Source organism: Schistocerca americana, chromosome 5 (genome assembly GCF_021461395.2).
Source record: "Schistocerca americana isolate TAMUIC-IGC-003095 chromosome 5, iqSchAmer2.1, whole genome shotgun sequence".
Lineage (NCBI taxonomy): Eukaryota > Metazoa > Arthropoda > Insecta > Orthoptera > Acrididae > Schistocerca > Schistocerca americana.
Genome location: NC_060123.1, coordinates 387,925,526 through 388,027,475, shown reverse-complemented (window position 1 = coordinate 388,027,475; position 101,950 = coordinate 387,925,526). Strand labels below are relative to the sequence as shown.

At 40.0% G+C, this 101,950-nt stretch overlaps 1 protein-coding gene across 2 annotated transcripts; it reads left to right on the top strand.

Annotated features, from left to right (window-relative positions):
* The first annotated feature begins 23,727 nt into the window (after nucleotides 1–23,727).
* LOC124615607 (farnesyl pyrophosphate synthase-like) lies at nucleotides 23,728–87,916 on the top strand. Of its 2 annotated transcripts, none has more exons than XR_006979803.1 (8): nucleotides 23,728–24,218; nucleotides 24,317–24,488; nucleotides 28,672–28,812; nucleotides 35,156–35,359; nucleotides 39,261–39,425; nucleotides 60,958–61,111; nucleotides 69,128–69,205; nucleotides 72,409–72,543. XR_006979803.1 is itself a non-coding variant. In XM_047143602.1 (8 exons), exons 1-8 carry the CDS (start codon nucleotides 24,049–24,051, stop codon nucleotides 87,768–87,770), a joined length of 1,266 nt encoding a protein of 421 aa, XP_046999558.1. In that variant the 5' UTR covers nucleotides 23,743–24,048; the 3' UTR covers nucleotides 87,771–87,916. The 2 variants fall into 2 exon arrangements, 1 of the variants encoding a protein (XP_046999558.1); XM_047143602.1 differs by lacking the exon at nucleotides 60,958–61,111 and adding an exon at nucleotides 87,570–87,916 and having other exon boundaries at nucleotides 23,743–24,218.
* The last annotated feature ends 14,034 nt before the right edge of the window (nucleotides 87,917–101,950 follow it).

Sequence of the window (101,950 nt, the reverse complement as noted above, 5' to 3'; positions counted from 1 at the left end):
TACGAACACAACAACGAGCGATGCTTGCTTTAGACAAGGAACGCTTTCGGGCTGCAGACAGGGCTGTAAAGAGTCTAGAAATACAACCAAGAGTAAATAGGAGGAGGAACAAGAGGAAGCTGGAGGAGGAGTTTGCAGAGGATGAAGATAATCCATCCTATGGACCTGGTATGCACTAAAAAGTTAATCCAATCTTTGTCGCTCGATTCTCAAAACTTTTATTTTCTCATACTAATTACATGTTTTCTAAGGATCTTCCAAACATATTTGTTTCAAACTTTCAGTAAATGTTACACAATACCTTCTGCATAATTTAACACAGCCTTTTTCCAAAAAACTGTATATTTTTGAATATATAAAAAAAATTGCAAAAAAATGTTGTGAATTTTCATTACAATTGAAAAAAAATCATCTTTAATAACTGAACTAAAATTTTGTAAAATCCCTGTGTTAAGTTGTAGCCCATATTCCAATAAATAATCTGTAAAAAGTTCAACTTCCTACCTCAAATATTTTGTGAGGAAAGATGTAATTTATAAGCATTATTTTAACATTGCAAGTATAGGGCGTTCCGGAGCCCCTTAAGAGTTGTGAGCGTGTTTGCAGATTACAAGCATTATTTTGAGAATTTTACACGCAGTGAACGTCTTTGTACGTCAGTGCACTATTTTGTGAACATGTCTGTAGGCTGTGCAATGCATTATTTCAACAGTTCACAATTTGTGGGCGTGTTTGCAGATCGTATTACATGCATTATTTTGACAATTTACGAGTTGTTTACGTGTCTGCATTAGAGTCCTGCATGACCGAGTAAGCGAGCACAAAATACGAGGTGGGGCGAACACACCCTAACTGGATAGGCTGCCCGCACTAGTTCTAGTGACCGAGCATAGAAGCTGTGACCGAATACGTAGCACGTAACTTCAAACATATTACACGTATCATTATCCGTGTGACATTGCAGCCAGTACGGGCTTCTCATTTGTGGTGTGTCTCTCTATGGAATCATGCACCGCGAGGAACCAGTGCAGTGAGACGTAAGATTGAAACCAATATTTACACATTGAAGAAACGGGAAGGTCTAAAAAGCCAAGCATGGAGTACATTTCTGTTGGTTGTAGACCAAAACAGTGCGTCTACTGGGTACGTATCGTACCTAAACTGCTCCACATTATTGTGTTTCCAGTCGGGAACCACTCATTTAAAGAAACGCAGTTGCAAGAAACCTCACAAAGATACACCTCCTTCAGGGATACCGGCAGTAATAAAACATCCAACCAGGGTGCCAATGTGATAAAGGCTTTGGAAAATCACTAAAGGATTCCTGGTGCTGCTCATTGTATAAACACAGCACTTAGCCACATTTTCGATGAAGATAACTTCTTGTTAAATCATGCCCCGAACATCGCATCAACAATAAATACTGTAAAATGCATCGTAAGGTACATTAAGAAAAGTGGCCTCTGCTCGTCTTTGAAACCATCGTTGAAACAAGAGGTCTGCACACTCTGGAACAGCTTGCACACTATGCTGGAATCCTTACACACTCAGTATAACGAAGTTGCTGCTTTGCTGACGGCTGCTTACAGATTGAAAAATTGCGTAATTTCTGAGACCATTTAAAGAGGCCACAGATGAATTAGAAGGCGAAAAAGAACCGACAGTCCAGTTATTTCTTTTTTGGTTTCACAAACTGCAACAAATTTGCAGTGTCTATGACATTGTCTGTCAGGTGACTAATTACTGCAATTAAAAGCACTGTTTCATTGTGATACGTGATAGATTTATAATTATCTACCGTAATGGATGTGTACTAACAGATATGTATTTTTCAACAGGAGGTACAGAGGATTAAAAATCGAGCCTTGACTTTCGTTTGTCAGAAGATTATGATCACTTCCAGAGATAAAATTGCTTCGTTTCTTTGGCCGTCTTTCCGTGATCTTAATATACTTGAAATAAATGAAAAGCAGGAAATTCTTAGCAATGTGCGACAAATGTGTGCTACTTACGCAGGTACGACATGCAATCATTAACATAATCGTTTTTGCATAGTTGGTGGATAGTGTATTACAGAGCAATGGGAATGCTATAATTTGAATAATATTTCATTAACGTAAAACATCTCGTTTTCACGGGGACGTTTCGATGATTTCCACATCAGTTCTGTATTACTTGTCTCTTTTGTTTATTGTCATACATCCTTCAAGTACTGTGTCATCACCACCCAGAAAGAGAGATCGTTTGAAGGAATGGAGGAACAACAGATCATCTTGCAGCAGATGAAGTAGATCTCTACATTTTAATGCACCTCGAAGATGAGGATGACATCTTAAGGGGTGGAGCAGACATGAAACATATCTGCCAGGCCTGGCTGCAGTTGCAAGACGTATTTCATGTATCCCAGCAACAAGCGCACTTAGTGAAAGGTGCTTTAGTGAAGCCAGCATGTTACTAACAAATCGCCGCAGCCAATAAAATCCGGAACGCTTTAGTGATTTACTGCTGATCAACAATAACTGTAATTTTGTTTCTGTTGCAAACAAGTGAGAAGTATGACAAGTTACGTTTGTAAATGTTTAATGTTCTTTATATGCTTTCTTTATGAAGATCGTTGTCTTCTAGATTACAGGGAAAGCACTTATTTAATGTTTCTTGTTAATGAAAGGAAAAATAAATCTTCTGTTTGGAAATAAGACTCGTCTTCTATCCGCGATTGTACTGAAATATCGTTTTACTTTCCAATTTAGCTGTGTCACGTACCCGTTCTAGGAAACATTACTTTTGTATTAAAAGAGAGAAAGAGACACAGAGATAAATACATTGTGTGTGTTTTGTATATATATATATATATATATATATATATATACAGTCCTGGAAATGGAAAAAAGAACACATTGACACCGGTGTGTCAGACCCACCATACTTGCTCCGGACACTGCGAGAGGGCTGTACAAGCAATGATCACACGCACGGCACAGCGGACACACCAGGAACCGCGGTGTTGGCCGTCGAATGGCGCTAGCTGCGCAGCATTTGTGCACCGCTGCCGTCAGTGTCAGCCAGTTTGCCGTGGCATACGGAGCTCCATCGCATTCTTTAACACGCGACAGCGTGGACGTGAACCGTATGTGCAGTTGATGGACTTTGAGCGAGGGCGTATAGTGGGCATGCGGGAGGCCGGGTGGACGTACCGCCGAATTGCTCAACACGTGGGGCGTGAGGTCTCCACAGTACATCGATGTTGTCGCCAGTGGTCGGCGGAAGGTGCACGTGCCCGTCGACCTGGGACCGGACCGCAGCGACGCACGGATGCACGCCAAGACCGTAGGATCCTACGCAGTGCCGTAGGGAACCGCACCGCCACTTCCCAGCAAATTAGGGACACTGTTGCTCCTGGGGTATCGGCGAGGACCATTCACAACCGTCTCCATGAAGCTGGGCTACGGTCCCGCACACCGTTAGGCCGTCCTCCGCTCACGCCCCAACATCGTGCAGCCCGCCTCCAGTGGTGTCGCGACAGGCGTGAATGGAGGGACGAATGGAGACGTGTCGTCTTCAGCGATGAGAGTCGCTTCTGCCTTGGTGCCAATGATGGTCGTATGCGTGTTTGGCGCCGTGCAGGTTAGCGCCACAATCAGGACTGCATACGACCGAGGCACACAGGGCCAACACCCGGCATCATGGTGTGGGGAGCGATCTCCTACACTGGCCGTACACCATTGGTGATCGTCGAGGGGACACTGAATAGTGCACGGTACATCCAAACCGTCATCGAACCCATCGTTCTACCATTCCTAGACCGGCAAGGGAACTTGCTGTTCCAACAGGACAATGCACGTCCGCATGTATCCCGTGCCACCCAATGTGCTCTAGAAGGTGTAAGTCAACTACCCTGGCCAGCAAGATCCCCAGATCTGTCCCCCATTGAGCATGTTTGGGACTGGATGAAGCGTCGTCTCACGCGGTCTGCACGTCCAGCACGAACGCTGGTCCAACTGAGGCGCCAGGTGGAAATGGCATGGCAAGCCGTTCCACAGGACTACATCCAGCATCTCTACGATCGTCTCCATGGGAGAATAGCAACCTGCATTGCTGCGAAAGGTGGATATACACTGTACTAGTGCCGACATTGTGCATGCTCTGTTGCCTGTGTCTATGTGCCTGTGGTTCTGTCAGTGTGATCATGTGATGTATCTGACCCCAGGAATGTGTCAATAAAGTTTCCCCTTCCTGGGACAATGAATTCACGGTGTTCTTATTTCAATTTCCAGGAGTATATATATATATATATATATATATATATATATATATATATATATATATATGTGTGTGTGTGTGTGTGTGTGTGTGCGTGTGTGTGTGTGTGTGTGTGTGTGAGAGAGAGAGAGAGAGAGAGAGAGAGAGAGAGGCCTTGGATTTGCACAGTACAGTGCAGCGAGTCGGGGCGGAGCGAAGCGAGACGTCAGCGGTGACCGGTCATGCTCGGTTATCTGCGTGTCCGGAATCCGGACATCAGACATGGGGCGAGTGCGTGACCGAGGCGAGTCGAGTGGGGCCGGACACGAGAGGCTCGGTCCCCGCGTCAACAGGCGAGTCGTGACCGGTCAAACACAGAGCGTTGCAGCACTCTAGTCTGCATATTAGTGTACTGCATTATTTCGGTAATTTACGAGTAGTTTGCAGGTCTGCACGCCATGTATTGTGACCCCAAGCACATCAGGGCGAGTGTTTTCTATCAGTGTAATAAATAAAGTACGTGAAATCCATCACTAAATAAATTGGTCCAGCTTCCCACTGAAAATAACTAAAGTACATTCCTTCCTCTCCAGCAGCTGGACGAAGATTGATCGTTTCCCCACAATCCGAAGGAAGAGGTGGTGGCAGGATGACTTAGGTTAGTGGAGGTAGCCCAATTGACCTATTTTCCAGCCAAAATTTGAACTTCCTTCCATTACGTCATTGCAACATTGCTGCATCTGTTGCCGCCATCTTGAGTAAATTTGGCAACAATGCAGAGTGGGAATGCGTCCTTGTTGCCCTACTACTGTCAGCATACTTGTTTTATCGCTTAGAATTTATCACAGTATAGCATCATAGGTGAAATATCAAGCAGTCACAGTTGGAAGAGTGTCAGCTTACATCACTTTGGAACTTCTCAGTGCTAATATCATCTTTTGCTATCGAAATTAGCACAATATGGGTGGTACTGAGTTTGATTTTGACTCTAACATACTGGGTGTTTACTTCAAGAAGTTCATAAACACAAAGACAGTGGAGAATTTAGTGAAGAGGAAGATTTTCTCCAAGAAGATGATGTTATGTGTACAGAGACAATAATGTAGACCCAGATGATGAAGCAGTAAAAGAGATGTCGAATGAAGAGTCTGGGGTGATTTTCGAAGAAAGCAGAAGAAACACATTATTATAAGAATTCCTGACTAGTGCCCAGCATAAATTATGACTTCCTTATATTTTGTACAGATTTTGCGTGTTACATACCACTGGTGATTTAATAATTGTAATTAGCTAGTGATAAATTATGATTTCCCTAGAGTAAAATTTGGAGTAGTAAAATTTAAGATGGTTTAGTAGTGGTATAACATTTTCCCCCTTTTATGGTTAATAAGGGATGCATTAAGTGTGCTATGCCAACATTCGAGCACCAGGACCTACACTTCTCTTGCCATTTCCGCTTCTCCAAAGAGAGATAGTCTGCCACTTCATTCTTATTCATTCAGACTAATTAGATAAAATGGAAGCGTCCGTGCCTCCTAATCAATGTGTAGCATGGGGTCTGTTAAAAAAATTTCGTAACATTCCTAATTTCGCGCCAGTGGTGCGTCGGAGCGATACCAATATCACTGCGCACCCCTGTGCTTAACGTGTAATTGTCGGAAATTTCATTGTTGTATGTCCGTTAGTTATTGTTCATTAATGTATTGAGTGGAACATTGTGTCGCACAGTTTGCGAATTTCGAGATGGCAGAATTAGAGGAGCAACACGTCTGCATTAAGTTTTGAGTGAAACTCAAGAAAATATTTACAGAGACACTCCAAAAGATGCAAGAAACCTACGGTGACGGGTGCTTAAACCGTACTCGGTGTTACGAATGGTTCACACAGTTTAAAAATGGCCGGACGGAAGTTACAGATGGCCTTCGTCCAGGACGTCCTTCACGTTTTCGGACGACGCTCATGTCAGGAATGTCAACGAAATTGTGCGTGCCAGTCGACGACTGACTGCCCGAGAGACTGCAGAAGAATGTAACATTTCAGTTGGATTATGTCATGAAATCCTGAGACAGCATCTTCGAATGCATCGTGATGCCGCCAAGTTCATCCCATGTCTCGCGAGTCAAGACCAGAAAGATCTTCGTCCCGCAATCTGTGAAAAGCTTTTCGATCGAGGAAATGAGAACGAAATGTTCCTTAAGAGAATCATAACTGGTGGTGAGACGTGGGGCCATGGTCGTGATGTTGAGACCAAGTTCAGTCTTCACGATTGGTCAGGAAACGTTCTCCAAAACCAAAACCAACTCGTCAGGTTAGGTCAGATGGGAAAGCCATGCTGATAATTTCGCCGCAGGCACAAATTGTTAATCGATGTTACTATCTGGACGTGTTGCGACGCCTGTGAGAAAATGTGAGAAGGAAATGACCAGAAATATGGCGAGACAATTCATTGCTCTTGCATCACAATAACACACCCGCACACTTGTCCCTGATGGTGCGTGACTACTGTACAGAAAACAAAATCACTGTGTTCTCTCATCCTCCATACTCTCCAGACCTGGCCCCTGCGAACTTTTTTTTATTTACAAAGTTGAAATCCTTTATGAAAGGAAGCAGATTTGCAACGATAGACGAGATAAAAGAAAATTCGCAGACAGCGCTTCGAGCGATCCAGCAAGAGGCGTACCAAGACTACTTCTGGAAGTGGAAATGGCGTTGGGAACGGTGTTTTAGTGGTAGAGGAGAGTATTTCGAAGAAGACCATGCACGATAAGTAAAAGGTAGATGTAGAAAAAATTTGTGGACAAAGTTACCGAATTTTTTGAACAGACATCATATGATGGTGCTTTGTTCCTGTACATTTCCATCAATTCAGCATTGACTGTTGCAGCGTAGTTTGTCATCAAATGCTGAAAACGAATCACTGCACAATACTCCACTTTGTCAATGGGCTGCAAAATAATCTGTCGACAATTTTGGGGCGCAAGTTTGTAATACTTCAGAGCGGACCATAGTGGGATAAAAAATGTAAATAAAACTCTTATACTATAATTTTGTAACAGATAAAATTTAGTTAAAAAGATACGGGTTGTTAGAGGCATAAGTCTAGATATTTTTATTGGTGATTGAGGATGGACTAGTGAACGTCAGTATTTATACTTCATTAGCAGACTTATAATTTCTGCTATTAGGAGTAACATGTTTTTACGTTGGTTAGTACCTTCAAATAAGTGTGGCAAGAGCAAGCCATTAATGCTTACTTTCCCCTGGGCGGCAGACTAAAGGGCGGACGCACGGGCGCCAAGCGCGTAGTCTATACAGACAAATACGACCATGCACAAAACATCAAGTAGTAAATCGAGGCCCACGAGAAAGACAGGCCGCGCCGCGTACGTCACGAAGGTAGTCCTGAACTCGCTCGCTCGCTCAGCTCAGCAGGCAAAATGCGTTTCTAACGTGTTAACTCGCAGCTGGGCGTGTAAGTACAAACGAGAATTGCACCTTCCACTGGAATCTGCTATTATGAAGTCTTACTGATTAACAGTACTACAGCAGAATTTAATACTTGATATAAATGGTATAACGGCTTGTTTATAGAATTTAGTCTCTTCTGCTTAACATTACTCATTACATGCTGGAAGTGGTGCCTTATGCAACCGATAATCATTTTAGCATGATTTTATTTTATTGTACACTAATACAGCCGTACCGTAAAATGGGGTGACTTTGTGACAAGTTTTGCATGTTTTCACTCGTACACTGATCAATTTTTAACATAAACTGAAACGGATGGCATCATAAGATAGCTACAACCTTCCTTTACAAGATTATGTCTTCAAAAAATTTGTATCTTTTTTATGAACGACTATATAAAGGGAAAACTCTGTCACAAAGTCACCCCACCCTGTGGGGTGACTTTGTGACAACATTGTTTTTGGGTTACAAAGTATGGGAAAAAATAATGTCACAATTTTGACCAATCAAAAAGTATATTTAATCAATGTACATGTGTTTGATGCTTTGGTAGAGCTACATCATTTTTACAAGTGATGAAAAAGGAGCTCCCTAATCTAGATTTTTCACCTCAAAGAACCCTCGCTTTCCTACCGGTCTTGGGGGGTCGATAGTGTACAAAACTTCTTCTTTGGAGTACAGAATAGCATCTTCTTTAGTAGGCCACTTCCAGAACATCTTGGTCCTCTCCATAACGCTGACAATGTACCCCTCTTGTTTTTCTTCAGTCACCCTTCCTGGAAAAAGTTTCCCTTCAAAGTTCACCACTACAAAATCATCCACTTTGAAAACGTTTTTTTCAGGAGCCATGCTGTCGATTCCCAAGACGTCTTTATCATTTGGAATCACTTTTGTGGGAGACATTTCAGGTTCTGAATCCTCCAAACAGCTGAAAGATTCATCCAGCACGTCGGGGTCACTGGGATCTTCATCCGTCCAGTTCCTCTCTCTGCTGTTGCCTTCATCTGAAGAGCTTTCTTCAGACATCTCACCTGCCAGTACAGCCTTTTCCTTGGATCCGCTGGGTCTGGAGGAAGTGCTGGCTTTTGTGTTCTTCCCTTTCGGCTGTTCCGCCCTACTGGCTTCGATTTCGGCACTGGAGATACTTCTGCCTGCTGGAACAGTGAGCCTTCTCCTTCTCTTGGGGGCCCGGCATCCTGTAACCTCTTCTCTCTTCTTCTGCAGTTCTTCTATGAAGATCTCACCAACCACTCCTGATAAGGACTGTAGGCTCTCTTCCAAGACGGCCTTCGGGAGTCTTTGGAGGACTTCCATTTTGTTAAGCGGAAAAATCCCAGTCTTCCTAAATCCTGACTGGAGATTTTTTATGATGTTCTCCTGCAGCTTGTCCATCATTTTCTTTAAGAGACCAGGCAGTTCATCTTTTGGAACTGATGTGCACCGGCTACCAGATGTCGATTGCTTCCAATCTGACAAAATTTCACGCCAAATCAGTTTTAGAACTCTGAATATGGCAACATCTAGCGGTTGCAGTAGATGTGTCGCATTTGGTGGGAGTGCGATAAATTTTATCCCATACTTTTCGCAGAGTCGAATAACCTCTAGGTTAATATGCGAACTCAAATTATCGCCAATAAGAACTTTTTGGCCATCTTGTTGTTTCAGTATGGGGAGCATAAGATTGATGAACCAGTCCTCAAACACTTGGTGATCAAACCATCCAGATTTAGTACGATTGTAGCGGGCTCCTTCAGGTCCATTTTCGATCCAGGTCGACCACATGTTCTCGGCCTTGTAATTTACGTATAGTGGAGCCAACTGTCCTGCGGCGTTCCCACAGACCATAATCGAAGTACACGCTTTGGAACAATTTTGTATCCGCTCTGGATATTTTGCTCCTCTTCTGACCAACACTTTTTTGCTTCCCGGATCGTCCTGGACGTTCGTTTCGTCGTAATTCCAATTTTTTCTGGCGGAATACCCTCTAACTCCTTCTCTAAATGCTCAAAATATGAGTCAATCACTTCAGTATCAGTCGCAGCTCTTGCATATGTGATATTTTTGGCGACACGTTCGGAGAGAACATACTTATGCCGCTTCATAAATGACATGGCCCACTCTCTCCCAGGAAAGTTTCCATTTCCAAACACGGGAACTTTTCTTCCGGTTCGATCTAGATATGATTTGACGACACAGCGCAAATCAAGTAATGTCATTGGGAAACCATAAGATGCCATTGCAATGGAATGAGCAACGAATGTATCCTCTTCTTCTTTTTAAAAAATAGGTTGACCCCCATGCTGTCTTTTAGGTTTGACTGTCTCTGAGTTTGAGGTGGTCGAACGTTTTATCTCTTTGGTTTTGTTCCACAATGTGTTTCGATGAATATTGAACCTAAAAGCAGAGAAAAAAACGTATAAAACATATATACCAGTATGGTATAATTCAGAAAAAAATACCATACCTTTTAAAATATGTTGAATAGAAAAAATGCCAAAAATATCAGAATTTTACGAAGGTAGGTTTAAAATTTGCATAAATGCTTCCTTTACAAATGCCAGAAGTTGCAAATTGGTGTAAAAACCCGTTTTATGACAGTAAAGTTTGTAACAAAATAAAGGAATGTAGGTGTACATAGCTGTATTTTGCTCCGTATTCAAGCAGAAGAATTTGCTTAAAAACGCCAAACAGATGGTCATCTAAACGTCTATTTTAGCCTTACAGTATCCAATAAAACGTTTACTTCCTGTGTGACAGTGTATGAAAAATTAAAGAACTGCCACTAACCTTTCAGATGCTGCTCGCAGGGTCATTTTCTTTGTTAAAACCAATTTAACGGCTTTATCTAACGTCTCTGGAGAGTAATTTCTATAGGCTCTTGCACCCAACTTCCTTTTATAAGACCTCATCTTCTTTTCAGTGCTTGAAAGACAAAAAAACGTGATAAAATATAACCTAAAACCATGGTGGGGTGACTTTGTGACAAGTTGGGGTGTCACAAAGTCGCCACACAAAGTGCGTGCATTTCAGTTTTTGTCTCATATGTTCAACAAACATGGCTTGATTTAATCGATATTCTACAATAATTTGCCCAACATATTAACAAACAAATGTACATACCTGTTTTAGTTGCGTCCTTAACATAAACGTTTTCGCAATATAAAGTTTCCCTCGTTTTACGAAAACGTAAATAACAGCATTTCTAAGCAACGGCGTCGGAAGGAACTATGCGTGTGCAGAAGCTTCACCCTGCTGCCGCTACGTGGCGTGGCATGTCTGACAAACGAAATACGTGGTTCAGCTCTTTCCTGAGACGAGAGGTCGCGGCGCGAGATTTAAAATACGAAAACTCGATCCCTTGTCACAAAGTCACCTCACCAGTTACAAAGTCGCCCCATTTTACGGTAACAAATTATAAGTAGGCCCATTGACTTCCCATCCATCATTACAGGACTAATAACAGTAAGATTACAAATAGCGGTTTCGAGTAGAAGATTCAGTTTTCGTTTGTATGGACACGTCTAGTTACGAGTTAACAGGTGTAGAACCGTAGTTTGTCTGCTGATTTGAGCTACCTTCGTGACGTACGCGCCGCGGCCTGTCTTTCTCGTAGGCCTCGGTAGTAAATTATATGACGTGTTTGCGGGAAGACTATCAGACGGAGAGAGAAAACAATTAACACATTGAAGTGGGTACGTATTAAGGTACCAATGATCACAATATCTGCAATTATACAAATAGCACCCTGTGTAATAACACATACAGTTTGCAGAATGATGCACAATCATGCATGTACAATTCTAAACAATTTTATTTTCAGTTTTAAATTGCTATCGTTAATATTAACTCCTCAGAAACAGGCAGGGCGGTGCAGGACCCCTGACAGCGCCGGGGCCGCTGCGTGTGCTACATAGTATAGTATCATGTAAATAACAAAATCGGTAACTTGCTTAGGGAAACCGCTGATACCAATATTTTCCAAAAAGTAATGCGTGCGAGTTTTAATATTGCTGTCCGCCGTCTACTTTTCTGAGATTTTAGCGTAAATTATAAAACGAATTATTCACCACTATTGAAGCCTATTATATTACTAAACTGTTAAAACAGTGCATGGTGTCAGATGCATGTGGCTGAGGTGGCGATATCTAAAGACACCAAACATTTGATTTTTAGTATTTCATACAATTATTGAACGAATTAAAAAATTTAAAACGCTGTCATTATCTACCCATTAAGAGGTATAATCTTTTGTTAAAGTTTTAACACAATAAGTCAAAATCAGTGTTAGAAACTGTGTCTGCGTCTTGAAGCAGCGTAATTCACAGTGCGTAAATTATCCAGAAAACATTCATCCATTTATTTGAGAATGAGAACCAACGCTACTTGCAACAAACTGTACGAAAACGCAGACCTCTTCGAAACTTTTTCACACTGATATTCCGCACAAATAATGAAACGAAAAAAGTTTATCGCTTACTACATTTTCACAATTCATGCACTGTAATTTAAGCATCAGGCTTGGCGTTTTAGTTTATTACTTCTTTACTGCTTCCTCTAGTCTTATATACCACTTATATACCACTTATATACATCTTATATACCACTGTACGTACCTGCAAAATTATAACATTGTAAAACTTAAAGATCAGAAGATATTACGTCATAACCATTAAGATGCGTGAGAAACTGGCTTTACTGGAAATGGAGCGCCAATCTGACACTATGCACTATGTGGCAATCTATCTTACTCTACTTGAAGGTATAAATTGTATTATCACTTCTTCGGTTTATCGTTTTTCATTTTGATTTTATTGTTGTCGATGGACGAATAATCCGGAACTAATAAAGCCATCATAGTTAAGGTTTTATTTGCGTAGTTTTATTTGCGTAGCATCAACTATTTAATACATTAACTCATCTATTATCAGACGTTTGCAGCTTTTTGATACATGAAAGTTCGATTCTGTGAAGAATCGCCGATAAGGGGGTTACTAGTGTATGTTAATATAAGAATATTGCCGCCATATTGTATTGTGTCTTACGGGTAATTTAACAAATAATCTGGCGAAGTCAATTTACACTCGAGCTTCGCAGTTCTTACTGAGGTCGGCCTTGTCACTAATACACACACATCAAAAAAAGTTTTGCATCACCTCGGTTCCGAAAGTCCCGGAACCTGTACAGAAAATTGGAACAGAGATCAACATAAACATCATTTCCGCCCTTTTTATTGCTCATGAAAATCACACAACGCATGTTGTACCACCATACGGCGAGCCTTTCAGCGGTGGTGGTCCAGATTGCTGTGCACACCGGTACCCCTAATACCCAGTAGCACGTCCTCTTGCATTGATGCATGTCTGTATTCGTCGTGACATACTATCCACAAGTCCACTCCCCAACGGCGATTCGGCGTAGATGCCTCAGAGTGGTTGGTGGATCACGTCGTCCATAAACAGCCCTTTTCAGTCTATCCCAGGCATGATCGATAGGGTTCATGTCTGGAGAACATTCTGGCCACTCTAGTCAAGCGATGTCGTTATCCTGAAAGAAGTCATTCACAAGATGTGCACGATGGGGGCGCGAATTGTCGTCCATGAAGACGAAAGCCTCGCCAATATGCTGCCGGTATGGTTGCACTATCGGGTTGGAGGATGGCATTCATGTATCGTACAGCCATTGCTGCGCCTTCCATGACCAGCATTAGCATACGTAGGACCCACATAATGCCATCCCAAAACAGCAGGGAACCTCTACCTTGATGCAGTCGCTGGACAGTGTGTCTAAGGCGTTCAGACTGACCGGGTTGCCTCCAAACACGTCTCCGATGATTGTCTGGTTGAAGACATATGCGACACTCATCGGTGAAGAGAACGTGATGCCAATCCTGAGCGGTCCATTCGGCATGTTGTTGGGCCCATCTGTACTGCGCTGCATAGTATCAGGGTTGCAAAGATGGACCTCGCCATGGACGTCGGAAGTGAAGTTGCACATCATGCAGCCTATTGCGCACAGTTTGAGACGTAACACGACGTCCTGTGGCTGCACGAAAAGCATTATTCAACATGATGGCGTTGATGTCAGTGTTCCTCCGAGCCATAATCCGTAGGTATCTATCATCCGCTGCAGTAGTAGCCCTTGGGCGGCCTGAGCGAGGCATGTAATCGACAGTTCCTGTCTCTCTGTATCTCCTCCATGTCCGAATAACATCGCTTTGGTTCACTCCGAGGCGTCTGGACACTTCCCTTGTCGAGAGCCCTTCCTGGCACAAAATAACAATGCGGACGCGATCGATCGGCAGTATTGGCCGTCTACTCATGGTTGAACTACAGACAACACAAGCCGTGTACCTCCTTCCTGGTGGAATGACTGGAACTGATCGGCTGTCGGACCCCCTCCGTCTAACAAGTGCCTCTTGTGCATGGTTGTTTACATCTTTGGGTGTGTTTAGTGACATCTCTGAACAGTCAAAGGAACTGTCTGTGTGATACAATATACACAGTCAACGTCTATCTTCAGGAGTTCTGGGCACTGGGGTGATGCAAAACTTTTTTTTATGTGTGTATGTATTAAAATCTTCGCAGGAATTACTACTTCCGTGCGTGAAGGATTGCAGGTGAATTAACCGATTTCATTTGTTCCACGGAAAGTCACAAGTAGTTAGCAGTAACGTAAAATTCTTCATATTACAATGTGTGCAAAAGCTACAGATGAAAGTAACTTTCACATGATGTGTCACTGAGAAGTAAGATAGCTCGATCGAACTTGGGCCACTCATATAAAGAACTGCTACAGTATAGCACAGAAGGTAACTGAAAGAAATACGCCATGAGACGAACAGGAACGACAATTTTATTCAAAGACAACAATCACACTGAAGTCGTCGCAATTCATGATGGTCCTCTGGACATTACAAAAGGTGGGACATGGTTCATAATAGGATGTGCAACCACCATGTATGACAGTGGATTCCCTGCAGGGTGTTCTCATGCTGGCCACGCAATTGGAAAGGAGTTCTTGTGGTGGGGCCTTCCATTCCTCCAGCAGTGTGGTTAACAACCGTTTCATAGTCGATGGTGCACGTGGACGTACTGCAGTGCGTCTCCTCAACGTGTCCTTCACGTGTTCCTCGGATTTAAGTCGATGGAACAGGCAGACCAGTTCATTCGCTGAATACCATCTCGTTCCAAGAGCTAATCCACCTGCGCCGTTCGATGCGGTCGCACATTGTCATCCACAAACTGAAGTCTGGGTCGATTGCACCCCTGAAAAGAGGCAGTTGAGGAAGGAGTACACTGTTACAATAACTTTGACCACTGAGAGTACCGTCGTTAAAGATTTGGAGTCAGTCCGCCCATACGACATTGTCTCTCCCCACATTGTAACACGTTGACCACCTAAACGACCGTGTTCAACAATGATGGATTTACCATGATATGGCGAGAGGTGGGAGATAATGCACCCAGGAAAATTTTCGAACATGAACATGAACATGCTATGACATGGGAAGGCGTTTGTTGCATGGGTGTACCGACTTCCAGATCTTTGATCACGGTACACTCACCGGTCATCGTTATTGTGACACTGTATTACTAACCCATGTGCGTATTTTCAGAAGTGCATTCGGTCCCGACTTCATTTATATGGATGACAATGTACGATTGCACCTAACAACACAGGGGGTGGATCTCTTGGAACAAATGGACTGACCTGTTCGTTCTCCAGATTTAAATCCCATCGAGCACATGTGGGATGCGTCGGTGAGACGTACTGCGGCAATTCCACATACTCGTAAACCAACAACCATCCAGCAGCTGTGAACCGCATTCGTGGAGGAATGAAACGCCCGGCCACGAGAACCTTATGGCCACAACGGGAGCACATTACAGAGAATGCATTGTCATTTGTGGTGATCACATACCCTATGAATTACGATGTTCCGCCTTTTGTAATGTCCAGGGGAACAACACGAATGGCCGGCCGCGGTGGCCGTGCGGTTCTAGGCGCTGCAGTCCGGAACCATGGGACTGCTACGGTCGCAGGTTCGAATCCTGCCTCGGGCATGGGTGTGTGTGATGTCCTTAGGTTAGTTAGGTTTAAGTAGTTCTAAGTTCTAGGGGACTGATGACCTAAGATGTTAAGTCCCATAGTGCTCAGAGCCATTTTTGAACATCACGAATCACAGTGACTTCATTGTATTTATTGTCTCTGAATAAAATGTCCATTTCTGTTCGTCTCATTGCGCATTTTAGTTAACAACTGTACCCTACTGTAGCAGTTATTTCTATGTATAGTTCAAGTTTCATCGAGTTCTCTAACTTTGCAATGACGTTCGTCCTTGAGTTTTCACAATAGCGTATTTTGTCAACCAGATTATCGCTTGTATGGTTTACAGAATCTGCAGCATATAAATCGAGACCCGTTTCAGATGATAAAATTAACATTTCACTGGTATTTCAAGACTAATTTGCATAGTTTTTTCCGTTTTTGCATATTTTACATTCAATACAATTGTGGAATTACTCTGTAAACCGTTGGGTTTGCTCATTCTGTAAGCTACGCATTTTTTCTTGTTTATATTATTATTGAACAGACAACACCCTCGTGGAAGGAAAGGAGGCTAAAACGAAAAGGTATGTAAATTGCTACCGAACAATAGACATTTTCTCAAACTTCGGTGCAGTAAGAACAGTTGCTTTTGCGCCTGTATCGTCTTTGCCGCTATCGCTTTAGAAAGTATCGTCGACGATCTGTAACGACATTCTTGTCAACTGATTTAGGCATGACGTCAGAAATTTTCCCTTAGTCTGAAGGCTATTTTTCCATCGAACATGACAGAAAAAGTCTCGTTCTGTATGCTACTCAAATTCTCGAGAGAAAGAATAATAACGCGCCAAGTTATGTAGTCTGTGATCCATGAGAAATATAGTAAAACATCGATAATAAATCAAAACAAAAGCTATGTGTTAGGCATGATGTTGCTGGGACAATTGTGTCTCAAAACAATTTCGAGAAAGTTACGTAACAAGAACACGCGGAGAACTAATCTCGTAGCGGACTTTATCAGCCTTCGTCGCCGAGTGCACCGAGTGGCCTTCACTGCCTCACGTGCTGGACTGACACAGTACACGCTAAAAGCTGTCCAACGTTTGGATAAAAGGCAAACCAAAGCCTTTTTTCTGTAGGAGCGCTCGTGAAAGTAATTTACGCACACCTTGCAATGTTCCGTCATTTGAGTTGAGCTCCCAATTTCAGTGATTATCTCTAGAAACTGTGATAAGTTAGACATGAACGTCTATTTATAACAACTTGGTTTAAAATTTCAGATGAACTGTATTTCATTGTATTTGTGGATCTCCATTGTGATCTGAGATGGAGTCATGCGTCCCAGATATTGTGTTGAGACACATGGTGTAATGAGAAATTCCGTAGCAGAAAAATTACAGTTTCATTTTTGGCACACACAAATAATGAAACAGGCTGGTCATTGATACGACCCTTATACAATCGGGTTGTAGTGAGTCTTACAGTAGGTTATACTTGTCACTCTAGCTTTCCTCCAAACGCTATCTACTTCAGAAGTAGGTGCGCAATGAAAATTCTGGTATACTCCGCATTGTTGTCAGATGTCCCCTCCTCCCCTATGATGTCATGTAGTGTTACCAGCTTTACCCCCTCTTCCCACCCCTCTCTAAAATAGGTCAGTTGCCACATGTATAAAGTGGTGTAAAATTAAAAAAATGGCGGTAAATTCAACAAATAGTGGAAAATTCAAATTAGCCCAGCTATGCTACAGTGTTTCGCCCCATCACCAAGATGTCCCTGTGGAAGTGGGGCTGTTGTGCTAAGTACAGGGTGTATACGACCCGGGACAACTGGAGATCGGGAAAAACCTGGGAATTTTTTCATCTGGGAGAAAACCGGGAAAAACCCGGGAATTTTTTAGAATTCCGGGAATTTTTCATTGTTTTAGTTTTCAGTTTCACGTTCCAAGTGTGAATCTATCTGAACTATTGTTCTAACAGGTTGACATGTATTGTTTAAGTAAGAGCTGGACTACACATGTCCCGAACTCCAACAGAGCGCCGCTGCAGCGTCCTCATTTCAGTCACCCGTGATACGAACTACATAGTAACAAACGAATTACAAATATTGCTTATGAAATTCAAGCACATTTTGAAGTGCCATGGAATAGCAGTTTATAATGAACACTTGAATATTTTTCCTTTTATCTCAACCGTTTTCCATTGTTCTGAATCTAAGTTTTCAGTTTGTTGTTATAATTTACGTTCCGTTTGTAAAATGAGAGGATTCGCTTTAAAGTGGGAGTATGTTGAGTTCTCTCTGTCACTTTTGCCGCTGCGAGTGGCATCTGTTGCAGCATTCTGCAACCAAAGGGTCAACCTGTCTGAAGCCGCCTTGACGTAGGACGTGTTTCGCATCGTTAAAAGCTCTGTTTATGTTTTTGTTGTTGTGTTCTTCAGTGCACGCTAGTCCATCCTGTGCAAGTCTCTTCATTTCAAAATAACTAATGCAACCTTCATCCATTTGAAACTGTTGATTGTATTCATCTCTTGGTCTTCCTCTAACATTTTTACATCCCACACCTTCCTCCAGTACTAAATTGACAGCTCCTCGATAAAGGATGCCCATTATTTATTCTCTTTTAAGTTTTACTTTACGTATTGATGCTATCTATTGTTTGACTACTGGTACTCACCGATCCTGAAATTATATTTTACTGCAATACAGGGTGATCTTTTCGACATATCACATGGGTCTGGTGGATGCACTGTGCTTCTTATCTTGAATGGGCAGTGCCTCTCTATTTGCTAGGTCCACTGAGTGCAAAGTTGTCTGAAGTCATTGTGAGAAATTTAAATGAATTTGGTCCAAGGTTTAATCTGTAGTGTGCATCGCAATCTAACTGTAGCGACCTCAGCACGAGTGTTCGGCGAATGAGTTTCATTAATCATTTAGAAGACATTTCTCGAGCAGGACAGCTATTGTTAATATTCACAGGAGGTGGAAAGGAGTGTCGGAATGGTCGTGGGCGAAAAGACTAACGAACTAAGACATTTATTACAAATGAGGTAACTTCTCTTTGAGTTCTCATGATCAATTAACAAATCAAAATTGTCGTAATATTAAGGTTCCTTACAGAGGTTGATTTCTTAACGAGCTCTCTAGGTATTATTCTATCAGCAAAAGGACGTGTCATCGGAAGGATGGGGCATAAGTGCTCTGGTACATGCACTAGAATTCAAACACTAGAAAGTAAGTTCACCAATAAAATAAAAAGGTAATAATTCATACGAATCATGAGTGGACACTGTCTGTCGTGGATCACGAAAATCATTGGAGTACACTGAAACAATCCTAACATGGTTGGATAAGTGAAACCAAATCAACCCTTTCGGAAACGAAGTTGAAATACCCAATATTCAGCCATACAAATTCCTTGATAATTGAATTTAATCACTTCATGGATTGCCTACATTATCAAACGAAACATCTGACTGTAATCCCAGCCAACAGTTTCCTTATAAGTGTGCTTAAAAGCAGCACATGCTGCTCACCACAGCGCCAGTCACCGAATAACTAATTCCGAAATTTTCAAACACCAGACATTGTTCCCTGACGTCTCGTCCATAAGGGGGCAGGAGCGGAGGTCCAGCCAAAGGTAAAGAACCAATATCGCGCCTTCAGCTGCCGTGTTCAATCGGGAGGAAGTTAAAAAAGCCACTAGTTGTTGCCAGTTCCTTCCACCAGTTTTACATACAAAATATGATTAACGGTTCGTGGAATTTTTCACTGCTCATAGGTTGGTCCAGCACAAGAGTACGTGAACACCCTAACGTTCGACACCTTGAGGATTTAGCGGTTACTTTTCCTTGTATGCTGTTAAACGTAACATATGCGCTGTAATCTGAAAGATACGGCACTTAATTCTATCGTGCTACTTACTGCTCCTCTAGACTCCGCAAAACTTGGCATCAGGGTCGCGAGCACACCTTCAGTTGTGCACGTTTCAAGAAGCCTTTGCGCATACGCAACTCGCGTGGCGTAATTGTCTGAGGGGCGAAATACAAACGGATTTGATAAACTATATGCACGTCAGTGCCACCAGGCAGTACCACACTGCGGCAGTATTTTATCCCCGTTCGCTCGGCATAAATCCTGCTAGGTAATGGCACACTCCTCAGATATACTAATTCACTCACTATAAAATGTAGTAAAATTGAATTGGACGTCAGTATATGTCAAAGTTTTACTGACAGTAAACGTATTTTGTGAGTTTCTGACTGAGTTACCGTATATTAAGTTATGAATTTTATCATACAGTAATCCATATGAGGCGCTGAGAATCATAAGGGCATAAAGCACATCACCGTCGATTGTGAGATTGTACCATTTATTCATGCTTCCGAAATCTGTTGATCTTACGGTGAGACAGGTTTATCTATGCTGTAGGCCTACATTGTGTATATGAAGATTCACGAAAAGATGTATCACTCGTATCTCTAATACTTAAATGTGGGATCGACGGCGGTGTGCTTTAGGCCCCTATGGATCTCAGCGCGTCGTTTGTATTCTAGTCAAGTGACCGTGTTGGTAGACATTACTACTTGAATTTAATCATTCCCACAAACGGAACTTTTGTGTTTGGAGTTGGTTGTTTACTGTGCGGGAATCGGCTTTCGTGTGCAGTGTAAACATGAACTATGTTAAATGCTAACTGAAAAGTAAGGCTATGAAGACGGGGCGCGAGTCGTGCTTGGGTAGCTCGGTCGATAGCGTACTTGCTCGCGAAAGGTAAAGCTCCCGATTTCGAGTCTCGGTCCGGCACATATAGTTTCAATCTGACAGGAAGTTTCATATCAGCGTACACTCCGCTGCAGAGTGAAAATCTCATTCTGGTAACAGAAAAGTAAATTACCAGGAAAAGTTAGCCGCAAAGGAACTAGGGCCTCCGAGAACAGATCCTTTGGTTGAGTGACGAAATCAAATAAGCGTGGCTGCAAGCAAGGAAGTATACGGCTAACACAAGTTGTCGTTTGGGTGCAGCGTAAGAATATCTGATTTTCAACCCGGAAGTCAATTCGTGAACTAACACATCTGTTAGGGATCTTGTACATTTGTCCGAAAAAATGGAAAAGCGCGAAAACTCCCACTTACACAAAAATACGAAATGGAGACTTGCGAAAGCTTATACATTATTTAGTTAAGGCCCTAAACTGTACTTAATTATGTACAATACAACAAAATTCCACAAAATAATTCTTTCTTTTGTCAGATAAGTTATGCATCTTACTATTATTATTATTGGCAGTCGTTGTAGTTGTATAAACTTGTTGATAACTGTTATAAAGCAGATGCTGTTAATATCAGACTCTCAAAATTATCAGAATCTAATAGTTTGTGAACACCCAGAATGTATACTCACTGCGCCGGGCTGCCTGACTAATCGCGAGATGTTTTTTTTTTTTTCTTCTGAAGAGTGGGACAACCTTTTGTCTCTGCTCTGAACCTTCCACAAGCCAGCTTTGAAAACTTAAAAGTTTAAAGATTATTCCCATACTTCTGCAATCAAAGCCAAGGAAGCTACACTGATCCGATGATCGCACTTGCACTCCTAATTAACCGCACATGCATGTATCACAGAGCTAATTGGGGTTATGCTGACGCGAAACAAAGAGAATGAAATCAATAATGCTGTTTCCACAAGAAACGTGCCTCCAGGTATGACTGTGTGATAAGTAAAAAGTAGAAAAGCAATAGGCTGCACGTGGTGAACCAAGTTAGTCGTTCCAAACAAAAATATCGTGAAAGGCAACTGGGACAGACGTCTTTCACCATCAGCTGATCCCTTCTTATAGTCAAGTTGTGCTGCAAATTTCTTTTCCGCCGTATTCTGTTTAGTTCCTCCTCATTAGTTATGGAATCTACCCATCTAATCTTCAGTAATCTTGTGTAGCACCACACTTCAAAAGCTTCCATTCTCTTCTTGTCTGAACTGCTTGTCTTCGGAATTTCACTTCTTCACAAGGCTACAATCCAGACGAAAAGCATCAGGAAAGACTTCCTAACAAATTCATATTAGATGTTAACAAACTTCTTTCTTTCACAAATGCTTTTCTTGCCGTAGCCAACCTGCATTTTGTATCCTCTCTACTTCGACTATCGTCAGTTATTTTGCTGCCCAAATAGCAAAACTCATCTACTACTTTTACTGTATCATTTCCTAATCTAATTCCCTTAGCATCGCCTGGTTTACTCCAACGATGTTCCATTACCCTCGTTTTACTTTGGTTGATGTTTATCTTATAACAAATTATGTATACATCCCATTCCACCACTTTATGTGCATGAGGGAGAGAGAGAGAGAGAGACAGAGAGAGAGAGAGAGAGAGAGAGAGAGAGAGAGAGAGAGAGACCTGAAAGTGAAATTCAACCAGCCAAAGCTTGCCCTTCCGAAACATTCCTGTCGCAAGTATGCGAAACGGAACTTCTTTTTCTCCAGCGCTGCGCATCAAGCTAACGTTACTGTATCCGTAGTTTGGGCTATTTTTATTCCTTCATATGCGTCATCAGATATGTAAGTTATGACGAACCAAAAAAGAAGAAATAACGCCTAAGAAGTAACCGCATCGTGACGTTATTAATTTACTTTTTCTGCATACGTACTATTCACTCACTGTCAGCTTCGAACTGCGCGCAGTGGTTGTTGGGAGCCAGTGTGAGGGGTTCTGTCTCAATTCCGCCGCTCACTACACCCGCGGCGAGTGTGCATACAGGTACAGCCAGTACCTCAGTACCTCCTTTAGGAGATGGTGATACAGCTTAGGAAGAATTCCGAGTCGTTGAAGGAATCAACCTTTCGTATTAACAGGTACAAAATAGCTAGCATCACTCTGCAACGCCAGTGCGTCATGGTTGCTATCCGACATGACTGCTTTTAGATACACCCACTCTCCCGCGGAAGGACAGTATCACAAACTGGCGGCGTAGGATTTACCACAGCTTTGTTGCCCTTCTAAAATAGAATTGGCTGGGATATGCTTATAAGACAGGCTTTTAATTACACAAATAACAAACGAATTGCGTAGCTAGGATGCCTGATTCGCACGAATGTTGCACTTGTGCTGACTGTAGAGGAGCTGGTGTCACGAGTTGATAACTGTAAAATAATATGAAGATGAGACTAGTAACCCATGATTAAGCGCAATGTTATACACGAGTAGCACTTCGAGGAGATGTTTATTATTACGCAATTGGCACATGAACCTAACTGTAAGTATAGCAAATAGTTTCCTACTAGTTGGTAGTGTTTTCAAATTGCGGGTCATCCAGAAAATGAGACTTCATGGAATATGCTCGTGCCATTGTTCAATTTTATTTATTTATTTAGCTTCCATGTCATTGTACAAACGATATTGGACTTGTCATACACAGAAATTAAAATAAGGAATTTACAAAATGAAATCGCCTGCAATATACAGTTTCTTTGCATGTGAGTTTTGTATAATAATTTGTTTCTAACAACTACGTATAGAATAAATAGTAATATAGATAATATAAACTGAAACTGCATAGAAACTTCTCACATGATTTATCATACAACTGCATTACATATTACTATAAGTGAATATGTGACAGAGCAGAGAACATTTTGCCATTAAAGATTCGAGGAAAATGAGCAATTAGGTATATTTCAAGGAAATAACATGCAAAGCATATGCCATTATACACACATATTATTAGGGTGGTTTCATGTCGCTCGCGTAATGGTATATTAAGCGTTTTACCATACGCACTTGATCCATTCTGGGAAGGATGCAGGGAACTTACCGCCCAAGTTCCCCGCCCAATAACCGGTTGTTGTGGCGGGGATATTGTGTAAGTTGGCAACAGGCGGGGAAAGTCCTTACAGGCCCAAAGACACCCGTGTTCCACAGATTTGTTCGCTACCAGAAAAGGTCGAAGTTACTTATAGAATAACCTTGATTGTGCGTATAGTACGTTGCGCATGTGGGTTGAGACAGCCAGTAGACATCGGTGTAAATCTATAGCGCAGTGGCAGCGCACTGCTTGGCGCTTTACCTCACGTCGTTGTTGTCCCCTCCACCTTCAACTGTCTCCCTTCCTCTGCGCCGTCTGCGGTGTCAAGGCAGCGGGAGAAGGGGGGGTATGAGATATACGCTTCTCGTCGAAGTCTGGCACCTGTCATTTGGGTAGAGAAGTGCATGGGGTGATTTTACAATGTTACGTCAGGGAAAGTAAGAAACCAAACGCGCAGTGCACGGAGCTCAGTAGAAGTCTGAACGAAACAATAACATGTCAAGATCTTTGCGTAACCTGTACTGTGTTTTGGGAAAACAAGCGCGTGATATTGGTTTTAGATGTGTGTGCTCTCCGAAATTAAACAGCGGCAGCTTTCGTAGACATTATATTAACACTTTCCTGAACTGTGAAACCAACCCCCGAGCATGTGTTCAAGCAAAAAGGTATTATAGTAACTGATGATAATGTTTATTGTTAGACGCTGCACCAACTGATATTTTTATTACATATTGTGCCGAATACGTTGTTATTTCGTTGCCAGATCAAAGTCAAGCTTAAAGCCGACTACTGATATTTCATTTGCTGCACGATCGACAGCTTCAAATGAGAGCGAGAGGGACCAGTTTTTGGCTGTTTTTCCTCACATTGTTAAAGACTTAACAGATGCTGGGTTTGGTTCTGAGATATCAGAAGCAAAGGAACGGTTTGCAAAGGTAATACTTTTATGGTTACCCACTTGAAGTGCGATATATGTATTGTGCTGTGTGTGCTAACAGCAGCTACTAAAATAGCCAATATATTTGTAAAGCTAGTTGCACAAGGAATGTTTCTAAGAAAAGTGAATCTTAGTAATATGAAATTGATGGTGAAATTATGCTTCCAGGTAGTATTTTTTCAGATGTTTACTTTTCACATGAGACTAGGTACTACTGTATTGGTGTGTATTGCAGTGCGCCCTTCATTCTCAATGTCACATAAGCCAACTTCTGACTTTGCCAGCATTTGTCATAGGAGATTTATCCAGTATAATTATGTTTTGTCGTAGAATATCTATAAGCATGTTCACATTTTTGTATGTTGAAAATGTCAACAAAAACAGCAACTATTGCTCAGCCTAATGGCTTTCTAAGAATGAGTCTACTGACCATAAAAACAAAGACAACTTTCTTACAATATCGAGATTTTAATAAGGAGATGCAGTAATTTCAATGCCAAGTGTGCTAACCAGAAGCAGAAGTGATTGGGAGACAATTAAGATGATGATGATGATAACATGAGAAGCAACAGAGAAATCTAGATGACATATGACCATATCTGAATGTATTATGAAAGTGGTAATCTTCACTTAAATCTCTCATTGAGCTCATAACACACAATGAAGAAAGATTGCCCCAAAACTATTGTAAAGGCCTACACTGCCACTTAAGCACAACTTTCCAGTTTCATACCATTATACTGATTTCTCTGTTCTTGTTGTTAATGTTTAACTGATAAACAAAAGTAACTGTTCATCCATTGTGTTCTGTAGGTTCCATCATGAAAGAGAACCTCCACTGACATAAAATGAGTCAAATATGAGCACCTGACAAAAACTAGCTGAACATCATGCCACCCTATTGAAGGAAACAGTAGTTGTATAAGTATGTTGGTGGATAAAAAAATGACAGTGTTAACAGTATAGCAAAATACTTTCTCTTTGGTATAATTTCTCTGATCAGAAACCTTGCTTTGATAACTTGAATAACTTGTGAAATATTTATGTTGACATTTTGTGGTGCACCTTGTTTACATTTGGGGACAGATGGTATGTTTTCTATTTACTGAAGGGAGTTTTTCTCTTGTGCAACAAGGCTTTATTTGTGATTTACATATTGATACTGTGTTTAATAATATGTTAATGATCATAGATGACTGTCCTCAGTTGGTATGGATTCCAGTTGCGCAAAAGATGTTTCTGTAAATATTTAATTAAAAGAAGAAAGATTATGATTTAAAGTCACATTGATGATACGGTCATTGGAGACAGATCCCAAGCTCAGATTAGGGAAGAAAAATGGTCATGTCCGTGTGAAAAGAATCATTTGACTAATATTTTCTGCTTGATTTAGGGAAACTGTGGAAAACGTATCTCTGTATGGCTGAAAGAATATTTGCACCACATTCTCTCAACTGTGAGATCATTCTCTCACCATTGTGCCACATTTCTCAGGATAAGTTATTCAAAAGTACTGAGTCAACACTATGAATACATGATCCATTACCAAGTTCCATTACTGGAAATATAGTTGAATGGTACGGAAGCATTAAACCTTTGTAAATTAACTGCTGTATTTGCTCATTCACTCACTAACATAAACCTGTGTTCCAAACAGGAAACTGGCTCGTAAAATTGCAATGCTCTCTTCTTAGAGCGGAACAGAAGTTATAATTGTACTTTCATTCATTTACATGATAGAAGACTGTAAACTTCCTTTCCATGGAGTTGTTTTGAATTGTTTATATCAGTGAGACCTTCCTTGTTCACAGAATAACATAGTTAATTATCCAGGCAATTATTTGGTCCATTTATAGTTAATTGCTTCTATCCAGACAACAGTTGATTACTGATCTGTTCCAACTTCATGGGATATAATTTTTTATATTTTGTTTTTGGGGTATTTCAGACTGTGATGTCAATATTTTTTCAGCTGTGCTATTTGTGTTTAAGAATTAATATTTATTAGGCACTAGCACTGACAATATCTATGGCAGAAAAGGGGTATTTACAAATCAGCTGCTGCAGCAAGACCATCTTTGAAACACGGCTATCCCGTACAGTTTTAGACATCGTCTATCTGTTAAGTTTTTGGAACTGTGTGAAATGATTTCAACATGATAAGAATAGTAAGCAGCAAAGCAAAAAGATGGAAAATGGAAATGTGTGTGCACATTTTCTGAAGGGAAGTAGGCCTAACTTAACTTCATTCTGTGGGTAAGAAAGAAAAAAGAAAAAAAAGGAAGGCAATGAGAAATTAAAAGACTTGATTCAGATGACCTCTGCTAATAATGACTTACATAAAAAATCATTGCAAAAGTCGTGGCAACTGTTTCTTTTCTCAAAAATGGTAACAAAGTTAAAAATTATGAACTACACAAATGGAAGGTTAGTTCATATATAAGCATTACCTGTAGGGAGATGGATGAATGTACACACTGCCATAAAGGTGTAGCATGAGCAAAATGGTGAAAGAAAGTTTGTTGGTGCAAACATATTTTACTGTCAGTTGCAACAGTACACAATAGTACATTACAAACTACACCTATTCCATGGCATCTCACCAAGAATCCACAGTAATGTGACAGACAATTTCAGCCCTTTTACCCTACTTGAACAGTGTTCTGTTTTAAAGACTGCAGTTCATTGTGGAAGGAATGTGCGACAATGCCCCGAGGGGCTTGTGGAAATGGTAGGAAATGCTGCTCTACTGTCCTGTTCAGTTGCTTGGTGGGTAGCTGCATTCAGGCACGGCAGTGCTGCAGCAGCCGATGTGCACCATTCCGGGTGGTCAGTCACTGTGCGTACGGACTGTGCTCGTACCGAGATCACTCAGTGCTTGGAGAACAAGAGAAGATGGATGCTATAGGAATTGCAGCACCATACTGTTATTGAGAAGACAACAATCTACATAATTTTATGCGGCGTGCTACACATGTGTGAAGTTTTCTGCAAAATGGATGCCTTATGCACTAAGTGGAAAAGTGGACATGTTATGAAACATGCCATGTGCACCTAGCACATTGCAAGGAGGAAGGGAGGGAGATATGCTTGTGAGAATCCTCGCCATAATTGAATTCTAGGCCAGGGCCTATGAGCCAGATCTGAAACACCCATCCGTAGAATGGTGTCATCCAGGTTCACCACACAGACAGGAATTAGTAATCATAGCCTATGATATTAGAGGTGTGATTTTGTTTCATTTTGTCCTACATGGACAAACTTTTAATGCACTGTACTGCTGTCACACTTTCCTGCAATGACACCTACAACTGTGCACTCAGGAGAAACCTCCTGAACGTCTACATGATGCAGTAATTCTTCAGGACAATGAGAGTGCCCATATGACAATGTGTGTGCAGAATCTGCTCGTGATGGGGGATGGGAAGTAAATTCACCATATTCCCCAGACTTAGCATCTTGTGATTATGATCTCATACCAAAACTAAAAGAACAATTATGTAGAACACATGAAGACATTGCACATAAGTAACGTGTGAGATCAGACAATTCACTCATAGTTAGGCCACCGGTGTTTGGTGTTTTCTACAGCACTGGTAGTGCTGTGGATTTGTTGGGCCCTATTGCGAGGGACTTGAAGGTGTCACAAGTCTATGTTCCTGCCCTGTACTACTGTGTACTGTTGCAATTGACACGTTTAAATTGACGGGATTTGTTTAATCTTTTTTCTTGCGGTTTTCTTTGTGGCAGTGTGTGCATTCATCCATCTCCCTTCCTGTAATGTTTACGTATGAACTAACATTCCGCTTGCATATTTCAGAATTTTTTAATTTGCTACCATTTCTGAGACAAAAATAGTTGCCATGACTTTTGCAGTCACCCAGTTAGCCAAAGAGAAGAGAGAAATATTGAGGAAATATGAAAAAATGCAAACAAATAGAAGAGATGAGAATAGGGATAAAATGGGTAGGAAACAACAGGAAGCATGGGAAAGATAAAGGAAAAAGGTGCATGATGGAAGCTCACTTTGAATAGTAAAAATGTAAGAGGAGTGACAATGCAAAATTGTGGATTTGATGCGTTTAGTTTGCAGTGAAGTTTGCCAACTATAAATGCCATTTTTTTCCATATTAGCTGACAAAAATTATTGGTTACCACACTTATTTCTCAATTTCTTTCAGGTCCTTCATTATAATGTCCCTGGTGGTAAGATGTCACGAGGGTTAGCAGTTGTGCAAGCTTATCGTTTGCTTACTAAAGACAGTCTGCATAGTGCAGAAAATGTATTCTTGGCCCACGTTATGGGATGGTGTGTGGAAATGGTATGTGGAAGTTTATTGGCTGATAAGATTTTTGCATGAAGATTCTGAGGTATGTTTAGCTAAGAAACAATTTTATTCTGCTGTTAATTTTTGGTAATTTATGCCCTATGAGGATATAGGTGTTCATCATGGTAATAGAGGTCAAAAGTATTTTAATACAGCTACTGCTGTTACTGTTGGTAATTCTGTTGAGTTGTCTTTACTGAATGTGCGTGAAAATAAGTTGCTTGGTACCAGAATAAATTTTCGCTTAGCAGCAGTATGTGTACCGATTTGAAACTTACTAGGAGATTAAAGCTGTATGCTGGAATGGGACTTGAATTCAGAACCTTGCCTTTCGTGTGCGAAAAGTAAGGTTACGTGTTCAAGTCCCCATGTGGCACAAAATTTTAATCTGCTGCCAAGTTCAAATTTCTTGGTAGTTATCAATTCTGACAGCTCCCTTCGTAAAACTGTAGCACCGAAGTTATTATGACTAAAGTTTTATTTAATGTAATGGTCTTAAACATCTCCCAGCTTAATCAGTTTCTTAACATTACTAAAATCTGAAGTTCCCAAGTGCTGTAACTGTGTCCTCCTGCCAAACTACCTTTCTGACTGTAGACATTCTACTTTATGTACTATATGAATGATGAACTACATCATTGTTGAAAACTCAAGAACATAATGCCTGAAAATACTTCGAAGAAAATTCCATTGTTGCCAGGTTCACTGAAGTACTGGTACCTGCTGGTCTTCAAACTGCTTATTTTACCCTTAAATTTTTTTACTGATATTTATTCCATGGCAGGTAAAATTGATGCAATTTCTGTAAAAATTAAAAAAAAAAAAATTTATGAAATCTGATGGCATCAGTAGATTGTGGTTACTGCTTAGGAAAAAAGTAGAAATTGTAGCAATATATTATTGTGTTTCTGATTTTTATTTAAATTTTTATTCACTCCTAGTGTTTTGTTCTTCAGCACATTTTCTCATAGTTTACCAGTTTTGATGACCTATTTGTGTTACGAGCACCACAAAATCAGTAGAAAAGGAACAATTGTTAACAGTTTCATAGTAACATCATATTACATGATGAAAATGAGATAATATTTATGTCACCAGTGTGTCTATACAGGACAGTCTTTTTCACAATGAAAAACAAAACCTTCCGTACACTTGTGTTGCTTTATAACGTAAAGAAGAAAAAGAGAATATTTTCAAATGGCCAGTGAAAATAAAAAGAAAACAGTCATGTAGAACATATCACTACTCTCATTCACAGGACTGTTAATATCTTTATCCCAAATGCATCTTTAAATGTGGCAGATGACTAGTGCCATGGCACTGTGGAAGTTTCATCATGATCCATCTGCTGACAATCTTGTAGCTTTTTACATTGCTTGGGCAAAAGCTCAGTGCATTATCAAAGAGAAGAAAAGGCAGCTGTGGCAAGAATTCTTACAACGTATTAACCAGTTCACATTATCAGCATAGATGTGAAAATTAGTGAGAAGGATCAGTGTAAAAAGTTATGCATGCACTATAGTGTCATTACAGGAAAATGATACTGTAACCCAGGAGATGCCAAAATACTTCAAACAAATTACATCTTGTCCATTTGGTCCCCTCCCATGAATTAACCAATCAACCAGCATATAATTCCTGTCAAGATCATGCATTCTGACACAGGTGGGAATTAGATGAGAAGGCACCATTAGACTTTATCTCCAGTAAAACTGAAGAGTTTAAGCTCCCCACTGCAGCAACAATAATGAGATACTGTGCTATAGAACCTGCTGGCAGTTAGTTTTCTTTTAATATTTCTATGGTTACATGTGTTTGATATCCGTTTGATCATTGGAAGCAAAATTTGCACATCTATCATACATCTTGCATAATCATAATGGTGAAATAGAGCAATGTGGATTTTTACAGAGGCATGTCAACTGTCTTTTAGGAGAGGGAAGAGGGAATGATACCATTACCAGTATATTAAAGGCACCAAATAGTCACCAAAAGGACTCAGTGTGCTAATACTATATAAAACTTCTAGCCTCACTAATGGCCTCAGTTTGGTGAGGAAGAGTGTCCACAATTTCTTCAGGTATGCCATATCCAGCTGAAGCCACTCATTGATGACTGCATTGTATAGAACTACCTCAACTGCTACATTTCCCTCACTATTCCAAAGTCTTTGACATTTGTTATGGCTTTAAGAGTGAATGATTTAGCAGGCTAGTCGAAGTGTGATAGGGCACTTGAGTGTTCATCATAACTGGTACATGTGTGTAGATCTCTGTGAATGTGGCTGTTGTCACCTTGGAAGATTGGAGCATCCGCAATATACCCGAAGATGTAGAAGAAAGTGATCTCTGTGAATGTTGGAATAAAAATCATGGTTCATGTTCATAGTAAACTGCACAAGGGAACGCAAGTGATGCAATGAAAAACTCTCAAAACATCACAGAACTACCTCAAGCCTGAACTATGCCCTCCACACATGCGTATCAAACACTTCATTGAGCCATCGGTTCACTCAGTGCCTTGTATCATTTGTAAAGAGGTGCAATCAAAACTCTTGAGGCCACAACAATGCCTTTACTCAGCAACTGTCCAGATTCCATGTTTGTCTCTTTGAGGACAGTGTGAGCTGTGAGCAATGGCCTTCTGTGAGGTACCTGACTCCAAATGTCCACTGCTTGCAGTTCTCTTTGCACTGTTTGCATGGAAACTGGTTGAGATGGACCTGAATTCACTGATAGCAGCAGTTCCATTTGGCAGATGTGAAACCAAAAGTCAGTGACAGGGCGTGACACTTGTCTTCTGTCCCCCTCAGTTAGGATCTTTTTGCGGCCACTGTTCTTACACCAAAGTGGCAGCAAGTGGTACACCATTCCTTGTAGACACATTGGACAGTCTGTGTCAACACATCGGCAAACCGGCAACTTCATTCACTGTATCATTATGTATGCGTTCAAACATGATAGTTCCTGTCTGCCATTCTTTTGTGCCGATCAGTGTGACTGTGGTAGTTTTATACAACCAAAGGCACAAATACACCACTTCACTGCCATTACTTACTCTAATGGTGGGTCATCTACTACTAATTGTACGCCATATGTAGTGTTCCAAAGTGACCAGTGTGCTCTTCGAAGGAGGTGACTAATGTTTTGCCCGGTGAGCTAGTGTACACTCTGCTACACAGAATAGGCTCACAGAAAACACTTTATTAATAAATTAACAAGACAGGAAGCTATTTTTTCTGCACTTCATATCATTGTTTTCTCCGGCATATCATCCATACCGCAATGCTATGAGATATTTTATATTTTGACTTGCAGATAGCATATTTTTACTTCTGGTGGTGTTACTAGATACATGGACATAGGAACGTTTAAATTAATATTTGGCTTACTAATATTTTTGAAGTTTTGGCCCATATTTTTGTATCACACATTGACTAATGGCAGTAATTTACAGTGAATTTATTAAAAAGAAAAAGAAAACAACTTCCATTCAACCTGTATGGTGCTGTCATTATGGTGCAATGTCCTCACTACAATTTTCAGCAGTGTTCTGTGTAGTTGCGAGCGCATTATGTAGGAGCCAAGTGAATTCCTGTCAGTATTTTTGGTTATTACTTTCCCAACTAATTTAATATGTAGGTCATTGTGTTAGAGTATTTTCTTATGTTAAAAGTTTCCTTTATTTTTAGCATATGGGTTTAACTGAACATCAGTATGTTCCTAGTGGATGAAGCACTCTGAGTATGGGATGATTTTCTAATATTGTGTCTAACCCAGACTGTGACGGCAGGGTTGAAACAGAATTTGAAGCATATCTATATTACCATGAACCCCTAAATCGCAGTTTACAAGGTTTTGAAGATGATTAAAAATTCTACTGCTGCCTCAAGCAGTATGTCTCATGTAGATAGGACACTTGCGCAAAAGAGATGCGCTTCAATATTTGATGCACGTGGTATGAAAGCAACAGCTATTGACAGCTGTGCTTTTTATTTCTGAGAGTGGTTTACAATGGATTATGCAAAGACATACCACTAATTACATTCCACCTTTTGTAAATGAACCTCTGGATAATAATGTTATGTTGCATGTTTTACTCTAGAAATGTATACACTGAGGTTACAAAAGTCATTGGTTATATCCTAATATTGTGTTGTTCCTCCTTTTGCACAGTGTAGTGCAGCAACTCGGCGTGACATGGACTGATAAGTCATTGGAAGTCCCCTACAAAAATATTGAGCCATGCTGCCTTGATAGCATCCATAATTGTGAAAGTATTACTAGTGCAGGATTTTGTGTACGAATTGACTTCTAGATTATATCCCATAAATGTTTGATGGGATTCACGTCGGGCGATCTGGGTGCCAAATCATTTGCTTGTATTGTTCAGAATATTCTTCAAACCAATCGTGAACAATTGTGGCCCAGTGACATGATGCATGTCATCCATAAAAATTTCATCATTGTTTGGGATCATGAAGCCCATTAATGGCTACAAATGGCTCCAAGTATCTGAACATAAGGATTTACAGTCAATGATTGGTTCATTTGGACCAGAGGACCTAGTCCATTCCATGTAAACAGTCTCCACATTTATGGTGCCACAACCAGCTTCTACATTGCCTTGTTGACAATGTGGGTCCATGGCTTCTTGGGGTCTGTGCCATATGTGCCAGCAGCTCTTACCAACTGAAATCTGTCCAGGCCACTGTTTTCCAGTCATCAAGGGTCCATCAGATATGGTCATAGACTTGGGAGGGGCTATGCAGACGATGTGCTGTTAGGAAGGGCACTTACGTTGATTGTCTGTTGCAGTAGCCCATTAATGCGAAATTTCACTGCACTGTCCTAATGGATAAGTCCATTGTACAACCAACGTTAATTTCTGTGGTTATTTGACAGAGTGTGGCTTGTTTGTTAGCACTGGCAAGTCTATGCAAATGCCGTTGGTCTGGCTCGTTAGGTGAAGGCTGTTGCTGTTGGCCACTGCATTGTCCCTGGTGAGAGGTAAAGCTTGATATTTGGTATTCTCTGGACACTCTTGGACACTGTGCATCTCGGAATATTAAATACGATAACTAATTCCGAAATGGATTGTCCCATGCGTGTAGTTCCAGCTACCATTTCATGTTCAAAATGTCTGTTAATTCCCATCTTGCTGCAATAATCATGTTGAAAATCTTGTCAAGCAGATCACCTGTGTACAGATGACAACTCCGCCAAACCACTGCCCGTTTATACTATGTGTACGTTATACTACCACCATCTGTATAAGTGGATATCACTATCCCATGATGTTTGTCACCTCAATGTATGTAACTTACCAGTGATCTTAGATACCAAAGTCATGTCATGAGAAACCAGTTTAGAGCTGAGTATTGATTAATTCCAGTTTAAGGCTGGCTGTATTAGAAAAATGTTTTGATTGTTATGTTTCCAGATGGTGATAATTTTTCACTGTCCCAAGCTTGAGCTAAATTTAATTATTTTTATCAGTTAATCTCATCACTTGTCAGACTAACTTTGCATCTACATTTATACTCCGCAAGCCTCGTTATTGTATATTGATGGAGAGTATCATCATTGTTTCCTCCCTTTTCTATTCCATTGGGAAGCCTCCACATGAGCTTGAATTTCTTTGAATTTGTGTTCTGAATTTTGGAAAGGGAATTTTTAACTGCAGTTCTCAATACATTATTCTTGCAAGCATTTACTGCACACTGTCATTTCCTGTACATAGATGGGAGCTGTCTCTGACGTGGCATCAGCTCTGCGAGATATAGTATAGTGCTTATTGAAAAAATTGCAGCCAGTGGTCCTCTGAAATGCCATATTTAATTAATTGCTGGATAATGTTGGAAAAATTGATGGGAATACAATGAGTTATTGTGCTGTTAAAGTCTCTGCAGTAATAACAGCACGCCATCTCTTGAAAATAGGCTTGTGCATAGATGTTAACTTAAATCAGGTGCTCATTCAACAAAACTATTTCCATCGTCTTTCAGTTTTCCTATTCTAGATAGCCATGGATTCCTGATTCGAAGATGCATCATGATAAATTTATGTGCAGTATGATTATTCACATACTGGGGAAAAGGGCAAATATCCTTTTTTTTTTTTTTTTTTTTTTTTTTTTTTTTTTTTTTTTTTTTTTTTTTTTTTTTTTTTGACAGAGTTTATCCCTTCCCTTCAAATAAGAAGCTCAATGACTTTCTGTCAGAGTTTTCAAAGTGAAGTAATTTCAGATATATCACTGCTTTGTTTCTGTCTAACTTCTGAAATTTGTTTTTTAAAGAAACCAGAATTAACAATGACTGTGTGATTTACATTCCCAGTTGCAAGCATTTTTCATTGTTCTTGATGATATCATGGACAAATCAGCTACAAGGCGTGGAAGAACTTGCTGGTACCTCCATGATGACGTTGGCTTATCGGCAGTTAATGATGGCTTACTGCTAGAGAGTGGAATTTATGAGTTACTTCGAAGATATTTTCAGGACAAATCGTACTATATTGAAATCCTCAATCTCTTTCACGATGTAAGTATCGTCCCACAATATAAGTTAATTAAGTAATAATTAAAGTTTATTGACTTTGTGAAGTTTAAAAACACAGGCGGTGTCAGTTAAATTACTATACATACATACATACACGCATACACGCATATTCTAAAGGTTAATTTCTTGTCGATGCAATTGCTCTCTTCTGTCATTAACGGTTTGTTTCAGTTCCAAGTACTTATCACGTCCTATCGTCTCCTTGATGCCTTCTGAATACTTCATCCTAGGCTGCCCTCTTGCTTTTTTTGACAGTACTTTTCCTTAAAGAATATTAATGATGAAGGTGTGGTCTGATGACCTGCCCCGTAAATTTTATTTTTCACTTTTCCACTTCCATTAATACTCTTCTCTCTTTGTTGACTTCCCTCGAGACTTCCAGACTGGTTTTTCTTACCGTCCAGCTCGTTTTTGTTATTTTCCACCATATTCACATTTCAGCAGCTTCAAGTCAATTCCTTTGCAATTTGTCCACAGTCCAACTTTCACACCCGTAGAGCAGTGTACTCCATACAGATGATTTTACAAAGAATTTTCTGACATCTATATTCATGTTCCATGAAGTTTCGGGATTGCAGCCAGTTAATATTGACTTTTGCCCGCTATTTCGGCTGACAACAATTCAACCATCTCCAGGCGAGTGTTTTGCACTGGAAATTGCTAGTTCACATTGCTACCTTTATATAAAAAATCGGCGGGAACATGCATGCGCAAAGCTACATGAGCGACCTCTGTTGAATTACGCACCTCTTTGAATATTGCTCAGTCTATGATGCACTGGTGCATTCATAATCAGATACTGTATGCGTGCCCTCTGTCAGAATGTGCACTCATGGAGTTAAAATTCAGATGTCAAAATGAATAAAAATAAATTTTGCTTGATGTGTCATTGGTCAGAAAAAATTTTCTTTCTGAAGAAACTAAATATATCACCAGGCCCCATGTCTTATCCAGTTGAAAGCTGCCTTCACGATTAATTAGATCTCGTGTTAAACATATTTCTACTGACTCCTTAATAATTGAATCCAAAAAGGATCTCATTGAGGTCAAGATTTCCATGACAGGGTAACCCATGGAATGTCCTGTGGAGACGCAATGTTCGGCTGTGGCTGACTTACTGGACTGAGAAATGTGCGGGTGTGGCAATCATTTTCAATGCATCTTTTATGCACTGTGCGTGTTGTCTGATTACATAGGCATTGCTGTGCCAACAAGATATTCTGTAGATTCTAGCCTTCTGCAATCCCAGATCACCTTCTGTTGAACCGAGAAGAGCATATGTCTTTGCTGGTGGGTGGAAGAGTACTTTGACTTAATGTTTTCTTAAGATTCTGCCTTGTTTTGATGAAATATTTCTGACAAATGTGAGGAACGTGCTGGACTTAATCCACTGCTTCTCCTCTTGCTCACGTGGGTGGTCACGTTTCTTCTTCCTTAAAGCTGTACTGGTGTGATGTGGAGAATATCCACTTTTTTGAACACTGATTGTGTGTGTTCCAGCACCTTTGTAAGGTTCTCTCCATTGGACACAACATGTACCTGGTGAACTAACATTCAAAGAATGCCCATAGTTTGTGATAGGTAGTGGCACCAAGGCGCTTGCAAGTACAGTAGGATTACAGTAAATGGAATGCCCCAGTGATCCATCCTCTTTCTGTCTGACCAAGACATGCAGAAATGGCAGACAGTCGCTCTACTTGACTTCCATTGTATTCGTGTTTGCTGGTTAAAATGTTTTTCTTTGTCATAAGTGCCTTCTGTGCCATTGCGGTCCTCTTCTCTTTTCTTACACTTACTCCTACTCCTACTCTATTGTCCTCTGTGATTATACTATTGAGACAGCAAAATTTTCACCTGCTCAATTCTCAAATCATCAATTTTATATTAGTTTTAATTTCTCCCATATTTTGCCATTACCTTTTTTCCACTCATTCACTTTTAATTTCCATTGTTTGAGTTTCTTATAGGACTTGCACATTCTTTTCACTTCTTTTTCAGAGTCTGCAGCTATCTCGATGTCATCAGCAAATCTAATTCAATGTAGCCTTTCACCATTGGCTTGTACTCCCTTTGTCTTGTCCTTCCTCCACGAACACATCAAATAAATTTGGGGATAGGGGACATCTTTGTCTACCTCTTGGCCTCTTCTGCTACGTTATTGAAGTTTATTTATGTGCTTTGGATCTGACACAATTGATTAATCCACAGTCTGTTCTTCCAGTCAAGCCCTACTTCTTTCGTAGTTGTAAAGAGTAGCTCCCAGTTCTCATTTTCAAAAACTTTTTCTAAGTTATTGAAGGTAAGGTAAGTTCCTCTGTCATATCCATCCCTCTCTCCAATAGCATGCACAATACCAAAATTGCTTCTCTTGTTCTTCTACCTACTCTAAATCCAAATTGGTCTTCTCCAAGATACATATCTACATTTCCTGTTATCCTGCTTTTAACTATATTAATGAGTATTTTGGAGGCATGTGATAACATTGATAGTGTTCTGCAATCGGCGCAGTCAACTGTGTTTCCTATTTTAATTGTGGTAATGGTTCTGCATTGTGTGAAGTCTTCTAGCATGATTCCTCTTACATAACAGTCATTTATTACTCTGGGTAGTTGGTCTTTCATGCTGTTATCTAAATTTTTCAGCAATTCTGGAGGGATATGAACAATAGCAATTGCTTTTCCTTCTCTGAAACTCCAAAGGGCATGTTCAAATTCATGTCTCATGATTGGAGGACCTTGCACTTCTCTTTCATACTCATTAATGTCTTCAATTAAATTATTGTACTTTCATTCTTGAAGTGTTTATCATTGTACAGTCCATCAATATATTCTTTCCAGTTAGCACATATCTCATCATTGTCTATCAGCAATATTCCCTCTTTACTTTTTCCTGCTACTGATTTTGTTCTAGGTTTGTACTGAAGGGCTCTGCTTTTCCTGCAAACTTTCCTGTTTTTCCTTTTTCTTCCATCTCTTCAGCAATGCTTTTGCTCCATTTCTCTTTTTCTTCTCTTCATTTGCATGTGATATGATGTTCAATTCTTTTGTGGTCATCTACATTTTCCTTCATGAGATTATTCCTTTCCTGATTTAGACTTAGTATTTCTTCTGTCACCTAAGGTTTTCTAGGTTCCAGTTTCCTTTTCCTAAAATCTCATCTGTTGCTCCAATTATACTCATCTTGATATTGTTCCACTGCATTAGCTCACCACTTCCATTAGCTATTTTATTGGTCCTTTCTTCAGAAGTCATCTGTATTTCTTCTTCTTTCAATCATCCTACTCTCTATTTCTTTTTGATGAACTCTTGGTATTTCTAAATCTGATTTTGCGCTTGGTTAATGCATGTATGTGCTTCCTATGTCTGGATCTGCACAGTTGTGACATGAATTTATCTGATTACTGTACCATTGCTTCAATTGTATATAATCTTACTGAAATTGTCTTTTGTCTGGTGTCTCCTACATGTTTACTTTCTTCTAAGAAATACTTCAAATAATGTGTTTTGTGATAAGCATATCATTTTGGTTTCAGAAATCTACCCAAGTTTCACTTCTTTCGTTTGTTTCCCCCAAGCCAGAATTTCATACTGTCTTTGATATCCTACTATTGTATTAAAATCACCCATTATTGCAACACTGTCTTTTTCTTTGGTCTGTTTTAATGGTTCTTCAGCATCTTCATATACAGTCTCCACAGTCATGAGCTAACACATTTTTATAGGAGTATTACACATTTTTCAAAATTATTTTGTATTTATCAGTGTTATTGGTGCCCTGCAGCAATCTGTAACACCAACCATAAATATCCCTTTGTTTTAAAGTTAAAATGTATTATTTTTGAAAATGCAATGTTTGTAGTGAATTTTTGAAAATATTTTTATAGGTTACCTTCAAAACAACAGTAGGACAGTCTCTTGATCTCTTGACTTCACAAGCAGGAAAGAATCCAGATTATACCAAATTCACAATGGATCAGTACAATGCAGTTGTAAAATACAAGACAGCATATTATTCGTTCTATTTACCTGTTGCACTAGCAATGTACATGGTAAGTATTACTGAAATTTTTACATGTAACATTATAAATTTTATGTGAGACAGGAATTTATGAAAATCGTTGAAAAATTGCAAATCCATGCTGAATTTTGAATAATGACTGAGTGATGTAGAAACTCAAAAAATGTCACTTACATTTTTGAAATTTAGGAAATTAAAACTTACTGTAACATAAAACAATAACTTACTGTAACATAAAACAATAACTTATTCAGGGAATTTTGGAATTTTGACCTTGAAACGCAGGGAAGTCTTAGGATGAAACATAGTTGCCATCCTGTCATGGTTGACACAGGAACTGAAACTGAGGGTAGCAAAGCAAAAGAAGATACGCTAAACTAAATGTTCCTTTACAAAGTAAAATCCAGGTGTACTGTTCTAGTTTAATTTTTGCATTACTGCAAAGATGGGTGGTATAAGTGTCAATGGTGATGAGAAACATCTAAAACTGAACAAAGCTCCAGAGCCCTATGGACTCCCTATAAAATTTTATACGGAACTTTCGTCTGAGTTAGCCTGTTTTCCTGTCCATCTTACACAGCAGATGACTCAAACAAAAAGATATCCCCAATAGTTGGAAGAGAGAAACCATTCAGGAGAGATTCTGTGATGAAGATTAACTATTGATAGTGTCTGCCAAGAACAATATCAGTTGTGACTGGGAGAATGTAATATTTTCTGACAAATCAATATCTTCCTGAGTAAAAGACAGTCCATTATGAACATATAGGCCACATGATGTCTGTCTGGGCCCCAAATATACGCATGAGTCACCTCGACAATTTGGGCTGGATGTATTCCTGTTGACTTGGAATGCATCACAGTAAAAATGACTGTCTTGATGGCGCCTAGTATACCCATATTATGACCACATACACAGATCAACTTGCATCAAAATGGATTAATCTTTTTCCAGTGGCATAAGTATTGAGTTCACACATCAACAGTGATGCAGGAGTGGTTTGCAGAACAGAATGAAATTTCTCCTCTAGAATGGCCTTCAATTGTACTAGATTTCAGTTCCACTGAACACACATGGGCAGAGATGAGCAGACTGTTTGAGAAAATTGGCCTGGCCCAACATCAAGAACCCATGCTGGCTTTTGAAATGTCAAACTATCTGCCTGGGAGCAGGTGGAAGAAAATGAAAGATTTTTTTACCTACCTCATAAACTCCCTTCCTTATAGAATGCAGATGATCACTGAAGTCAGAGCCCTCTGGACAAAAGAATAAGTAGCAAAGAATCCACATGCTATGGCTTTTGTTCTCTGAAGTTTGTTTCGTTTTACATGCTGTACAAATAAGAGCAATAACACAAAAATGACCAAAAATGGGGTTTTAACCACACCCTAGCATCATACAGTTGCTTTCTAGCCTGTCAACTATGCCACAAAGGTAAAAACACATTGAGGTGTGTCTTACAGCTCTTCCACCCTTAATTCCACCTCAAGACTTTTAAAAACTGTAATTCTATGAATGACACTGTGCAGATTTCTTGTGAGTTTTTGGAGAGGGCATTCTTATGGTAAAATTCTTCAGTTACATTCTTAATTATAGGCGAGTTTTACTTTTATAGGCAGCTTTGTAACAAGAGTGTTTTGGGAGAAGGTAGCAGGAGGTTGGGTACATGTGTATAATTAAGACTGAAAGACAAGGGTGTCACAATGACATTAACAAATATGAAAAGGGAAGCAAATAGGTCTGGTTGCTCAGAACATGGAAAAAGAAAAGAAAGGAAAGGAAGAATAAATGTAGTCAGAGACAAAGACAAACGACAGACCCCGAAGACTGATACCCTACTACCCTACACACACACACACACACACACACACACACACACACACACACACACACACACACACAAGGCTTCCTCTCCATTGACCTGCTGCACTGCTGGGCCAGAAGATAACTGTGGTCATCAGTCCCACGAAAATGGACACTGCCACTCCGTATCCTATGATCCTTGAAAGTTAGCTGTGGCTCTTCGCTGTGGAATCCTGTGTCTTCAGCCCTAGCGTCTTCCACAATTCTCATTTGGAAGACTGTCAGCACTATATCCACCTATTGGTTGAGACAATATGCAGACAAAATAAAATTATTGAACTGTAGTTGTAACGCCTAAGCTAGGTACTGCTACAAAATTAATATTACCCTCCCAGAAAGAATAACAGAAACTTTCGTATGTAACTACTCGTGACAAAAATTAGTTAACAAAGTTCCACTATCCCATAAAATATTACTATTACAAATCTCTTCTTCTAATCATAGAATACATACAACATAAATATACCACTGCACACTATAAAGACTAAGTATTACTGTACTACTATTTGACTTAATCAGAACTGTAACCTTCTCAATTTATTTTTTAGATCATTACAGGTCACATAGGTGGAATAGGTGAGATGCAGAAGCAGTGGAAAATCTCATTACTTCCCACATCCACTAACCGTAATAACATTAAGCAGGATCTTTTTAATTGGCCCCCCACTATAATTTATGAAAGTCGACAACTTTCAACTACCAGGACTTTAAAAATGCATCCCAAAAGTCAGTTCTGCATTTATAAGGCTTTGATTCCAGTTGAGTTTAATGGGATTTCAGTATTTAAAACTCCTGGCAGTGGACTTCATTACAGATTATGACATGCAATTTCTTTGCTTCACTGGTCCACAAGTTCATTTACTTATGGTTTCTACATGAAGCCAATGCATTTGGATTTTGATAAAACACTTTTATACCAGGAGTGAAGACGGACAAAGGAGTGGGCATCTGACAAGGATTGCTTAAAATAAGAACAGGAGAATTAAACGGGTAAAAATGGTCCTACAGGTGAGAATATAGGATACAAGAACAAACCTAGGGGCAGCAAACAAGTTGCCGACTATCTGGAAGAGCCATCATAGTTGATTTGTGGTGGACCAGTGTCCAAAAAAACGGGAATATGAGGGGAGAACGCATGTTGTCAGGTTGGGGTCTGAGATTAGAAAACTAGTTTCATCTGGAACCCATGCTCTTTCTGCATTCCCCGGAATCCCAAGTGACAAACTTCCCACACTTTCACTGGTCTCTGTAGGCACCACATGCAAAGTGTGCCTCGCCAGCAGTCCTTAATTTGTACAATCTACTTCTGGCTTGGGCCTGAAACAAAGGGCAGCTCTGCTGCACAAGCCATGAGAATGGTACCACAAAACAGTCAACAGTTCAGAGTGTGAAAGAAAGAAAGAAAGAAAGAAAAAAAAAAATTAGCACCGGGTGAATCAATAATAAAGTACTCCTGTGCTTCCTCTGTACAGGTGGTGGCCTGCACAATCCTCCCTTCTCCACAGAAGTGGTGACTACAGTGTTCACAAGTTTGTTTTATTTTATTTTATTTTTTTTAATTTACACATCAAGTTCTGTAGGACCAAATTGAGGAGCAAATCTTGGTTCTTATTTTAAGCTATCCTTGTCAGATGCCCACTCCTTTGTCCATCTTCACTCCTGTTATAAAAATGTTTTATCAAAATCCAAATGCATTGGCTTCATGTAGAAACCATAAGTAAATGACCTTGGAGGTCATGGAATGTGTCAGTACATGGAATTACAACATAAAAGTAATAACTGATAAAAATAAAATGTTTACAAACCTGAAAAAAGTCAGTCCATAAGTTTAAGTAAACACAATCAAGAATACAACAAGAATCAGCTTAATTTTTCAAGGAACTCCTTGACAGTATAGGAGTGACCCATGAGGGAGCTCTTCAGTTTCGATTTGAAAGAGTGTGGATTACTGCTAAGATTTTTGGATTCGAGTGGTAGCTTATTGAAAATGGATGCAGCAGTATATTGCACACCTTCCTGCACAAGAGTTAAGGAAGTCCAACCCAAGTGCAGGTTTGTTTTCTGACGAGTATTAACTGAGTGAAAGCTGCTTATTCTTGGGAATAAGCTTATATTGTTAACAAGAAATGACAGTAAGGAATTTATATATATATTCAGAGGCCAATGTCAAAATACCTAGACTTTTGAACAGGGGCTGACAAGAGGTTTGTGGACTTACACCACTTACTGCCCGAACTGCCTGTTTCTGAGCCAAAAATATTCTTTTAGAATGGGAAGAGTTACCCCAGAATATAATACCATATGACATAAGCGAATGAAAATAAGCAAAGTAGACTAATTTTCGTGTCGAACGATCACTCACTTCAGATACCGTTAAAAATGGCAGCACTAAGTCTTTGAACAAGATCCTGAATGTGGGATTTCCACGACAGTTTACTGTCTATCTGAACACCTAGAAATTTGAACTGTTCAGTTTCACTAATCAAGTGCCCAGCCTGTGAAATTACAATGTCAGGTTTTGTTGATTTGTCTGTTAGAAACTGTAAAAACTGAGTCTTACTGTGATTTAGCATTAGTTTATTTTCTACAAGCCATGAACTTGGGTCATGAACTGCAGTGTTTGAAACCGAGCCAATGTTCCACACAACATCCTTTACTACTAGGTTAGTGTCATAAGCAAAAGGAAATATTTTAGAGTTACACGTAATACTAGAGGGCATATCATATATATAAATAAGGTACAGGTGAGGCTCCAACATTGATCCCTGGGGCACCCCCCACTTGACCGTGCCCCACTCAGACCCCACCTCACAGCCATTCTCAACATTGTGAATAATGACCTTTTGCTGTCTGCTGCTAAAGTAAGAGGTGAAAAAATTGTGAGCTACTCGCCATATTCCGCAATGGTCGAACATCTGGAGCAATATTTTGTGAGCAACACAATCAAACGCCTTAGTTAAATCAAAAAATATGCCTAGTGTTCGAAACCTTTTGTTTAACCCATTCAGTACCTCACAGAGAGAAGAGAATATAGCATTTTCAGTTGTTAAACGACGTCTAAAACCAAACTATACGATTGATAGCAAATTGTGTGATATAAAATGATCAGTTATCCTTTTCAATAACTTTAGCAAACACTGATGGCTTAGAAATAGGTCTAAAATTGTCTACATTATCCCATTTTATAAAGCCGCTTTACTACTGAGTACTTCAATCATTCAGGAAACTGGCCATTTGTAAAGAAAAAATGAGTCCTCAGTCTTTGGTGATTTAATTATTGACTCAATCTCCCCCTTGTCTGGATCACAGAGGAGTATTTCAGACATCAATCTCGGAAAGGCATTTGCCAAGAGAGTTATATGATTCCATGTAGAAGCTAAATTTATCAATAACAGAAATATTTTACTACAAATTGACTTTGTATCATCAACTTTGTGTTGCTGAGCAGACACTTCCTTCACAACTGACCATATGGTTTTAATCTTATCTTGTGAATTACCTGTTCTGTTTGCTTACCACATACTCTTTGTCTCCCTAGTAACATTTTTAAGCACATTACATTACTGTTTGTAATGGGCTATTGCAGCTTGATTGTGACTACTTCTAATATTTTGATATCATTCCCGCTTTGTTCTACTTGATATCATTATCCCACTAGTCAGCCACCAAGGGTGCTTATTACTGCTAGAACCCTGTTTAGAACGTTCTAATGGAAAACAACTTCAAAGAGCATGAGAAATGTGTTAAGGAAAGCATTATATTTATCATCTATGTTATTGGCACTGTAAACATCCTGCCACTCTTGTTCCTTGACAAGGTTTAAAAAACACTCTATTGCTGTTGGATTAACTTTCCTACATAGTTTGTAATTACATGTGAGATTTGTTTGAGCACAAAGGCCTTTTAGTGTTAAAATTTGTGCTTCATGGCCATTCACACTTTTACTGACTGAATGCCCATCTAGTAATGAAGAATGAAAAAAATATTGTCTATGGCTGTGCTACTGTTCCCCTGCACCCTAGTTGGAAAAAACACAGTCTACATCAGATCATATGAATTTAGGAGATCTACCAACATCCTTTTTCTTGCACCATCATACACAAAATTTATATTTAAATCACCACATATAACTAATTTCTGGTACTTCCTACAAAGTGAATAAAGAGCCCTCTCTTGCTTGATCAGAAATGCTCTGAAGTCAAGAGTTAGGGGGCCTATAAACAACAACAATTAGAAGTTTAGTTTCACTAAATTCAACTGCCCCTGCACAACATTCAAATATCTGTTCAGTGCAGTGCCGTGATAGGTGTATGTACTCAAATGGAATACTGTTTTTTTTTTTATGTATATAACCACTCCCTCACCCCACAAGGAACTCCTTGAAAAACAGCCAGCTATTCTGTATCCTGGTAAAGGAAGCCTCTGAATTGTCAAATTATTTAAATGGTGCTCCGATACACCAATAATGTCAGAGTCAACATCTATAAACAGTTCACTAACTTTATCTGTAATACCTCTTATATTTTGATGAAATATGCTAATTCCTTCTCTACTTGGAAACATGACATCCTTTGAAGGTGAGCCCTTAGTTAGAGGGACTTCCTTTAAGTAGGTATACCTATCAGCTCACTTCAATCTAGAAAAGGTGCCCCTCTAACACCAACTACTACAGGAATTTTTTCCCTTTACCATACATATTGAGATGCAGGCCATGCCTAGTGAAACCTGATTTGCTGTAGACCCATCTAGCACCATTGAAATGTGACCCATTCCCTCTGCCATCAGCGCCCTCTCCAACCCCGTGTTAACATGCCTAACAGACGTATTAAGATGAAGCCGATCATGATGCTGAAACAGTTGCGCGAAATGCACATTAGTGCCATCAGTTTGAGTAGCTATCTTTACCAGGTAACCACCTACATCATATTCCCCATCCCTATCAAGACTGTTCCCCGCTCCACCCACTATCACTACCTGATCCTCCTTTGTAAAATTCCTACATAACTCCCCTTTGCTGTCAGTCACCTGAGGCAACCCTGTACTAGGCTTCACAATGCTGGTGACTTGGTACTCCCCAACACTTCTTGTAAATGATGGTCCACACCTCTACCGTGCGAACTACCTAGCAGCAGAACCTTCTTCTTTCTATTTGACTCTGCAACTAATCTAGGCCTCCTAACTGCTGAGGACTGTTGCATGTTCCCTACATCTACAGCTCCAAGAGGCTTCTCTCCACTCAAGTCTGACAGTTGGTCAAATCTGTTACATATACACAGTACCCCCCCCCCCCATGAACCATGGACCTTGCCGTTGGTGGGGAGGCTTGCGTGCCTCAGCGATACAGATAGCCGTACCGTAGGTACAACCACAACGGAGGGGTATCTGTTGAGAGGCCAGACAAACGTGTGGTTCCTGAAGAGGGGCAGCAGCCTTTTCAGTAGTTGCAAGGGCAACAGTCTGGATGATTGACTGATCTGGCCTTGTAACAATAACCAAAACGGCCTTGCTGTGCTGGTACTGCGAATGGCTGAAAGCAAGGGGAAACTACGGCCGTAATTTTTCCCGAGGGCATGGAGCTTTACTGTATGATTAAATGATGATGGCGTCCTCTTGGGTAAAATATTCCGGAGGTAAAATAGTCCCCCATTCGGATCTCCGGGCGGGGACTACTCAAGAGGATGTCATTATCAGGAGAAAGAAAACTGGCGTTCTACGGATCGGAGCGTGGAATGTCAGATCCCTTAATCGGGGAGGTAGGTTAGAAAATTTAAAAAGGGAAATGGATAGGTTAAAGTTAGATATAGTGGGAATTAGTGAAGTTCGATGGCAGGAGGAACAAGACTTCTGGTCAGGTGACTACAGGGTTATAGGAATGAGGGTAAGCTACTACAAACAGCATAGTGAACGCATTATTGTGGCCAAGATAGATACGAAGCCCACACCTACTACAGTAGTACAAGTTTATATGCCAACTAGCTCTGCAGATGACGAAGAAATTGAAAAAATGTATGATGAAATAAAAGAAATTATTCAGACTGTGAAGGGAGACGAAAATTTAATAGTCATGGGTGACTGTAATTCGAGTGTAGGAAAAGGGAGAGAAGGAAACGTAGTAGGTGAATATGGATTGGGGCTAAGAAATGAAAGAGGAAGCCGCCTGATAGAATTTTGCACAGAGCACAACTTAATCATAGCTAACACTTGGTTTAAGAATCATGGTAGAAGGTTGTGTACATGGAAGAACCCTGGAGATACTAAAAGGTATCAGATAGATTATATAATGGTAAGACAGAGATTTAGGAACCAGGTTTTAAATTGTAAGACATTTCCAGGGGCAGATGTGGACTCTGACCACAATCTGTTGGTTATGACCTGTAGATTAAAACTGAAGAAACTGCAAAAAGGTGGGAATTTAAGGAGATGGGACCTGGATAAACTGAAAGAACCAGAGTTTGTACAGAGTTTCAGGGAGAGCATAAGGGAACAATTGAAAGGAATGGGGGAAAGAATTACAGTAGAAGAAGAATGGGTAGCTCTGAGGGATGAAGTAGTGAAGGCAGCAGAGGATGAAGTAGGTAAAAAGAAGAGGGTTAGTAGAAATCCTTGGGTAACAGAAGAAATATTGAATTTAATTGATGAAAGGAGAAAATATAAAAATGCAGTAAATGAAGCAGGCAAAAGGGAATACAAACGTCTCAAAAATGAGATCGACAGGAAGTGCAAAATGGCTAAGCAGGGATGGCTAGAGGACAAATGTAAGGATATAGAGGCTTATCTCACTAGGGATAAGATAGATACTGCCTACAGGAAAATTAAAGAGACCTTTGGAGATAAGAGAACCACATGTCTGAACATCAAGAGCTCAGATGGAAACCCAGTTCTAAGCAAAGAAGGGAAAGCAGAAAGGTGGAAGGAGTATATAGAGGGTCTATACAAGGGCGATGCACTTGAGGACAATATTATGGAAATGGAAGAGGATGTAGATGAAGATGAAATGGGAGATACGATACTGCGTGAAGAGTTTGACAGAGCACTGAAGGACCTGAGTCGAAACAAGGCCCCCGGAGTAGACAAAATTCCATTGGAACTACTGACGGCCTTGGGAGAGCCAGTCCTGACAAAACTCTACCATCTGGTGAGTAAGATGTACGAAACAGGCGAAATACCCTCAGACTTCAAGAAGAATATAATAATTCCAATCCCAAAGAAAGCAGATGTTGACAGATGTGAAAATTACCGAACCATCAGTTTAATAAGCCACAGCTGCAAAGTACTAACACGAATTCTTTACAGACGAATGGAAGAACTAGTAGAAGCCGACCTCGGGGAAGATCAGTTTGGATTCTGTAGAAATACTGGAACACGTGAGGCAATACTGACCTTACGACTTATCTTAGAAGAAAGATTAAGGAAAGGCAAACCAGCGTTTCTAGCATTTGTAGACTTAGAGAAAGCTTTTGACAATGTTGACTGGAATACTCTCTTTCAAATTCTAAAGGTGGTATGGGTAAAATACAGGGAGCGAAAGGCTATTTACAACTTGTACAGAAACCAGATGGCAGTTATAAGAGTTGAGGGACATGAAAGGGAAGCAGTGGTTGGGAAGGGAGTAAGACAGGGTTGTAGCCTCTCCCCGATGTTATTCAATCTGTATATTGAGCAAGCAGTAAAGGAAACAAAATAAAAATTTGGAGTAGGTATTAAAATCCATGGAGAAGAAATAAAAACTTTGAGGTTCGCCGATGACATTGTAATTCTGTCAGAGACAGCAAAGGACTTGGAAGAGCAGTTGAACGGAATGGATGGTGTCTTGAAGGGAGGATATAAGATGAACATCAACAAAAGCAAAACGAGGATAATGGAATGTAGTCGAGTTAAGTCGGGTGATGCTGAGGGTATTAGATTAGGAAATGAGACACTTAAAGTAGTAAAGGAGTTTTGCTATTTGGGGAGCAAAATAACTGATGATGGACGAAGTAGAGAGGATATAAAATGTAGACTGGCAATGGCAAGGAAAGCGTTTCTGAAGAAGAGAAATTTGTTAACATCCAGTATTGGTTTAAGTGTCAGGAAGTTATTTCTGAAAGTATTTGTATGGAGTGTAGCCATGTATGGAAGTGAAACATGGACGGTAAATAGTTTGGACAAGAAGAGAATAGAAGTTTTTGAAATGTGGTGCTACAGAAGAATGCTGAAGATTAGATGGGTAGATCACATAACTAATGATGAAGTATTGAATAGGATTGGGGAGAAGAGAAGTTTGTGGCACAGCTTGACCAGAAGAAGGGATCGGTTGGTAGGACATATTTCTGAGGCATCAAGGGATCACCAATTTAGTATTGGAGGGCAGCGTGGAGGGTAAAAATCATAGGGGGAGACCAAGAGATGAATACACTAAGCAGATTCAGAAGGATGTAGGTTGCAGTAGGTACTGGGAGATGAAGAAGCTTGCACAGGATAGAGTAGCATGGAGAGCTGCATCAAACCAGTCTGAGGACTGAAGACCACAACAACATACACAGTATAACTGCCTGAACACCTCCTCCTCCTAGGTGCCTGCCTGCCAACTGCCAGTTCCCAGTCCCCACCACCCTTCACCTTCCTCAACCTATCTCGTTCCTCCTTTGCGCATTGTAACTGCACCTTAAGGGCACAGATCTCCTTTACCAACTTATTTCTACTACAGATTCTGCATACCCAGATGAGGACCTCGCTAGAATGCCCATTGGCTTCCTGACTGCACTCCCCTCAATGAAAATACTTTGAACAAATCCCACACCGTAAACCACTACTCACAAACCTACAACAGAGCCTACACTTCTCACTCATGATAAAATTTACAGTTACTGAAAAAAAACTATACGTCTACGTTATCTAAGTTAAATTACACCATTAGAACTATTTATAGAACTAACAATAGTGGTCTCGAAATTATCTGTCTACTACGGAAGCAACTACTTGTATTAATACTAATGCACCACTGCTAATACCAGTACCAACATACCAACAAAACTTTACAAAATTTTTAGCTAAAACCAAAAATTCAAGCGGCCACTGGAACACTCTACGAATTTAAAACACTGAATAAAAATTTTACTGCAATATTTCACTAGAAACAATAATAGACATCAGCTGAAAACTAAAGCATGAGATTTACTAAATGACTTCAACGCGCAGAAAACTGGAAAAAACACAGCGAGCGTATGTTTTCAGAAGTTTATTAAATTGTTATTTTGCCACAAACAGCACGAAAAACCGCTGAAAACTAATAAATTAATAACTGTATAACAGGGCAAATAACTTTGTCAGTACTTAGCTTTATACATGCTACAGCTGCAACTGCACGCCGCAAAATGTAAACACACTATTGAGGTGTGTGTCTTGGACAAATGACATAAGCACACTCAAAAATAACAGACCATTCGAGTCAATAACACAGGAAGAAAGACTGAGATTAATGAAAATCCAATAAGTTACTTTTACAGCAAATATTAACACAAATAAACTTTAAAAAGCAACTGAAGACTAAAACTTTATAAAATATTGATGAGCAGCTTCAACAGCAGTTCAGCACACGTGATGTCCCCCCTCCTCCCACACCAATCCCTCCGTAGCTTTGAAAGATGGGTTTCCTAGAGAGGGGGCTTAAAAATTTTGGGAGGCTGATTATTAATTGATTTTAAAATAATTCTGCAGGGGTGTAAGCTCAAAAAAGGTACACTTGCTACTTGAAGAAATAAGAGGCACAGTAGATGCCTGTGCAGACCAGGCTGGAAGGTCAGTGGCGGCAGTGGAGCAGCAAGGTGAGCCAAAGAGGTGAGGTGAATGGGCTGGTGATGGAGAGTAGCGTTGGCCACAGCGACTCAACTTATCTTACTTCAAGAATCAGTAGTGTCGGTCCGCAACATGTTGCACCATGGGCATTAGAGGGTGTCACTCGGGCACGCCGTACAATAAGAGATGCATAATTTTAAGGGTCTTTCTTCCATTTGTGGCTAATATCTTAATTTCATCAAATACAAGTGGTTCCAGACATTTCTAGTGAGTTAAGTAGTTTAAAGAGGGGGCAGTATTTATTTTCCTATTACAAAATTATTGGGTTCCTTGTTTGTGAAATCAGTGAAACGATTAATGTTGAAAACTGAAGTTATGGTGTATGATCTCAAAATAATGGTGGGGAACATTACAAAATTTGAGAGGAGTGATATAATAGACTTTATATATGCACCAATGAGATAGACATTAAAATGTTCACCCTTAGTGTGTCATAGAATTCCTGATTACTAACACGTAAGACCTATATTCAATAAATGGAGTAGATGTTCCATTCTGCCAAACTGGGAGTTAGGAGTCAAAATATGCAATTACAAAAGGTGCCAGAGTGATTGTAACTGGAAGATTCAGTAGAATGTGTTGATTATTGGACATGAGCTAATTTGCAAGGACATAAAATTCGTATTCTTGTAGCTTGTAACTGAGTCATTTAACACTTACCATGCTAAGCCTTTAACAGCATGCCACTCCCTGTGTGCTGGCTGATTTTTTTTCTATTTTCAACAGACTTTAAATAGCTGTAAAGGACGTTTAGTTGTAGATACATAAAAACTACAGGTATGGTTTAAAACTTTAAGGTTTCAACTTTACATGGGTTAACAGTCATGTGTATGGGGCATATACTGTTTCCAAGAAGTGACGCGGATTTCTCCTCGATTTTGCGAAAATAAATTTTTGTCAAAAATTTATTTTTACTACTTTATTCAATTTAAAGAAGAAATAAATTTTGGAAAGTGATCATTTGACACTGAAAAGACATTTGTTATACCATTTGCACATAAAGCATAGCTAGACACACATAAGCTGTTTTGTATAGTGAACCACAGTGTGATAGGGCTTGAAGCACGGGGTGACACACAAACCTACATTACAGTCACTACACTCGTAAGAAGTATCTTTCCTCCCAGCTTTCCCAGTAATGTTCTTTTGTTTTCCACTACACACTACACAACGTCTTTGTGCTTTCTTCTTCCCTTCTGCCATTTCCACACGGTTCGGAAAATGTTTCTGCCACAATCGAGCAATCGTTGCAGATCCATGAGAATCCTCAATTCTCTCTCCTCTCTGTAACACTAATGCAGTGCAGACCTCCTGTATAAACTCAGTTTCTTGTCATTGATGCAATTGTGCAAAATACAACCATTGGAAACTGCCATAATTATACAGTGGAAGTCGAGCTTTCTGCACCACTTCACTGTTTTGTGATCAAGTGCTCCATATGAAAGACGCTGATAAAAAAGGTCTACACCAGCTTTATGTTTGTTGTAATCCAGCACTGCCACTGGTTTCAACTTCTCATTGCCTTCTCTTGTAGCAACAGGCAACATTGAGGATGTGTGCCTGGTACTTATCATCCACACATCCCTCTTGTCTTTCCATCGCAATGCTAGCACATCGTTCTTGCGGCGAAATATTTGTTCACCCTTTTTGAGTTTACCCTCTTTGACAGTCTTGGGCAATCCTTTTCTGTTTGGCATTACAGTCCCTACAAGACCAGTGTTGGCTCTAGCCAGTTCTTCGGCCAGCTGAAACTGGTGTAAAATCTGTCAACATATACAGTGTGGCCCTTACCTTGGAGTGAGCCGAGCAATCGCTTTACCAATGCAGAAGCACTGTTGTCCAGTTTATCGTCCCTTCCGTGGCAAACTTCAAAGTTGTATGTGTACCCAGTTTTGGATTCTGCAAGAATGTATAGCTTCATGCCATATTTGTTTGGCTTATTAGCCATATAAACTTTGAAACCTACACGCCCTCTGAAAGGACACATACCTTCATCAATGGTTAGCGCTTCAGCTGGCTGATAACTTTCTTTGAAATTCCTTACCAAATCATCCAGAAGGGGCCTGACCTTATGAAGGGCATCAAAGTCTACTTCACCTTTCTTTTTTTGCTTTGAATTGTCATTTATGTGGAACATAGACAAAATATTCAGAAATCTGTCCCTTGGCATAATATTGGGGCAAAAATTGCAGCTAACCACTGGATCACCACACCAGTGACCAGCCATACTTGGCCTCTCACTGATTGACATGTGGAGGATAATAGCCAGAAACGTCTTTGTTTCAGCAATTGTTAGCGTCCTCCACTGCTTTAATCTAGAATTGGGCCCTAATTTGTTTTGTGCTCTCAGTGTGGCCAGCTTCTGTCTAGCATATAGGTTTGTTTGTTCCTTCATAATTGAAATAACCCTGTCATTTATAAAATGAGAAAAACAATCTAAATATTCACTAGACTGACAGAGTCCTACATTATTTAGCACACCATGAGACCCTGTAAATAACAAAATGTTTGGCGTTTGATCCACTATAGTCCAGTCATCCTGTGAAATGTCACTCAATCTTGGCCTCTTTCGATGATGAGTGGGGGGGGGGGGGGGGGAGGGAACACAGGCGGTGGCTCACCTTCATCTGACGACAAATCTCTGTCTGAAATAATACAGAACGTAACAGAACAAATCGCAACATGAACTGTCTTGTTCTGCATTGATTTAGTAAGATGTTAGACTTACCTGGACTATCGTTATTTTCCGGCATTTCGTAATCACTGTCACTATCGAAATCCGAAAAATCCTCATCAGTAGGTTCAGCAAGTAATTCTTCAATCATTTTTCGAAGTTTTGCATCTTCATCACTCGCCATTGTGAGTAAAAAGAAGATAAACAAGCTAAAACCAAAATACTAGCGCCAAAATCAACGGTAAACAAACGACAGGACACCACAGAACACGTAACATACGCGTGAAAAACACATGTGAATTCGTTTGGAAATATATATGGATATATCGCATTACCTCACTAGGTGCTGCGATCTAGCGCTAATATGATGATGAACTACAAGCATTACAGGACCTACAGGTTGTGGCGGGAACGCTAACAATGCGTTTGAAACACTAAAACAATGTGGAATGCGGCAGGACGTAATATTACGGCGGCCGCATTTTCTTCATTTCCGCCCGCGACGTAATATTATGGCAGCCGCAAGGTAAGTGTTAATAGGTTACAACAAAATATCAAATTCAGTATAAAGTTTATAATAGAGGGAAACATTCCACGTAGGAAATATATATCTAAAAACAAAGATGATGTGACTTACCAAATGAAAGTGCTGGCAGGTCGACAGACACACAAACAAACACAAACATACACACAAAATTCAAGCTTTCGCAACAAACTGTTGCCTCATCAGGAAAGAGGGAAGGAGAGGGGAAGACGAAAGGAAGTGGGTTTTAAAGGAGAGGGTAAGGAGTCATTCCAATCCCGGGAGCGGAAAGACTTACCTTAGGGGGAAAAAAGGACAGGTATACACTCGCACACACGCACATATCCATCCACACATACAGACACAAGCTTGTGTCTGTATGTGTGGATGGATATGTGCGTGTGTGCGAGTGTATACCTGTCCTTTTTTCCCCCTAAGGTAAGTCTTTCCGCTCCCGGGATTGGAATGACTCCTTACCCTCTCCTTTAAAACCCACTTCCTTTCGTCTTCCCCTCTGCTTCCCTCTTTCCTGATGAGGCAACAGTTTGTTGCGAAAGCTTGAATTTTGTGTGTATGTTTGTGTTTGTTTGTGTGTCTGTCGACCTGCCAGCACTTTCATTTGGTAAGTCACATCATCTTTGTTTTTAGATATATATTTCCTCAGTATAAAGTTTGTTAAAGTACTGCTGAAAGAGTCTAATCTAAAGCTTTACACCACTATAGTGCCTGAAGCATTATGCTGAGAATTAAATAGTCGCCAGTGAGGCATATTCTGGTCATGGGGCAACCACCAGTGGACCCCAGTAGAACTTAAGTCCGCATCATATTGGAAGGCAGCCCAATTTTCAGCCGTCCTGCACATCCCCCTCCACTAGCCACTGGCAGTCAATAATATTCATTCTCTTTCTGAGCAGCTAGCAACGAGTTACAGCTAGACAGTGAGAACCTCGCTCCTACATTCTGGATTGTTGCTGTACTTCGTGACAGCTGAATTATTCATTTAGCTGTCAGTTGGTTTTTTTGTTAAGTGTGATTTAAATAAAAGCTAGGTGACAGCAATAAATGTGAAGTGCTTCACAAGCAGGTGAGGGGGATTATTTACCACATTATAGCTTTTTCAAATGTGAATTTGAAAGCTGGTCTCCTACTGTTGACATTTGATGGCACATATGGACTCCAGAACCATGTGCTGTCGCGAAGAGAATTGTAAACAAAAGGGTCAGAGCTGTAGGAACCGTAGAAAAAATTGGTTTCGTGTCACCTGGAAAGCATCAAAACAAGGAACCTGTAACACAAATCTATTGTTTTAACAATGATGTTTTAAAGTGCTCCATGGGGATGATGAATGCCCGACCTCTCAGAAATGTGTTATAGTTATGCAGGAGAAAATTAACTTCAGTGGTAAGTGCTTCATCAATGTCAAGAATTTTTTTTAAAAAATAGGTGCAGCACAAACTACATCCTGCATAAAGATTCATGATACAAGAGAAGGAGGTAGTTCACCTTGATGGAACATTGGTCAATTAGAATCATTCCAGGAAGATCTGCTAGAAAATGAGTGATAGTACTGGTGGTCTTAAAGTTTTCATAGGAATTGGTTCTCGGATAATTATTCTGCATGCTGACTCTTTGTCTGCTTTTGTTTCTGGGAGTAAACTTGTATTTAAGTGTAAGAAAAACAGCAGTGACTACCCTTCAGAAATGATCACTGACAGTTTCGTGACGCGATTCATAACTCTTTTCATGCCTTGCTTCGAAGTCAGTCATTGCCAGTTATAATTCAACTGTTACAGAGAAAACATAAAGTATAAACACCAGAAAAGCAGATATTTTTCCCTGGCTTAAAAATAAAAATATTAAGCACAGTATAAACCAGACTCATTACGATCTCCTGCAGCTAGTTAATTTCTATAGATCGCATGACAGAACGTACAAACGTGACGTGAATGGTGTCGCACAGTTTTGCATTTACCCACATGTCACTGTCAACATAGCCCTAGGGAATCAATTTAGCCAAAGGATAAGGCTGCGTGGGAGGGGGAAAAAACATTAAAGATAACATTCACTGAACTGCTTGTGCCTGAGGCAGTAGACATCATCTCACCTGTAGCATGGGAACTTGACAGGGAAGCGATGATGGATATAAGCCTTGAACGTATCATCGTAAATTTACAATCAGATTGTTCGTAAACAGACTCAAATAGAAGTCAAGGTGGTATTGCGATGTAGACTTTGGAACAAAGCAATAATATTTCTTAGTTTGTCAACATATCAACTGCATGCATGATAATGAGAACTTGGTAGCCTTTTTGATTAGGACTTTGTATCCTTTGAATTATGCAGACTATAATGTTTAGCATATTGCCCAAGGAGAAGTTAAGCTTCTCCCACCATGTTGTGTGCTCTAATAACACGCAAGAATGCAGCTGGATAAATTCGTCAAAAGTCCAATATTTCCAAGTGTCATTTTCAAGGCACAAACTGGATAAGGTCCTAAAATGACAGTAACTGTTCCTTGTCAAGAGATCAATGGTTTTTGATGTTATCAGTCAGATTCCCTGGAGTTATTCGCAGATGATGGTTAATTGTTTGCTTGTTCAACGGATTATAAATGCAGTCTCTCAGTGTAATGTCGAACGAGTTAGTTTACAGTCATAATTCCCATTAACCATGAAAAATATAACAACTTACTGACCATTTTTATACTAGTCTTTTCATTAGTCATTGCTACCACTAATTCTTTTTTATGAACAGTAATTACACTTAACTACAGCCCGCCCCCCCCCCCCCACCCCACACACACACCTTATACACATTTTTAAAAATTCTGTTGAGTAGAAGCAGTTGTCAAGCAAGTATGATGATTTCAGTTTGTGCTTGACATTAATTTCAATTACCATCACATCAGAAATGATTAAAACTTTATAGATCCTTCTTTGTAACACCCATCTACTATGTTACATCTGAATGATCTGCATACTATTATCCAACTATGGTGACTGACATTTGTCTGCTCATCATAGCTAATATCACCACTCAAATAATAGTACCTTTTCAAGTGCTTTATTTAGCTTAAGAGTCCTCCCTATCTCGCCACTACACTGCTGTTAGTGTAGACCAATTCTGACTTCACAATAACCCAGCATAACAATCTGCTTGCTGTGCCGACACTGAATTTGAATCCTATAGTTTACATACCTTACCTGTTGCCAGGATTTTATTGCAATAACATATTACCTGGCAAACTAATGGCTTTTCAGTCATTAATGGACCGACAAATGCCTACAACTATGTCACTATACGACCTCCAGCGCTGCACTCGAGCTAAAAATTACCTTCATTCTGATGTGATTTTCCAAACTGAAACCCATATTTATAAAATTGCTCTCTTATTAGCTGAGGTTTTGACACCACTGTACCCACAGATAGTACCTATAGGGTATGATCCAGTATTCATCACTGCCAGTGACAGCTGGCTGTTCACCGTAGCCACACTACTAATGGCTACCATAATTTGTTATGACCATGCCCTTGTAAATCAGGCTTACCATGCCACTTTGACTGGTAGTAGCCATTTGTTTAATAGTTCCCACTGTGATATCATCACACTGACAATTAAACTGTCTGCTCAATTAGAGTACACTTTAAACTTAAGTTTGAATCCATTCATCTTATACTTGCCAGAATTACCATTTGAAATACCTTTCACCAAAGCTTCAGTGCCAAGGAGACTTAAGTGTATGAAGCAGTAAGAGGGTGAACAGGTTGCAGCTCGCGTCACGTAAGACAGCATTTCCGTGCATAGAGGCAGAGCAGCGAAGGGATGAGCACTGGCATGCGCAGCAGCAGAGAGCGGGCAACAAGTTCAAACTTCAGTTCCTTTAATGATTTTCCTGGAATTGTTCAGTGGAGTCAGATGGAATAGTTAAAAATTAATTCTCACTCTCTTATGTAAGGTGAAGAGGTTGGGATGGTTGCAGAGATAGTAAACATGATAAGTACTAACCTGCGAAACAGCAAACAATTTTCTTGGTGGATGCTGTGTATCAGTGTGGCATGCCCTGTTTGTTCTGGTGTGTAGTATCTTACTGGCAACTGTGGGTATAAAACTGTCCATCATGCCAGAATCCCCTGTGTAGAAATAGAGACTGATTGAAAAGTATGGTTTTAATATGGAGATAATCTAAGAGCCTGAAAACACTGCATTTGATTTTCAGTTAAACAACTTCTCTAAGTTAATGGGATCTGCATAACAATGTCACTTGTAGATGCTGGCAATAGCAGCTATTTCTGGTTAAGTGCTATGGGAAGAAACTGAGGTTTTCAGAATCCCTGAGGACTAGTGTAAGAGTGTTGTTTGTGTGGTAGAGCTGCATATGTGCTGGTGTTTGATGGTGTTGATTAAATAAGTACACTTGAAAATGCATGAATCTCAGTGGAAAAGTGACAGAAATAATGTGATGGTTCTAAACATCAACAGATTACGTGGGCAGGGCAAGCAAATGGGCAGAATTGATATCATCAGATATCAAACTTATGTGGTGAAGGTAGATCACAAAATTAATATTTCCCTAATGCAGGTTCATGTCTCAAGTTTAGAGAAGTTGTCAGCTTTTGCTTACATCATAGATGGAATTCAATGACTGTATGTGACCATGTGTGGAGCATGGGGAGTTGTGCGGCGTCCAGACCATTGTTCTGGCAACACTTAGCTGCACACAATAGTGGTGGGGCAAGGAGCTGGGCTACGGCACTGTTGGGCATTGTGGGTGGCAGGCTTATTGCTGCAGGCTCTGCCTTCTCATCAGCTGCATGTGGGTATTGATTCCACAGGCATTTAAATTCTGGGTGCAAATGCTCAATGTACATGGCTGTCTGCTGTCAGTTTGACATGGCTCATCATATAAGGAGAGAACATTTTGAGGCTTGCGAAGTATTAGGACAGCACGTGATTAAAGTAAGAAGCTCCCTGTGAGGGCTTGGTGGTGAAATAACGAAAATACTACGGAGTGATAACCAGTAACACCTTGGTGATGGATCTTACTAAAGGTGGTTGTAAGGCTGACATAAATGTATCAATAGTTAATCAACAGTACTTTAGTTACTGTCACAGTAGGATGTTTGAAGAGTGTCAAGCCAAACTACTGGTGGTCTTGAGGCACAGGAAGGCTGGCAAGAGGAAACTCGAGCATAGGTAGAGAGCAAAATCGTTATTACTGGGGGACTGAATAGTCCCTGCATCTAACTGTTGACAAAAAAGGGCTCCATCTTGTTCACTAAACCTCAGCTTACACAAAACCAAGATCTTTCCACTGATACAGGAGCACATGTTCAGGATCAAAGTTTTCATTCACCTTTTACAAATTCCCAATGTACCCTTCACTGAATGCCGGATAAACATACAGACAATAGTTAAACTAGTTCCATACTTTTGCAAGCATGTCTGGGGTTACTGCACTCATGCTGTTGCTATGTGGTGTTGCCAAAAGTTGCTGGAATGAGAGGCACCTAGTCTTTCACACAGCTACATACAGTGAATGGACAAAAATATGTAAATATCAAAAACACAATGCATTACAATGCCTGATACAGTGTAGGAAAGTGCTTCACATACAAAACAGCTTCCAGTTGTCTAGGAATGGCAAGATATAGGTACTATATGGTTTTTCAAAATAGTGAAATGTTCAGGTAACGATGATGGAGGTGGATAGTGATCGCACACCCTCCTCTCCAAAGTAAACCACAGGGAATCAATAACATTGAAACCTAGTTCCTGTGATGGGCTGGGGAAATGTGACTATTCATCCTCTTGCTCACAAAACAAGTCCCGGACAATTTGAACTGTGGAAACAGATTGCTGTCGTCTTGGAACACACCATCACCACTAAGGAAACTACATTGTACCATGAGATGGACCTGATCAGCCAAAATGGTCATGTAATCCTTGGCAGCAATGCAATCTGCAGACAAACCACTGGGCCAATGGAATACCATGATAAGGCCACCCAAATCATCAAGGCATACCCCGCCGTATTTAATTCTTGGGGTATAAACTCGTCCAGAAGTTGCAAACAGTGTGCAACAAGACTCACCCAACCAAATGACTGTCCCATTGCTTCATATTCCAGATTTTATGACTTTAGCACCATGCTTTTCTGTTACAGGGATTTGCATCACTGAGGAGTTGTTTTTGAATTCCAGCCACCCTGCAATTCCCTGCTTGTAGAGCTATCTTCGGGTTGTTCTGGTGCTGATACTGTTCTTGAGTGTGACATTCAATTCTGCAGTGACCTTTGCAGCTGTTGTCCACTTCAAAAACACGCACCATACGAGCACCAACAATTTCCCACATTTGAATTCATTAGCTTTGACATGGTGTACTCGTAAGTGCACAGAACTCTTCTCTGACGACAGATGTTTGCAATATTGAGGACATTGAACAGATGCTGTTCATGATCAAATACAATAGCATAACCTGCAGGCTTGGCTAGCATCTGCATTTATGTTCAAGCAAGCATTTCTTGCCATGTTTCCATACTTTTGTCCAACCCCTGTACAATGAGCTCAGGTGACTTTAGAAGCCAATGGTGTAGTCCCATGTCCATACATCCCACACAGTTGATATATTGTTGTGGCAGCTCGTTGTTAAAAAATGCTTTTACATGCAGGTGCCAGTGTGGTCGTGCTCTGTCCTGTTGAAAAATGAAATTTTCACCATGCTTGTTGCTGTGTTATTGGCACCTCAACCCGGTGCACAATGGATAATAAATGATTCAGCTAGCTGCATCAGAGAGACCCCTATCAGCAGGAGGATGAACCAAGGTAAACTTTCCTTCATTCATGTAGCACATATCGACTTATGAAATCAAGTGAATCTCTTTTGATACAACTTGTGTAACAGACCCGAGAGCCTTATATTCAGTATGCAATTGTTTTTGCTTTAAAGACAAAACATTTCTACTTTGACAGAATAAAACAAAACATTAACAGAACACGGCATCTCCATTAGTATCTCCTATTACCTGGTAAATGTGCTCGGTAGGCCTCTAGAATGCATCTAGTGGCAAGCTCCAGTGATACTGCTGTACCACTGGATAGCCCATGTATATACCTATAATTTCAGCTCTTATGACTCGTACTGTTGTAGGCTCTCCTGAAACATCTTATTTCACAACAAAATATCCATTCTACAAAAAGCTAATAATGATAATGTTATAAAACCTGTGATTATTCCATGAGGCATCCCTTCACCTGTTCAAGGCTTAAGGTTAATAGGACTGTTCATTTCCTCACATATCCCTCCACTTAAACCACAGAGTGTGACTTGTGGTGTAATGAACAAAGAATTGTCATGTACTCAGTTGTATAATAGTCAGGTCGCCATGATAATAGCTTGCTTGGCAGTACAGTTACTGTGATAGGATCCTTTAGATAGAATTAATAATTTTGTGTTGTTTGACATCTACAGACAACTATTCATACCAAACAGCTCCATTGGATGGTAACACTCAACAGATCTATCAAGTATACTTAGTAGAACACATCTGCTGCTTAACCACATTGTTTACTCCAATATAGGTCCTTCACCCACTTAAATTAATATAGGTTTTTATATCTAGTAAGGAAAGTTCTGGCAGAATGTTGAAAGTTCAGAAGTAAAGGAGACCACTCACCAAATAGCAGAAGCATTGAATCATCGACATGTGTGCACAAAAGAGAAAGAAAAAGAGCTAGAGCACTCATGTGAACACCCCCCCCCCCCCCCCCCCACACACACACACACACACATGCACGCGAGCACACATACATACCCCTACATTGCACCTGTTGGATGCACAATCTTGATTGTGACTGATTTAAGTCTGTATTTGATGATGTTTTTCGTATTTATACTTGCTTATTACAAAAATATCTAGTTTAATTGAGTCACCACATTAAAGGTATCCCAAAAACATACCATTTTTATACAAGAAATTGTGCCAAAGTGTCAGGAAATGTCACATCAGTGATATCTCATAAAAACCGTCAGTTTCACGTTATATTGACAGAAATCGCAAACTTAACTTTTTTTTCACTTTTTGTTTACACAGAATTTTGCTGTCTCTAGTTATCATGAATCAATCTCATTTTCTAGCAGACTTTATGAAACAAACAAGCTTTGTACTTTCTGTGCCTCCCTCTCATTTGTCACCCATCCTTCCCTCTGACCCTTCTTTCTGCTTCTCACCTAATTTTTCCCCCCACACACTCCACCCAATACAATTCTTTGTCCCAATCAAACTGCACTGTTTGTCCAAAGCAGACAGCAGTGACAATGTAGCTGTTCAGGTGTATGTGTATTCTGTTGGCTCTGAAGGCCTCACCTGAAAGCCCATCAACATTTTCTATCTTGTTTGTGTGTGTATCCTCCTCTGAATCCTTCAGATATGTGATGAATTGATATGCATGTGAGAGCATGCTTACTAGTATGTTCCAAAATGCCGCAGATAGAAATGGTATTTTCCAGTGCTCATACCTCTGGTTCTGTTGGTGATAAAAAGTTAGGATCAATTGTTTTGGATAGAACTTGGGCAAGGGCCCATTTGTACATCCGGCAAAAGGATCACCATAGTGTCACTATCCTACAGTACAGGGTCAAAGTATGAACATTACACACTTCCTCCTGCTTAGGCAAATAGAGGAAATTAGTTGGTTCTGTTTGCTTTTGATGTGGTCTGCAGTGGGCTTAAATGGGGCTTATGGAGACACCATTAGTTCATGGGGAGTTCCTCGGAAAACTGGCTGAATGTTTTTCAATGTATTGCCAAGATCCTGATCTCGAACAACCTTGAAATTTTCTTGGTATCTTTATCCCTATCCCACATAAAGACGTTCAAAGTTAGCCTACTTGTGTATATAAAATATGCACATAAAATTAAATAGATTGATTGATGATGGGTATACCTGTGATTTAATTAAACTGATGGGTATACTGATGAATTAATTAATTGATGCATTTGCGTAAATCTGTGGGCCGTTCCTGAGGAAACCCAAAAGAAGTGTTTTTCACCATTTTTCGCAGTGGATCAAACCCCACCTGCAGATTCCAAGATGGCTGTGTACAAGATGCCATTTTTTTGTGAACTTTTTAAAGGTGCTGAGAAAGATAAAATGAGGCAGATGGTACCCCACTTGTCGGTCAATCTTTTTCACCTTTCTTGTGCTCTGATAGGAGCATTTTTTCTGCTGGTTGTTATTTATGTATATGGGACAGTCAAATGAAAAGGAGACAGATTGGGAAAAAATAAGTGTAGTTTATTATGTCAAAAGTAATCACCATAACTGTTAATATGTTTTTCCCACTGTGCGAAGAGATGACCAATGCACACGTGGAAAAAAAGTTTGTGGTGGTCTAGGGAACCGTGATTGTATCCAGCATTCACCTCCTCATCTGAAGCAAATCAATGACCACAAATCTTTCTTCAGTACTCCAAAAATATCAAAATCTCATGGGGGAGAGGTCAGAACTGTATGGAGAATATGTAGGGGCTTCCCAGCGAAACTTTTGCAGCATACGCAAAACAACGATGGCAACATGTAGGTGGGCATTATCCTCCAACAGAATGATGCTGTCTGTCAACATTCCTGGGTGTTTGGACTTGATGGCACACGTCAGTATTTGCAAAGTTTCCATGTACCACCGCGCGTGAATCTAAACTGGACAAGGAGTTTTAGATGTTGGCTGGAGAGGGAAGGATTTGTCCAACTGGCCCCCGTAAATAAGTTAACATTTTCATGATATGGACTCGTGGCAGGAACAATCTTTGCTCTTGCCTCCATCACCTCAACACCTACTTACAAATCCACATAACTTGGTCCATCTCAACTCAACAAGCTCCTTCCCTAGATGTCTCTCTCTACTTCTCAGGTCGATCCATGAATGTAGCTGTTCACATAAAGTGCACAAACTACAAACAGTACCTCCACATTGACAGCTGTCACCCGTTCCACATCAAAAAGTCTCTTCCTTACAGCATCATCGCCCTTAGATGTCACATCTACAGTGAAAAGCAGGAGTTGCCGAAATATATCGATAACCTTGTCAGAGCCTTTATTGACAGACAGTGTCGTATACAGATTTCCTATGCCATCTCCTCCTCTGAGACCAATAACGCTTAATCAACAACCAACCAGCACTCTTCTTATCACCCAGTATCATTCAGACCTTGAATAGCTCAACAACATCCTTCACCAGAGATTTTTTTTCTTTTGTCGTACCCTGACATGAGGCATATCCTACCCACGTGACTCAAGGTTGTGTTCCACTGACCACCCAACCTACATAGTATTCCTGTTCACCCCTATTCCAATCGTGCTCCCACTCCTGCACACCGTGGGTCGTCACCTTGTATAGTATTGCAGTGGCTCTGTTGTTTAGAAATATGGGCATATGGAGATTTGGGATGGCCGTGAATCATGCTCAGATAGTCTACTGGTAAGGTGATGATGTGTGATAAGCTGAAAGTCTGGGTTTGAGTCCTGCTCTGGCACAAATTTGCATTGTTCTCATTCCATTACACAGCTGATGGTTGTCCGTATATGCAACTGTAAATAAATTTAACGTATTTCATGTCATTCCCTTGTGGTTGTCCCAGGTGCAAGACCTGTCCCATACACCCACTCACTACCTTCTGTCACAGTCCAGTCACAGGCATTTCATACCCTATAAAAGGCAGTGTCACATGTAAAAGCAATCATGTTATATATCAGCTATGCTGCAATTACTGTACAGTGTTCTTTGTGGTTGTAAGTAACCAGATGTCTACTCACATGAATAGGCACCACCAAACTGTAGCAAACCGCTAACATGACGATCCAGTTGAACATGCCGTGCACCACAACAGAAATGACTTAAACAACTGCTTCACTTTGTGAGCAATTTGGATACTCCCTTTCCAGCGCAAGTTTCTCTTAACTACGCCAGTGGGAATTCTCTCTCCAGCATACACTGCAATCTCAGAGTCCCCCTGGCCTAAACCTCTGCTAACCTGTTTCCCACTGTCACACCTTACCTTGACCCTTCTCTCTTCTGTCCATAGCACTCTCCCGGGTCTGGATCATGTACGACCTTCTTCCGTCACTCTTCTTCGTCTCTTCCCCCCTTTTCCACCCCCTTCCTCTCTTCCTTCCCTGCCTCCCTCATATTCACCTTCCTCTCCTCCTCCTCCTCCTCCTCCTCCTCTCCCTCTCCCTATGCTTTATATGCTTTATCCTCTGAACTCCATGGTCTTGGTGGGCAGCTGCTGAGTCATCTGTGGAAAGACTTGCGTCACACTGCCCCACCACCCCCTCCTCGCCTCATGCTTCCTTCTCTACCCCCTCCTCAACTACATCTGCTCAGGCAGTTGCTACTGATTATCAACAAATGAACAGTTGGTTTCACCTCGCGTGTGCGTGTGCGTGCGTATGTACATGTGTTTACATCTACATCTACATCTACATTTATACTCTGCAAGCCACCCAACAGTGTGTGGCGGAGGGCACTTTACGTGCCACTGTCATTACCTCCCTTTCCTGTTCCAGTCGCATATGGTTCGCGGGAAGAACGACTGTCTGAAAGCCTCCGTGCACGCTCTAATCTCTCTAATTTTACATTCGTGATCTCCTCGGGAGGTATAAGTAGGGGGAAGCAATATATTCGATACCTCATCCAGAAACGCACCCTCTTGAAACCTGGCGAGCAAGCTACGCCGCTATGCAGAGCGCCTCTCTTGCAGAGTCTGCCACTTGAGTTTGTTAAACATCTCCGTAACGCTATCACGGTTACCAAATAACCCTGTGACGAAACGTGCCGCTCTTCTTTGGATCATCTCTGTCTCCTCCGTCAACCTGATCTGGTACGGATCCCACACTGATGAGCAATACTCAAGTATAGGTCGAACGAGTGTTTTGTAAGCCACCTCCTTTGTTGATGGACTACATTTTCTAAGGACTCTCCCAATGAATCTCAACCTGGTACCCGCCTTACCAACAATTAATTTTACATGATCATTCCACTTCAAATCGTTCCGCACGCATACTCCCAGATATTTTACAGAAGTAACTGCTACCAGTGTTTGTTCCGCTATCATATAATCATACAATAAAGGATCCTTCTTTCTATGTATTCGCAACACATTACATTTGTCTATGTTAAGGGTCAGTTGCCACTCCCTGCATCAAATGCCTATCCGCTGCAGATCTTCCTGCATTTCGCTACAATTTTCTAATGCTGCACTTCTCTGTATACTACAGCATCATCTGTGAAAAGCCGCATGGAACTTCAGACACTATCTACTAGGTCATTTATATATATCGTGAAAAGCAATGGTGCCATAACATTCCCCTGTGGCACGCCAGAGGTTACTTTAACGTCTGTAGACGTCTCTCTATTGATAACAACATGCTGTGTTCTGTTTGCTAAAAACTCTTCAATCCAGTCACACAGCTGGTCTGATATTTCGTAGGCTCTTACTTTGTTTCAGGCGACAGTGCGGAACTGTATCGAACGCCTTCCGGAAGTCAAGAAAAATAGCATCTACCTGGGAGCCTGTATCTAATATTTTCTGGGTCTCATGAACAAATAAAGCGAGTTGGGTCTCACACGATCGCTGTTTCCGGAATCCATGTTGATTCCTACATAGTAGATTCTGGGTTTCCAAAAACGACATGATACTCAAGCAAAAAAAACATGTTCTAAAATTCTACAACAGATCGACGTCAGAGATATAGGTCTATAGTTTTGTGCATCTGCTCGACAACCCTTCTTGAAGACTGGGACTACCTGTGCTCTTGTCCAATCATTTGGAACCTTCCGTTCCTCTAGAGACTTGCGGTACACGGCTGTTAGAAGGGGGGCAAGTTCTTTCGTGTACTCTGTGTAGAATCAAATTGGTATCCCATCAGGTCCAGTGAACTTTCCTCTGTTGAGTGATTCCAGTTGCTTTTCTAGTCCTTGGACACTTATTTCGATGTCAGCCATTTTTTCGTTTGTGCGAGGATTTAGAGAAGGAACTGCAGTGCAGTCTTCCTCTGTGAAACAGCTTTGGAAAAAGGTGTTTAGTATTTCAGCTTTACGCGTATCATCCTCTGTTTCAATGCCATCATCATCCCGGAGTGTGGACATGCTGTTTTGAGCCACTTACCGATTTAACGTAAGACCAGAACTTCCGAGGATTTTCTGTCAAGTCGGTACATAGAATTTTACTTTCGAATTCACTGAATGCTTCACGCATAGCCCTCCTTACGCTAACTTTGACATTGTTTAGCTTCTGTTTGTCTGAGAGGTTTTGGCTGCGTTTAAACTTGGAGTGAAGCTCTCTTTGCTTTCGCAGTAGTTTCCTAACTTTGTTGTTGTAACACGGTGGGTTTTTCCTGTCCTTCACAGTTTTACTCGGCACGTACCTGTCTAAAACGCATTTTACGATTATCTTGAACTTTTCCATAAACACTCAACATTGTCAGTGTCGGAACAGAAATTTTTGTTTTGATCTGTTAGGTAGTCTGAAATCTGCCTTCTATTACTCTTGCTAAACAGATAAACCTTCCTCCCTTTTTTTATATTCCTATTAACTTCCATATTCAGCTGCAACGGCCTTATGATCACTGATTCCCTGTTCTGCACATACAGAGTTGAAAAGTTCGGGTCTGTTTGTTATCATTAGGTCCAAGATGTTATCTCCACGAGTCGGTTCTCTGTTTAATTGCTCGAGGTAATTTTCGGATAGTGCACTCAGTGTAATGTCACTCGATGCTCTGTCCCTACCACCTGTCCTAAACATCTGAGTGTCCCAGTCTATATCTGGTAAATTGAAATCTCCACCTAAGACTATAACATGCTGAGAAAATTTATGTGAAATGTATTCCAAATTTTCTCTCAGTTGTTCTGCCACTAATGCTGCTGAGTCGGGAGGACGGTAAAAGGAGCCAATTATTAACCTAGCTTGGTTGTTGAGTGTAACCTCCACCCATAATAATTCACAGGAACTATCCACTTCTACTTCACTACAGGATAAACTACTACTAACAGCGACGAACACTCCACCACCGGTTGCATGCAATCTATCCTTTCTAAACACCGTCTGTACCTTTGTAAAAATTTCGGCAGAATTTATCTCTGGCTTCAGCCAGCTTTCTGTACCTATAACGATTTCAGCTTCGGTGCTTTCTATCAGCGCTTGAAGTTCTGGTACTTTACCAACGCAGCTTCGACAGTTTACAATTACAATACCGATTGCTGCTTGGTCCCCACGTGTCCTGACTTTGCCCCGCACCCGTTGAGGCTGTTGCCCTTTCTGTACTTGCCCAAGGCCATCTAACGTGTGCGTGCTTTCACTAGAGAAAGAGTAAAAGCTCTGAACTTAGTATAAGTAGTTTTCTGTTGCCTGATTCTATGTTCATTTTACATATTATTCCATTGTATATATGTAATTGAGGAAAGGGGTAAAATCAAGAGAAAAAAAATTATATTATTATTGGGAATGGGATAAGACCAAGTGCATAATTGCTATGTTATAAGGTTGTCTTATTTACAAACCAGCAAACACCTCTCTTTGTGTTGCATGTTTTGGACTTACAGTTTTAATGATACTTTCTACATCCTTACACTACAAGATAGAATAACATGGAACAACAAGAAATTGTAGCCCGTTTTTTCCCCATTCGTATTTCTTGCTGTATTACAGAATTATTCTTAAACTGGGAAGAACAGAGAATAGGGATGGCTATGTATGAAGCAATATTTTTGTTTTGTGAATTGTTATGAAATTTAATATTTTGATATAGTTTATGATTGTGTTTTCTGTTCTTATGCTCTTGCAGGCTGGATTAAAGAAACCTGAAGCACACAATCAGGCTAAAGCAGTACTACTAGAAATGGGACACTTCTTCCAGGTCCAGGTACGCTATACATTTTAGTCAATGATATGAATATAATAGAGGGAAACATTCCACGCGGGAAAAATATATCTAAAAACAAAGATGATGTGACTTACCATACGAAAGCGCTGGCAGGTCGATAGACACACAAACAAACACAAACATACACACACAATTCAAGCTTTCGCAACCAACGGTTGCTTCGTCAGGAAAGAGGGAAGGAGAGGGGAAGACGAAAGGATGTGGGTTTTAAGGGAGAGGGTAAGGAGTCATTCCACACACACACACACACACACACACACACACACACACACACACACACACACACATATCCATCCACACATACACAGACACAAGCAGACATTTGTAAAGGCAAAGAGTTTGGGCAGAGATGTCAGTCGAGGCGGAAGTACAGAGGCAAAGATGTTGTTGAAAGACAGGTGAGGTATGAGTGGCGGCAAATTGAAATTAGAAATTAGCGGAGATTAAGGCCTGGCAGGTAACTAGAAGAGAGGATATGCTGAAGGGCAAGTTCCCATCTCCAGAGTTCTGACAGGTTGGTGTTAGTGGGAAGTATCCAGATAACCCGGACGGTGTAACACTGTGCCAAGATGTGCTGGCCGTGCACCAAGGCATGTTTAGCCACTGGGTGATTCTCATTACCAACAAACACTTTCTGCCTGTGTCCATTCATGCGAATGGACAGTTTGTTGCTGGTCATTCCCACATAGAAAGCTTCACAGTGTAGGCAGGTCAGTTGGTAAATCACGTGGGTGCTTTCACACGTGGCTCTGCCTTTGAATGTGTACACCCTCCGGGACTGGAGTAGGTGGTGGTGGGAGGGTGCACTGGACAGGTTTTACACCGGGGTCGGTTACAAGGGTAGGAGTCAGAGGGTAGGGAAGGTGGTTTGGGGATTTCATAGGGATGAACTAAGAGGTACGAAGGTTAGGTGGACGGCAGAAAGACACTCTTGGTGGAGTGGGGAGGATTTCATGAAGGATGGATCTCATTTCAGGGCAGGATTTGAGGAAGTCGTATCACAGCTGGAGAGCCACATTCGGAGTCTGATCCAGTCCCGGAAAGTATCCTGTCACAAGTGGGGCACTTTTGTGGTTCTTCTGTGAGAGGTTCTGAATTTGAGGGGATGAGGAAGTGGCTCTGGTTATTTGCTTCTGTACCAGGTCGGGAGGGTAGTAGCAGGATGCGAAAGCTGTTTTCAGGTTGTTGGTGTAATGCTTCAGGGATTCCGGATTGGAGCAGATTCGTTTGCCACGAAGACCTAGGCTGTAGGGAAGGGACCGTTTGATGTGCAATGGGTGGCAGCTGTCATAATGGAGGTACTGTTGCTTGTTGGTGGGTTTGATGTGGATGGACATGTGAAGATGGCCATTGGACAGATGGAGGTCAACGTCCGTCCACATCAAACCCACCAACAAGCAACAGTACCTCCATTATGACAGCTGCCACCCATTGCACATCAAACGGTCCCTTCCCTACAGCCTAGGTCTTCGTGGCAAACGAATCTGCTCCAATCCGGAATCCCTGAAGCATTACACCAACAACCTGAAAACAGCTTTCGCATCCTGCTACTACCCTCCCGACCTGGTACAGAAGCAAATAACCAGAGTCACTTCCTCATCCCCTCAAATTCAGAACCTCTCACAGAAGAACCACAAAAGTGCCCCACTTGTGACAGGATACTTTCCGGGACTGGATCAGACTCCGAATGTGGCTCTCCAGCTGTGATATGACTTCCTCAAATCCTGCCCTGAAATGAGATCCATCCTTCATGAAATCCTCCCCACTCCACCAAGAGTGTCTTTCTGCCGTCCACCTAACCTTCGTACCTCTTAGTTCATCCCTATGAAATCCCCAAACCACCTTCCCTACCCTCTGACTCCTACCCTTGTAACCGACCCCGGTGTAAAACCTGTCCAGTGCACCCTCCCACCACCACCTACTCCAGTCCCGGAGGGTGTACACATTCAAAGGCAGAGCCACGTGTGAAAGCACCCACGTGATTTACCAACTGACCTGCCTACACTGTGAAGCTTTCTATGTGGGAATGACCAGCAACAAACTGTCCATTCGCATGAATGGACACAGGCAGATAGTGTTTGTTGGTAATGAGGATCACCCTGTGACTAAACATGCCTTGGTGCACGGCCAGCACATCTTGGCACAGTGTTACACCGTCCGGGTTATCTGGATACTTCCCACTAACACCAGCCTGTCAGAACTCCGGAAATGGGAACTTGCCCTTCAGTATATCCTCTCTTATCGTTATCCGCCAGGCCTCAACCTCCACTAATTTCAAGTTGCCGCCGCGCATACCTCACCTGTCTTTCAACAACATCTTTGCCTCTGTACTTCCGCCTCGACTGACATCTCTGCCCACTCTTTGCCTTTACAAATGTCTGCTTGTGTCTGTGTATGTGTGGATGGATATATGTGTGTGTGTGTGTGTGTGTGTGTGTGTGTGTGTGTGTGTGTGTGCGCGCGAGTGTATACCTGTCCCTTTTTCCTCCTTAGGTAAGTCTTTCTGCTCCCGGGATTGGAATGACTCCTTACCCTCTCCCTTAAAACCCACATCCTTTCGTCTTTCCCTCTCCTTCCCTCTTTCCTGACGAAGCAACCGTTGGTTGCGAAAGCTTGAATTTTGTGTGTATGTTTGTGTTTGTTTGTGTGTCTATCGACCTGCCAGCGCTTTTGTATGGTAAGTCACATCATCTTTGTTTTTATATACACATTTTAGTCATTGTTATTGAAGTGATGCAGTTTTTCTCCAATAAGTAGAGCATTATGTATCTGGAGCTCAGGGACTCCAGGCAATGCTACCATATCAGATAGTCTAGCAATTAGTTTATGAACTTGAGAATGTGTCCATAGACATGTTTATGACAATTATTGTATTTGTTTATTTGAAAATGATTTTTATTTTATTTTGTTTACACATCTTCACATCATATGGGATCTGTGGAATGACTATTTAATGTAAACATATAATATCTTTCATAAAATATGTTTTGCTCTTTGTACCCTTAGCCACCACTGCTATAGATATCTCTGGGTTTTCTCCCTTCTTCCTGTCTTTCTAATTGGTTGTTTCTGTGATTAATGTAGTGACACTAAATTTGGAAGCATGAGGAATGGAGTTTAGATCCTCTTATGTTAATATAAAAACAAGTCAATGTTCAAACAAATTCTTTCTCCCTCTTTAGGATGACTATTTGGATTGTTTTGGTGATTCTGATGTTACTGGAAAGGTTGGAAGTGATATTGCCACAGGAAAATGCTCATGGCTGGCTGTGACAGCTCTGCAACGAGCAAACCATCAACAGCAAATAGTGTTTAAGGTAAGATGCTTTAATTGTATTGAAACCTTGCCATATTTATATATTTAGTGCTTCTTATTTATATATGATTGCCATTCAGTCAAATTCATCAGTATAGTGTACAGAAATGTGAAATATATCCCTGGAATACTGTTTGAAATCACTATACTGCTGTATACATGTTGCACTTGAGTACTATTCCAGTAAATAAATAAGCTGAGGTAGAACAACTGTGTTAGGTAGAGGAGAATTTCCTCTAATTGTAGACATAAAGATTCACATTAACTCCCTTAACTTCAGTGTTTGCAGTGTAATCACCGGTTTCCTCAGGCTAAATGGGATTATCGATTTAGAGTGTAAAAAACAAATTTGAGAGATTCTAACGTATGAATAACCACTTTGTGAGTAGGAGCAAAGTGTAAAACAAGTATGCAAAGCAACGAAGCTATTACTGCTGTGCTTACAAAAAATACTGTGGACGTTACAGTGAGCTTTGCGGTATGCCGTATGGTTGAAGCCGGAGGTATCCACTGGCAAGGAATGTAATTTAGTTTGAATGGAAAGATCAATAAATGTACCTTGGAGTGTAGTTATCATGTGCTGGCAGCTAACATAAAGTGTCATTTAACAATGAGATCATGGATGAATACTGATAATTTAATGTTACTTGTGTAGATGTACAGATAATAATAAATCTGGGATAGTACAAAAACTGCAGGAAAACTGAACTACAAGCTTCTCAAAATCCTTTGGCAAAAATTTAGCCTCTTTGTTAACCCCAATCACCTTTTTTATTCAGATGGTGGAAGAAATCATAAAATTAAATTTTAAATACCAATGTAACTTTTCATTGTATATTATGCTTCTGTATTCCAGAACTATAAACTTTTAGTTTGTGTGTAAAAAAATAAGTATTTAACTGTCATTTATAGTTCATAATCAAAGTACAGATATAAATTTTTCAAGAGCCACCAAAATAGAAATGTTTTATTATGTTCATTATTAACAATTGTATCTCTGATGTCAGTAGTCCCAGTTCCAACATTTTAATGGAAAAAAGTTTCACTTATGTCACTTATCTTTGGGGTACCATTTACAATTATTTCAATAAGCAGTAATATTAGTTGCAAATATAATAAAGAAAATTTCCATAAGAACTAAATATATACAGAAATAACAAGGTGTATGAAATGTTCTTGAATTAACATAATTTAGATGCAGGCACCATTCACAAAAGTATTGCATTTGATTCATATGTATGCTTATTTTAAGTGAATTGCTAGCAATAAGTAATAACATATCCCCAATAAATCATACTTGCAGTATTAGTGTCTTGTGTTAATGAAAGTGGTGTATTATGTCATTTACAAAAAATGAAATGAAGTGGTGGTGGTGGTGGTGGTGGTTAGTGTTTAACGTCCCGTCGACAACGAGGTCATTAGAGACGGAGCGCAAGCTCGGGTTAGGGAAGGATTGGGAAGGAAATCGGCCGTGCCCTTTCAAAGGAACCATCCCGGCATTTGCCTGAAACGATTTAGGGAAATCACGGAAAACCTAAATCTGGATGGCCGGAGACGGGATTGAACCGTCGTCCTCCCGAATGCGAGTCCAGTGTGCTAACCACTGCGCCACCTCGCTCGGTGAAATGAAGTGCTACCCAGTTTAATCACAATAACCCTCGCACAGCGTATGAGCAAAATTCTGACATCATCATAATGAAACTGCCCAATGTTCATTCTTGAGTATAATATGATGTTTATGGAAAAAGTAATTTCCGCATAAGAAATCTTTTGGTTTTTTTTTTTTTTTTTGAAAATGAGTCTATTTTGAAACCAGTAACTGTGTATGACCAGTATTATCTTCTGATGTTAAATATTATGCGTAAACTGTAAATAACAAATAAAATTAAAGTATCCTGAATTTGCATTTCATGACATTACATTGATGTAATAGAGCTAGAGAAGGCTACAAAGAACTTTACATTTTTTCAATTATCTCTGGTGGAGACATGAGGGTTCTTGCTTTTTGCCAAAGAGATAGGGCTTTCTATCTTTGGTTAAGATTCCTTGCTCTAAGGTTCATTTTCTTTCACACTCCAAGCATATATGGCATCCATTACACTACCGCAATTCATTTGTGTCATGTATTTCACATACTAGAATACATCAGCTTACATATTCTCTTGTATAACATATTCTCATGTATAACAGGCTTTTGATTACTGAACCTACACTACAGAAGGTATCATCATCAAATAATTTTTCTCATTAGTGCTCAGATACATGCGATGTAGATTTCCACATTGAACATCATAAGATAATTGGGATTGAAATAGAACTTTTATAGATTGTTGAGCAAATATAGCATATTAAGCAGAAAATCAATGTGTGTTAAAAGTTAAATACACTATTATTATCTACAGATCATATCACGAAGTCAAGTGCAAAAATCATTCATAATGTAAGAAAATGTACTATTTCTATAAAGACTCAAAAGACAATTTGTATTATACAAAGTTAAATATAATGCTGAAGGATTTTCCAACAAGTATTACTTCATCCTGGCAGATTAAAACTGTGTGCCGGACCGAGACTCCAACTCGGGACCTTTGCCTTTCACGGGCAAGTGCTCTACCGACTGAGCTATCCAAGCATGACTCACGCCCCATCCTCACAGCTTTACTTCTGCCAGTACCTCTTCTCCTACCTTCCAATCTTTACAGAAGCTCTCCTGCGAACCTTGCAGAACTAGCACTCCTGAAAGAAAGGATATTGTGGAGACATGGCTTAGCCACAGCCTGGGGGATGTTTCCAGAATGAGATTTTCACTCTGCAGTGGAGTGTGCGCTGATATGAAACTTCCTGGCAGTTTTAATCTGCCAGGAAGTTTCATATAAATTATTTCATATAAATTATTGTTGTTTGCTATGTGTGCATTGAGTTCTTTTCTATTAAGTTTAAACTGTTTTCAAAATACATTTGAGTGCTTCTCCTATCAGTCAAGTTGCAATTGTTTACAAAATTTAGATAATCTTTGTCAGATTGATTCTCTACATATAACAGGTTTTTAATAATTTCCTGTGTTCAGTTTCAAAAACTTGTCTGCTTCTGAAAATTCATATACCACATTTTCGCTTTCCTCACACAAAACTCTTCTTTGAGAACAAGAACATAGTTTATATCCAGTTCTGCATCATCTACATCACTCCTAACATCAACAATGCCTACTTAATCATTACAGAAGTTAACTACATTCTCATATGTCCTAACTACATCAAACACACAAGTTTTCAATATTATTGACAATATTAGACTCAGTTCACATTCTTGACTACATTTTTGGTTTTAGCAAGAATATTCTTAACATTAACTTTACTTTCATGTCTGTTTACTGCCTATTTTTCTATTATTAAGTCTGATTTCATTGATCAGTCTAGATTCTGCTTAAACCATTTTCCTCTGTACCACTTGTACTCATAACTTTTTCAGCCCTTACCCAAGACAACAGATTTCGTTTTACAGTATTTTTATTTTTTCCCTTGTAGACTGTTCAAGGGTGACAGTAGTCTGTTCTTTACTTTCAGTAATTGATTGTTGAAAAGTTTGAAATTGTTCTGTAGTTATCCAGTTATCAACTGGCTCACTTGTCCTCTGCTATGTAACATAAATTGACATATCATCACAGACATCTTTACTGAATCTAAATTCTTTTGTTCTGTCGGCCATTTCTTCCTCTTGTTTAATAGCGGTGTCTATATCCCCCAAGTTCGGAAGGTATGACTTTCTCTTCCTCTGGTTCTGTTTCTGTCATGGTTATCAGTTCACTTTTTGCATTAAAAAAAAAAGAGTACTACACTATTAAATGGTTTTATATATGTGGTATTTATCTTCAAATGTCACAGTTTGTGGTTACAGTCATCAGTATTGCATGTTTAATCCATTGTTGTTTTCATGTGTGTTTCAGTACATGTTAAACTGTCGTGATTCATGCAACATACTCATTTAATTAGAATACATTTCATTTATTTACCCTTGCTCTGATCCAATACCCTCTTATTATTGCTGCTTGAAAATAATTGTATTATTATTAGTTACCAAATCTCACTAATTGCCTATGTTATTTGGTTGCCTTCAGCATTCTCATACTTTGAGATGAAAAAGTGGAAAAATTAGAAAATATATTTTGAAAGCCACCTTCTTATCAAGTAAATATTTCTTCTACTTGCCTTGTGCTGATTGTCCACTGTTTGTCATTCTCGTTGTTGGCATAGTTGTCTTTTGGGGATTGCTTTTTGCAAAAAGAGGATTTTTCTAGGTATGGAGTAGTTCCATATATAATTCATAAATTAATTTGTCACAGCCATTTAAATTAGTTCTTCCATAAATTTTATTCATTCTTTTGCTAATTTCACATCATCTTAAAACTGTTTATACACAGTACTTTTTCAATGCATTCATACAACACACACTCGAACATACAATTACTGCTGTGCCAAAACGCTTTATAGCAAAGAGCATGTGCAAAATTTACTCTAAAGTCATTGACAGTTTTTTCAAAAAGTGATTTTTTTATAGAATTTTGAATTAAATTTGCAGCATTAACATAATCTATTTATGTTAAGTTTTAGACTTCTTTAACTCATTTTTTTAAATCTTGTTTGATATTAACAATTATGCACATATCTTTGATTTCAGTGGTCTCAATTCCAATATTTTAATGAGAAAAGGATTTCACTTGTCACTGTTTTTCATGTTATCATATACAAAAGTTCTAATCATCAGTGATATAGTGATGTTAATTAATAATGTATTATAATAAAGAAATTTCCCAAACTGCAATTTATACAAAATATTCTTGAGTTAACATTATTTAAAGGCAGACGCATTTTGTATTGATACATATGTGTAATTAATATAAATGGCTTGCTACTAGTAAGTAACAAAACAAAGACCTGATAAATTGTACTCTATATGCCCCCCGCCCTCGCCTCATGGAACCATGGACCTTGCCATTTGTAGGGAGGCTTGCTTGCCTCACCGATACAGATAGCCGTATTGTAGGTGCAATGACAACAGAGGGGCATCTGTTGAAATACCAGACAAATGTGTGGTTCCTGAAGAGGAGCAGCAGCTTTTTCAGTAGTTGTAAGGGCAAGTCAGGATGATTGATTGAACTGGCCTTGTAACACCAACCAAAACAGCATTGCTGTGCTGGTAGTGTTAACAGCTGAAAGCAAGGGAAAAGTACAGCTGTAATTTTTCCCAAGGGCATGCAGCTTTACTGTAGGGTTAAATGATGAAGGCATCCTCTTGGGTAAAATATTCCGGAGGTAAAATAGACTCCCATTCGGATCTCTGGGTGGGGACTACTCAGGATGATGTCATCAACAGGAGAAACAAACTTGGCATTCTAAGAATTGGAGCATGGAATGTCAGATCCTTGGATCGGGCAGATAGGTTAGAAAATTTAAAAAGGAAAATGGATAGGTTAAAGTTAGGTATAGTAGGAATTAGTGAAGTTCAGTGGCAGGAGGAACAGGACTACTGGTCAGGTGAATACAGGGTGATACATAAAAAATCCAATAGCGGTAATGCAGGAGTAGGTTTAATAATTAATTAAAAAAAGAAATAGGAATGCGGATAAGCTACTGCGAACAGCATTGTGAATGCATCATTGTAGCCAAGATAGAAACAAGCCCACACCTACCACAAGTTTATGTGCCGACTAGCTCCGCAGATGGTGAAGAGATTGAAGAAATGTTTGATGAGATAAATAAATTATTCAGACAGTTAAGGGAGATGAAAATTTAATAGTCACGGGGAACTGGAATTAGATAGTAGGAAAAGGAAGAGAAGCAAAAGTAGTAGGTGAATATGGATTGGGGGTAAGGAATGAAAGAGGAACCTGCCTAGTAGAATTTTGCACAGAGCGTTACATAATCATGAGCTAACACTTGGTTTAAGAGTCATGAAAGAAGGTTGTATACGTGGAAGAGACCTGGAGACACCGGAAGGTTTCAGATTGATTATGTAATGGTAAGCTAGAGATTTAGGAACCAGGTTTTAAACAGTAAGACATTTCCAGGGAGAGATGTGGACTCTGACCACAATTTATTGGTTGTGAACTGTAGATTAAAACTGAAGAAATTGCAAAAAGTTGGGAATTTAAGGAAATGGGACCTGAATAAATTGAAAGAACCAGAGTTTGTAGAGAGTTTCAAAGGTAGCATTAGGAAATGGTTGAAAAGAACAGGGGAAAGGAATACAGTAGAAGAAGAATTTGTGGCTTTGAGAGATGAAATGTTGAAGACAGCAGAGGATCAAGTAAGTAAGAAGACGAGGGCTAGTAGAAATCCTTCGGTAACGGAAGAGATATTGAATTTAATAGATGAGAGAAAATGTAAAAATGCATTAAATGAAGCAGGCGAAAAGGAATACAAACATCTCAAAAATAAGATCAACAGAAAGTGAAAATGGCTTACCGGGAATGGCGAGAGGACAAATGTAAGGATGTAGAAGCGTATATCACTAGGGCTCAGATAGAAGCCACCTACAGGAAAATTAGAGAGACCTTTGGAGAAAGAGAACCACCTGTATGAATATCAAGAGATCAGATGGTAAACGAATCCTAAGCAAAGAAGGGATAGCCGAAAGGTAGGGGTAGTATATGGAGCATCTGTACAAGGGCGATGTACTTGAGGGCAATATTATGGAAATGGAAGAGGACGTAGATGAAGATGAGATGGGAGATTAATACTGTGTGGAGAATTGACAGAGCACTTAAAGATCTAAGTCAAAAAAAGGATCCGGGAGTAGACAACATTCCGTTAGAATTACTGATAGCCTTGGGAGAGCCAGCCCTGACAAAACTCTTCCATCTGGTGAGCAAGATGGAAGAGACAGGTGAAATACCCTCAGACTTCAAGAAGAATATAATAATTCAAATTCCAAAGAAAGCAGGTGGTGACAGGTGTGAAAATTACCAAACTATCAGTTTAATAATTCACAGTTGCAAAACACTAAACAAATTCTTTACAGATGAATGGAAAAACTGGTAGAAGCTGACCTCGTGGAAAGATCAGTTTGGATTCCGTAGAAATATAGAACACGTGAAGCAATACTGACCCTACGACTTACCTTATAGGAGATGTTAAGGAAAGGCAAACCTATGTTTCTAGTATTTGTAGAATTAGAGAAAGCTTTTGACAATGTTGACTGAAATACTATCTTTCAAATTCTGAAGGAGGCAGGGTTAAATATAGGGAGCTAAAGGCTATTTACAATTTTTACAGAAACCAGATGGCAGTTACAAGAGTCAAAGGGCATGAAAGGAAAGCGGTGATGGAGAAGGGAGTGAGACAGGGTTGTGGCCTATCTCTGATGTTATTCAAAATGTGTATTGAGCAAGCAGTAAAGGAAAAAAAAAAGAAACATTTGGAGTAGGAATTGTAATCCAGGGAGGAGAAATAAAAATATCAAGATATGCTGATGACATTGTAATTCTGTCAGAGACAGCAGAGAACTTGGAAAAACAGTTGAACAGTGTCTTGAAAGGAGGGTATAAGATGAACATCAACAAAAGCAAAACAAGGTTAATGGAACGAAGTCAAATTAAGTCAGGTAATGCTGACAGAATTAGATTAGGAAATAAGACACTTAAACTAATAGAAGAGTTTTGCTATTTGGGGAGCAAAATAACAGATGATGGTCAAAGTAGAGAGAATATAAAATGCAGACTGGCAATGGAAAGAAAAGCGTTTCTTAAGAAGAGAAGTTTAACATCGAGTACAGATTTAAGTGCCAGGAAGTCTTTTCTGAAAGTATTTGTATATGAAAGTGAAACATGGACAACAAACAGCGTAGACAAGTAGAGAATAGAAGCTTTTGATGTGGTTCTACAGAAGAATGCTGAATATTATAGGAGTAGAATAGTAGATCACATAACTAATGAAGAGGTACTGAATAGAATTGGGGAGAAGAGGAATTCGTGGCACAACTTGAGTAGAAGGGATCAGTTGGTAGGACACATTCTGAGGCATCAAGGGATCACCAATTTGATATTGGAGGGTAAATGTATACACTAAGCAGATTCAGAAGGATGTAGGTTGCAGTAGTTACTCAGAGATGAAGAGACTAGCACAGGTTAGAGTAGCATGGAAAGCTGCATCAAACCAGATGTTGGACTGAAGACCACAACAACAACATATAAGTGTATCAAGTTGTTCATTATGGTGGTGTATTGTGTGGTTTACTAAAAATTGATTGTAAGGCAATGCCCAATTTCATTACAAACTTCGCATTACTGACCCTCACATCCACATCTCAGTCCATATAAAACCAACCCTTCCACATCAAACTGTCCCTTCCCAACAGGTTGGGCATCCATACAAAATGTATCTGCTGCACCACTGAATATCTCAACACCTACACCAACATTGTCTCACAAGTTTGCCTCTCCCACAATTATCCCACAGATCTCATTCACTGGACAGTATCGTCTCACACCCACACTAATGCAGTTGCCATTTCCAAAAACTCAGTAGCACCCCTATTGTCCCCTTTGACTGTTCAGATCTTGAATGCCTCAATACTCTACTCCACCAAAGCTGTGAGTTGCTTGAGTCAAACCCTGAAATGAGATCCACACTTCCTCATATCCTATCCCCACTGCCCACCTTTGCCATACACCACCCTTGTAACCTCATAACATCCTAGTCAAACCTTACAACATTCATAAACCATCATCCCAACCTCAACATTTGCTTCCTACTAAACTATCTTTACTTCTCACTCTGTCTGTATCATGTCTGGACCCATGGACAGCGCAACAGCATTGACAAGAATTCCCCTGATCCCACTATGCTGAAGGTCTCACTAAGCCCTCCAAATTCAGGCAATATCCTCTGAACCTAGTCCACTGATAGATTCCCATGCCATATCATCACACATCCCAAATCCTCACACCACTCCCAAGAGCCAACTACAAATCCTGGATCACTCATAAAACACCCTTTCCCAAACCTTTGCCACAAGGTTCATATCCCTGTGGAAGATCTTATACCCATGCAGCATTTCCTGCACCAGTCCCATCACAGGCATGTTCAACTCTGTAAGAGGTAGGGCTGCATGTGAAAGCAGTCATGTTGTACACCAGCTCAGCTGCAATTTCTGTGCGCCATTTTATACGCACATGACCACCAAATAGCTGTCTGCTTGAATGAATGGCCACTGCCAGATTGTGGCCAGGAGGATTGTTCGCCATCCAGCGGCACAACACACTTCAGAGCACAACATGCTCTTAATTTCAATTGCTCCTTCACAACACGTGTTGTCTGGATCCTTCCGCCGAACACCAGCTTCAAAGAGAGTTATCCTTGCAACACGTGCTTTGTTCTTAAAATCCTCCTGTATTCACTATCCACTTGCCTTCGTCTCCGCGCACTTGATCGATACTAAATTTTTCTATACTTGTATGTAACTTAGTGATCAAATCTTCATCTTGGGCCTTTACACTTGTGATAACGGCCTTTAATTCAGCAGGTACTTGTTCTCTAAAGGTTTCAAATAAATCTTCTGTAAGTTGCACCATACACTGGGTGAACACAGCAAACATTTACAAAGTACTCAGTGTAGTACTCATCGTCTCTTGCCAGTGACTGTCTGTGCATATCCATTGGAATGTTACAAAAATGATTTTGGTAATTAAAACACCTGATTTGCCGCACGAAACAGATCACAAAAAAGGAAAAAAATTGAAGTTGGTTTTAATACTGCTCACCAAAATTTCTTGTGTAGCTCTTCATGTCGCAGTGCTGATGAGAAGCTGGATTGCTATGATGGGCAAACTGTGTTACTGGAGGTTGGAGAGTGGCAGATGCTGCCATTATTGTCACTTATTTATAAGTTATTCAGTGACACACACATTCTTCTACTTCGTCGTAATATTTCAGCTATTGCCCAAGTTGCTAAGGATAACAGCAATATTTGTCAATGAAGTCTTCCTCCAATAATTGTTAATTTGTACTTGATTAGTATTTAATATATTCTTCTTATACAGATTTTGTTGATTTTCCGGCACAAAAGTATTTTAGATTCTGCACTTGGAGCATCACAATGACGCGCTCCCTTATGTCTCAAATAGTGCGTGTGTTCAGATTTCGATTGATGTTACTATTAAACTTTGAATTGCTGCCACTTGAAATACTGTTCAGACACACCGTGTAGTTCTTCTTGATATGGACTTTGTCACCATTGCAACCTATCTTATTCTGGAATTTGTAAACTGTTATCAAGTCCCAAAAGTCTACCAAATAACAAAAAGCTCATCTGCTCAATGCAGTTATAGTGAGTCTTCAGTTACAATGTTGTATGCAAGAAAACATTGTCTTGTGTCCTCTGTGATGTCAGCACTCTTGTCAAGAAGGCACCTTTATTTGCTGGGGCACCATACTTCTCTGAGCTGGGATGTCATAGCACAGTATAGCTGCCAAGCCAGCAGTTGCTACAATGCTTAGAAAACTTCCATCTTTGTCGTCCCACCTTGGAGATGCACGGTGCCCATCCTTCCCAATTTACATGCACAGACAATAATAAATGTCCAAACAGTTTACACTTCTAAAGAAATTAGCTAATAATAAATGCTTTCACTGTGGTGATCATTGTTTGTTGGCGGGGTAGACATCAGGCAACGTATCACTTTACCAAGAGCATTATATGAAAGCCTGTGGTACTCAGTGACTTGTCTTTTATTTGTAGTCAAACAAGTGTGGTTTTATGAAGTCACATCCCTGACAATATCCAATGTACATCAAGTGGTATCAAGATGGCAGCTAGTGTTTTGCTACGAAAAAATGTGGAAATTATACCTATAAAAACAGTGTGTGCACGCAAATTGTAGTGATGAAATCAGAAAGATAAATGATTGTATAAGGAGTCTGCAACTAACCATTAATGTACTAATGAGCGAACTAAAAAAACTTACATCTGAAAAGTGTGAACTGACCGCAAACCTGCCTCACAGTAACCTTGAAATTCCAGGCAAAGTGAAAATCAGAGTGCCACATTCTCAGCAAAACTTGTTAAATGAACCTAATATCGTATTCACAAGCAGATTCAGTGTGCAGTCAGCTGTGCAAGATAAGAAACATTGTCTATGTGATGATAAAACTCACTTTCAAGCTGAATGTGAAACTACAAACACGCGGAGTGATACGTCCAAAAGAATGCTTAACAACTCGGTTACTATTATGGAAGGAAGAGAGTCTGAAAGATCTGAACACTTGCGTGACTTAAAAATCAAGTGTTTGTTCAGCACTGATACCAAATGTTTTGGCTGGAACGCTGGCAGCCCTTCTAAACATGCAAAGAAACCCGAACGAAAAAAAGTAATTGTTATGGCAGACAGTCATGGTCATGGATTTGCTCACCTTCTGAATGGTCAATCCAGTGTACAAACAATCGCTTATATAAAGCCTGGTGCTTTTATGTCAGAAGTTTGAAAGCATGTACGATCAACAGATGTTGCTGACTTATCTTCTGAATACTTTTTTGTGCTATTTGGTAGGTCAAATGATGTATACAAAAACTAAACTCGCATATCAAAACGAGAACTAAAAAGGTGCTTAGGACAGTTGACACACACAAATGTTTTAGTGCTGAACATCCCACATTGGCATGACTTATCATCTCAGTCGTGCATAAATAAAGAAATAATCAATGCCTACCAACAAATTTCATTCCTTTGCAAACATTTCAGAAATGTACAACTCATAAATGTTAGTGATATTGGGCGCAGATTTCATACATTACATGGATTGCACATTAACAACACAGGGAAAAACTGTTTGTCAAAAAAATAATAGAAACTATCAACAAGAGGCATCAAACACTCAAAAGCAAAGTCATCATGGTCTGCCCCCCGCCTCCCCCCAAATATTGAAAGGAAGCAATGCCAACAAGAGCTCTAGTCACTAACATCAACGGCAATAAAAGAAGAAACAAGGTCCCCCCCCCCCCCCCCCCCCCAATTTTCAGTCACAGGAACAACAGTGAATGCAGTAACAGCTGTATCAATTGCTGACCCAGCTCTAACACCAGCAGCAAAATCAACAGTAACATCAGCAGCAGAATCAACAACTGAAGCAGCTGAACAAGTAACAGGGGAGCCAAATACAGAAGAAAATTATGCAGCAGGTGATAATAGAAGAATAATAGTAGTAGAGCAAAGGAAAACAGTACTTCCAGTACACCTGAACAATGTTTTATTGACAAGATAAAGCTAAACAATCAATTAAATATGCCAAAGTCTAAAAAATCTTGTAATTTCATGCTGATTCACCAAAATGTCCAATCATTGCAAAACAAATTAAGTGAACTTAAAATTTTATTTACTGATGAGCTAAAAAAGACGCTTCTGTAGTGTGTGTAACTGAACACTTGCTACCTAAAGATGCAATGTCAGTCACAAAACATGCAGACTTCAATCTTTCATCATCATTCTCTAGAACTACATCTATTCATGGAGGGTCATGTATATCTGCTAAAACTGGTAGTGACTATTGTGACATAAAACCCATTGAACTATTAGCTGAAGAGAGAGTTTTTGAAGTATCTGCAGTTTGAACTATCCACATTAAAATTAAATCATCTGTGTATATAGGAGCCCTGATGGGAACTTAAATGATTTCTGTCATCAACTAGAAGCAGCTTTAAATACCGGTACTATAAAAACACTTCAATGAAACAGTGATCATATGTGGAGATTTTAATACTGATTTTCAGGAAATCTCAAAAGATAAGCAAAGCTTAAACTTATGTTATGAAGGACAAATTATTTCTTGCCCATCAAAAATTGCAGAGACTTTAAGTATTTTGCAAACATAAGTGAACAGTTAGAAAGTAAGGCGGAAGAACACAACAAAATACCACCTCCATCATCCAATAGCATAACAAATGTGTGTGCATCATTGGTCAAATACAGAAGAAATATTATCAGTTATAAAAACTCTGAAAACAGAGTACTCATGTGGAATAGATGCGATTATTAAAAAATGCTGTCTTGCCGTAGCTGAACACTTCACACACTTGTGCAACAGCTCACTGGCATTAGGAACCTTCCCTTCATGCTTAAAAATAGCAAAACTGAAACCACTGCTCAAAAAAGGAAATCCGGAAGACGTTTCAAATTATAGGCCAATAGGCCTACTGCCTGTATTTTCAAAAATTTTAGAAAAAATATTTTATAAGAGCTTGTCTGATTTTCTAAATAAGCATAAAATTCTCTCTCCCTCACAGCATAGTTTCAGGAAAGGATATTAAACTGTGAGTGCAATATTTGAACTTGTTAATGAAATCCATACTAAACTGGATAAGAGTGAGCTTGTGACAGACAATGTGTCTTGATTTATCCAAAGCTGCCTTACTGCAGAAGCTTGACCAATTAGGAATTAGAGATATATCCAGTGAGTGGCTCAGGACGTACCTATGTGGACACAAACAGGTGGTTGAAGTGCAATATACTGACCATAACAAAAACAGCTGCTACTATTCAGGATATGAAAATGTGGAATACAATGTCCCTCAAGGATCAGTATTAGGGCCCATTCTGTTTCTCCACTATGCCAATGAATTTATATACAACAAGTATTGTCAAACAACCCTCCAATTTGCAGACGATGCAACCTTCGTTATTAATGGGAAAACAGAAGAAAAACTAAAAGACTCTGCTATCTAAACAATGAACGGCATAGAACAGTGGTTCAGCTATAACGAGCTAGTTATAAACAAAGAGAAGACCACCCAAATATTCAAATAGAACTAAGGGACTGAGTTCTTGAAAATGCTGACAGCACAAAATTTCTGGGACTCTGTGAGGTAGGGGTGTGCTACATGAGGAGGATCTTAAAAGGTTGTTGCAGCAAAACCAGCCACCAGCCTGTTAGTAGTATACTCCTCCCATGTGCATTCTCTAATTAAGTATGGCATAATCTTCTGGGGCAATGCAACAACAAATATTAAACTTTTCAGGACACAAAAGAGAATATTAAGAATTATTGAAGGGGTAAGCAATAGGAAATAATGCAGACCCATGTTAAAAAAAATTTCAATTCTCCCTCTTCCTTGCATTTTTATCTGTGAAAGTCAGTTTTCATAAAACAATATATTAATAGACACCCAAATATCTTATTAAAAAATGACGATATGCATGCATACAATACAAGACAAAAAAAATCTGATCTTAATATGAAGCAGGCGAGAACATCACTGTGCCAAAAAGGCACTCTGCATATCGGTATAAAAATTTACAATAATCTGCCTAACCATATTAAATCAGTAAGTAAAAAAGGCTAAAGTAAAGGCATATTTAATTGAGCATTCTTTTACAGTCTGACAGAGTACCTAGAAACCAATCAACTAAATATTCTACTTTGTATGTCTACTCTAATGTTTATTGTATATATGATTATTTGCTAAATTACTTAAATATCTAGTCCCTAGGAATGCAATACAAACTGTATTTTATGTTGTAAAGACTTAACCATGTCCAATATCCTTGTATATTTTCTATACATGTAGGATTAGTACGAAATAAATAAATAAATGTCTCTTCATGTTGATATTCTGCCAACTCTAAAATTTGAGGAGCTGTTGAGCACTCGCGTGTAGTAGGGGCCACTGAGTAATTTCTTTTTAAGGAAAATGAAATTTTTATGGAGTATGCTGGAATTTTTTAAGGTAAAATAGTAATTGATTTTTTGTGTATTGGCCATAGCCAAGATGTTATTCTTATATTGGCTGTTGGATTATTGTCTTTTTCCCTTAAATAAGTTATAATCTTTGCTGCACAGTCCACAGCAATATCTGAAAATGGGCTATGAAGAACCTGTTTATAGATATGGTAGCGGTAGTCATTGGAAGCCGTAGCCAGAGATTATAATGCAAGAGATTCTTCACATTATTTTAGTGTTTGAAACACTGCTTACAAATGTCAGGTAAATGATAAAACAGTTTATACAATAAAAGAACTAAACATGTATATTCTTGTTTCAGGAATGTTATGCTACAGATGACGAAGAAAAAATTGCTGTGATAAAAGAGCTTTATGACCAGCTAAAGCTTAAGTCTGTCTTTGCTGAGTATGAAGAACAAACATATAATTTCATTCATAGAAATATTCAGCAGCTTTCACATGGGTTGCCACATCATTTGTTCATAAGTTTTCTGAAAAAGATCTACAGACGCGGAAGTTAACTGTATTAGATGGAAAGATTATTTTTTTTACGTATAAATACAGCTTATTTCGTGCTTGTTCCTTTGAGTCTAAAGATGTTATCATTTGAGTGTTTTTATCAGCTTGTTACTGACATGATGTACAAGTGAAATAAAGAATCTATATATCCGTACATACTATAAAAATGAATGTATATATATTGGTACTGCATTTCCACCTAAACCACTGGACCGATTTCGACCAAACTTGCCACACACATCACATACTATCTAGAAATAATCGCTGTAGGAGTAAGAACCTCCTGCCTGCCAAAGGGTGCACGTGGGAGTGGAAAAGTAGCACAAATAGCCAGACTGTATCTGTCCAATATTTGAGTATGAGAACACTTAGTGACTTGCAACAAATTTTACACACAGTTTCAAACCTTTATGAAACTTTTTCTCACTGGCAACCCCCACAAAATGATGAAGGGAAAAAAGTTTATCACTTACTACATCTTCGCTGTTCATGCAGTAAAACTGCCACATGAAGCATGACATTTTAGTTTATTACTTCTTTACTAGTAACTCTATTCACAACACATTTTGTAGACAGGATCCACCTATAACACTGGATGTATAATTATATTATTGTAAGACTCATTGTTATGGAGATATGGTGGCATCAACATTGAGCTGTTTGAAAATGAACTTTCAATACAGATACATGTGAAATGTGCATATGTGGGCAAAGCCGTGGGTAGAAAGGCTTCTCACAAACCCAGGATCAATTTCAACCAAATTTATTACACTTATTATGTACTATTAGGAAACAAATACTGTGGACATAAGAACCAGCAGCTTCCTATTAAGGTTAGGGTGATAACTTGGAGAGAGAAGGGGAAGTAGTAGTTTGACAGACAGAGGGGAGGAGGGGGAGGAGGAGGAGGAGGAGGAGGAGATGGAGTAATTGAAGATCAGAATAAATAAATACATATCTGTGTAATGCTTGATAGTCAGATAGTTCATTATATGAGAAAGATGTTATATGGTTGTGTAACATTATGTTGTCGTGTTCACATACCATTGCTACATTCCACCAATACTGACAAAATCCTATGGAATCTTCTGTGCTTTTATTCTTCTGGTGGCATTCATTCACTATGAATCACTGGAGGTATTACAGTGTTCCACAAACATGGGCAATAGAGAAATCAGTAAATAAAATTGAGGCAAACAAAAGATACCTATGAAAAGGTGATCGCACATTTTGAAAATTGAATAGTACAAAACTATACAGTGTGTTGGAGATCACCATTACAAACTTCTAGAACATATAGAGGGGAGTGAGTACATAATATTTTGAATAGGAACCCATGTCCAGAAACATACTATTTCTGTGCTACAGCCATTTGAAAACATGTTTGCTACGTAGGTATGCAACAGGTTAGTCATGGTGGGGGGTGGTTACATCAGACCGGCTGATGTCATTTGACCTCTCTGACTCCGTTTGAGCCTCATTCACATGTCTGTTAGTGCTAGAGCAACATGGATAAGTACACTTTGGCAGAATACACTGACATGATCCTTCTGAATGGCGAAGCTCAAGGTAATGGAAGAGCTGCTTGTCACCTTTATTGAGATCATTCTTCATTATGTCTGTCGCTATTGCATACCCTTTTTGCCACAAGTATGCGACAGCTTCAAGAAAGGGTAACTTCACCATCAGCAGGCATGACTGTGGTGCTCCAAGGAGATGCTGCACATATGAATTGGAGGAGACCGTATTGCAGCATGTTGAAGAGAACTCGTCAGTGAGTACATGAGCAATCTCTTTGCCTATTGAGTGAAATTGTGACACAAGTGATGTATTGGATCATGCCTAATCAATTACTTGTAAAAGTGGTCGCATTGCCAACATGTTTTCAATTGGTTGTAGCACAGAAACTATGTTTCCGGACATAGGTTCCAATTCAAAATAATGGTTACTCACATCCCTCTACGTTTCCTAGAAATATGTTACGGGAATTTCTGAACACCCTGTATATAGGTTACACAGTTTGTTTTTAATATGCTTCCTAGTACTGAACATGTCAAGTTTGTATTGATATGAATTCATGTTTTTGTGATAAAGCAGAAAATCATTTTCTTACTCTCAATAGCCATAAAGAAGAATGTCAGGAGAAGGATTGCAAAACTGGCTTAATTTGAAAACAATGGTTATTAAATAGATCTTGACTTTGCCACTATAATGACAACTGATAGTAGTCTGTGTGAAGTTTTGTAAATTCTTTATTTCAAGTATTGAATAAAAGTAAGAGTTGAGTCATGCCACCCCAACTTACCACATTTCACATAGCATGTACTCCAGTGCATAATTCCAGAATAATATTTATAAGTTCCTTGATAGCTTTTACTACTTCTCCAATGGCTACACTGTTAGTAAAAATTGCTTTTTAGTAGAACTGGGCTTTGTTTCTGGTTTACTGCATGTTTCTGGTGAAATGTTTTTGTTTCAGATCTTTGGCTAGTCTAGTAACATGATTTTTGGAGATGTTTGCCATTTCTGCTTTTTGTTTTTATATGTCAGGACAATGTTTTTCTTATAATCATGCAGGATGTATTGATAAATCAATCGACATGGTCACGCATACATCTGGCAAGGTTGCTAGGTGCTGCACACAAGGTTACATCTGCCCATACCAGGTTACGTGGGTAAGCAAGAGCGGGAGGTATAAGGGCTCAAATGGACTGTAACAGACTCGCTTGTCTCTGCTCACTGATGTGTGGTACATGGTCTCTGGTGGATGAATTTACGAAGACCTTGTGCTACTCGTCCATTTTCTGTATGTTGATTTGGACTTCGTTATTCCCCACCGTCGGTGTTTGGTTTGCACATGGATATGTCTATTTCCCTAAAATGATGCTGTCTTCGTTCTCCATTTGGCCGCATGCCATCCCTTCCATAAGTGAACTGAGGCATGTGTATGCACTGGGAGAGTGGTTACCAGTGAGAGAAACTTATTATTCTTTAGCACTAATGTTTTTCAGTAAATCATCAGAGTACTTTAATAGACAAGAGGTATTGACCTCCAAAAGTCTTTTCTTTCTGTTTAGTTCAAGAAGAGTCAGGATCCATTAAATTCTGCAATTTATTTGTAATTAATTGGCACTCAGTAAAACCTATGTTGTTAAAGAAGCAGACGAGTGGTGACAAAGATTGTTTGGAACTAAAACCCAACCGGCGCGAGAAAGGCACTTACCACGCCAGTTTGGTGAGTGTTACAATCGAGATGGACAAGCAGGTTTTTGAGCTCTGGGTCAGGAACACAAGCTTTTACAGAATCTTGACAGGTCCAGCATGTTTTCAGTTGCTTCTGGCAATTGTGGCTTTCCAGCCATTCAGTGAAACATATGAGGACTGGGAAGTGTACGAAAAGCATTTAGCACATCATTTCCAGTCAAGTGAAATTAAGTGCCCAGAGAGACAGTGAGCTCTGTCATGTTGTGCAAAAATTGACCTCTTTATCTGAACCATCAGTGCTGCCCCAACATACATTCACTTGCATTTATGTGAACATTTTGCAATTAAAAAAGCATGTGATGGCTGCTGATTAGAGTTCTTCCAATATGGTATTACAACATCGGATAGTTAAGCATTATAGATTATGGATCTGGAGGGAGTGAGTAAAAAATGCAAATTTACCTGTTCTTGTGGGAAATTATATGCAGAATCATTAATACGTGATGTAATAATCAGATCAGCACTGGACAGTGATGTGTATGCTCGAGCGTTAAGACAATAATATCCTCCTTTAGCTGAAGTTTTGTGTATTGCCAGGGCTTCTAAGATTTTCAAGCAGCTCAAGTTACCTTTTTTACAGGTTATGACATAACAGAAGTGTCGTCTTAATCATCAGCACATGTGGCATGACATAGTTTGTCTGATGAAAGGATGTGACACAGCCTAGGTGGGAATCAAGTGGACCCTACTTGACTTGTCAAGCCCCAAACTCCGCACCATCACAGTTTTTGCAACTTGGTCTCGGCAAAACTTTCATACACTGCCTAGCTGTTCTGATTGTTTTTCTTTCTATGCTAGACATTGTGCCCATATTATAATGATGTCTGTGAACAGTGTTTCCCCTAAGGTCTTACAGCATGTTTGTCAGAGTTGACTGAGGTGTCAGCAATCAGTTGCACTGGTGCAAATAAAGGACATCAGAGATGCATGGGTAGCTCCAAACCACCTCTCACTGTCAGCAATGGTTCATGGTATTCAGATTTTATTCCTTTTTCATACAGGAGCCTCAGTCTCGGTTATTAATCAGTAGAGACAGGATTATATGCATCATAAAAACCTTAAAATATGCATGCAAGTATGCATTAAAAATGCTTAAAAATGCTCGACAAGTGTTGAAATATGAAGATCAAAGAACAAAAAAAAAAAAAAAAAAAAGTAAATCTGAATACTTTCTAGTAGAGGTTAGGAAAGGCAGCTTTCTGGGATTATTTTCTAAAAATTCACAAAATGGGAGCACATACTGCGTTTCAAGAATTGTTCCTTCTTTGCTATTGTTGTCGGTAACAAGCAGATGCAATGCAAGTGAGTCACAGCGAAACAATCAATACGTACAGGACGAACTTCGAGATATATTGCACGCAAAAGGACACGTTCAAAATCTCCATAATATTTTATTTAAAAACAACATACAATCTTGAAATCTTTTGAACAGCATTACTTTTTAATTAATGCCATTGGACCAAAGTATCATTTACAATTTATTTCACATTTTTTTAATATTGTAAACATGAATGACGAAGTACTGTTCCAAATGTTTGGTAGTAAGATTGTGCATTCGATCACTCAAAACATTTTTGTAAGCAGAAAAGGATCGTTCTACATCAACTGAGATAACTGGACTGTAACTGAATTTGGGTGCTATGTTGGCACTTGGTAAAAGTTCACCTGTCCCATTTATAAAACCATCAATTAGACACAAGGGTTGAAAGCCTGGGTTATTGTTTAAAATGTTTTCTAAGTTTTCTTGGGAATACCTCTGGCAATGAAGAGTTCACTAGAATAATTTTATTCATTAACTGAATAGATTCATTCAGTGCCAAACCTTGAGTTTCGAGCTTTTCATTACTTGCAGGAATATGGTAAAAATGAGTTCGAATAACAGCAATGTCATTTTTAATACCTGAATCATTAAACGCTTCCTTGCACTGGCAAACTGCCAAAGCCTTTGCACTATTGAAGTCGTTTACTACCCCTATAATGGCCTTGAAATGTTCATTGTATAACAACACAGCTTTGACCCATGTACCCCAATGAGTTACCACTGGTTCGGGAGGTAAAGACACACTTGGTAGCTTTTTTTTAACTCTTGATGAGAGCAGGAGTCTCTTTAGAAACACTTTCTTTGTGAATGAAATCAGTATATTTACAGTCACAAACGTGGAATGTACTTCTTCAGCAAGGCGATGTACTCCATGAGCAAAGCACATCACGAATCAAATTGATGGAATGTACTTCTTGAGCTAGGCGATGTTCTCCATGAGCAAAGCACATCATGAATCAAATTGAGATAAAATACTCAGAGGGCTTTTCCTGCTTTGATCATATAGGGAGCAGCATCTGAAATAAACACAAACATCCTTTCATCTGCAGAAGATACTGGAATCTAATACCCTCATTCACAAATCTGGCAATTGTAGAATGATTTACTTTTTCAAGTTCTTTGCAAGCCGCTAAATAGGAAGAAGGCTCTTTTAAAACCAGCAATTAAATTTGCAATGTAATGGCCACAAGTGTCTAAAGTTTCGTTAACTGAAATCCAAATAATGCTGTACTTGAGTTCATTGCGTATTTCTTCGAGAACATTTATATAAGTTGTCCGTATGTAATTTTTACTTGATGTTGATTCACTATATATTCTGGTATATTTCGATTTAAGCAATATTTGCACAGGAAGCCTTTGAGGATAGGGTTTGTTAGTTTGTGAAGAGGAATATTGCTTGCAATGAATGCTTCACATAGATCCATGTTAAACGAGCTTTTTTGGTTACCTTTGAACAAATCCCTGCTAATACAATTACTGTTGTCAGAAGTTGTTGTTGTGGTCCTTTCTCCTGCATTCCTGTGGTATGAAGACTTGTCTCGACATGTTGGTCTTTTTATTTATTTATTTTTTTTTTTTTTCACAAAACGTTTTTCTTGCAAACTCGACAATATAAAGCAATTCCGTCGTACATAAATGTTCCAGGATGTTCAACTATCCACAAAATAGTTTTTCTTTTCTTGGGTGGAATGGCACACAACACATTACACACTACATGTCGTAAACATGTTCAACTTGTACAAGTAAATAGAAAGCTAAACTGAAACAATCGATGTGCGATTAAAACCTTGCATAGTTTAATTATTGCCGACGCGTACAGTATGTCAGCGGAGGGGTTAACTGAGGGCTCGGGCGCAGGAGTTATTGACTGTCTGCCTGTTGCTGTTCCTCTTCTGTAATGATTTCGCTAGGCGGTGGCCTCTTCGTTAGCGACTGCATGTGGTCAGTCTGAGAGACATCAAAACTAGATCGAGCTAGAGACAGCCTGTCTAAATTTTTAAAATATTGTAAACATAGAGTGAAAATATGCATCGTCATTAGCTTTTTGTTAAAATGTGCAATAACCAGTGAAAAGGAGCTAGATATGCAAATGCATATAATCAGGTATCTATTAATCAGCCTATGTATCTCTGATTGGGGTCTCCTCCATTAAAATCAGTAACACTACATTGGGCCACACACTCATGAGATTCTGATATAAGGCCGGATACTTCTGGAAGCAACATGTAAGCAGGTAACCAGAACCCTTCCTTTCATTATAGTGGCAGACCCATTAGTGGAAAATATTTTTGGCCTCAATAAGTATACGGCATTTGGGTTTCCCATGCAACACTCGATCCAAGTAATTCATAAAGCCATCCCATGTGTAGAGGTGGATTCTTTGTATCTCCAATATTCTCCCTTGTTTTCACCCACATTGCATTAAGTGTTGGCAGTACCGAAATTTTTCAAAGTCCAGCTGGTATCTTCAGCCTTACAGGATGCACTTAAAAGTAGAACCGGATTGCTTAGAGGAATTAAGTGTTGTCCCAGATTTTTTATGGCAGACTTTTAGTCACTGCAGCCTGGTGGTGCATTATGTCCTTAAGAGGCCTTAAGAAACATGGCAAATGCTCAGTTACACCCCCTTCTGTGTCCTGGTGAATTATTTTCAAAATTTGTAGGAAGTCAGTATTTCTCTAAGATTGATCTATGTGATCTTATTTTCCTTTTTTTGGATGAGGTTTCTAAAGCCATTGTGGCATTAAATTCTCCTTATGGCCTCTATGAGGTTAGGTTTGGTGTTGAATTAATGAACCTATTTTGACAGGTGTTGACTTCCACTTACTTTTTATTCAATGACCAGCATTATGAGCTGACAGATGGAGTTGTGATGGGGAGCCCTTCGTCACCTATTATTGCAAATTTTTTTATAGAAAGACTTTGGGGATCATGTTTTGGAGTCAGTAGCTTTGAAACCTGCATATTTTTCAGATATTTAGATGATACTTTTGTTGTTTGGTCTCATGGCAGTTAGAATAAGAATGAATTTCTAGAACACCTGAATTCTATACGGCTGATTGCCTTCCCTTCTTTGGTGTGTTGGTCAGTAGGAAGGTTGATAATATGTTGAAACATGGCGTTTATAGAAAGCACACTCTCACCGACTTGTATCGACAGCCTGATAGTAGTGATCATCCAGGTCCTTGTGATAGGGTACTTCATACCTTCGTTCGAAGGACCCACACCATTTAAGGCCCTGAGAGCTTGTCAGCTGAGTTAACCTATCTTGAGGTCACCTTTCATCAGAATGGATAAAATCTAAGACAGATCAGACATGTGTTGCGCTATTGACCAACTGTGCAACAAGTGAATGATGATAATACTGACATTACACCAATGTCTACAGACTTTCTGCCTTACACAAGGAGCATTTCCAATAAGGCTTTGTGGAGATATGATGTGAAATGTGCTTTCCAACCTTCATCTAAAATTAGGGTCCTTTTAGATTCCATTAAGTATGATCTTGCTTTGTGTAAGGTGGGTATTTATGGTTTTTCGTTTCGTTGTAGCTTATCATATATTTATCAGTCTATCAGGACCTTAGAGGACCAGTTTACTAAGCTCAGCCACATGCTTACAACAGGTGAGAAAATTGGTAATTGCAGAACATTGTCTTGGCATCAGTCAACCTAAAGAACATAACAACACGAAGACTGGCATGCGCTATTAGGATAGTGTTATTAAGGAAGCAGTTGAAATTAAATTAGTAACCTTGTAAATAAAGACTGAGGTTTTTCTTAAGTTCTGAGTGACATCTTGCTCTCTCACTTGCCAAAAAAGAGAGGGATGGATTTAATGCTGCCTCAGTAATTTTCACTGTCAATAACCAGGGCACACTCAGTATAACAAATTTGAACCCATCTTATTGTAAGCTAAGTGGTGTAGGTGGGGTAGTGTTCACTAATTTGGCGTGATGGTGTTGGGTTTTTGCATGAGGGCGAAATGCTTCCAGGATTGTATGGAAGTTCTCCCTAGTGTAGGCTTAAGCTACAATGTCATACTTGGTGAGATTTCCAGACTGGCGATCACAACAAAGCTGATCTACAGAAGTGCATAGCAGCCCTGGCTGGAGCATCATTTCATCTCTGTTTACTGATGGCAGGACAGAATGGATGCAAGGTGTACTCCAGTCATCAGATTAGCCAACTCATAGAATATAACACTGAAAAGTACAGGGAATACAGTCTGAATGGAAGTAGGAGCCGACATGACAGTCAGTACATTATGTGTGTTTGAGCCCTTGACAGAAAATGAAGAACTGGATAAGCCACACTGTTTATTCATCACAGTTTATCTTTCAAATAATGGAGAATCCAGGATGGAATGTAACTATATTATGGAAAGGGAAGTTGCTACTCACCATATTGCAGAGTCGCAGATAGGTACAACAACACACACACACACACACACACACACACACACACACACACACACACTCTCTCTCTCTCTCTCTCTCTCTCTCTCTCTCTCTCTCTCTCTCTCTCTACATGACTGCAGTCTCAGGCAACTGAAACCACACTGCGAGCAGCAGCACCAGTACATGTGTTCTGGCATAACGAAAAGCACCGGCATGCAGATGAACACAAGAGCAGAGAAGGCAGTGAGACGACGACACCCAATAGTCTGCTGATTAGGACTGCACCACAACAGGAAGAGAATATAAGTGCTGCTACTGCCAGCCTCAGCCCCACAGTACTAGCCCGGCCCTAGGAGAGAGCTCTACGATAGCCGTTGTTAGTGATCCACAAATTGAGTGACAAACTTGCATGAACATTGTATATAACAAAGGACTCTGACTTATTTGCATGTCACCCATTGCTTGCGACATGTTCTTATAAATACAAGTTAAGTACTATCAATTTTTTTCATTGTAATAAAAACCATAATGTGTTTTGCTTGAATTGTTGTATAGCTATTGCAAGAATGCAGCATCTTAAAGGCACCCTATAAGCGACATGTGGGCAGGACCCACAGCTTGATGGGAATGGCGACTAGGTGGGGGTAAGGAGGAGGCTGGGGTAGGGAGGGGAAGGGATAGTAGGGTAGAGGTGCCAGACAGTGAAATGCTGCAGGTTAGACGGAAGGCAGGGAAGAGGTGGGGGGGAAGGAGAGAAGTAAAAGGACTGGGTGCAATGGTGGAAAGAGGGCTGTGTAGTGCTGGAATGGGAGCAGGTAAGGGGCTGGATGGGTGAGGACAATGACTAACGAAGGTTGAGGTCGGGAGGGTTACGGTAATGTAGGATGTATTGCAGGAAAATTTCCCACTTGCACAATTCAGACAAGCTGGTGTTGGTGGGGAGGTCCATATGGCATAGGCTGTGAAGTTTATCTTTTGTACAAGAGATTGATTGAAGCTGGACTGTGTCTGTCAGCATGGACAATTTTGGTTCACTAGAAATAGAGATATCACAAGATACTGATAGCAGGAGGAGGAATAGTTAGATAGGGACCTTAGTGAAGAATATTCAAAGCCAGAAGAGTCTGTTGATTTAAAGCACTATGGGAGAAAGGATATGCTAGTAAAAAGATAAAAAGATTATTAGAAGAATATGCACAGTTGCTTAACCATCCCGGACTATTGCCAGCTATGTCACTAATGCAGCACTTATAGTAACATGCCAAATAAGATCTAAGACAGAGGTAAAGCCTAATGGTTCAAATGGCTCTGAGCACTATGGGACCCAACTGCTGAGGTCATTAGTCCCCTAGAACTTAGAACTAGTTAAACCTAACTAACCTAAGGACATCACAAACATCCATGCCCGAGGCAGGATTCGAACCTGCGACCGTAGCGGTCTTGCGGTTCCAGACTGCAGCGCCTTTACCCGCACGGCCACTTCGGCCGGCAGGTAAAGCCTATAGAGTTTGTTGTGACTACAGGTATTTAAATCGAAGGACAGTTACAAATGCGTACCCAGAGCCCAACGTCATGGAGACCTTAGATAACTTGGGGCAAAGCTATTATTTTGCGACCATGGATTTGCAAAGTGGTTACCATCAGTCAGAGACAGCCTCATAGGATTGACCCAAGATGGTGTTTACGGTCCCACCCAGTCATTACCAGTACTGGCAAATACCATTTGGACTGAAGAATGCATCATCAGCAGCATTCCAGCACCTATTGGACAGGGTATTATGTGATTTGAAACTGAAGCAATGTCTGGTATATCTGGATGATATTACATTCTTTTCTAAGAACAGCCAGGAACACATGGTATGATTACGTCATCCTTAGGCAGTTACGAGCAGCACAGCTAATTCTTCATCTCGAAAAATATAATTTTGTACTTAAAAATATTGGTATTTGGTTTTATTAGCCAGGACGGGATGCAAAACAACCCTCAGCTTGTACAAGCTGTGCAGGAATTTCTGATGCCTAGAACAGAAAAAGAGATGCACCTTATCTTGGAATAGCTATTTATTATTGGAAATGTGTTCCAAAATTTGCTGAAATAGCAAGATCCCAGACACATTTATTGAAAAAGGTGGCGGAGTTTCAATGGACTATATAATGCGGTAAAGCATTTGTGCGATTAATAGATTTATTGACTGCTGATCCTCTCCTTGCTTTGCCGATTATCAGAAACAGTTTGTATTATCACGTAATGCGAGCAGTCATGCCTTTGGGTTGTATTCCAAGTGAGGAAATTGGTAGAACAGAGCACCCAATAGCTTATGCTTCTAAATAGCTAAATAATGTAGAGAAAAATTACTTGACTACTGAAAAAGAGGTGTTCAATGTGATATGTGGAGTCACTTAATTCCATTGCTATGTGTATGGCCGACACTTTAAAATTATAAGAGATCATACAGCAATGAAATGGCTTCTGGGCCTTAAGGATGTGACTAAACACTTGACCCACTGGTTAAGTAAACTTGATTTTGGAGTCATACATCATCCTGGGAAGACTCACGGCAATGCAAATCTGTTAACTCACAAGATTCATGCTGGTGAGTGGTAGAAGAATCCAGCTGCTGACTGAGATTGTCAGCAATTCGCAACATTAGCTCAGTTCAGTGCTGATGACAGTATTATACTCTGACCAGATGCTGGCTACCCAGAATATCAATGTATCAGTGGAATATCTGCTTGGACATGTGAAAAACACCATACAGAACATCAGCACCAACTCACTGCAGAAGGAGCTACCATGTTGATCGTATTCACCATTATGGTCATAGTAGGCATTGTTTATTGCTACCTCAAGCATACATTTGTATAACAGTATTTAAGATCTGTAGCATCAGGTGAGAACTGGAAAAGGGTACATTGAAAACCTCTAGAAGTTAGAGATGTAACAGATGGTTAAATAAACTACACATTGATCTTGTCAAAAGCTGAGAAACAAAATTTTCTTTTCTTTTTTAGCCACCCTGGGCCCTCGCCTCAAAATACTGTCCTCTGGGAAACTCTGTGAACATGTTGACTATGTAATCTGTTGTAAAGAGCTGTTGCAGCCTATTGACCTTGGCACAACACAAGATGCACACAACAGCGATGGATTTCAATGAATGAGCAATAGGTCAAGAATGGTTACTAATATAGCAATGTGTCAACTGGATGACACAATCAAGCACTAATCAGAGTTTAAGTCCATTTTATCCTGCCACTGCACCAAGGGAGCTCTAGCGGCACAGTGCGGCGCAGCTATCAGTGGCTTTTTACCTGTGGGTCCATACTAGTAGTGCCAGCACTAGTGAGGAAATGACCGAACCTAGGAGAGTTGAAGTGAGGTAGTGCTGAGATCAAGAATGGTGACCGAGCCCTTTGAATGTGGAATGGTGTAAATAATGTAAATATAAAGAGAGGAACAAAGAGCACACACTACGCTAGCTAACATAAACTTTGGGCTCTAGACTTATGTTTTGATTGAGACTTTGAAAGTGTAAATTGTAAGAAAACAGTACCTCCGTTACAGGCAGAATGTATCCAGTCAATATGGTAGGCTGAATTATTCTAGGAGGAAAAAAGGGTAGCAACACAGACTCAACACAAGCCTTTACACAAAAATCGAGTTGCTTGCCGACACCTGCTGGCTCAGCAATTACACCATGACAATGACTCTGCAACAGTCTGAGCACTGGGGCAATAAATGGGGTTTTGAGACATTTGGGCAGTACTGACTTCAGCTGCAACAAGACATGCATTGTTGTGTATAAAAGCTGGCAGTCCAGACAGCCTGGGATGTTGCAACAGCTGGGCTTCGAATTGGCATCCGCTTCGGGTCAGCTGCTGTGGTGAGGCCACTAACATTCTCCTACCATCCTGATGGGAGCACAAAGTTGGGGTCCAGTGATTGCTCAAATGAGCCGGGCATAAAACTAATGTCCTCTCAGCTCCGAACCACTGAGGTCTGACAGTGCCAGCCACCATGTCTTGAGTTTGACCCTAGGCCACCACCAACTACTGCCAAGGTTGTATGCTGCCTCATATCAAGTGTAATTATGAGTACTGTGGCACCACCACCTGACACAGCACCGAGGCATCATGATGCACTGAAAGCGAGGTCACTGTTGAGCCTTACAGATGATTACCACTGACTCCAGGACAACATAGACAGCCTGTCCCGGCCAGAAGTTCAGCACTCGCCACTGTCAGCCACCACCTTTGGGCACTGTATCTACCATTGTTCAACTTAGAAGTCACTATATTGTTTGTCACCACTAGCTACTTTCATCTTCTGTGCCTGCTCTCCATCTCCATCAGAGGACCACACATCCACAGCTTGTCTACACCTTTATAGAGCCAAAATAGTACAACTGGCATTTCTGTGACCCCCAATTGTATTTTAAATGTACAAGTGACTTATTTTTTTTTATTTTCATGGTCTTATTTCAAATTTGTTATCTGGCACCTTCTCTAAATAATGTGTAATAAAGCTCGTATTTGATACTTGGTTATTAAGCATGACTTTACATTGTCCTTCAAATCTTTCAACATGTTTTTCTCTGAACATATATGGTTTTCACCCTTTGATTTAGGAAAATAGGGGTCTACACTGAGGGGGCAAAAGTCATGGGATAGCAATATGCACATATACAGATGGCGGTAGTATTGTGTACACAAAGTATAAAAGGGCAGTGCACTGGCGGAGCTGTGGTTTGTCCTCGGTGATAAACGTGAAAAATGTTTCTAATGCGATTATGGCTGCATGATGGGAATTAACAGACTTGGAATGTGGAATGGTAGTTGGAGCTAGACACATGGGACATTCCATTTCAGAAATTGTTAGGTAATTAAATATTCTGAGATCAACAGTATCAAGAGTTTGTCAAGAATATCTATTTTAGGCATTATCTCTCACCACAGGCAAAGCAGTGGCCAGTGGGTCACATTTAACTACGGAGAGCAACGGTGTAAGTGTAGAGTTGTCAGTGCTGACAGACAAGCAACACTATGTGGGACATCGACGAATGTGTCCATCAGGACAGTGTGGCAAAATTTGGTGTTAATGGTTGGCAGCAGATGACTGATGCAAGTGCCATTGCTAACAGCATGACATTGCCTACAGCACCTCTCCTGTGCTCATGATCATATTGGTTGGGCCCTAGATG

Excerpts from the sequence above, each read along its gene's own strand:
- LOC124615607 (XM_047143602.1), top strand. The coding sequence starts at position 24,049 with ATGTCAAGATCTTTGCGTAACCTGTACTGTGTTTTGGGAAAACAAGCG. Across the intron at positions 24,219-24,316 it reads GCATGTGTTCAAGCAAAAAG|ATCAAAGTCAAGCTTAAAGC; the intron begins GTATTATAGTAA and ends TTTCGTTGCCAG. Across the intron at positions 28,813-35,155 it reads TGGGATGGTGTGTGGAAATG|TTGCAAGCATTTTTCATTGT; the intron begins GTATGTGGAAGT and ends TTACATTCCCAG.